Here is a 135274-nt window from a genome sequence, read left to right as displayed (position 1 = left end):
AATGAAAAACATGGTAAGTTTTGCTGAATCTATGTTAAGTTTAAATAAAAACCATTGGATTTGTTGATGAAATATGTCTCTTCATTAGTGATGTTGTTACATTTTATTTATTTTAATGGCCTTGAAAACAAATGCATTCAACTTTGGGAAAATGTCACCTAAGTAATTTGTTAAACTTTATTTATATATTTATATAAATAAAGTTTATTAATTATAATACTGTATTGTGTGAGATTATGTAATTCAAAGTACAGTAGTCAACATTTGAAGTGGATCAAAAAAGTTCAGCAAAGTTGTCCTAAGAAGAAGGTTTTAGGACAACTTTGATTAAAGGTTTTGATCCACTTCAAATGTTGACTATATTATACAAAGTATAAGTAATAACAAAGTATATTGTCATTGACTGCAAAGTGTGTAAGTTTTAGTATTTGGAATAAACCAAAGGTACTAAGCATACAGTATATACTATTACCTGTAAAATAATATATTCATTGTATATTGCTTGTGTGTTCGGAAGACACTCGTAATTATTTTGTAATGTACTTAAATCACTAATAAAGTGTACTTGTAACACAAATAAAGTACACACCCGATTCCAAAAAAGTTGGGACACTGTACAAATTGTGAATAAAAAAGGAATGCAATGATGTGGAAGTTTCAAATTTCAATATTTTATTCAGAATACAACATAGATGACATATCAAATGTTTAAACTGAGAAAATGTATAATTTTAAGGGAAAAATAAGTTGATTTTAAATTTCATGGCATCAACATATCAACATGCGCCAAATGTTTTCTATGGGTGAAAGATCTGGACTGCAGGCTGGCCATTTCAGTACCCGGATCCTTCTTCTACGCAGCCATGATGTTGTAATTGATGCAGTATGTAGTCTGGCATTGTCATGTTGGAAAATACAAGGTCTTCCCTGAAAGAGACGACGTCTGGATGGGAGCATATGTTGTTCTAGAACTTGGATATACCTTTCAGCATTGATGGTGCCTTTCCAGATGTGTCAGCTGCCCATGCCACACGCACTCATGCAACCCCATACCATCAGAGATGCAGGCTTCTGAACTGAGCGCTGATAACAACTTGGGTTGTCCTTGTCCTCTTTAGTCCGGATGACATGGCGTCCCAGTTTTCCAAAAAGAACTTCAAATTTTGATTCGTCTGACCACAGAACAGTTTTTCACTCTGCCACGGTCCATTTTAAATGAGCCTTGGCCCAGAGAAAACGCCTGCGCTTCTGGATCATGTTTAGATATGGCTTCTTTTTTGACCTATAGAGTTTTAGCTGGCAACAGCGAATGGCACGGTGGATTGTGTTCACCGACAATGTTTTCTGGAAGTATTCCTGAGCCCATGTTGTGATTTCCATTACAGTAGCATTCCTGTATGTGATGCAGTGCCGTCTAAGGGCCCGAAGATCACGGGCATCCAGTATGGTTTTCCGGCCTTGACCCTTACGCACAGAGATTGTTCCAGATTCTCTGAATCTTTGGATGATATTATGCACTGTAGATGATGATAACTTCAAACTCTTTGCAATTTTTCTCTGAGAAACTCCTTTCTGATATTGCTCCACTATTTTTCTCCGCAGCATTGGGGGAATTGGTGATCCTCTGCCCATCTTGACTTCTGAGAGACACTGCCACTCTGAGAGGCTCTTTTTATACCCAATCATGTTGCCAATTGACCTAATAAGTGGCAAATTGGTCCTCCAGCTGTTCCTTATATGTACATTTAACTTTTCCGGCCTCTTATTGCTACCTGTCCCAACTTTTTTGGAATGTGTAGCTCTCATGAAATCCAAAATGAGCCAATATTTGGCATGACATTTCAAAATGTCTCACTTTCAACATTTGATATGTTATCTATATTCTATTGTGAATAAAATATAAGTTTATGAAATTTGTAAATTATTGCATTCCTTTTTTATTCACAATTTCTACAGTGTCCCAACTTTTTTGGAATCGGGTTTGTATACTTATAACACAAATAAAAGTACACTTATAACACAAATAAAGTATACTTATAACACAAAGTATATAACACAAATAAAATATACTTATAACACAAAGTATACTTATAACACAAATTAAGTACACTTCAATATCACTAATCAAGCATGTAATTAGTCCCTACACAGGCATATACTTAAAGTGTACTAAGTATACTTGAAGTTGTTCCAATTTAGCACACAAAAGTACACTAAATATACTTAAAGTTGTGTTTTTATACAACTTAATTACAACTAAAATATACTTAGTACAAAATTAGTTGTTTCAAAATAGCACACTTTAAGTTTACCAATCATTAACACACTTGAAATATACTAATAATTAGTCTTGCTGCAAGTATACTTAGCATACTTTTTTTTCACTAGGGCTCCTGGCACAGCTGGGACTCCAATACTGCACAGTACGTCATTATACTATACACGTCATTATGTGGCTCCAGTATTGACCGTTGCTTGTTAGCAATTGGAAAAAAAAAAAAAAAAAAACGAACTAATTTAATAAATATGGAGCTTTTGTTCACTCTCAAAGCACATTACACATTACACATCAACGTGCTTTACACATCCTGGATTAAATTGGGATCAAATTTGGATGGGACTAGCAGAATTAAAATCAATGTTGTGAAGACATCAGTGTAGCAAGTGGGGCCACAGTTTCGTTGGCAGTCTCTGCCGGTAGATGCTGAGTATTGTGTGTGTGTGTGTGTGTGTGTGTGTGTGTGTTCCTGTATACATGGTTTATGAGGACACATATGTGTATAATGACATGGGTATTACAACATAAATATGGTTTATGAGGACACTTTCTGTGTCCTTGTAAACTAAATGACTTAAAAAACATACTAAACTGTTTTTTTTTTTTTTTTTTTTTTTTTTTTTAAATTGACAGTATATTTGGTCAAGTATTTGTTAATATGTTGTGATAGATTTGTGATGTTTCGGTTTAAAGCAGGCCTTATAGAATAAAATGCATAATAATAATAATAATCATTAGTAAAAATCTAAAATGTTGTTAAAATATTGTTAATTCTTTTTTTTTAAATAATTGTTGTACTTGGTGGAAGTGGAGGGTTCCAAAATACAAAAATGATGTCCTCATTTCCAGAGAGGGAAGTGGCACCGCCTACTATAAAAAAAAAAAAAAAAAAAAGCACCACACAAAATCTTTATATAAATCAGCGAACTGATTGAAGAGTGACATAGACCGTTAAGAAGAGAGGGATGTGGGTAATTCTGTATATTTTCTTGTTACTGTCTTGTAACTATATCTGTGTAGCTCTGATGGTCAGTTCAGGTTCCTGTCAGCTCCAGGGACACTTTACATTGAACGGGATGTTCCAGGATGGAGACCTTCTCATTGGTGGTCTGTTTGAGGTTCAGAGATACCTCAAAGTATTCCCTGAGCTGAGCTTCAGAACAGAGCCAAAACTACCACACTGTGAGCTGTGAGTCTGGACTACAACACCTGAAGAAAACTTAAGACAATAATTTTTTTGTGACTGCACATATATTTATACATTGTAACTTGTCAATGATAATTTAGTCTTTTTATATATATATATATATATATATTACAAAGTATAATTACATTTGAAACTATTGTGTTATGAAATTCAGTTAATCTCTTATTATTATTATTATTATTATTATTATTATTTTTACAGTTAGTATTACTAAGTTCATCACAATTTAATTTATATTGTCTTCTCTAGCTTCTATATGACAAGCTTCCAGCAAGCACTAACAATGGTTTTTGCAATCAATGAGATTAATAACAATCCCAACCTGCTGCCTAACATCACACTTGGTTACCGGATCTACGACAACTGTTTAAGGCTTGGAGTGGCATTCCGTGGTGCCACAGCTCTGGTTAGTGGGACAGAGGAGACCTTCTCTGACCTCAACTGCAAAGGCCCACCACCAGTGATTGGAATCATAGGTGATCCAGGTTCTACTCATTCTATTGCAATTTCCAGTGTCCTGGGGCTGTTTCGACTGCCTATGGTATGATAGTTAAAATATCTTTTTAGACTTTAATATTTGATTATCTACTATGTCATGTTTTCATTCATAATAGAACTTTGTGCAAATATCACAAACCTGCTTCACAAAAATCTATTTTTAAATACAATACAATACAATACAATGGCTTTAGAACTGCTAACATTTGTTCATCTTTCTCTGTCTCTTGTCTCTGCTCCTCATTTCTAATTAGATTAGCTACTATGCCACCTGCTCCTGTTTGAGTGACAGGAAAAAGTACCCCTCTTTCTTCAGAACAATCCCCAGTGATGCCTTCCAGGTGCGGGCTATGGTTCAGATTTTGAGACATTTTGAATGGACCTGGGTTGGTCTTCTGTACAGTGATAATGACTACGGTATCTACGCTGCTCAGTCCTTCCATCAGGAAATGCAGCGGTTTGGACATTGTGTTGCTTTTTCTGAAATACTGCCCCATGATAATAACCCCAGAGATATTCAACGTGTAACGGGAGTGATTCACGCCTCTACAGCTAGAGTGGTGGTTGTTTTTTCTGCTTCATCTTTACTGATACCTTTGATGGACGAAGCTATGTTGCAGAACATGACAGGCAGGCAATGGTTTGCAAGTGAAGCTTGGGCCACTTCACCTGTGTTTCGCACACCACGTTTCCTGCCCTTTCTGGGGGGCACACTGGGCATTGCCATCAGACGTGGGGAGATTGAGGGGCTTCATGACTTTCTGTTACATCTTCGTCCCAACAATGATCAAAGAAATAATATAGTGAGGATCTTCTGGGAGAACATGTTTGGGTGCAGTTTTGAAACTGGGGATAAAGAGACAGAAGGAGAGCAAGTGAAAAAGGTCTGTACAGGACAGGAGGATCTGAGTACCACAAACTCACCATACACTGATGTTTCAGGGTTGAGAGCATCTTATAATGTGTATAAAGCAGTTTATGCCCTGGCACATGCACTTCATGACCTGATGCAGTGTGAAGATGGCAGAGGACCATTCAGTGGGAACAGTTGTGCTGACACAAATCTGAAACCCTGGCAGGTAAGACCCACAGATATAGTGCATATTTTCTCCAGACATATAGATGAGCTGAATGTGGAAAAGCAAAATATGTGCTCTATATTAATTCAAATTTCAGATAAAAATATAACACCTGTCCTATATACAAACTGTACAGCTGGTTCACTACCTACAAAAAGTGAACTTCACCACAGGCTTTGGGGATCATGTGTCATTTGATAAAAATGGAGATGCTCTGGCCATCTATGATGTGTTGAACTGGCAGCCGAGCTCTGATGGGTCAATAAGGCTCCACAAGGTCGGTGTAGTAAATGAAGGGGCAACATCAGGGATGATGCTTACACTGGATGAGGATGCATTTTACTGGAACTCTGAGACAAAAAAAGTAATTAACTTTGAATGTTAAATGTCATAATTTTTGCAGATATAAAGTCTAAATACTATTCAAAGCTAAGATGAGACAAATGAGAATAAAATAATGTAAAAGCCAAGCTTGTTATTATGTAAAAGTGATGACAAACACGATGGATAACAGATGATGACTCTTTTAGCCCCCACAGTCTGTGTGCAGTGAGAGCTGCCCCCCAGGAACCAGACGAGCCACGAGGAAGGCCCATCCTGTCTGCTGTTTTGACTGTCTGCCATGTGGAGATGGAGAGATTTCTAATACAACAGGCGAGGAGATTGCTGGCAAAATTTCAATATAATTTGGTAGTCATTTTCGGTAACATTTTACAAAAGGTTCATTAGTAAACATTAGTTAACTACATTAGTTGACATGAACTAATATTGAACTGCACTTCTATAGCATTTATTAATCTTTGTTGATGTTTCAACATTTACTAATACATTAAAGGGTAGGTAACACACACAGTTTCTACCAATCTCATGTTAATCTTGAGTACCTGTAGAGTACTATTGCACCCTTCATATCTCCAAAAAGTCTTTAGTTTTATCATATTATAAAAGATAGATACGCTGTACCGAGTCTTTCCAAAAAAAGCCGAGCTCTTGGAGGCGTGCCTACCGTGGGCAGAGCTAAAGAGTCACGAGCGTGTGCAGCTTTTGCGTAGAGATCATCTGCAAGCTGTGACATCATTATACATAAAAAGGGAACAAAAAAGTTCGTGTTGTTTACATTTTATGCACTTGTGTGCCGATTGCCAACAAAACACAGACACTTGATGCAGTTACTCACCGCCCGTGATCAGCAAATCCAGCGACAAACTGGGACTTGTTTACAAAGCATTCATCACCGAAATTCCAGGAACAAACATACACGCACAACTCTGTTGCTGCCCCGGAAAAACAAACTTCATCCACTGTTCCCTTAACGCTGGGTTCTTTGGGAAGCTGAAAAAGGTCATCTCTCCCTCACAACCAAAAACACTCAGGTGTTTTGTCTCATTGACAGGAGCTGTGTCTCATTTCGGAGGCTGCATCCTCCGGAGGTCGCATTTTGAAGGCTGCATACGTCATAAAGGATGTCTTATTTAAGAAAAGTAACCGTAATAAAATTGACTGATATTCATTGTGAGGTGTAAAATACTGTGATTTCTTTCTTACTTTGCATTCTAATGGTTATTTTTCTTAAATGAGACTGCCTCGATGATGTATGCAGCCTTCCAAATGCAGCCTTCTTAGGGTGCAGCCACTGAATTGGGACACAGCCATTGTTGAAAAATCTCTTGGCTTTTGTAACCCGAACGAAACATGTTGATGGGCATGCTCTTGCTCTTGGTGATGTGTGTGTGCGCACGCTTATCAGGGAGAAATGCCCATACAAAGAATTACACCATTTATTACGTGATAAAAGGCCATTCTCTAAAAAAAAAACACTCTGAAACCTGGTCCGAAACCAGAACTAGTGTATTTGGCACAGAAATACTCCGTCATACGTCCAACTCGTGTTTTGAAACTTTGGCCATGTTTAGCATGAGAATGTAACTCTTTAACAGTGTAAATAAGTCAGAATGCATGAAATAGCGTTAACCCCCCCCCCCCCCCCTTTAAAATCAAGAGTTGCATTTGTTAACATTAGTTAATGCACTGTGAACTAACATGGACAACCAATGAAATGCTGTATTTTTTTTAACTAACATTGAAAGAGATTAACAAATACAGTAACAAATTAATTGCTCATGGTAAGTTCATGTTGGTTAATACATTGACTAATGTTAACAAATAAACCTTATTGTAAAGTGTTACCTAATTTTCTCTTAAAAATCTTACCTTCTGTTTTTTTTTTGTTTGGTTGGTTTTTTTGTTTTTGGTTGTTTTTTTCCTTACCTACAGATGCTGTTGAGTGCATGTTGTGTCCAGATGAGTTCTGGTCCAATCCAGATAGGAATCAATGTGTCCCCAAAGAAGTAGAGTTTCTGTCTTATGAGGATCCTCTGGGTATCTCTCTGACCACTGCATCTCTGCTTGGCACCTGCTTCTGTGCTCTTGTGATGATTGTCTTTGCTTATCACCATAACACTCCCATAGTACGAGCCAACAATTCAGAGCTCAGCTTTCTGCTTCTGGTGTCACTCAAACTGTGTTTCCTGTGTGTGCTACTGTTCATTGGTCAGCCACAGTTGTGGACGTGTCAGTTAAGACATGCTGTGTTTGGCATAAGCTTTGTCCTGTGTATCTCCTGCATCCTGGTTAAGACTATAGTGGTAATAGCTGTGTTTAAGTCATCTCGACCAGAGGGCAAAGGAGCAATGAAATGGTTTGGAGCAGTTCAACAAAGATGCACAGTTCTGGTCTTAACTGCCCTTCAAGTTGTGATATGTGCAGTCTGGCTCTCTACTGCCTCTCCAACACCCCATAAAAACAACCAGTATATCCGCTCTAAAATAGTATATGAATGTGCTATTGGCTCAGTGGCTGGTTTTTCTATGCTGCTAGGATACATTGGACTGTTGGCAGTAGTAAGCTTCCTTTTAGCCTTCCTGGCGAGAAATCTTCCAGATAATTTTAATGAAGCAAAGTTCATCACTTTCAGCATGCTAATCTTCTGTGCTGTGTGGATTGCGTTTGTTCCAACATATGTGAGCTCACCAGGAAAATATGCAGTGGCTGTGGAGAGTTTTGCCATTCTGTCTTCAAGTTTTGGATTACTGGTGGCCATATTTGCCCCAAAGTGCTACATCATTCTTCTACATCCAGAGAGAAACACTAAAAAAGCAATAATGGGAAGAGAAACACAAAAGAAATAGTTTTATATTATTTAGCTCCACCATTTACAGACACATTTGTGACAGAATGAACGAAAAATCAATATTATTTGTTGTACTATATATTTAGTATTTATTTTACTATACATTTAGTTTACTTCACAAACTGTATATTCTAACTCCTAACCCTAAACCTTCTCTTAAACCTACCCATCACAGAAAACTTTCTGCATTTTTATATTTAAAAAAAAAAAAAAGAAATCACTCTGTATGATTTGTAAGCTGTTTTCCTCATGGGGAACAAAAATACACCCACAAGGATTTTGGATATTGCCATCTTTGTCGCACACGCTTTCAGATCAGCCGCCATTGTTGAGTGCAACACCCTGTAACAGTTTCATGTCAGTTACGTGCAATTTATCCTCTGTAATTCTATTACCCACCCTGAGAGGGCACCAGTGAGCAACACTCTCAGGTATAAACAGGTGTGGGCAGTAGAAGTCAGCCTTGTTACTGTAGTTAGCAGAAGTGATGGGAGAAACTAAGCTTTTCAAAGCTTAAAATCAATTGAACCAATTGCTTCGCAAAATAATTCACTGTTTCGAAGCGTTCGGAATACCACATATTGATGACCCCTGCTGGTCAGAACAGTATAAATGCAGCAAAAATGTTATGCCAAACATGCATAAAAACACCTTTTACAAACCCATTGCAAATGTTTTATTGAAAGTAAAATCTATCAAATGCCATTAACTAATCATCTAATAAGATTAAATATCATGTTTCTGTGTAATGTGTTCTTTTATCAATTGTCAGGGCTTGTTTGATTTGTTTCATAGATGGCTCACCTAAACAGGCCAATAAGAGACAATTAACCCTTTCGTACGTAAATTTAAAATATTCTGGCTGACCCCCCAACGTGAATTTTTTAAGGCGACCGTTATTTAGAACGTATCACTTTATTGTTTCCATGGTGACACGTCATTGCTTGTCACATAACACACCACAGCGCTGTATGACTGCTGATCTGCTTTTATTTAATTTTTCCTTTTTTATTCAAAATATTCACAAATTTGTTAGCTATAGCATGAAATATTTGATATTCCGATTGTCAAATATGTGCACGTGGATGTGATTTGCTGTTTAAACACCTTTATAACGATCGCGTTGGGTGCCGCCATGTTAGTTTGCGCCGCACAGAGAATCGGATCTGTTGGATTTACAACTCGTGAATTCATCCACTTCTCCTGAAATACATGAAAGTAAGTGAGTCGGTGAACTCGGGAAGAAAACTTTAAAGTTGCTTTCACAATGTGTATCTGATATGAAAACGTGTTGTCTAATTATAATGGAAAGGGTTGTTACTTCCGCTTCTATAGACATCATTGTGTATTATACAAACTCTAAATATACTGTTTTGTTAGTACTCATGCGTATTTAAATGTCTGAAACCTAAAATAAACATTATTTGGTTGAAAACTGCATATATGTGATATATGAAAGCGCTGCGCGCTTCCGTCTTTGGTTTAGCGCCAGCCAAAGCGCAAGCACATTTGAATTTGGCAGTTGATCACGTGAGGCGCTGAACGTTCTAATCACACCGGTGTGATCGTACGCTCCTGGAGCCAGCCAAGACTGATCACACCGGTGTGATCGTACACGTCAAAGGGTAACTACTATTATTCCTTTAAATTATAGTAATGGTTAATTAAAACGTCTACAAACATGAATAAAACTGATCAGAGATCAGGTAAAACCCATAGACAATTGTTCAATATTTCACCACTGGGGGGCGATCTCAGTGAATCTGCATGATTCATGGGTTCACAGAGATCTCCCCCAGTGGTGAACCATTTAAATTTTGAAAAAATTTGAAACATTATGACATAACAAAGCCTCATTTACTAAAATCATGTGACTTTGGCAGTTTGATACATGCTTCGAAATCGCCTATCACTAATTTGGAGGCATGACTTACTACTCCAAACCATGATCACAAACCTGGTTGAGAAACCTGATATGGTTTATGGCTCCTTTGTGGATCCTTGGATAACGCCACAAACTGGATTATCAATTATAAATTTTTCTGTATCTGGACAATTGCATCAAGGACTCTAAAGCGGAAAAAGACACTTATCTTCACGTCAGTTTGTGTGTTCAGTTGTGTTTGTTCTATGTATACTGAATTAAACAAGGATCATTGTCTTTATCAGTACAGATAAGATTTTTCATTTATCTTACTGATGCACATTGTATGCGTATTCACAAAATGTGTGTTGTTTGATTCATAGTGGTGTTTTTATAAAGAAATTGACTCAGAAAAGGCAATTTTGAATGGTTAAACTTGTATGGTTACACTACAAGGTGTACAAACAGACTGATAAAATCATTAGGGTTTTTACCCCCTTAAAAAGTAAGAGTTCCCTTTCATGGGAACTTGTGCTACATCATAGTTTTGACGCTGTGGGAACGCCTCTGCGTGAATGTGTCGTGAAGCATGTGTAAAAACAGTCCAATGGAGTGACAGAACGTCAAAGGCGGGTGACGTCATTGACCAGGAAACTATAAAGTATACCCAGACTAAACAGTGTCAGCTTCTGTGTCTGTAGTAAGCGATCTGTGTGACTGTCAGTCTTATTTATTGTTGTCTGCCTATTGTTGCATCAAGCACTATTATGGAGAGCAAATAGTTTAAATCTTGTGTTCCTCCCTGCCCTTGTTACATTCCGGGTGGGGATGCACACCATAACCCTCTAGATCCAGTGCTTTTTCTCGGGATTTGGAAGCCTGCACTGCGGTTTCTTCCAGCCCTGGGAAAGCACCCGTGCTTCACCTGTCTGGTTCTGAGGAACTGGATGTGGTGAGCATGGATCCTGGGGTTGTGGAGGATTCGCCACCCCACACCCCAGCTTATGAGGAGCTTATGGAGGTTACAACTCATGCTGTTGCCAAGTTCAACATTGAATGGCCAGCCGAGACACACGAAGTTCGTCAGAGAAGCCTGCTAGATGAAAGATTTCTCCCTTCTAGTGCACAACCTCCGTGCTGGGGCTTACCATTTTTTCATGACGTCCACACTGAGGTGTCGAAGTCATGGAATAAGCTGGTCTCAGAGTGTATTTCCCTGCCACTTCGAATTACTCTAATATATTAGGAGGCAAAACGTATGGTTATGGGGCGATGCCCAAGGTCGATGAGATGCGTGCCAGTTATCTCTTGCCTGAAACAGCATCGTCCCTTAAAGCCCCGACGCTGCCCACCAAGCCAGTTCGAACCACATCAGCGCTGGTGGGCAAAGCTTATTCGGCAGCAGGTCAGGCTGCGTCATGCTTGCATACGATGTCAGTGTTGCAAGCATACCAAGGAAACGGCCAAATCCATCGGCCGGCCTATGGCAGCCATGGTGGCCACAGAGAGGCATCTGTGGCTTAATCTGTCTGGCATCAAGGAGCGTGATAAGAGTTTTCTCCTTGATGCCCCCGTCTCCCCCGCAGGCCTCTTCGACGACGCTGTAACAACAGTCGTTGAGAGGTTCCAAGAGTCAAGGAAGCAAGCTGCAGTATATTCAAATTTTCTTCCATTACAGACCTCATGTCTCTGCTGCTGCTGGGCGGTAGCAGCAAAAGCCGTCAACTAGCTTCTCTTATTGAACACAACAAAAGCAGAGTGTCGCCACCCGGGCTCCCCCTCAGAAAGTTTAGGAAACGGGTCAGCACTCTCAGCCAAAGCCGACTTCAGGTAGAGCTGATCTGAGGACCATTCTTATCTCGAAGAAGGCTTCGGAGAAGAAGTCCTGACGCCACGGGTGTCAGGCTTCTGGGGGCAGTCCCCTCCGGGGGGTAATGGATTACACCTCATTATACGGTGCCCGTCTCCCTTCGGTGCCCTCAGGAGGCCTTTCTGCCAACCCCGCCACCTCGTGTGTTTCGGGGTGCGGAGTTTTCCAGTGAGAACATGATCCTGTCGCACGATGCTGCGTTACTGATGCTATGGGATCATTCCCTCGACGCTGCGACATCAGGGACCTCGCATCCTCTCATGAGGATTTCTCAGCAGTTACCTCGGTTGTTTCTTGCCGGTTTGCCGCTTCAGGGCACCAAGATAAAATAACAAGATAAAATTGCACAAATAAATCCAGAGGCCAGCCTCGAGCAGCTGGTTCCCTTAGTAGATTTTCTGGCAGTGTGGAAACTTCTGCCAAATGTCTCTCAATGGGTCCTGCAGACTATAGAAAAGGGTTACAAAATTTACTGTTCTCGGTACCAATTTCAGTACCACAGGAAAATCTGTTGGGACTATTTCACTATGTTATTTAACTAGCCTATTTTTAAAAACATATTAAATATGATGGTAATCATATAAATATTTGGAGCATGTGTGTGTATGTTTGTGTGTGTATGTGTACCTCAATGAAATATATTTTGAAATATAAAAAAAAAAAAATAGGCCTAAACAAACGCTCAAACATCCATTTTGAAACAGACGTGTGTGTTTATTTTAGCTATTCCTTCAGTGAAACGACACACTACAGCCTGTAAAACTATGAAATAATTATCAGTAAATAATGGTAATCTAAATAATAAGAAAGTGAAGTATTATTCTAAAAAACATTCGTTTTTTATTTCCACACAAAGATGCGTCATGTAGCCTACCGCTCTGCGCTTTGAGAGGGATGAGGGACACGAGCAGGGAAGAGACCATTTCTCTTTAATAATATCTTCATGTTATCTCTTGATGTTACAAGCAACTGACACTTGTTGTAAAACGTCTGAAGAGCGAGTTTTATCTTCAGACATTCAGGCTATGTTTGATTTAGCGCTGCCAGAGAAAGCGAAACTAAAAATCACCGGTGTGTGAAACGCGCTATACAAAAAAACTTGACGCGCCTTCTAAAGTCTAATAACAAGCACAAACTGTGTTAAATAGAAATTGACGTGCAAGCAAAAAGGTTTCTGTCCTACGGTGTTTTTTCTACTTTACCACAGTAAAGAATGCAAATATTATAGGCCTAATTAAAAGCGAACCAAAGGAAAAAACGTTTATTCCCTTGTGTGAGTGAAGATTTGGGAAAAAAGAAACAGAGATTCCATGTTCAGTGGAATTACTAATGGAATATTGTTAAATTCTCTGCTAATCGGGTGACCAGATCATGATTCGCAAAACAGAATACAAACCCGACAAAGCTTAAATGTATGAAGTATCTCTCTCATTCGGCATGAACCAAAATGTTTCCATGGCTGCGATGTCACATTTACTTGCTAACCTATTAGCCTATTTCTTCTATAAACAAAGCTTTGTGCTTCACTCGTGTCATATTCACGTAAAATACTGGCACAGCCCTATCAGTGGGTACCGAATATACTCGGTACTCCCGGTACAACAGAAATGCTGGTATCGTCACATTTTCAGAATTTCAGTACCGACTTGGTATCGAAGTACCGGTACTTTTGACAACACTACAAAGAAGGATGGGGGGTTAAGTCCGATTTTAGATCTACATCTACTAAAACGTTCAGTGAGCAAACTAAAGTTCAAGATGCTGACACTCAAGCAAATCGTGTCTCAAATCAGGCCCGAGGACTGGTTTGTCACGAAAGATTTAAAGGACTATTACTTCCACATTTCCATCCTTCCTCATCACAGGAAGTTCCTAAGGGTCGCTTTCGGGGGCGAAGCATGCTAATACCGGGTTCTTCCATTCGGCCTAGCATTGTCACCCCACACGTTCACAAAATATGTGGATGCAGCTCTGGCTCCATTGCGACTCCAGGGCATTCGTGTATTGAACTATATAGATGACTGGCTCATTCTGGCTTAGTCCAAACAGATGGTGGTTCAACATCAAGATGCCGTTCTGAACCACATGAAAAAACTGGGGTTAAGGCTCAATTCGAAGAAAACCAAGAAGACCTTTGAAGTGGTGGCTCAGGACCAGAGGGTTTTCCCCGAGGGGAAACCCATTTCGCATGATCAAGGTCACGCGGTGATGCCTTCGTGCCTTGGACATGTGGAAGGATCATTGGTTCCTGTCCCAAGGCCCAGTGTGGGGGGCTTCTTGTCGTCGCCTAGTCCTAACAACGGATGCCTCTCTCACGGGTTGGGAAGCGATCCTGGACGGCCGCTCAGTACAAGGTCTGTGGAGGGACCATCATCTCACTTGGCATATAAATTGTTTAGAGATGATGGCAGTGTTTCTCGCACTGAAACACTTCCTTCCAGACCTCAGGGGTCACCATGTTCTGGTTCGTTCAGACAATACGTTGGTGGTGGCCTATATAAATCATCAAGGGGGTCTGCGATCACGCCTACTTTGCAAACTGGCACATCAGATCCTCTTGTGGTCCCAGGGGAAGCTTCTATCATTGAGAGCTATGTACATCCCAGGGTCAATTAATCAGGGGGCAGACGTCCTGTCGAAGCAGGGGCTGAGGCCTGGGGAATAGAGGCTTCATCCCGAGGTGGTGAAGTCTCTATGGGAGGAGTTTGGTCAGACGGAAGTGGATCTCTTTGCGTCTCGAGAGATGACTCACTGTCCGCTCTGGTTTTCCCTGACACAGCCAGCCCCTCTGGGGGAATCTTCCAACCACGTCCAGAACTATGGAAATTGTGGGCTTGGCCTCTGAGGGGGCCTAGCTCATAGATGCAGGTCCTTCAAATGAGGTTGTAGAGACCATCCTTCAATCCAGAGCCCCTTCCACAAGGAAACTCTACGCTTTGAAATGATAACTTTTCAATTCTTGGTGGGGAAACAGTCAACAAGACCCAGTTAACTGTCCAGTTGGTACAGTGCTGGAGTTTTTGCAGGGGTGGTTCTCTGCAGGGTTATCTCTGTCCACCTTAACACTCAGAGGTCGGCTGGTTGCGCCAGCGATACCACCTTGCTTTTTTCTTATCAGTATGAAAGAGACTCAAAATACTCTGTCAATTTTGCACATACAATTAAGAGTTATACACCATTTTAATATGTGAAATATCTTCTTTTATTTGTGTACGGAGTAAAAACAAAACGTTGTGCTTTTTGCTAAATAAAGAAAACAAACATGATGCGTGATCTTTCGTCTCCCTCTGAACGAAGTCCAATCTGATAGTTCTCAGAAAATGAACTGTAACTTAGTGAATACTAATGACACAAAAATGAGACTTATGTCTAAAGACACATTGAAATGTCAGGTTTTAAATCGTGTAAGTCAAATCGAAAACAAAATTTTTATGTTTATGTAATCTGAATGAAAAGAGACACATGTCAGACGTCCGTGAGTCAGCTCATTATCCGCCAATGCGGCCACGCCCACGGAGCGAGCGTTCTATTCAGACTTAAATTCTAAGGCAATACATGTATACATCGTTGCAATCGTGTATTTATTATCTTCAAAAGTGTTTATCTGCATGTTATAGCCATGGTTAGCGATCTCTGGAAGCCTCCGTTAGTTCCTGGAATGTCGTATGCCTGTTCTTCACTGAGTCATTTGTGGACTAAATGTGCACAGAGCGCCCTCCGGCTGCAAGTATGAATTGAAAACACAGTATCCAGCGCTCATAGTGCTGATGACAATAAATATTGAACAAATATTACTCCTCTGTATAGAAAATTGACATAAACATATGAGAATCCATCAATATTTCTCCAAATGTGCATGCTTTTAAGCTAAAAGCCCTGATGGATGTTGTTTTGTCAAAGGTAACGACGTTTTTCATATTCATAACTCCTGACGCATAGGCTACTAACAAATTACGCTCACTATAAGAGTAAAACAGAGGTCAGAATGTGAAGCTTGAGTTTTAGATCTTTTTGATGATGTATAGTTTGTCAGCTGCACATTAACAAAGTATATTAAAATAGAAACCCATTATTTGGTTAGAGACTTGAGACTTCTTTTAAAAACATTATAATAGTAATGCATCCAGTCTTTTGACTGGTACTGTAATTTAAACTATAATAGGCCTATACAACATTTTCTTTACATGTGCAATAATATGTGCATGCATGAGATCACAAAAATTATGTTTTTTTTTTGTCAAGAGTGGACATTATATTTACGTTAATACAGCTGATATGATCCTGTTATCAGAGGGTTTCTTCACATAGCCTACCTGACTGAAAGGGCTCATTATGCGGGTCATTATGCGGGTCTTTTTCTTCTCAGGTGTGAATCACAGCATTATTCATGAAGATTCACGCCTCCACGCATACTGGGTTTCTTGACAAAAAGTGTCTTACAAAATTTAAATCATTATATTGTTTTATATGAACGAGTAGGCAGGATAATTTTTACATCATTTTGAAGCAAAAACTCTAGTCTACAACCTCCAATACCCAGAAGTCTTGTGAACACATATATAATATTAGTTTTGTGGCCTTATTTCAGTGATTTAAGTTTTTTGTTTTTTCAATAACCTCACATAAACATTATTCCTTCAAAAATACAAACATGTACATACATGTTGCTCACATATTATGGTAGCCAAGTTCGTGCTGAATACAGTGTAATGACACCTTTTCCATTAATATGTTTATGAACAACTGAAAAAAGCACAAATGTCAGGGCATGTCAAAACTTCTCCAGGGCCCCAAAAAAGGTGTATGTGGCAGCTATATCTGCCTACCACACTCCTTTTGGTGGTATGTCAGTTGGTAGAAACCCCTTAGTAGTTTATTTCCTTCATGGCACTTTGTATCTACCTGAAACTCAGCACTCAAATTCATGCAAGTACCGTTCCTATTGATCTTAGATGCGCTAAGTTTATATGCCCCAATAAGGTGATGTGATTCTTTGCTGGCTCTCAAGGCACTGTTTGTAAGTTTGCCATTCTTTTGTCTTCTCTCTTTCTTTCTTTACTTTCATTATTCTGTATATATGTATAATTCGCTTATAGTTAGTTGTATGTATTCCTGTATTCATGTATTAAATCCACTGTATTCACGCTTGATTGTCTCTGTTGATGCTCATGAATTAACCAAGTCACTTTAACGTTTTGATTTCACTAGCTATATGCTTTTGTAAGTACTAGGATAGGAGAATTCCTCTTGAAATCCTCTTCCTCTTGAATTCCTCCTTTTTAAGAGTTGATGAAAGATCGGACTGATAAGTTTTAGTGGACAAAACAGACCAGTCTTTCTAAAATTAATTCTAAATCTAGAACTAATTCTAGACCATATATATTCATAATTAATTATAATCCGTTGTAATTAATTATCCATATATACATAATTCCCTTTATGGTTGATTTATATTTATAATTGATCATAATGCGTTATGATTTCATTGTATATATATATTTCACCCATTTGAGCTGATTCGCTAAACCGATTACTCCAAATATTTATAATTAATCATAACAAGTTATGAAAAATGATTAATATTTCCCCTTTGAGCTAATTTGCTACATTTATGGCGGAGAACAATGGCATCATTTTAAACATTATTTGCAGGCAGACCCAGTAATCATGTGTTTGTCCCAGAAGTTTTTATTAACGACCTTTACATGCACGTACAAGTTTCTGATAAAATCAGCAAAACTATAACTTGAGTGTGCCTTCCTACGAATGGCAAAAAGTTTCTCTATGCTATAATGCATGTTTAAATTGTACGATAAGAAACCAACCTGATATTAGTGAAGAAATCCTAATTTCAGTTGTTAAACGAGCGTAAGCCTTTCTCTGATGAAGAAATTTCAGATTAGTGGCATGATTTTAATTGCGTGGCAAAGAATTCCCATTTGCAGCACTGCTAAAACTGAATGACGAAGAAATCTCACTACAGTATCTTTGATAGTAAGCCCTTATTATTCATTATGTTATTGTATTTATATTGATGTGCTGGACTGCTCATATGAAACAATCACATCAAATTAGTGGTGTAAATTCTAGCCCAGAGCCAGCCCTCCCTATAAGCGAACCAAGCAGCTGCTTAGGGCCCCGCCGCCACCAGGGGCCCCCCAAGAGCAAATTAAATGACAGCTTGATTTTGACATTGCGCAGTTGCAGGTCTGGCGCATCTGTCCCATTACTGTACAACTCGTACACTCGTACAACAAGTACATTCGCATCATATGTTACGCTCACTCACGGAACATTGCACTTATTCGCAATCACAAAAGTTCATTATTTGCATGTGATTTAAAGCATTGCCGTTTGCGTGCTGTTCTAAACCCGAAGCACGCACACACTAAAAGCCTGTTAAAAAGCTTGTTAAACAGACTTCGATTTGTGGACTTTATCTTTTGCATCTGCACTAATACTGTCAAATACACACAAAGTTTAAATAAACACTTTTGGTTATGTCTAAAGTAATCAGTTGAAAGAAAATCGGATGCGTGTTTGTATTTTAGATGCATGCCGGTCTTAAAGAAACAAGCCTAATAGTAAACATGCTGCTCTTGTCTTTAAAGGGATAGTTCACCCAAAAATGAAAATACTGTCATCATTTACTCACTCTCATATTGTTCCAAACCTGTATTAATTTCTTTCTTCTGCTGAACACAAAATAAAATAAGGTTACCACATTCTTCAAAATATCTTAGTTTATTTTGTGTACAGCAGAAGAAAGAAATTAATACAGGTTTGGAACCACATGAGAGTGAGTAAATGATGACAGAATTTTCATTTTTGGGTGAACTATCCCTTTAATGTTAATAATATATTTATTATTGTTATCTTCAGTTCTTACAGGTCCATCTGAACTGTTTGTTTTATGTAATTATTTAAGTATTTATTTTAATATTTTCCGTTTTATACATTTACATTTATTTTTTATATAAAAAGATACTGTCTATCGTAAGTTATTTTAACCGAGGGGCCCCCAAATTAAATTCTGCTTAGGGCCCCATCAAAGCTAGGGCCTGCCCTGTTCTAGCCTAGCTAACTAGTAATTCACCATTGTCTGAGAAGTGAATGTGCTGTTTTGATTTGTGAATGTTATGCACGATATGTCATGACTGACTACGCTAGAGTTCTCAATGCGTGCTTTCAGCACAGCTGGAGCACTGCTCTGCTCGGGTTGTGTTGTTGGTTGGCACTGGTCTCTTAGCAATGCATGACACAAGAATGTGTGAGCAGAGACTTCTGATAATCTGATAGCAGAACCCACTTAACAGACCGTTGTGCAAACAACCACTGCGTGTAGCCAAAGCTAGCTCTTTAGCAACCCTACACATATACAAGTTAACCGGAGCTCTTGAATTGTATCTGCATGTTGTTGTTGTTGTTGTTGTTTTGTTTACATTATGCTAATTAGATAACTGCATGAATATACAGGTGGTCTTAATAAGGTGGACGGTGAGTGTATCCACATACTTCATCTTTTGTTATTTTCTTGTACTGCTTGTAAGTTGGACATTATTACAAATAATTATGCTGTTGTGTTTAATTGTATTTTAGACGAATGCAGTGATCTGGCTGGTGACATAATGTACCTGACAACAAAATTCATCTCCCAGAAAAGAGTGGGTCAAGCCTTGTTGGAAGTGGGGAATGTCCATGCAGCCATGGCCAAAACAGAAGACTGCAGGAAATTTAATAACAATTTACAACTACACTTGACGTTAAAGTGTTAGTTCACCAAAAAATGTAAATTATGTCATTAATTACTGACCCTCATGTCGTTCCAAACCCGTAAGGTCTTCGTTCATCCTCAGAACACAAATTAAGATATTTTGATGAAATCCGATGGCTCTGTGAGACCTCCATTGACAGCAATAGGACTCCCTTTTTCAATGCCCAGAAAGCCACTAAAACATCTTTAAAACAGTTCATGTGACTACAGTCGTTCAACCTTAATGTTATAAAGATAAAGCGACGAGAATATTTTTTGAGCACCAAAAAGAACAAAATAGCGACTTTATTCCACAATATCTAATGATGGCCGATCTCAAAACACTGCTTCATGAAGCTTTGCGAATCAGTGGTTCAGAGCGCCAAAATCAGATGATTCCATTAAACAAGGCTTTGTTAAGTCCTAAGTGTTTTGAAACTTCAATAGTTCACGTGACTTTGGCAGATTGATACACACTCCCAATCACTGATTCGAAACAAAAGATTCGTAAAGTTTCGAAGCTTTATGAAGCAGTGTTTTGAAATCACCCATCACTAGATATTGTGAAATAATGTCATTATTTTGTTATTTTGGCGCAAAAAAAGTATTCTCGTCTCTTCTTTACATTAAGGTTGAACCACTGTAGTCACATGAACTGTTTTAAATATGTTTTTAGCTTTTTTTTTGTAGCTTTCTGGGCATCTGAAAGTGTTAATTATCTTGCTGGCAATGGAGACCTCACTGAGCCATCGGATTTGATCAACAATATCTTAATTTGTGTTCTGAAGATGAATGAAGGTCTGATGGGTGTGGAATGACATAAGGGTGAGTAATAAATGACAATTTTCATTTTTGGGTGAACTAACCTTTCAACTTAATGATTCAATGATCATTTGAACTGGAAAACTAAATAGCTTTTTGTATTTTCTATTGCAGGAAGACCTTGAAAGCTGTAAAGGATGCTTTAGAGAGTAACTGGGAAACATTTGACCTGGCAACACATGGTCTTGGTCCTGCTGTTATAAAGGGCACTTTTTCATTAATTGCATGTCTTTCATTAATGCATGTCTTAAGGAAAAGATGAGAGCACTGAAATCAAAAGACTCCACAGATGAGTAAGGTTTCCCCCACTTTATTTTGTTTACTTGCACATTGTTTCAAACGCTTGTTTCTTGTTGATGTACACTGTTCAGCTGTACAAAAAAAAAAAAAAAAAACATTACAAAGAATTGTGTTTTTTTTTTGTTTTTTTTTATCTTAATTACTTGCAATTAGTATTTGTTCCTTCATTTTGTTCTTATACAAAGCATCTGTTCAACACTCATTGACAAAAGACAGTAGAAGCAAGAGGAAAAAAACAAACCATTTTGGCTAAGCAAAGCAAATAGTGATTGTTTCATCAATGAAACATTTCTTATCTCTCTACAAGATCAACCACATTTTTTCTTCTTTTTGACCGTGTAAGTTACAGTGACTACATCTTTTGCTTTTTTGACCCTTTTACAATAATTATGAAGTGCAGTAACTTTTCACACTTTCTGGCTGACATGCTGTTGAACTCTTCTTCCTGTAAAGAAAAAGACGCAACATTGTAAAGTTATGCCACCTTATGTTTACACACATTTAAAGGGGTAGTTCACCCAAAATTGAAAATTGTCTTTTTGTGATAAAATTGTCATTTTGTGTCTTATGTTATAATTACTCACCCTCATGTCACTCCAAACCTATATGTCTGTATTTCGTCAGTAGAACGTCTCGGTTACAAAGGTAACCCTCGTTCCCTGAAGGAGGGAACGGAGACGTACGTCGGACAGACCGACGAATAGGAATCTCGCTAGAGAGGCCAATCTACTTCGAGTGTAAGTACAACGAGCCAATGCACATTGGCATGCAATCATATGCATCAGCTGCTCGCCTCGCAGCGCGGGTATATAATGAGCAGCAAGTGCGTTGCATCTTCAGGTTTTCGCTGAGGAGCCGAACCAGATAGGCGGCAGCATCAGCGGGGTACAGCGACTGTGGCGACGGGACGTACGTCTCCGTTCCCTCCTTCAGGGAACGAGGGTTACCTTTGTAACCGAGACGTTCCCATTCAGTCGGTCACGTTCGACGTACGTCGGACAGACCGACGAATAGGAATCCCTACCAAAGCGCCACAGGAGCTGCCCCCTTCCAGCGCTCTATTGTAAGCCACCTGAACCCCCTTGCCTACGGACGGTGGGACAGGGCTAACACAGAGAGTGTCGATCACTGCTGTTCCCCAAAACCCATTCAGTGAGACTATTGGATAACGCTGGGAAAGCGTACCCTTCCGCTGGGAAAGGAACGCTGCGGAAGCCACATCCTTCCCCGAAGGAGTTATGTGGAGAAGTACATATGGACTAACCCGTAGGCTGTACTACATATGGAAGAACTGGGGTGACTCCAACTCGATGAGAGGTGGGTTCTCCCAGAGGGAAAGACACGGGCTTCATTTAGGAGCAACCGTGGAACTAGACATATGGGATCCCTGTAGGGTCACACATATGGTACCCAGCCTAAACCCGGTTCTCAAGGATACAACGGAGTATAGACCTAGCGCCAGACGCTCCGCCACGTCGGCTGCCGAAGGGAGATCGGAGAACTCAACAGGGTCTGCCTTGTAGGGACTCTCTGGAGAAAAAGCGCATGTAAGCGCAGCAAGCCGACACTAAGCCGGGGCCTCTCCGTGCCTCTGACCTGAGGTGAGAACACGGGAGGAGACCGGCTCGACACGAAGGCTATAGAATCTAGGGAACGTGTTAGGTGTCGCCCAGCCCGCAGCTCTACAGATGTCTGTTAGCGAGGCGCCACAAGCCAGCGCCCAGGAAGATGCGACGCCTCTCGTGGAGTGCGCATGCAACCTGAGCAGGCAGGGCACGCCCTGAGCTTGGTAAGCCAGGGCGATGGCGTCCACTATCCAGTGGGCCATCCTCTGCTTGGAGACAGCCTTTCCCTTCTGCTGGCCTCCATAACAGACAACGAGCTGGTCTGAGGTCCTGAAGCTTTGAGTTCTGTCTATGTACAGTCGCAAAGCGCGAACTGGACAGAGCAAAGCCAGGGCTGGGTCTGCCTCCTCTGGGGTCAGCGCTTGCAGGCTCACTACCTGGTCCCTGAAGGGAGTGGTAGGAACCTTGGGCACATAGCCAGGCCGGGGTCTCAGTACCACGTGGCCGTCACCCGGCCCGAACTCAAGGCACGATTCGTCGACCGAAAAAGACTGCAGGTCCCCTACCCTCTTGATGGAGGCCAATGCAACCAGCAGCAAAGTCTTCATAGACAGAATCTTTAAGTCTGCTGATTGCAAGGGCTCAAAGGGAGCAATCTGAAGTGCTCTCAGCACCAGAGCAAGGTCCCAAGAGGGTATGGAGGGAGGACGAGGAGGATTTAACCGCCTCGCCCCCCCTAAGGAACCTGACGACCAGGTCGTGCTGACCAACAGACTTGCCATCTATGTGGTCATGATAAGCGGAGATAGCAGCAGTATGGACTTTGAGGGTGGAGGGGGACAGCCTACGCTCCAACGCCTGCTGCAAGAAGCACGACACCGATCGAGCATCTTCGGGGGTCCTCTCGACGAGAAGAACACCACTCGACGAACAGGTTCCACTTCAAGGCGTAAGCCCGTCTCGTAGACGGAGCACGTGCCGAAGCGATGGTGTTAAGTACCTCGGGGGGTAAGTCACCTAGAACCTCCGCGTCCCGTCCAGGGACCAGACATGGAGTTTCCAGAGGTCTGGACGCGGGTGCCAGAGAGTGCCCCGTCTCTGAGAAAGAAGGTCCTTCCTCAGAGGAATGGGCCAGGGAGGGGCTGTCGCGAGGAGTGAGAGTTCTGGGAACCAGGTCCGGTTGGGCCAATAGGGCCAGCTCGTGATAGCTCGTCGGCCACACGGTTGAGCACACCGGGAATATGAATAGCACGAAGCGACCTCAGATGCTTCTGACTCCAGAGGAGGAGATGGCGGGTGAGTTGCGACATGCGACGGGAGCGTAGACCACCTTGACGGTTGATGTACGCAACGGTCGCAGTGTTGTCCGTACGGACCAGTACATGCTTGCCCCGTAGCGGCCCTTTGAGGCGGCTCAGGGCAAGGCGTACCGCTAGCAACTCGAGGCAGTTGATGTGCCAATGCAGATGGGGGCCCGTCCACACCCCTGACACTGCATGCCCGTTGTACGTGGCACCCCAGCCCGTGGCAGAGGCATCCGTGAATACCACAGCATGCCGGGACACCTGCTCTAGAGGTACTCCAGCCCGAAGAAACAAGGGGTCCGACCACTGGCTGAAGGCTTGGCGACATTCCTGAGTGATTGGCACCCGGAACGTGCCGCGTTGCCACGCCCATCTCGGGACCCTGCCGTGGAGCCAGTGTTGAAGCGGTCTCATATGAAGCAGACCGAGCGGGGTTACTGCCGCTGCGGCTGCCATATGCCCCAGGAGCCTCTGAAAAAATTTCAGTGGAACCGCTGTCCTGCCGTTGAACGTATTCAGGCAGTTCAACACCGACTGAGCACGTTCCTCTGTGAGGCGTGCTATCTGTTCGACCGAATCCAACTCCATACCGAGAAAAGAGATCCTCTGCACCGGGGCGAGTTTGCTCTTTTCCCAGTTGACCTGAAGACCCAACTGGCTGAGGTGTCTGAGCACCAAATCCCTGTGTTCGCACAACTGATCCCGGGACTGCGCCAGAATAAGCCAGTCGTCGAGATAGTTGAGGATGCGAACACCCTGTTCTCTCATGGGAACAAGGGCTCCCTCCACGACCTTCGTGAAGACGCGAGGAGACAGGGCCTGTGTCGCGGAAGAATCGAAACATGAAAGTACGCGTCCTTCAGGTCGATCGCTGCAAACCAATCCTGGGGACGGATGCACTCGAAAATGCGTTTCTGCGTGAGCATTTTGAACGGTAGCTTGTGAAGGCTCCGATTCAAAACTCGCAGATCCAGGATCGGTCATAACCCACCGCTTTTCTTGGGTACAATGAAGTAGGGACTGTAGAACCCTGACCTCATATCGGCTGGAGGGACCGGCTCTATCGCGTCCTTCGCCAGTAGGACAGCGATCTCCGCACGCAAGACATGGGCATCTACATCTTTCACTGTAGTGAAGAGGACGCCCCTGAACTTGGGGGGACGCCGGGCGAACTGAATCGCATAGCCGAGCCTGACGGTCCGAATGAGCCAGCGAGACGGACTGGGGAGCGCTAACCAGGCACTCAGAGACCGAACAAGCGGGACCAAAGGGACCGCAGGCGTACCCGCAGTGAGGCAGCGAAGTGGAACCCAGGGACGCGGCCCGGGGGGCTCTCTTTGCGAGGCGGCCCTAAGCGGCGTCACAGTGTGATGTGCAACACTTACCTGGTTCCACGGATGGACAGAGGGAGCAGTCAAGGCTTTGGTTGCCCGCCGCTCGCTGCTGTCCGGGAGGGGGATGAGAGTGGTGAGGTTCTTGTCCTCCCACTGCTCTCCGAGCCCTCTTCGGACCCGGAGATGAACGAAACTGCTCTTTTACTGAGAATTTGGGTACCGCTGGCTGTTGGGCCAGCGGCGGAACACAAACAAAAGGAAACAAAGGATTCTCCACCCGGCCCTCCTCCGGGGGAAGGAGTGGTGCGGTCACCATCTCCCGAAGAGCAGTCCCCTCCATCTTCGGGTCGCCCGTCCTAGGGCCTCTTGGACTTGGCCTTGCCGCCCTTCTTCTTGGGGGCGGGCTGGACGGGCTGGGCACCCTGACCACGACCGGCTCCACGGCGCCGCTCGGATGATGGCTGTTGCGGGGGCGGCCGCGGGAGGGCGCCCTCGGCGACGAGCAGCCTGAGGAGCCGCGGGCGGTGGAGGTGCAGCAGCTGACCGCCTCGGCAGGATATGACTGATCGCCTCAGACTGCTTCTGTACAGCCGAGAACTGCTGGGCAAAGTTCTCGACCGCGTCGCCGAAGAAGCCGGTCTGGGACACGGGGGAATTAAGAAACCTGACTTTGTCGGTATCCCTCATGTCCGCAAGACACAGCCAGAGATGGCGCTCCTGGACCACTAACGTGGACATCGCACGACCCACAGACCGCGCCGTGACCTTCGTCGCACGAAGCGCGAGGTCCGTCGCGGCCCGAAGCTCCTGAAGAACTTGTGGGTCATGACCACCCTCGTGCAGGTCCTTCAGTGCCTTGGCCTGATGGACCTGCAGCAACGCCATAGCGTGCAAGGCAGAGGCGGCTTCCCCACAGGCCTGATAAGCCTTGCCGGTAAGATCCGACGAGTACTTACAGGCCCGGGAAGGGAGAGACGGCTCCCCCCGCCAGGTGGAGTTAGGGCACAGTTGCATAGCAACGGCCCGTTCCACAGGGGGTATGCGCGTATAACCCTTAGCCGCCCCGCCATCAAGGGTGGTGAGGGAGGAGGACCCACCGACACGGTTTCGGGCAGTAAAAGGTGCCGTCCATGTGCCAGTGAGCTCTTCATGCACCTCCGGGAAGAAAGGAACTGGGGTGGGGGGCTGAGAACCAGCCCTGGCCACCCCGAGAAACCAATCGTCCAGCCTCGAGGGTTCGGGACACGGTGGAGGATTCCACACGAGCCCAACCCTGTTGGCGGCCCGGGCAAGCATAGCCATCATTTCTGGGTCCGAATTGGGCACAGTTGTCACTCCCGAAGGAGGCAGCTGCGCCGAATCATCATCCCCCGAAGTATCAGGCTCACCCTCCGATGCAGCGATCGATATCCTATCATCTTGGGGAGCTCCGAAGGATACGGATGGTACACACCTCTGGGGTGGTCCACCGCGTTTCCCCGGCAGCTTTACTGGCTGCGGAGTGCAGGAGGGATGAGGGTTCCTAGGGGGTTGGTTCCCCAAAGGAAGCGCGCTCACCGTGATCCTCAGATCACCAGCACCGCTGCCCGAAGCAACCCTCTGAGGAGGATTAGAACGAGGCAACGGCACCGGGACTCCGCCCCTTTGCAGGAACTGGAGTCTAGATCGCAACTCCGAGATGGTCATCTTCCCTCGATGGGTGCATGACTCATCCACAAACGCCGCCTCAGCGTGGCTTAAGCCCAGGCACACGCGATACAGCGTTGGTGACCATCCCGCGGTGATAGATAACGACCGCATCCAGAAACACACAAGTAGAACGACATCTTTAAAAAGACGCGAATCTACTTGTGTAAGCTCTTTTAGGGACTAACTCTTCAAGTGCCGAAGCACGCAGGGGAATAGCCGCTGCAACACAGACAGGGAGGAGTGCAGCCTGTTGTGTGCACTCCCTCCTTACAGCCGTCTCAACCAGCTGTAAAAACAGCTCTTTAGCGCTCCAAGCGCACCGTTTTACCAGCCGTGAGAACGGCTCTGATATTGCTCCTCGGCAAAGAGAAAAAGAAGAAACACAAAGGAAGGAGACCGGCCCCGCTGTAGTGCTGTCCGCCTGCACCACAAAGAGAAGTCCAGCAAAGGCTCGTTCCTGTCACACACTCCGTAAACAACCATACGGTTCGGCTCCGAAGCGAAAAGCTGAATATGCAACGCACCTGCTGCTCATTATATACCCGCGCTGCGAGGCGAGCAGCTGATGCATATGATTGCATGCCAATGTGCATTGGCTCGTTGTAGTTACACTCGAAGTAGATTGGCCTCTCTAGCGAGATTCCTATTCGTCGGTCTGTCCGACGTACGTCGAACGTGACTGACTGAATGGGAACACAATATATATTTTGAAGATAATAAGATATTTTGAATAAGTTTTTTTTTTTTTTCTTTTTTTCATGTAATGAAACTTAATGGGGTACAAAACATTATACCCCATTGAATTCCATATTCTACTGGGGGGAAATGAAATACTCTATTGCGAAAAAAAAAAAAAAAAAAAAAAATGAATTTGGATTGACATGAGGGTGAGTAAAGAGTGATTCAAATTTTTTTGTGGGAACATTTTTAAAAGACAATTCATTAAAAATCATAATACACAATTTACACACAAAGTTAAAGAAAATATAAACTTGACCAATCCCATTGAAATCCATAGTATGTAACTCAAGATTTATTTCCATGTACTGAAATGATTTCTAAAGAATAAAGTAATTTATGATATAAAAAATATTACTGTCAAACAGGATTTCATTGCCACCATTGCTTGAATCACAAGATCCTGCTGATTCACAGGCAAGTTCCCTCCATCTCTTTTAATCATCCACCTATTTACGGCCTACAAAAACATTCAAAAGCTAGTCATATAATGACCTTTGAAATAAAATTTTATTTTTAAAATGAATAGGTTTGTGACTTTACTTTTTAACTCAATACTGCCAATTAAAGGCCCAAGATTTTTTCCAGTACAAAAGATGTAATAAACCTAACTTGAGTACATGAAACCAGCAAAGAAGAACCTGGCTGTTGGAAAAACTCTTCTTATGGCATTGAGTTCCTTAAGGTCATGGTCAATCATTATCGACCTACATGATAAGGAATTGAGAATGAATGAAGATCGATCAACATCTGTAGAGTTTGTAAAGATGAACAGCTTTTGTAAAAAGGTAGTTTACAATTTGCGGTCTTTAAGCAAGTGTTCCATCCAATAGTAATGTTTGTACATAGACATACCTCAATACATCAGCACACTTTGCTGCCAAAACTTTACTACTAACTCTACTATGTTATTGTTGGTTCTCCTTTGCTTTTCCCACTTGCTTTGGTCGATCTTTCACATGCCAAGTAAAAGTAATCTTTATGAGTAGACACAGGGGACTTGAAGGTACTTTTTGTTTCCTCCCCCAGTTTCTTAATGTAACCCTGCATGAAATCAGTCTCCTCCCCAGAAAAAGGTATGACCTCTTGAAAGACTCTGGCATCCCTTACTTTCTTTAACTTTCGCCTTATCCCTTCAAGCCAAATATTCTCCATTAACCTGGAAAAGTAAAAATAAAATAATAATAATAAAAAAAAGGTACTGCAGCCCTAAGAGCAGCATATAGTACACTAAAAATAACACAGTAAAATGAACCTATTGAGTACCACAGCCCTGAGAGCAGCATATAGTTCACTAAAAATAACACAGTAAAATGAACCTAATGAGTACTGCAGCCCTGAGAGCAGCATATAGTTCACTAAAAATAACACAGTAAAATGAACCTAATGAGTACTGCAGCCCTAAGAGCAGCATATAGTACACTAAAAATAACAGTAAAATGAACCTACTGAGCACTGCAGCCCTGAGAGCAGCATATAGTACACTAAAATAACAGCAATATGAATCTATTGAGTACTGCAGCCCTGAGAGCAGCATATAGTACACTAAATATAACACAGTAAAATGAACCTATTGAGTAGGGTAGAGTTGGTACATGGGTACAGTTGAAACACCTTAAATAACTTGCGTACGCAACAAGTCTGATCTGTGAAATTTGCTTAGCACATGCATATTAACCACCGTCTTCGATCGTGGGAAATACATGCGCTTCTCCAGTCTGAAGATATCGGTGAAAGTTTTTTTTCTAAGGTAATTTTTTCACTTCACCACGTCCCTTCCACATTGAATAGCTTCTCATCCTTACATGACTGTAAAAGTTAACTTGCATTTTTGTAAACCTTAATCTGTGCTCAAAAAACTGACATATTGACTTTGTGTCATGCAAGGTCATCGTAAAATCTAGAGAAATGTTCGTGGTGGTCAGCAGGGTACAGTTGAGACACAATGTACCAAATGTACCCGCACTATAGAATCCTATTGCGGCACATACAGTTTAGTTGCACAATGTAATCACAAATTAATAGATTTCATCTGTTTTATTATTGCTGTTTGCAATTGTTCAATGTTTTTTACTGTTACTCAACTTTTCAACTGTTAATATTAAAATGATGAACTGAAATTAAATATTGTATCACTGTTTGCCATTACTGTAAAATGTTTTACAAATGAACTACTTTTAACTAAACAAATAATCCAATAAAATACTGAATGGAAACAAAGACTGTTGAATTCTCATTTTTAAAGGTATTTTACATTTGCAGTGAATTGGTTAGGCAGCTTTACAGCATTCCGGAGGGGTGTCTCGGGTACTGTACTCGGGTACTGATCCAACTGTACCCGACATGGGTACAGTTGGAACAAAAAAGCTTCTTGTGTTTAAGAGCTAATTTTGGCAAATACAGGTGCTGGTCATATAATTAGAATATCATCAAAAAGTTTATTTATTTCACTAATTCTATTCAAAAAGTGAAACTTGTATATTATATTCATTCATTACACACAGACTGATATATTTCAAATGTTTATCTCTTTTAATTTTGATGATTATAACTGACAACTAAGGAAAATCCCAAATTCAGTATCTCAGAGAATTAGAATATTACTTAAGACCAATACAAAGAAAGGATTTTTAGAAATCTTGGCCAACTGAAAAGTATGAACATGAAAAGTATGAGCATGTACAGCACTCAATACTTAGTTGGGGCTCCTTTTGCCTGAATTACTGCAGCAATGCGGCGTGGCATGGAGTCGATCAGTCGGTGGCACTGCTCAGGTGTTATAAGAGCCCAGGTTGCTCTGATAGTGGCCTTCAGCTCTTCTGCATTGTTGGGTCTGGCATATCGCATCTTCCTCTTCACAATAACCCATAGATTTTCTATGGGGTTAAGGTCAGGCGAGTTTGCTGGCCAATTAAGAACAGGGATACCATGGTCCTTAAACCAGGTACTGGTAGCTTTGGCACTGTGTGCAGGTGCCAAGTCCTGTTGGAAAATGAAATCTGCATCTCCATAAAGTTGGTCAGCAGCAGGAAGCATGAAGTGCTCTAAAACTTCCTGGTATAAGGCTGCATTGACCTTGGACCTCAGAAAACACAGTGGACCAACACCAGCAGATGACATGGCACCCCAAACCATCACTGACTGTGGAAACTTTACACTGGACCTCAAGCAACGTGGATTGTGTGCCTCTCCTCTCTTCCTCCAGACTCTGGGACCCTGATTTCCAAAATAAATGCAAAATTTACTTTCATCAGAGAACATAACTTTGGACCACTCAGCAGCAGTCCAGTCCTTTTTGTCTTTAGCCCAGACGAGACGCTTCTGACACTGTCTGTTGTTCAAGAGTGGCTTGACACAAGGAATGCGACAGCTGAAACCCATGTCTTGCATATGTCTGTGCGTAGTGGTTCTTGAAGCACTGACTCCAGCTGCAGTCCACTCTTTGTGAATCTCCCCCACATTTTTGAATGGGTTTTGTTTCACAATCCTCTCCAGGGTGCGGTTATCCCTATTGCTTGTACACTTTTTTCTACCACATCTTTTCCTTCCCTTCGCCTCTCTATTAATGTGCTTGGACACAGAGCTCTGTGAACAGCCAGCCTCTTTTGCAATGACCTTTTGTGTCTTGCCCTCCTTGTGCAAGGTGTCAATGGTCGTCTTTTGGACAATTGTCAAGTCAGCAGTCTTCCCCATGATTGTGTAGCCTACAGAACTAGACTGAGAGACCATTTAAAGGCCTTTGCAGGTGTTTTGAGTTAATTAGCTTATTAGAGTGTGGCACCAGGTGTCTTCAATATTGAACCTTTTCACAATATTCTAATTTTCTGAGATACTGAATTTGGGATTTTCCTTAGTTGTCATTTATAATCATCAAAATTAAAAGAAATAAACATTTGAAATATATCAGTATGTGTGTAATGAATGAATATAATATACAAGTTTCACTTTTTGAATGAAATGAGTGAAATAAATCAACTTTTTGATGATATTCTAATTATATGACCAGCACCTGTATGACCTACTTATTGATGTTAATAATTACTAATATTTTAGTAGACAAGTAAAGGAAATATCATATGAAAAATCACTTCTTTTCAGTCCCTAGTTTTGGTGTGGTAACGGAAAAAGCAAAAAGTGTACCAACTGTTGACTAAAACTAGACTAAAACTAAAACAATTTCCAGTAACTAAAATATGACTAAAACTAAATGGCATTTTAGTCAAAAGACTATGACTAAAACTAAATCAAAATTTGCTGTCAAAATTAACACTGCACCAGAGAGCAGCAGAGAGAAGTGTTGATGGTATATGGCAGTAAAATGTGTTAAGTAAATAAAATAATATAACCAAAACAATAAAATGGTTTTAAATATGAGTTTTTAATTTTACATCACAATAAAGCAAAACTATTTATTTTGTGTTTCTCTTCCCATGATGGCTTTTTTAATATTTCTCTCTGGATGTAAAAGTATGATACAGCACTTTGGTGCAAATATGGCTGCCAGTAATCCAAAACTAGAAGCTAAAATGGCAAAAACTTCCATAGCCACTGCATATTTCCCTGGTGAGCTCACATTTGCTTGAACAAATGCAATCCACACAGCACAGAAGATCAACATGCTAAAAGTGATGAACTTTCCTTCATTAAAATTATCTGGAAGATTTCTCGCCAGGAAGGCTAACATGAAGCTTACTGCTGCCAACAGTCCAATGTATCCCAGCAGCATAGAAAAACCAGCCACTGAGCCAATAGTACATTCATAGACTAATATGGAGTGTATATTATGGTTATTTTTATGGGGTGTTGGAGAGGCAGTTGATAGCCAGACTGCACATATCACAAACTGGATAGCTGTTAGGATCAGGACTGTGCATCTTTGTTGAACTGTTCCAAACCATTTTGTTGTGCCTTTTCCTTCTGGTCGAGATGACTTAAACACAGCTATTACCACCATAGTGTAACATTTGAGTTTTATTCTGTTTAGTTGTTCATGTCTAGAGTTTGTTTTTCATTAATCACATGTTCTTTGTTCTTAGTTTCCTGCCACTTGTTTGTTGTCATGGTTCCTATTTGATTAGTGTTTGAGTTCAGCTGTGTTTAGTTAGTTAGTCCTGTATTCCTCCGTTCTCCCCCTGTTGGTTGCTATGGTTACTTATTGAGTTAGTTAGGTTCAGGTGTGTCTAGTTTATTCCTTTGTTTGTTCTGTGTATTTAAGCTGTGTTTCAGTCTGTCTTTGTCAGTTCATGTTGCATTTACCTGGTTGTTCTTTTCTGTGTTTTTGTGTTCGGAGTTCTCTGTTAAAATAAACATCATACTGCTTGCGCTTAGATCCTGCATCTCATCTTTTGCTGCAACCTATTGTGACACATAGTCTTGACCAGGATGCTGGAAATGCACAGGACAAAGCTTATGCCAAACACAGCATGCCTTAATTGATACGTCCACAACTGTGGCTGGCCAATGAACAGCAGTACACACAGTACAGTTTGAGTGACAACAGCAGCAAGAAGCTGAGCTCTGAATTGTTGGCACGTACAATGGGAGTTTTATGGTGATGAGTAAAGATGACCATCACAAGAGTGCAGAAGGAGGTGCCAAGCAGGGAAGCAGTGATCAGAGAGATGCCCAGAGGATCCTCATAAGACAGAAACTCAACTTCTTTGGGGACCCACTGATCCTTATCTGTATTGGACCAGAACTCATCTGGGCACACTGTGCACTCAATAACACCTGTAGGTGAGAATATGAGAGAAGGTGAGAATGTAAAAGTTTACATTCAAATTTTGCCAACAATAATCTGCTCACCTGTTGGATTAGAAATCTCTCCATCTCCGCATGGCAGGCAGTCAAAACAGCAGGCAGGAAGGCCCTTACGTGTGTCACGTATGGTTCCTGGTGGGCAGCTCTCACTGCACACGGACTGTGGGGGCTAAAAGGGACATCATCAGTTATATGTCTTTTATATAATGACAAGCTTGGCCATTTCATTAAAATATTCTCATTTGTTTTATAGCTTTGATTAAAATTTAGACTGTATCTGCAAAAAGGATATCATTAACATGCAAAGTTAATTACTTTTTTTGTCTCAAAGTTCCAATATATTGCATCCTCCTCCAGTCTGAGCACCATGCCTGTTTCCGGCCCTTCATTTACTACACCGACTGAGTAAATACTTATTGATCCATCAGAGCTCAGGCTGCCAGTTTATCACATCATAGACGGCCAAAGCATCTCCATTCTCATCAAATGACACATGATCCCCAAAGCTTGTAGTGAAGTTCACTTTCTGTAGGTAGTGAACCAGTTGTACAGCTTTTAGACAGAACAAGGGTTATATGTTGTAACGAATTACAATGAATTAATTAATTAATTAGCTCAAATTATGACACGTTATGATCAATTATAATATAAATCGACCAAAAAGGGAATTACGCACATATATTGTGAATTAATTACAATGAATTATAATTAATTACATATATGGTTCAGGATTAGTTCTAGTTTAATAGTTAATTTAGAAAGACTGGTCTAGTTTGTCCAGCAAACTATCAGTTTTCCTTATCGACTATTATAAAAGGAGATTATTCCTCTGGCCACAAGAAATAATTTCCTATTCTAGCATTAAAGCGTAAAGCAGTTTGTAAAATCGAAACGTAGAAGTGACTTGATTTTCTGAATGAGCAACAGAAACAATCGAGCATGAATATAATGTATTTAATTGATACGAACTACGAATATATGACTAAAATACAACAAAAGAACATACATAGAATAAAACGAAAGTAAAGTCAAGAAAACAGAGGTGATCAAAGAAATGGCAAAATTACAAATAGTTAAAATCTTTGAGAGCCAGCAAGGAAACTCAACTTACAGATGGAGCTTAAAACGCTTCAAAAGGAATGGTTCTATACTTGCATAGGTTTAGGTGCTGTGGTTACTTCGTCTTTCTGCAGGAGTTTCAGTGCATGCAATCTGGAGCGATTGGTCCTTTTCCCGAGGAAGGGTTCTTCGGCGGGATTTTCAAACAAGGTTTTAACTTGATTAAGATAACCGGAAAATAAAGAAGAAAGAGTCCGTCTCCTAGGTGATGAAGAGTGAAGGCTTCGGGCGACGGATGAAGAAGGCTTAACAAAAGAAAAACTTGTGTCATTGCGTGTCATTGTCAAACAAACCAAAACGCCTCCTTGGATGCGCCAGCCAATGGCGAGGGTGCAATTTTGGTGGGCAAACTTTTTCTTTGTCTCCATTTACGACCTAATTTGCATAGTATATGAGGGTGTCAGATCTGAGTACATTTTCTTCAAAGTACTATTAAAAATAGTAAAATGCATTTTACAGTAATGTAACATACATTGTTAATTAGAACATTCCGAGAGGTTTAAAACTAAACTAAACATGTTAGGTGGCAAAGACATTAAGGGAGAGATACAGTTTTATACTTGAATATACCGTTTAGAGTACAACTAACACAACTACAGTCATAGCTAAGCTTATATAATATGGATACATTTATGCACACTTGAATACAATAACGTGTACACTTTGGCATAGTCATATTTTGAGGATACATGTAAATACAGTCTCCATGCTTGTTTGTGGGTGTCTGTATGTGTGTGTGATGTGTATTGGAGTTTTGGCCGGTGTCTGTGACCACCTGGCCATTAACCCACATGGGGTGAACAAGGGTGACTCTTTTGAAGTCCCCGGAGTTCCATTGTTAAATTAGTTCAGTTTGACTATATAGCAGCTCTGCAGAAAACAGTTTTTCATCAAAGCATCAGTCCACAAAAAATAAATACATAAATAATAAAAAATAATTAATTGAAAAAATAGCTTTTAGTGTAAATATTAGTCAAATCATTTAGATAGCCTAATGCCCAAATTAGCCTAAATGTGTTGTGTCAGCATGACCCAAGTGAAAACTGACAAGAGTGAACACAAAACAACGTCAGAAAACATTTTCAAATCTTTATTAAAACTTGCAGTTAGCTACATCTGAATTTTATTCCAGTCATTCTTGTGAAAGTCACGATGCTGCAAAATAAACAATTATAGGGACACAGTTTTCAAAACTTCAAAATATGCGCCAAACAACAAGGAAAACAGAAATATGTGCTCGATTAATTTTTTGTATCCCTAACGTTAGGCTACACAGCAAAAACGATGACATAAAACCCTGATGAAAGCTTTCTAATAAAACCACGTTTTCCTGTTTTTATTAAGTATGTTTAATACATTTTAATTTCATTGATGGTACAGTGATGCTATCAGATGGTAATACTAGTTCAACTATGAAGTTTGTTCTATATTAAATTCTTTGATTACCATATGCATATTTCATGGTGTTTACTAGTTATTACACCTGGGCAGTATAGCTAAAAGTAATATATAGATATTTTCCAAATTTTGATGATATTCAAAATAATTAAAAAGACTATTGAAAATCCACTGATTTTGAATACAACAAAGGAGTTATTTGAAGGCTATGATCACATAATATGAATATACTCGCATCAAATTTATAATTTAAAAGCAGGGTAGGTAATTTTTGGAGAGGCTAGCAATAGTGAGCTTGCCTTGAAAGCATAAGATCTCACCCTTCCTTCAGAGCAATCTACAATGCCTCCAAAACACACGTGTACAGCAAGGAGCGATAACACTTTAATGAACAACTACACAGGAAACAAATGAGTAGTGCAATATTAATGTAGTGATTTTGGATTAGCCTCACACGAGGGCACCACAAATGTTTATTATGGTCTTAAATATTAATATTAATATTTTGTATTAATATTAATATTGAGTCAGATGATTCCTTCCAATATTTCGGGGCACCAGTCAAGGAATTTTACCTTGACAATAAAGAACAATCACAGAAGATGACTGAATTAGAATTTTATAAATTGGAGGAAGCTTGTCATCTAACTAATCTGAACGATTTAGTGAGATTCGGGCGAGCTTGTAGAGCCTCTGATTATCAACACAAGAATGACACAGTTTGCAATAAAAATGAATTTATTAACAAAAAGATATACAAGAGTAAAATATCACACTCACAAAATACTAGGAAAATGACTAAACTACTAAGGAAAATGACTAAAGTACTAAGGAAAATTGAATCAATAATCAAACAGAAACTACAAACTACAACACAAATGGACGTTAACAAAATGAATGCCATGTAGATGAGCAACGGATTGGATGAAGCAATGAATGGGTAATTAGCAGTCTATGGGGAGTCATTTGTGGTCTTTCTGGATGCTGGTATGAAACAGTAAATAAGCATTTACTATGAATACAGATAACGTGTCTGATGCATCTATCTGTATACGCTGACTCTAGATAAACAGTCTCTACACAAATAGCAATCTCATATAGCAACAACCTAATGCCAAGGCCTTTGGGAAAAGGTTTGGTTAGCTTATATTTACGTTTTACTTGGTCGGGTGATCAGTCCGGCGATAGGAAACGTCTTCCACTGATATCCTCCCGTTTGCAGTAGGAGAGACTGGATTGCTTTCCAACAGTTGCAGAGCTGCACTGAGTGCTGGGGTCTTTGTGTAATCTAGAGAACTGTAGGTCACTCGTAGAGTCCAGACTTGATGTTGTAGTGATTTTGGATTAGCCTCACATGAGGGCACCACAAATGTAGTTATTTATGGTCTTGAATATTAATATTAATATTTTGTATTAATATTAATATTGAGTCAGATGATTCCTTCCAATATTTTGGGGCACCAGTCAGGATTCTCACCTTGACAATAACGAACAATGATGAAAGATTGTTGACTGAATTAGAATTTTATAAATTGGAGGAAGTTTATCATCTGACCAATCTGAAGGATTTAGTGAGATTCGGGCGAGCTTGTAGAGCCTCTGATTATCAACACAAGAATGACACTGTTTGCAATAAAATGAATTTATTAACAAAAATATGTACAAGAGTAAAATATCACACTCACTAAATACTACGAAGGAAAATGACTAAACTACTAAGAAAATTGAATCAGTAATCAAACATAAACTACAAACTACAACACAAATGGATGTTAACAAAACTGAATGCCAAGTAGATGAGCAACGGATTGGACGAAGCAATGAATGGGTAATTAGCAGTCTATGAGGGAGTCAATTGTGGTCTTTCTGGATGCTGGTATTAAAAATAGTAAATAAGCATTTACTATGAATACAGATAACGTGTCTAATGTATCTATCTGTGTACGCTGACCCTAGATAAACAGTCTCTACACAAATAGCAATCTCATTTAGCAACAACCTAATGCCAAGGCCTTTGGGAAAAGGTTTGGTTAGCTTATATTTACGTTTCACTTGGCTGGGTGATCAGTCCGGGAATGAGAAACGTCCACTGGAATCCTTCCGTGTGCAGTGGGAGACTGGATTGCCTTCCAACAGCTGCAGAGCTGCACTGAGTGCTGGAGGTCTTTGTGTAATCCAGAGAACTGTAGGTCAGATGGTGGTCAGTCCGTAGGATCTTCTGTAGGGTGGAGGTACTTGAGTTATGCAGGTCGGGAGTCAAAGTCCTCTGCAGAAGCACTTGGGCTGCTTGAAGATCCGTGCGGTGAAAGGTTTACTCGCAAGAGTCTCACCTTGGTCGTGCTGTTGTTCTTTCCTCATCAGGTTAGAAACTCAGAACGAGGGTTTGTTCAATTGGGGAAGCTTTTATTCCTTCCTGTTGGGGAGGGGATTACAAATCCCCACCTTTCTTGATGTGGTGATGTGATTGGGTCACAGCATTCCAGGTGTCCGTCTCTTAACATGCCCACCTTTCATCCTGTGAAACTTGTTGTATTGTCCCAAAATACACAGTTAAATAAAACAATGTCTTTAGAACCTTGGAAATGCTTTATTTCTTTTTCAGACCTTTCTCAAAGTCCTTGTAGCAGTGTTCTGAACTCGTAGAGTCCAAACTTGATGTGAATTGGTTGAGGTATCACACTTCTGTCTCAGTGGGAGCAGTTGCATTGGCTTTTATTCCAGGTGGGGTTTCCACTGTGTGTGCACAGTTTCCTCGATGAGTAAAATGATGTATAGGACATGTTCCTTACAGTATTCCTGTCCATTTTTGTGGTTTCAAGCCAATATGTATAGAAATTGTCTTTTTTTTGGAGCATTTCTTCTTGCTGTGCTCTAGCCAGAACCGGTTTGGCAGCCCTAGGAGTCCATGGCCATTCATACCTTGGACTCAGGCATGGAGGGCTGAGGTGAACAAAGGCAACTCATGATGAGATTAGCCTGTGATCAATAGGCCGTTGATGTCATCTTTCCTGCCCTCCACCTTTGGCAGTCCTAATTACAATAGTCCTTTAGCTGTCGTTGATGGTCCTATCACACTCTTTTGTATTAATCAAAGTGGGACAAAAGGATGTCTGTTGTGAAGCTCTGGTGCCATCACATCTGCTGTTCACTACATTAACAATGTAGTAACTACTAACTAACGAAATGGTTATACTTTATTTTAAGGTGACCTTGTTACAGTGTAATTATACATTTAAGTACTGAGTAATATTAATTAACTACCTTAGTATAGTGTTATGGTTAGGATTAAGTTTTTGTAGATTTACGTATAGTTATTACTATAGTAACTGCATGTAACGTGTAACAAGGACACTGTATATGAACTGAACAAGGTGCAACACTCACTCTTACAAACTCTAATCTTTATTAATTAAACATCTTTTTTAATTTGTTTTTTAATGAATAAAGATTAGAGCGTTGTAAGAGTCAGTGTTGTACCTTTGTTCAATTCATATGCATTTTGATTTTTTGGTTGCACCTCCTCTTCTGTTGGTAGAGCACCTCTTTTTAAAATTTGTAACAAGGGCACTGTAAAATAAAGTGTTACTCAAGAAACTCTGATTAACAAATTAGTAAGTAACACCACTCAGTTGAATATGGTAGTTCACTGTTGGCCAATCAGTAACTACTATTTATATACAGATTCAAAATTAATGTGAATAATGCATAATAAATTACTAATTCTGAAGTGAAGATCATGGTAAACCATAGTACTTGAACTACTATACAAAACCTTAACCTCAAAAGCTTACAATGACTTCATTGTATTACTAGGGAGTTATCATGTTTTTCACTTTAGAATACTGATCCAAATAATAAGTAGTTCCTTATGAAGGATGTAGTAACACTTGAGTCATTAACACAGTTCAGTGGTTGCTCTGGAGGAGGGCGAGGAGAAGAGGGGCAGGCAAAACAAAACACAGTCCAAAGAAATAGTCCATGGGGGAGTGGAGGGTGGGAGGAGCCAAGAGGAAACCCGGAGCAGGAGGAGCCAGATGTTGGTCCAGAGACCAACCATGACGAGGCCCCAGGGTGGAGTCGCAGGTGGGAGGAGCCGTGGTGGTGTCGACGCGTTGGCAGACAATACCCTGGGGACGACCAACGGAGACGTAGCTAGCGATGGAGACCCTGATGTAGCCGATGAGCCGAAGAGCCCACACGCAGCCGATGGTACAGGAGACCGAGGTGGAGCCATGGCGACGAGCATCTGAGGTGAAGACGGACGTCCAGAGGACAGAGGTTGAGCCAGTGGGACCGAGGATGTAGGCGGATCTGGAGGGAAGGGGGAGCCAGACGGAGCCATAGGTGCAGGCAGGCGGACGACTGACCAAGGCGGAGCCGGAAAGACAAGGGAGGCTGGAGAAGCCGAGGGAGGGAGGAGCCACGGTGGAACCGGAGTGTCGACTGTCCGAGGTGGAGCAGGGGGCACAGAGGCTTGAGGTGGAGACACGGCACCCTCTGTGTGAGATGGAGCTGGTGGACAGAAGACCGTAGGGATCTGGCATAATGAAGATGAAGGGCTGAAGGACAGCAGCGATGGTGGGGCTGAGGAACTGGTTGGACGAGGAGGCGGGAGAGAGAGGCTGGGCAGGGACTCAGGAAACAAAAGGGACACTGGAGAAACAGGCGCTGGAGAAACAGGAGACTCTGGAGATATAGGGGGCGCTGGAGATACTGGGGAGTTGGGAAACACCTCTCCAAAAAAGTCTATTAGATCAGCCTCAGACAAATCCTTCAGTTCTTCTAAATAATGGCCAGAGCTCAACAAACTCACATCTACTGCGGTGGTGGTGTGGGCGGGGCTTTCCTCCCAGCCCTTGATCTCCACAATCACTCCCTTAGCGACGACTGGTGTTGCCGGCTCACGCACCTGGTCAGACACTGTCAGTGGTCCGGGCTCCAAGGCGATGAAAGGCTCCGTCCTTATCCTCGGTACGGGTTCGTCTCTCACAGGTGGCTGGTCTCCACAGTCTGCGGTGGGCTCTAACAACATCTCTGTTGCGTCGCTCGCTGGTGGTGGTAAGTTGGTCTCTGGCAGTGGAGTGGGGCTGGTGGCGAAGTCCTCCTCCGCAGGGCCGATGGTGAATGGCGAGCTGTTATTCACCAGCACTCACTCCACGAATGCGGCGAAATCCTTCCGAGGACTGCTCCCTGGGAGGCGTGCCCGAGACCACTCGCTTAGGCTGGAATGGTAAAACACACAGAGCGAGCGGTCGGGAAAGTGTGTTTGTGTGTGCTTCCAGGGAGCGGTCCCTCTGCTCCAGGCATAGGAGGGTTACTGCTGGGTCCATAGTGACAGGAAGGGAAAAAAAACAAAAAGAAAAGAAAACGCTGCAAAACTGTATCGGTCCGTTCTTCTCTTATGTTACGTCTGTGTAGCAAGGAACAAGGATGAAAGAGAATAGTATTTAATGACAAAACAGGCAGGATCACACGAAACACAGCAACATTTACGAGAACGGACAAGGAGTGGAGGAAAACACAGGGTATATATACACGTGACAAACAAAGGGAACTAAGATAATTAACTAGACACAGGTGAAAGAAATGACTAATTAAACAGAATGGGGAAAACTGGGTCAAACTAAAGGAAGATAACAGTGAACATGTAACAATGAGTGCTGCTATCTTATATACCCATATTTACGGGGAGTAGCTGCATGCAAATTCTGCTTGCCAATTCCATTGGCCATTTTTCTAAAACTCAGAGGTGATTGGGGCTCCCAAGTTAGATGACATTCGTCAGTCAACATAATGTCTCCGTTCCCTCCATCATGGAACGAGGGTTACATCAGTAACCAATACCTTTTGTGTAATTTGGCTCAAGTATTTTCGACATACATCCAGCGAACCTGAAGTTACACGGCAGTTTAATATTGCCAGATATTACCAGATTTAGCCTTTTTCATGCAGTGATATGTGGGCAGTGTTGGGCAAGTTACTCTAAAAAAGTAATTAATTACTAGCTACTAATTCTTCAACAGTGTAATTAGATTACTGTACTAACTCTCTCTAAAAAGTTATGCATCACTTATTACAAATTACTTTCTAAATCCCATATCAATTTCAACCAGCTTTTTTAATTATTTAAAATAAATAATAATAAATTGCACTCATGGACTGACCAAAGTATTTAAAGGGAGAATGTTAAATTAAAAACATAAATTTTAACATCAGACGTTCAATTTTGATGTTAAATCCACTATTGTTTTTATATAAAATTGTTCAATAGTCTATTACAAAAAAAAAAAAATAAATAATGATAATAATCGCTTACTGTACTTTTTCCAAAGGAAAAGTGATTAATTACAGTAAATAAGGACTTAATTATGATGACTTTAATGTCCTCATCCCAAAAGAATCTGAAAGGAAAAAGAGAAAGAGGTTAGAGATCAAACTGAGTTTCCTGCGGTCTCAAGAAGTCAACCAAGTCAGCTACTTTAGTAATATTTGTCAAGAATTTATATGGAGACAGATTCATCATGAATTCATGAATATAAATTGAAAATATTCACAAAATGTGATTCACAAATTCAATTCAATTCAAATTTGCAAAACAAGATTCACAATTGCAAAGGTATTCTTCACAAATACACTTTTCAACAAACACATATATAGTTAATTTTAAAACATTAAATTCATTTGTGAATTTACTTGTGTATTTATATATATATATTTTTTTTTTTTTTTTGTGAATGCCATTTTGTGAATAAAAATCTGTATTTGTTATTGTTAATCATGTTTTTGATTATTAATCTTGAGACCATTTGATGTTTTGGTTTAAAGGAGCCAAATGTTGTCTTTGATACATACAAGATACATACAAATAATAATTAGAAAACAATATTGTTAATAAATTTTTTTTCTTTGCTTTGTTTTGATTGTCATACATGGTGGAGGGCCCCACAATGACAAAAATGACGTCCTCATTTCCAGAGAGGCCAATGGCACCGCCTGCTATACATATATAAGTGCCACACACAATCTTTATGATAAATCAGTGAGCTGAGGGAAGAGTACATAGCGAGATAAAGGGTGAGGGATGTGGTCAATTCTGCATATTTATTTGTTCCTGTCTTGTAACTCTATCTCTGTAGCCATAATGGCCAGCTCAGGTATCTGTCAGCTCCAGGGACACTTCAGGCTGAATGGGATGTACCAGGATGGAGACCTTCTCATTGGTGGTTTGTTTGAGGTTCAGTACCTTAAAGCATTCCCAGAGCTGAGCTTTAGAACGGAGCCAAAACAACCACACTGTGAGCTGTGAGTCTTGACCACACCAACTGAAGCACACTTAAAGGCAATAATTGGAAAATGGAATGCTATTTTTTATAACTACATATACATTGTCAATGGTGACTTAGTTTAAGAAACTGATATCATGTTACATGACAAGGTTACAAGGCTGAAATTATTCACTGCATATATAACTTTGTATGAAAAAATTGTAAATTTAGAATTCCAAAATCCGATCTCACAGACATTTTGTTATGGAATTCAGTTAATCTTGTATTTTATTTTATTTTTTCTAATGTTACTGTCAGTATTACTTCAGTTAATAATCTAATTTTATTTGTATTGTCTTCTCTAGCTTCTATATGACAAGCTTCCAGCAAGCACTAACAATGGTTTTTGCCATCAACGAGATTAATAACAATCCCAACCTGCTGCCTAACATCACACTTGGTTACCAGATCTACGACAACTGTTTAAGGCTTGGAGTGGCATTCCGTGGTGCCACAGCTCTGGTTAGTGGGACAGAGGAGACCTTCTCTGACCTCAACTGCAATGGCCCACCACCGGTGATTGGAATCATAGGTGATCCAGGTTCTACTCATTCTATTGCAATTTCCAGTGTTCTGGGGCTGTTTCGACTGCCTATGGTATGATATTTAAAACTTTTTTTCTGTTAAAAAAAAAGTCTTTTTATACTTTTATATTTGATTATCTACTATGTCATGTTTTCATTCATAATAGCAGAACATTGTGTGCAAATATCACAAACCTGCTTCACAAAAAAATCTATTTGTAAATACAATGGCTTTAGAACTGATAACATTTGTTCATCTTTCTCTGTCTTTTGTCTCTGCTCCTCATTTCTAATTAGATTAGCTACTATGCCACCTGCTCCTGTTTGAGTGACAGGAAAAAGTACCCCTCTTTTTTCCGAACAATCCCCAGTGATGCCTTCCAGGTGCGGGCTATGGTTCAGATTTTGAGACATTTTGGATGGACCTGGGTTGGTCTTCTCTACAGTGATAATGACTACGGTATCTACGCTGCTCAGTCCTTCCAGCAGGAAATGCAGCGGTTTGGACATTGTGTTGCTTTTTCTGAAATACTGCCCCATGTTAATAACCCCAGAGATATCCAACGTATAATGGGAGTGATTCACGCCTCTACAGCTAGAGTGGTGGTTGTTTTTTCTGCTTCATCCTTACTGATACCTTTGATGGACGAAGCTTTATTGCAGAACATGACAAGCAGGCAATGGTTTGCAAGTGAAGCTTGGGCCACTTCACCTGTGTTTCGCACACCACGTTTCCTGCCCTTCCTGGGGGGCACACTGGGCATTGCCATCAGACGTGGGGAGATTAAGGGGCTTCATGACTTTCTGTTACATCTTCGTCCCAACAATGATCAAAGAAATAATATAGTGAGGGTCTTCTGGGAGAACATGTTTGGGTGCAGTTTTGAAACTGGGGATAAAGAGACAGAAGGAGAGCAAGTGAAAAAGGTCTGTACAGGACAGGAGGATCTGAGTACCACAAACTCACCATACACTGATGTTTCAGGGTTGAGAGCATCTTATAATGTGTATAAAGCAGTTTATGCCCTGGCACATGCACTTCATGACCTGATGCAGTGTGAAGATGGCAGAGGACCATTCAGTGGGAACAGTTGTGCTGACACAAATCTGAAACCCTGGCAGGTAAGACCCATAGATATAGTGCATATTTTCTCCAGACATATAGATGAGCTGAATGTGGAAAAGCAAAATATGTGCTCTATATTAATTCAAATTTCAGATAAAAATATAACACCTGTCCTATATACAAACTGTACAGCTGGTTCACTACCTACAAAAAGTGAACTTCACCACAGGCTTTGGGGATCATGTGTCATTTGATAAAAATGGAGATGCTCTGGCCATCTATGATGTGTTGAACTGGCAGCCGAGCTCTGATGGGTCAATAAGGCTCCACAAGGTCGGTGTAGTAAATGAAGGGGCAACATCAGGGATGATGCTTACACTGGATGAGGATGCATTTTACTGGAACTCTGAGACAAAAAAAGTAATTAACTTTGAATGTTAAATGTCATAATTTTTGCAGATATAAAGTCTAAATACTATTCAAAGCTAAGATGAGACAAATGAGAATAAAATAATGTAAAAGCCAAGCTTGTTATTATGTAAAAGTGATGACAAACACGATGGATAACAGATGATGACTCTTTTAGCCCCCACAGTCTGTGTGCAGTGAGAGCTGCCCCCCAGGAACCAGACGAGCCACGAGGAAGGGCCATCCTGTCTGCTGTTTTGACTGTCTGCCATGTGGAGATGGAGAGATTTCTAATACAACAGGCGAGGAGATTGCTGGCAAAATTTCAATATAATTTGGTAGTCATTTTCGGTAACATTTTACAAAAGGTTCATTAGTAAACATTAGTTAACTACATTAGTTGACATGAACTAATATTGAACTGCACTTCTACAGCATTTATTAATCTTTGTTGATGTTTCAACATTTACTAATACATTAAAGGGTAGGTAACACACACAGTTTCTACCAATCTCATGTTAATCTTGAGTACCTGTAGAGTACTATTGCACCCTTCATATCTCCAAAAAGTCTTTAGTTTTATCATATTTATAAAAGATAGATACGCTGTACCGAGTCTTTCCAAAAAAAGCCGAGCTCCTGGAGGCGTGCCTACCGTGGGCAGAGCTAAAGAGTCACGAGCGTGTGCAGCTTTTGCGTAGAGATCATCTGCAAGCTGTGACATCATTATACATAAAAAGGGAACAAAAACGTTCGTGTTGTTTACATTTTATGTACTTGTGTGCCGATTGCCAACTAAACACAGACATTTGATGCAGTTACTCACCACCCGTGATCAGCAAATCCAGCGACAAACTGGGACTTGTTTACAAAGCATTCATCACCGAAATTCCAGGAACAAACATACACGCACAACTCTGTTGCTGCCCCGGAAAAACAAACTTCATCCACTGTTCCCTTAACGCTGGGTTCTTTGGGAAGCTGAAAAAGGTCATCTCTCCCTCACAACCAAAAACACTCAGGTGTTTTGTCTCATTGACAGGAGCTGTGTCTCATTTCGGAGGCTGCATCCTCCGGAGGTCGCATTTTGAAGGCTGCATACGTCATAAAGGATGTCTTATTTAAGAAAAGTAACCGTAATAAAATTGACTGATATTCACTGTGAGGTGTAAAATACTGTGATTTCTTTCTTACTTTGCATTCTAATGGTTATTTTTCTTAAATGAGACTGCCTCGATGATGTATGCAGCCTTCAAATGCAGCCTTCTTAGGGTGCAGCCACTGAATTGGGACACAGCCATTGTTGAAAAATCTCTTGGCTTTTGTAACCCGAACGAAACATGTTGATGGGCATGCTCTTGCTCTTGGTGATGTGTGTGTGCACGCTTATCAGGGAGAAGTGCCCATACAAGGAATTACACCCTTTATTACGTGATAAAAGGCCATTCTCTAAAAAAAAAACACTCTGAAACCTGGTCCGAAACCAGAACTAGTGTATTTGCCACAGAAATACTCCGTCATACGTCCAACTCGTGTTTTGAAACTTTGGCCATGTTTAGCATGAGAATGTAACTCTTTAACAGTGTAAATAAGTCAGAATGCATGAAATAGCGTTAGACCCCCCCTTTAAAATCAAGAGTTGTATTTGTTAACATTAGTTAATGCACTGTGAACTAACATGGACAACCAATGAAATGCTGTATTTTTATTACCTAACATTGAAAAAGATTAACAAATACAGTAACAAATTAATTGCTCATTGTAAGTTCATGTTGGTTAATACATTGACTAATGTTAACAAATAAACCTTATTGTAAAGTGTTACCTAATTTTCTCTTAAAAATCTTACCTTCTGTTTTTTGTTTTTGGTTGTTTTTTTCCTTACCTACAGATGCTGTTGAGTGCATGTTGTGTCCAGATGAGTTCTGGTCCAATCCAGATAGGAATCAATGTGTCCCCAAAGAAGTAGAGTTTCTGTCTTATGAGGATCCTCTGGGTATCTCTCTGACCACTGCATCTCTGCTTGGCACCTGCTTCTGTGCTCTTGTGATGATTGTCTTTGCTTATCACCATAACACTCCCATAGTACGAGCCAACAATTCAGAGCTCAGCTTTCTGCTTCTGGTGTCACTCAAACTGTGTTTCCTGTGTGTGCTACTGTTCATTGGTCAGCCACAGTTGTGGACGTGTCAGTTAAGACATGCTGTGTTTGGCATAAGCTTTGTCCTGTGTATCTCCTGCATCCTGGTTAAGACTATAGTGGTAATAGCTGTGTTTAAGTCATCTCGACCAGAGGGCAAAGGAGCAATGAAATGGTTTGGAGCAGTTCAACAAAGATGCACAGTTCTGGTCTTAACTGCCCTTCAAGTTGTGATATGTGCAGTCTGGCTCTCTACTGCCTCTCCAACACCCCATAAAAACAACCAGTATATCCGCTCTAAAATAGTATATGAATGTGCTATTGGCTCAGTGGCTGGTTTTTCTATGCTGCTAGGATACATTGGACTGTTGGCAGTAGTAAGCTTCCTTTTAGCCTTCCTGGCGAGAAATCTTCCAGATAATTTTAATGAAGCAAAGTTCATCACTTTCAGCATGCTAATCTTCTGTGCTGTATGGATTGCATTTGTTCCAACATATGTGAGCTCACCAGGAAAATATGCAGTGGCTGTGGAGAGTTTTGCCATTCTGTCTTCAAGTTTTGGATTACTGGTGGCCATATTTGCCCCAAAGTGCTACATCATTCTTCTACATCCAGAGAGAAACACTAAAAAAGCAATAATGGGAAGAGAAACACAAAAGAAATAGTTTTATATTATTTAGCTCCACCATTTACAGACACATTTGTGACAGAATGAACGAAAAATCAATATTATTTGTTGTACTATATATTTAGTATTTATTTTACTATACATTTAGTTTACTTCACAAACTGTATATTCTAACTCCTAACCCTAAACCTTCTCTTAAACCTACCCATCACAGAAAACTTTCTGCATTTTTATATTTAAAAAAAAAAAAAGAAATCACTCTGTATGATTTGTAAGCTGTTTTCCTCATGGGGAACAAAAAATACACCCACAAGGATTTCGGATATTGCCATCTTTGTCGCATACGCTTTCAGATCAGCCGCCATTGTTGAGTGCAACACCCTGTAACAGTTTAATGTCAGTTACGTGCAATTTATCCTCTGTAATTCTATTACCCACCCTGAGAGGGCACCAGTGAGCAACACTCTCAGGTATAAACAGGTGTGGGCAGTAGAAGTCAGCCTTGTTACTGTAGTTAGCAGAAGTGATGGGAGAAACTAAGCTTTTCAAAGCTTAAAATCAATTGAACCAATTGCTTCGCAAAATAATTCACTGTTTCGAAGCGTTCGGAATACCACATATTGATGACCCCTGCTGGTCAGAACAGTATAAATGCAGCAAAAATGTTATGCCAAACATGCATAAAAACACCTTTTACAAACCCATTGAAAATGTTTTATTGAAAGTAAAATCTATCAAATGCCATTAACTAATCATCTAATAAGATTAAATATCATGTTTCTGTGTAATGTGTTCTTTTATCAATTGTCAGGGCTTGTTTGATTTGTTTCATAGATGGCTCACCTAAACAGGCCAATAAGAGACAATTAACCCTTTCGTACGTAAGTTTAAAATATTCTGGCTGACCCCCCAACGTGAATTTTTTAAGGCGACCGTTATTTAGAACGTATCACTTTATTGTTTCCATGGTGACACGTCATTGCTTGTCACATAACACACCACAGCGCTGTGACTGCTGATCTGCTTTTACTTAATTTTTCCTTTTTTATTCAAAATATTCACAAATTTGTTAGCTATAGCATGAAATATCTGATATTCCAATTGTCAAATATGTGCAAGTGGATGTGTTTTGCTGTTTAAACACCTTTATAACGATCGCGTTGGGTGCCGCCATGTTAGTTTGCGCCGCACAGAGAATCGGATCTGTTGGATTTACAACTCGTGAATTCATCCACTTCTCCCGAAATACATGAAAGTAAGTGAGTCGGTGAACTCGGGAAGAATAGAGTAAACTTTAAAGTTGCTTTCACAATGTGTATCTGATATGAAAACGTGTTGTCTAATTATAATGGAAAGGGTTGTTACTTCCGCTTCTATAGACATCATTGTGTATTATACAAACTCTAAATATACTGTTTTGTTAGTACTCATGCATATTTAAATGTCTGAAACCTAAAATAAATATTATTTGGTTGAAAACTGCATATATGTGATATATGAAAGCGCTCCGCGCTTCCGTCTTTGGTTTAGCGCCAGCCAAAGCGCAAGCACATTTGAATTTGGCAGTTGATCACGTGAGGCGCTGAACGTTCTAATCACACCGGTGTGATCGTACGCTCCTGGAGCCAGCCAAGACTGATCACACCGGTGTGATCGTACACGTCAAAGGGTAACTACTATTATTCCTTTAAATTATAGTAATGGTTAATTAAAACGTCTACAAAAATGAATAAAACTGATCAGAGATCAGGTAAAACCCATAGACACTTCAATATTTCACCACTGGGTGGCGATCTCAGTGAATCTGCATGATTCATGGTTTCACAGAGATCTCCCCCAGTGGTGAACCATTTAAATTTTGAAAAAATTTGCAACATCATGACATAACAAAGCCTCATTTACTAAAATCATGTGACTTTGGCAGTTTGATACATGCTTCGAAATCGCCTATCACTAATTTGGAGGCATGACTTACTACTCCAAACCATGATCACAATCCTGGTTGAGAAACCTGATATGGTTTATGGCTCCTTTGTGGATCCTTGGATAACGCCACAAACTGGATTATCAATTATCAATTTTTCTGTATCTGGACAATTGCATCAAGGACTCTAAAGCGGAAAAAGACACTTATCTTCACGTCAGTTTGTGTGTTCAGTTGTGTTTGTTCTATGTATACTGAATTAAACAAGGATCATTGTCTTTATCAGTACAGATAAGATTTTTCATTTATCTTACTGATGCACATTGTATGCGTATTCACAAAATGTGTGTTGTTTGATTCATAGTGGTGTTTTTATAAAGAAATTGACTCAGAAAAGGCAATTTTGAATGGTTAAACTTGTATGGTTACACTACATGGTGTACAAACAGACTGATAAAATCATTAGGGTTTTTACCCCCTTAAAAAGTAAGAGTTCCCTTTCATGGGAACTTGTGCTACATCATAGTTTTGACGCTGTGGGAACGCCTCTGCGTGAATGTGTCGTGAAGCATGTGTAAAAACAGTCCAATGGAGTGACAGAACGTCAAAGGCGGGTGACGTCATTGACCAGGAAACTATAAAGTATACCCAGACTAAACAGTGTCAGCTTCTGTGTCTGTAGTAAGCGATCTGTGTGACTGTCTTATTTATTGTTGTCTGCCTATTGTTGCATCAAGCACTATTATGGAGAGCAAATAGTTTAAATCTTGTGTTCCTCCCTGCCCTCGTTACATTCCGGGTGGGGATGCACACCATAACCCTCTAGATCCAGTGCTTTTTCTCGGGATTTGGAAGCCTGCACTGCGGTTTCTTCCATCCCTGGGAAAGCACCTGTGCTTCACCTGTCTGGTTCTGAGGAACTGGATGTGGTGAGCATGGATCCTGGGGTTGTGGAGGATTCGCCACCCCACACCCCAGCTTATGAGGAGCTTATGGAGGTTACAACTCATGCTGTTGCCAAGTTCAACATTGAATGGCCAGCCGAGACACATGAAGTTCGTCAGAGAAGCCTGCTAGATGAAAGATTTCTCCCTTCTAGTGCACAACCTCCGTGCTGGGGCTTACCATTTTTTCATGACGTCCACACTGAGGTGTCGAAGTCATGGAATAAGCTGGTCTCAGAGTGTATTTCCCTGCCACTTCGAATTACTCTAATATATTAGGAGGCAAAACGTATGGTTATGGGGCGATGCCCAAGGTCGATGGGATGCGTGCCAGTTATCTCTCGCCTGAAACAGCATCGTCCCTTAAAGCCCCGACGCTGCCCACCAAGCCAGTTCGAACCACATCAGCGCTGGTGGGCAAAGCTTATTCGGCAGCAGGTCAGGCTGCGTCATGCTTGCATACGATGTCAGTGTTGCAAGCATACCAAGGAAACGGCCAAATCCATCGGCCGGCCTATGGCAGCCATGGTGGCCACAGAGAGGCATCTGTGGCTTAATCTGTCTGGCATCAAGGAGCATGATAAGAGTTTTCTCCTTGATGCCAACATCTCCCCCGCAGGCCTCTTCGGCGACGCTGCAACAACAGTCGTTGAGAGGTTCCAAGAGTCAAGGAAGCAAGCTGCAGTATATTCAAATTTTCTTCCATTACAGACCTCACGTCTCTGTTGCTGCTGGGCGGTAGCAGCAAAAGCCGTCAACTAGCTCCTCTTATTGAACACAACAAAAGCAGAGTGTCGCCACCCGGGCTCCCCCTCAGAAAGTTTAGGGAACGGGTCAGCACTCTCAGCCAAAGCCGACTTCAGGTAGAGCTGATCTGAGGACCATTCTTATCTTGAAGAAGGCTTCGAAGAAGAAGTCCTGACGCCACGGGTGTCAGGCTTCTGGGGGCAGTCCTCTCCGGGGGGTAATGGATTACACCTCATTATACGATGCCTGTCTCCCTTCGGTGCCCTCAGGAGGCCTTTCTGCCAACCCCGCCACCTCGTGTGTTTCGGGGTGCGGAGTTTTCCAGTGAGCACATGATCCTGCGTCACTGACGCTATGGGATCATTCCCTCGACGCTGCGACATCAGGGACCTCGCATCCTCTCATGAGGATTTCTCAGCAGTTACCTCGGTTGTTTCTTGCCGGTTTGCCGCTTCAGGGCACTAAGATAAAATAACAAGATAAAATTGCACAAATAAATCCAGAGGCCAGCCTCGAGCAGCTGGTTCCCTTAGTAGATTTTCTGGCAGCGTGGAAACTTCTGCCAAATGTCTCTCAATGGGTCCTGCAGACTATAGAAAAGGGTTACAAAATGTACGGTTCTCGGTACCAATTTCAGTACCACAGGAAAATCTGTTGGAACTATTTCACTGTTATTTAACTAGCCTATTTTTAAAAACATATTAAATATGATGGTAATCATATAAATATTGGGAGCATGTGTGTGTATGTTTGTGTGTATATATACCTCAATGAAATATATTTTGAAATATAAAAAAAAAAAAAATAGGCCTAAACAAACGCTCAAACATCCATTTTGAAACAGACGTGTGTGTTTATTTTAGCTATTCCTTCAGTGAAACGACACACTACAGCCTGTAAAACTATGAAATAAATATCAGTAAATAATGGTAATCTAAATAATAAGAAAGTGAAGTATTATTCTAAAAAACATTCGTTTTTTATTTCCACACAAAGATGCGTCATGTAGCCTACCGCTCTGCTCTTTGAGAGGGATGAGGGACACGAGCAGGGAAGAGACCATTTCTCTTTAATAATATCTTCATGTTATCTCTTGATGTTACAAGCAACTGACACTTGTTGTAAAACGTCTGAAGAGCAAGTTTTATCTTCAGACATTCAGGCTATGTTTGATTTTGCGCTGCCAGAGAAAGCAAAACTAAAAATCACCGGTGTGTGAAACGCGCTATACAAAAAAACTTGACACGCCTTATAAAGTCTAATAACAAGCACAAACTGTGTTAAATAGAAATTGACGTGCAAGCAAAAAGGTTTTTTCTACTTTACCACAGTAAAGAATGCAAATATTATAGGCCTAATTAAAAGCGAACCAAAGGAAGAAATGTTTATTCCCTTGCGTGAGTGAAGATTTGGGAAAAAAGAAACAGAGATTCCATGTTCAGTGGAATTACTAATGGAATATTGTTAAATTCTCTGCTAATCGGGTGACCAGATCATGATTCGCAAAACAGAATACAAACCCGACAAAGCTTAAATGTATGAAGTATCTCTCTCATTCAGCATGAGCCAAAATGTTTCCATGGCTGCGATGTCCACAGCCCTATCAGTGGGTACCGAATATACTCGGTACTCCCGGTACAACAGAAATGCTGGTATCGTCACATTTTCAGAATTTCAGTACCGACTTGGTATCGAAGTACCGGTACTTTTGACAACACTACAAAGAAGGATGGGGGGGTTAAGTCCGATTTTAGATCTACGTCTACTAAAACGTTCAGTGAGCAAACTAAAGTTCAAGATGCTGACACTCAAGCAAATCATGTCTCAAATCAGTCTCTAATATCGGGTTCTTCCATTCGGCCTAGCATTGTCACCCCACACGTTCACAAAATACGTGGATGCAGCTCTGGCTCCATTGCGACTCCAGGGCATTCGCATATTGAACTATATAGACGACTGGCTCATTCTGGCTCAGTCCAAACAGATGGTGGTTTGACATCGAGATGCCGTTCTCAACCACATGAAAAAACTGGGGTTAAGGCTCAATTCGAAGAAAACCAAGAAGACCTTTGAAGTGGTGGCTCAGGACCAGAGGGTTTTCCCCGAGGGGAAACCCATTTCGCATGATCAAGGTCACGCGGTGATGCCTTCGTGCCTTGGACATGTGGAATGATCGTTGGTTCCTGTCCCAAGGCCCAGTGTGGGGGGCTTCTTGTCGTCGCCTAGTGCTAACAACGGATGCCTCTCTCACGGGTTGGGGAGCGATCCTGGACGGCCGCTCAGTATAAGGTCTGTGGAGGGACCATCATCTCACTTGGCATATAAATTGTTTAGAGATGATGGCAGTGTTTCTCGCACTGAAACACTTCCTTCCAGACCTCAGGGGTCACCATGTTCTGGTTTGTTCAGACAATACGTTGGTGGTGGCCTATATAAATTCATCAAGGGAGTCTGCGATCACGCCTACTTTGCAAACCGGCACATCAGATCCTCTTGTGGTCCCAGGGGAAGCTTCTATCATTGAGAGCTATGTACATCCCAGGGTCAATTAATCAGGGGGCAGACATCCTGTCGAAGCAGGGGCTGAGGCCTGGGGAATAGAGGCTTCATCCCGAGGTGGTGAAGTCTCTATGGGAGGAGTTTGGTCAGGCGGAAGTGGATCTCTTTGCGTCTCGAGAGATGACTCACTGTCCGCTCTGGTTTTACCTGACACAGCCAGCCCCTCTGGGGTTGGATGCTATGGTTCAGACGTGGCCAAGGCTACATCTGTATGCTTTTCCCCCGATCACTCTGCTCCCAGGAGTTCTGGAAAGAGTTCGCAGGGACGGGGTCAGTCTGTTGCTGATAGCCCCATTCTGGCTGGGCCGAGTGTGGTTCTCGGACCTGGAATCTTCCATCCACGTCCAGAACTATGGAAATTGTGAGCTTGGCCTCTGAGGGGGCCCAGCTCATAGATGCAGGTCCTTCAAATGAGGTTGTAGAGACCATCCTTCAATCCAGAGCCCCTTCCACAAGGAAACTCTACGCTTTGAAATTATAACTTTTCAATTCTTGGTGCGGAAACAGTCAACAAGACCCAGTTAACTGTCCAGTTGGTACAGTGCTGGAGTTTTTGCAGGGGTGGTTCTCTGCAGGGTTATCTCTGTCTACCTTAACACTCAGAGGTCGGCTGGTCACGCCAGCGATACCACCTTGCTTTTTTTATCAGTATGAAAGAGACTCAAAATACTCTGTCAATTTTGCACATACAATTAAGAGTTATACACCATTTTAATATGTGAAATATCTTCTTTTATTTGTGTACAGAGTAAAAACAAAATGTTGTGCTTTTTGCAAAATAAAGAAAACAAACATGATGCGTGATCTTTCGTCTCCCTCTGAACGAAGTCCAATCTGATAGTTCTCAGAAAATGAACTGTAACTTAGTGAATACTAATCACAAAAAATGAGACTTATGTCTAAAGAAACGTTGAAATGTCAGGTTTTAAATTGTGTAAGTCAAATCGAAAACAAAATTTTTCTGTTTATGTAATCTGAATGAAAAGAGACACATGTCAGACGTCCGTGAGTCAGCTCATTATCCGCTAATGCGGCCACACCCACGGAGCGAGCGCTCTATTCAGACGCAAATTCTAAGGCAATACATGTATACATCGTTGCAATCGTGTATTTATTATCTTCAAAAGTGTTTATCTGCATGTTATAGCCATGGTTAGCAATCTCTGGAAGCCTCCATTAGTTCCTGGAATGTCGTATGCCTGTTCTTCACTGAGTCATTTGTGGACTAAATGTGCACAGAGCGCCCTCCGGCTGCAAGTATGAATTGAAAACACAGTATCCAGCGCTCATAGTGCTGATGACAATAAATATTGAACAAATATTACTCCTCTGTATAGAAAATTGACATAAACATATATGAAACCATCAATATTTATCCAAATGTGCATGCTTTTAAGCTAAAAGCCCTGATGGATGTTGTTTTGTCAAAGGTAACGACGTTTTTCATATTCATAACTCCTGACGCATAGGCTACTAACAAATTACGGTCACTATAAGAGTAAAACAGAGGTCAGAATGTGAAGCTTGAGTTTTAGATCTTTTTAATGATGTATAGTTTGTCAGCTGCACATTAACAAAGTATATTAAAATAGAAACCCATTATTTGGTTAGAGACTTGAGACTTCTTTTAAAAACATTATAATAGTAATGCATCCAGTCTTTTGACTGGTACTGTAATTTAAACTATAATAGGCCTATACAACATTTTCATTACATGTGCAATAATATGTGCATGCATGAGATCACAAAAATCATGTTTTTTTTGTCAAGAGTGGACATTATATTTACGTTAATACAGCTGATATGATCCTGTTATCAGAGGGTTTCTTCACATAGCCTACCTGACTGAAAGGGCTCATTATGCGGGTCATTATGCGGGTCTTTTTCTTCTCAGGTGTGAATCACAGCATTATTCATGAAGATTCACGCCTCCACGCATACTGGGTTTCTTGACAAAAAGTGTCTTACAAAATTTAAATCATTATATTGTTTTATATGAACGAATAGGCAGGATAATTTTTACATCATTTTGAAGCAAAAACTCTAGTCTACAACTTCCAATACCCAGAAGTCTTGTGAACACATATATAATATTAGTTTTGTGGCCTTATTTCAGTGATTTAAGTTTTTTGTTTTTTCAATAACCTCACATAAACATTATTCCTTCAAAAATACAAACATGTACATACATGTTGCTCACATATTATGGTAGCCAAGTTCGTGCTGAATACAGTGTAATGACACCTTTTCCATTAATATGTTTATGAACAACTGAAAAAAGCACAAATTTCAGGGCATGTCAAAACTTCTCCAGGGCCCCAAAAAAGGTGTATGTGGCAGCTATATCTGCCTACCACACTCCTTTTGGTGGTATGTCAGTTGGTAGAAACCCCTTAGTAGTTTATTTCCTTCATGGCACTTTGTATCTACCTGAAACTCAGCACTCAAATTCATGCAAGTACCGTTCCTATTGATCTTAGATGCGCTAAGTTTATATGCCCCAATAAGGTGATGTGATTCTTTGCTGGCTCTCAAGGCACTGTTTGTAAGTTTGCCATTCTTTTGTCTTCTCTCTCTTTCTTTCTTTCTTTCTTTACTTTCATTATTCTGTATATATGTATAATTCGCTTAGAGTTAGTTGTATGTATTCCTATATTCATGTGTTAAATCCACTGTATTCACACTTGATTGATGAAAATGATTAATATTTCCCCTTTGAGCTAATTTGCTACATTTATGGCGGAGAACAATGGCATCATTTTAAACATTATTTGCAGGCAGACCCAGTAATCATGTGTTTGTCCCAGAAGTTTTTATTAACGACCTTTACATGCACGTACAAGTTTCTGATAAAATCAGAAAAACTATAACTTGAGTGTGCCTTCCTACGAATGGCAAAAAGTTTCTCTATGCTATAATGCATGTTTAAATTGTACGATAAGAAACCAACCTGATATTAGTGAAGAAATCCTAATTTCAGTTGTTAAACGAGCGTAAGCCTTTCTCTGATGAAGAAATTTCAGATTAGTGGCATGATTTTAATTGCGTGGCAAAGAAATCCCATTTGCAGCACTGCTAAAACTGAATGACGAAGAAATCTCACTACAGTATCTTTGATAGTAAGGCCTTATTATTCATTATGTTACTGTATTTATATTGATGTGCTGGACTGCTCATATGAAACAATCACATCAAATTAGTGGTGTAAATTCTAGCCCAGAGCCAGCCCTCCCTATAAGCGAACCAAGCAGCTGCTTAGGGCCCCGCCGCCACCAGGGGGCCCCCAAGAGCAAATTAAATGACAGCTTGATTTTGACATTGCGCAGTTGCAGTTCTGGCGCATCCGTCTTATTACTGTACAACTCGAAGTACATTCACATCACATGTTATGCTCACTCACGGAACATTGCACTTATTCGCAATCACAAAAGTTCATTATTTGCATGTGATTTAAAGCATTGCCGTTTGCGTGCTGTTCTAAACCCGAAGCACGCACACACTAAAAGCCTGTTAAAAAGCCTGTTAAACAGACTTCGATTTGTGGACTTTATCTTTTGCATCTGCACTAATACTGTCAAATACACACAAAGTTTAAATAAACACTTTTGGTTATGTCTAAAGTAATCAGTTGAGAGAAAATCGGATGCGTGTTTGTATTTTAGATGCATGCCGGTCTTAAAGAAACAAGCCTAATAGTAAACATGCTGCTCTTGTCTTTAAAGGGATAGTTCACCCAAAAATGAAAATACTGTCATCATTTACTCACTCTCATATTGTTCCAAACCTGTATTAATTTCTTTCTTCTGCTGAACACAAAATAAAATAAGGTTACCACATTCTTCAAAATATCTTAGTTTATTTTGTGTACAGCAGAAGAAAGAAATTAATACAGGTTTGGAACCACATGAGAGTGAGTAAATGATGACAGAATTTTCATTTTTGGGTGAACTATCCCTTTAATGTTAATAATATATTTATTATTGTTATCTTCAGTTCTTACAGGTCCATCTGAACTGTTTGTTTTATGTAATTATTTAAGTATTTATTTTAATATTTTCCGTTTTATACATTTACATTTATTTTTTATATAAAAAGATACTGTCTATCATAAGTTATTTTAATCGAGGGGCCCCCAAATTAAATTCTGCTTAGGGCCCCATCAAAGCTAGGGCCTGCCCTGTTCTAGCCTAGCTAACTAGTAATTCACCATTGTCTGAGAAGTGAATGTGCTGTTTTGATTTGTGAATGTTATGCACGATATGTCATGACTGACTACGCTAGAGTTCTCAATGCGTGCTTTCAGCACAGCTGGAGCACTGCTCTGCTCGGGTTGTGTTGTTGGTTGGCACTGGTCTCTTAGCAATGCATGACACAAGAATGTGTGAGCAGAGACTTCTGATAATCTGATAGCAGAACCCACTTAACAGACCGTTGTGCAAACAACCACTGCGTGTAGCCAAAGCTAGCTCTTTAGCAACCCTACACATATACAAGTTAACCGGAGCTCTTGAATTGTATCTGCATGTTGTTGTTGTTGTTGTTTTGTTTACATTATGCTAATTAGATAACTGCATGAATATACAGGTGGTCTTAATAAGGTGGACGGTGAGTGTATCCACATACTTCATCTTTTGTTATTTTCTTGTACTGCTTGTAAGTTGGACATTATTACAAATAATTATGCTGTTGTGTTTAATTGTATTTTAGACGAATGCAGTGATCTGGCTGGTGACATAATGTACCTGACAACAAAATTCATCTCCCAGAAAAGAGTGGGTCAAGCCTTGTTGGAAGTGGGGAATGTCCATGCAGCCATGGCCAAAACAGAAGACTGCAGGAAATTTAATAACAATTTACAACTACACTTGACGTTAAAGTGTTAGTTCACCAAAAAATTTAATTACTGACCCTCATGTCGTTCCAAACCCGTAAGGTCTTCGTTCATCCTCAGAACACAAATTAAGATATTTTGATGAAATCCGATGGCTCTGTGAGACCTCCATTGACAGCAATAGGACTCCCCTTTTCAATGCCCAGAAAGCTACTAAAACATCTTTAAAACAGTTCATGTGACTACAGTCGTTCAACCTTAATGTTATAAAGATAAAGCGACGAGAATATTTTTTGAGCACCAAAAATAACAAAATAGCGACTTTATTCCACAATATCTAATGATGGCCGATCTCAAAACACTGCTTCATGAAGCTTTGCGAATCAGTGGTTCAGAGCGCCAAAATCAGATGATTCCATTAAACAAGGCTTTGTTAAGTCCTAAGTGTTTTGAAACTTCAATAGTTCACGTGACTTTGGCAGATTGATACACACTCCCAATCACTGATTCGAAACAAAAGATTCGTAAAGTTTCGAAGCTTTATGAAGCAGTGTTTTGAAATCACCCATCACTAGATATTGTGAAATAAAGTCATTATTTTGTTATTTTGGCGCAAAAAAAGTATTCTCGTCTCTTCTTAACATTAAGGTTGAACCACTGTAGTCATATGAACTGTTTTAAATATGTTTTTAGTAGCTTTCTGGGCATCTGAAAGTGTTAATTATCTTGCTGGCAATGGAGACCTCACTGAGCCATCGGATTTGATCAACAATATCTTAATTTGTGTTCTGAAGATGAATGAAGGTCTGATGGGTGTGGAATGACATAAGGGTGAGTAATAAATGACAATTTTCATTTTTGGGTGAACTAACCTTTCAACTTAATGATTCAATGATCATTTGAACTGGAAAACTAAATAGCTTTCTGTATTTTCTATTGCAGGAAGACCTTGAAAGCTGTAAAGGATGCTTTAGAGAGTAACTGGGAAACATTTGACCTGGCAACACATGGTCTTGGTCCTGCTGTTATAAAGGGCACTTTTTCATTAATTGATGCATGTCTTAAGGAAAAGATGAGAGCACTGAAATCAAAAGACTCCACAGATGAGTAAGGTTTCCCCCACTTTATTTTGTTTACTTGCACATTGTTTGAAACGCTTGTTTCTTGTTGATGTACACTGTTCAGCTGTACAAAAAAAAAAAAAAAAAAAAATTACAAAGAATTTTTTTTTTTTTTTTTTTTTTTTAAATCTTAATTACTTGCAATTAATATTTGTTCCTTCATTTTGTTCTTATACAAAGCATCTGTTCAACACTCATTGACAAAAGACAGTAGCAGCAAGAGGAAAAAACAAACCATTTTGGCTAAGCAAAGCAAATGGTGATTGTTTCATCAATGAAACATTTCTTATCTCTCTACAAGATCAACCACATTTTTTCTTCTTTTTGACCGTGTAAGTTACAGTGACTACATCTTTTGCTTTTTTGACCCTTTTACAATAATTATGAAGTGCAGTAACTTTTCTTTTTCTTGACAGTTTACTAAACTGTGAAAAAAACGAACTTGTGTGCTCTTTCAACTAAACTGTACACTTCATTGTCCTCACAAAATTTTTCTGATTTGCTCCACTCATGGAGATCTGTAAGCATGGCTTGCAGTGTAACTTGTTTTCTCTCACTGGACCTAAAGCAGTGTGAATCATCAGATATGTTCTCACAAGATGATGGGTACAGAAAGTTGTGAACCAATATACATACACATACCTCTCCATGGCTATTTGCAACACGTGCAAAATTTGGTCCCTTTACAACTTACAATTTCTACACTCCCATCAAAATGATAGACGGTAAGGTTTTCATTGTCCCTGAGGTAGGATTCACTGTCAATAATTTTTTTTGCTACTTCTGCCCTAAGATCTTGAATTATAAGTCCTTGTTTCTCTGCAACGTTCTGTGAGAAAATTAAGTGTTTGCACACACATCCACATTGGAATCTTTTGCAATCACATTTGTGCATGACTAAGTCCACAATGTGACATTGTGTGCTTGTGTCGGGTGGAACCAAACACACTCCATTTTTTATCTTCACTTTGGCACCCAGGCCTTTTGCGATCGTAGAATGCTACTTTTGAGGGCATGGTGTAATTTGAGGGCATGGTGTTATAATTTTAGTAGCTGACCTCTCTGTCTTGTTGTTGGTTTCGCTGTCATGGTGATAAAATGACCTGCCAAAATTGGACCATTAATCACCAAAACAAATCCACTGATTCTTGAGGTAGGTTGATTCATGAGAACTACCTAGACATGTATCGAGCTCTTCACACTTTCTGCCTGACATGCTGTTGAACTCTTCTTCCTGTAAAGAAAAAGACACAACATTGTAAAGTTATGCCACCTTATGTTTACACACATTTAAAGGGGTAGTTCACCCAAAATTGAAAATTGTCATTTTGTGATAAAATTGTCATTTTGTGTCTTATGTTATAATTACTCACCCTCATGTCACTCCAAACCTATATGTCTGTATTTCGTCAGTAGAACACAATATATATTTTGAAGATAATAAGATAAGATAGAAGTTTTTTCTTTTTTTCTTTTTTTCATGTAATGAAACTTAATGGGGTACAAAACATTATACCCCATTGAATTCCATATTCTACTGGGGGGAAATGAAATACTCTACTGCGAAAAAAAAAAAAAAAAAAAAAAAAAAATCATATGAATTTGGATTGACATGAGGGTGAGTAAAGAGTGATTCGAATTTTTTTGTGGGTACATTTTTAAAAGACAATTCATTAAAAATCATAATACACAATTTACACACAAAGTTAAAGAAAATATAAACTTGACCAATCCCATTGAAATCCATAGTATGTAACTCAAGATTTATTTCCATGTACTGAAATGATTTCTAAAGAATAAAGTAATTTATGATATAAAAATATTACCGTCAAACAGGATTTTATTGCCACCATTGCTTGAATCACAAGATCCTGCTGATTCACAGGCAAGTTCCCTCTATCTCTTTTAATCATCTACCTACGCTAATATTAGTCTTTCTGGTTATCCCGAGGTTCACTGTAGTCAACCGGATCCGGGCCGTATCCAGGTGAGACCAAGGACCTGCACCTTGACACGACCACAACGCAGCCCTGAAGTATCAGCAGAGATTGAGTCAACTAGATCATCCACTGTGAAGGCCTCATCGACACGACAGCCACGACACAGTTCCTCAACAACCGTCCATACCGCCGTGATGAATACGATCCTCAATTGGATGGAACTGGAATAAATACTTTGAATGTTGCGATCCTGTCAGACTTATGATATCTACCTGAATCGTGACAAAGCACTGTTGGCCAGAGGAGAACTGCCCCCCCCGACTAAGCCTGGTTTCTCCCAAGGTTTTTTTCTCCATTTAAACACCTATTTGCCACTTGTCTGCCACCTGATGTCACCTGATGGAGTTTGGGTTCCTTGCCGCTGTCGCCTTTGGCTTGCTTAGTTGGGGACACTTGACATTTGACTTGACATTTGATATTCAACAGTGCTTTGATCTGCCTGCATTGACACTATTCTTTTAAGAGCTGCTGTGCAGCCAAATAATGTACCAGTTATCAATGTAAAGCTGCTTTGACACAATCTACATTGTAAAAAGCGCTATATAAATAAAGGTGACTTGACTTGACTTGACTATGTACGGCCTACAAAAACATTCAAAAGCTAGTCATATAATGACCTTTGAAATAAATTTTTTTTTAAAAAATGAATAGGTCTTTGACTTTATTTTTAACTCAATACTGCCAATTAAAGGCCCGAGATTTTTTCCAGTACAAAAGATGTAATAAACCTACCTGGAGTACATGAAACCAGCAAAGAAGAACCTGGCTGTTGGAAAAAGTTCCTACCAACCTACATGATAAGGAATTGAGAATGAATGAATTGATCAACATCTGTAGAGTTTGTAAAAATGAACAGCTTTTGTAAAAAGGTAGTTTACAATTTGCGGTCTTTAAGCAAGTGTTCCATCCAATAGTAATGTTTGTACGTAGACATACCTCAATACATCAGCACACTTTGCTGCCAAAACTTTACTACTAACTCTACTATGTTTTTAACTTCTTACATGGGAAGAAATCCAGGGTTGTGTTTTGCAAGCTTTTCCAAGCAGAGAGCAAGTATGTCCACTGATTCCTCACTAATAATAAAGTAAGCAAATGGGACTGCTCTTCCAATACTGTTGGTCAAAAGAAGTGCATAAAATGCATAACCATATGATGTCATGGCTTTGTAACTAGCGTCCATGAATACCATGGTATGGGGATGTTCTCTAAGTATATCCTTTTGCCAGGGTGTCTGCACTACAATTATTAGTGGTTGATTTTCACTCAAAGGCTGGTAGTAACAAATGTGTTCCTGCAGCTCCGATGTGATCAGCTTGTCCACACTAATGCAGTCTTTCGCATCAGGAAAACTAAGAGCATTATTGGTCTTCTTGATTAATCGTGTATCTTCAGGTGTAACATAATATCGCCAATTATATTTGTCCATATGTCCATGACACTCTGCCTAGTCCACGCATTTTAAAAGTGTTTCTGAAATTGACAGTCCTTGATCAAGCCACATTTCAATGAAGGTTAATAACTCTGGGTCAATGCGATTTTTTGCGCCCTCTTCTTTCATGCACACATCATGCCCGTTGTGTTGAAGCATTTTGTTGACCACAGCACCTGTAAAACTACCATCTTTGATGATTTTAAATGACACATAAGTTTTGCAAGAATTAGCTCTTGTCTTTGTTGGTTCTCCTTTGCTTTTCCCACTTGCTTTGATCGATCTTTCACATGCAAAGTAAAAGTAATCTTTATGTGTAGACACAGGGGACTTGAAGGTGCTTTTTGTTTCCTCCCCCAGTTTCTTAATGTAACCCTGCATGAAATCAGTCTCCTCCCCAGAAAAAGGTATGACCTCTTGAATGACTCTGGCATCCCTTACTTTCTTTAACTTTCGCCTTATCCCTTCAAGCCAAATATTCTCCATTAACCTGGAAAAGTAAAAATAAAATAATAATAATAAAAAAAAATTAAATTAAAAAAAATCAAGGTACTGCAGCCCTAAGAGAAGCATATAGTACACTAAAAATAACACAGTAAAATGAACCTATTGAGTACCGCAGCCCTGAGAGCAGCATATAGTTCACTAAAAATAACACAGTAAAATGAACCTATTGAGTAATGCAGCCCTAAGAGCAGCATATAGTGCACTAAAAATAACAGTAAAATGAACCTATTGTGTACTGCAGCCCTGAAAGCAGCATATAAAATAACAGCAATATGAATCTATTGAGTACTACAGCCCTGAGAGCAGCATATAGTACACTAAATATAACACAGTAAAATGAACCTATTGAGTAGGGTAGAGTTGGTACATGGGTACAGTTGAAACACCTTAAATAACTTGCGTACGCAACAAGTCTGATCTGTGAAATTTGCTTCGCACATGCGTATTAAGCACCGTCTTCGTTCGTGGGAAATTTGAAATACATGCGCTTCTCCAGTCTGAAGATATCAGCGAAAGTTTTTTTTCTAAGGTAATGTTTTCACTTCACCACGTCCCTTCCACATTGAATAGCTTCTCATCCTTACATGACTGTAAAAGTTAACTTGCATTTTTGTAAACCTTAATCTGTGTGTTCAAAAAACTGACATATTGACTTTGTGTCATGCAAGGTCATCGTAAAATCTAGAGAAATGTTCATGGTGGTCAGCGGGGTACAGTTGAGACACGATGTACCAAATGTACCCGCGCTATAGAATCCTATTGTGGCACATTGCGGCGCAGTTTAGTTGCACAATGTAAGATCACAAATTAATAGATTTCATCTGTTTTATTATTGCTGTTTGCAATTGTTCAATGTTTTTTACTGTTACTCAACTTTTCAACTGTTAATATTAAAATGATGAACTGAAATTAAATATTGTATCACTGTTTGCCATTACTGTAAAATGTTTTACAAATGAACTACTTTTAACTAAACAAATAATCAAATAAAATACTGAATGGAAACAAAAACAGTTGAATTCTCATTTTTAAAGGTATTTTACATTTGCAGTGAATTGGTTAGGCAGCTTTACAACATTCCGGATGGGTGTCTCAACTGTACTCGGGTACTGTACCCGACATGGGTACAGTTGGAACAAAAAAGCTTCTTGTGTTTAAGAGCTAATTTTGGCAAATACAGGTGCTGGTCATATAATTAGAATATCATCAAAAAGTTGATTTATTTCACTAATTCCATTCAAAAAGTGAAACTTGTATATTATATTCATTCATTACACACAGACTGATATATTTCAAATGTTTATTTCTTTTAATTTTGATGATTATAACTGACAACTAAGGAAAATCCCAAATTCAGTACCTTAGAAAATTTGAATATTACTTAAGACCAATACAAAGAAAGGATTTTTAGAAATCTTGGCCAACTGAAAAGTATGAACATGAAAAGTATGAGCATGTACAGCACTCAATACTTAGTTGGGGCTCCTTTTGCCTGAATTACTGCAGCAATGCGGCGTGGCATGGAGTCGATCAGTCTGTGGCACTGCTCAAGTGTTATAAGAGCTCTGACAGTGGCCTTCAGCTCTTCTGCATTGTTGGGTCTGGCATATTGCATCTTCCTCTTCACAATACCCCATAGATTTTCTATGGGGTTAAGGTCAGGCGAGTTTGCTGGCCAATTAAGAACAGGGATACCATGGTCCTTAAACCAGGTACTGGTAGCTTTGGCACTGTGTGCAGGTGCCAAGTCCTGTTGGAAAATGAAATCTGCATCTCCATAAGTTGGTCAGCAGCAGGAAGCATGAGGTGCTCTAAAACTTCCTGGTATAAGGCTGCGTTGACCTTGGACCTCAGAAAACACAGTGGACCAACACCAGCAGATGACATGGCACCCCAAACCATCACTGACTGTGGAAACTTTACACTGGACCTCAAGCAAAGTGGATTGTGTGCCTCTCCTCTCTTCCTCCAGACTCTGGGACCCTGATTTCCAAAGGAAATGCAAAATTTACTTTTTCAAAATTTACAAAATTTACTTAGTTATGTTCTCATCAGAGAACATAACTTTGGACCACTCAGCAGCAGTCCAGTCCTTTTTGTCTTTAGCCCAGGTGAGACGCTTCTGACGCTGTCTGTTGTTCAAGAGTGGCTTGACACAAGGAATGCGACAGCTGAAACCCATGTCTTGCATATGTCTGTGCGTAGTGGTTCTTGAAGCACTGACTCCAGCTGCAGTCCACTCTTTGTGAATCTCCCCCACATTTTTGAATGGGTTTTGTTTCACAATCCTCTCCAGGGTGCGGTTATCCCTATTGCTTGTACACTTTTTTCTACCACATCTTTTCCTTCCCTTCGCCTCTCTATTAATGTGCTTGGACACAGAGCTCTGTGAACAGCCAGCCTCTTTTGCAATGACCTTTTGTGTCTTGCCCTCCTTGTGCAAGGTGTCAATGGTCATCTTTTGGACAACTGTCAAGTCAGCAGTCTTCCCCATGATTGTGTAGCCTACAGAACTAGACTGAGAGACCATTTAAAGGCCTTTGCAGGTGTTTTGAGTTAATTAGCTGATTAGAGTGTGGCACCAGGTGTTTTCAATATTGAACCTTTTCACAATATTCAAATTTTCTGAGATACTGAATTTGGGATTTTCCTTAGTTGTCAGTTATAATCATCAAAATTAAAAATTAAAAATTAAAATTAAAACATTTGAAATATATCAGTCTGTGTGTAATGAATGAATATAATATACAAGTTTCACTTTTTGAATGAAATTAGTGAAATAAATCAACTTTTTGATGATATTCTAATTATATGACCAGCACCTGTATGACCTACTTATTGATGTTAATAATTACTAATATTTTAGTAGACAAGTAAAGGAAATGTCATATAAAAAATCACTTCTTTTCAGTCCCTAGTTTTGGTGTGGTAACGGAAAAAGCAAAAAAGTGTACCAACTGTTGACTAAAACTAGACTAAAACTAAAACAATTTCCGGTAACTAAAATATGACTAAAACTAAATGGCATTTTAGTCAAAAGACTATGACTAAAACTAAATCAAAATTTGTTGTCGAAATTAACACTGCAGCAGAGAGAAGCGTTGATGGTATATGGCAGTAAAATGTGTTAAGTAAATAAAATAATATAACCAAAACAATAAAATGGTTTTAAATATGAGTTCATAATTTTACATCACAATAAAGCAAAACTATTTATTTTGTGTTTCTCTTCCCATGATGGCTTTTTTAGTATTTCTCTCTGGATGTAAAAGTATGATATAGCACTTTGGTGCAAATATGGCCGCCAGTAATCCAAAACTAGAAGCTAAAATGGCAAAAATCTCCACAGCTACTGCATATTTCCCTGGTGAGCTCACATTTGCTGGAACAAATGCAATCCACACAGCACAGAAGATCAACATGCTAAAAGTGATGAACTTTGCTTCATTAAAATTATCTGGAAGATTTCTCGCCAGGAAGGCTAACATGAAGCCTTCTGCTGCCAACAGTCCAATGTATCCCAGCAGCATAGAAAAACCAGCCACTGAGCCAATAGTACATTCATAGACTAATATGAAGTGTATATTATGGTTATTTTTATGGGGTGTTGGAGAGGCAGTTGATAGCCAGACTGCACATATCACAAACTGGATGGCTGTTAGGATCAGGACTGTGCATCATTGTTGAGCTGCTCCAAACCATTTTGTTGTGCCTTTTCCTTCTGGTCGAGATGACTTAAACACAGCTATTACCACCATAGTGTACATTTGAGTTTTATTCTGTTTAGTTGTTCATGTCTAGAGTTTGTTTTTCATTAATCACATGTTCTTTGTTCTTAGTTTCCCGCCACTTGTTTGTTGTCATGGTTCCTATTTAATTAGTGTTGGAGTTCAGCTGTGTTTAGTTAGTTAGTCCTGTATTCCTCCGTTCTCCCCCTGTTGGTTGCTATGGTTACTTATTGAGTTAGTTAGGTTCAGGTGTGTCTAGTTTATTAGTTCCTTTGTTTGTTCTGTGTATTTAACCCCTGTGTTTCAGTCTGTCTTTGTCAGTTCATGTTGCGTTTACCTGGTTGTTCTTTTCTGTGTTTTTGTATTCTGAGTTCTCTGTTAAAATAAAAATCATACTGCTTGCGCTTAGATCCTGCATCTCATCTTTTGCTGCAACCTAGTGTGACACATAGTCTTGACCAGGATGCTGGAAATGCACAGGACAAAGCTTATGCCAAACACAGCATGCCTTAATTGACACATCCACAACTGTGGCTGGCCAATGAACAGCAGTACACACAGTACAGTTTGAGTGACAACAGCAGCAAGAAGCTGAGCTCTGAATTGTTGGCACGTACAATGGGAGTTTTATGGTGACGAGTAAAGATGACCATCACAAGAGTGCAGAAGGAGGTGCCAAGCAGGGAAGCAGTGATCAGAGAGATGCCCAGAGGTTCCTCATAAGACAGAAACTCAACTTCTTTGGGGACACACTGATCCTTATCTGTATTGGACCAGAACTCATCTGGGCACACTGTGCACTCAATAACATCTGTAGGGGAGAATAAGAGAGAAGATGAGAATGTAAAAGTTTACATTCAAATTTTGCCAACAATAATCTGCTCACCTGTTGGATTAGAAATCTCTCCATCTCCGCATGGCAGGCAGTCAAAACAGCAGGCAGGAAGGCCCTTACGTGTGGCACGTCTGGTTCCTGGTGGGCAGCTCTCACTGCACACGGACTGTGGGGGCTAAAAGGGACATCATCAGTTATATGTCTTTTATATAACGACAAGCTTGGCCATTTCATTCAAATATTCTCTTTTTTTTTTATAGCTTTGATTAAAATTTAGACTGTATCTGCAAAAAGGATATCATTAACATGCAAAGTTAATTACTTTTTTTGTCTCAAAGTTCCAATATATTGCATCCTCCTCCAGTCTGAGCACCATACCTGTTTCCGGCCCTTCATTTACTACACCGACTGTGTAAATACTTATTGATCCATCAGAGCTCGGCTGCCAGTTTATCACATCATAGACGGCCAAAGCATCTCCATTCTCATCAAATGACACATGATCCCCAAAGCTTGTAGTGAAGTTTACTTTCTGTAGGTAGTGAACCAGTTGTACAGCTTTTAGACAGAACAAGGGTTATATGTTGTAACGAATTACAATGAATGAATTAATTAATTAGCTCAAATTATGACACGTTATGATAAATTATAATATAAATCGACCAAAAAGGGAATTACGCACATATATTGTGAATTATAATTAATTACATATATGGTTCAGGATTAGTTCTAGTTTAATAGTTAATTTAGAAAGACTGGTATAGTTTGTCCAACAAACTATCAGTTTTCCTTATCGACTATTATAAAAGGAGATGGCCACGAGAAATAATTTCCTATTCTAGCATTAAAGCATAAAGCAGTTTGCAAAATCGAAACGTAGAAGTGACTTGATTTTCTGAATGAACAACAGAAACAATCGAGCATGAATATAATGTATTTAATTGATACGAACTACGAATATATGACTAAAATACAACAAAAGAACATACATAGAATAAAACGAAAGTAAAGTCAAGAAAACAGAGGTGATCAAAGAAATGGCAAAATTACAAACAGTTAAAACCTTTGAGAGCCAGCAAGGAAACTCAACTTACAGATGGAGCTTAAAACGCTTCAAAAGGAATGGTTCTATACTTGCATAGGTTTAGGTGCTGTGGTTACTTCGTCTTTCTGCAGGAGTTTCAGTGCATGCAATCTGGAGTGATTGGTCCTTTTCCCGATGAAGGGTTCTTCGGCGGGATTTTCAAACAAGGTTTTAACTTAAGAGTAAGATAACCGGAAAATAAAGAAGAAAGAGTCCGTCTCCTAGGTGATGAACAGTGAAGGCTTCGGGCGACGGATGAAGAAGGCTTAACAAAAGAAAAACTTGTTGTGTCGAAGAGACGCGTGTCGTTGTCAAACAAACCAAAACGCCTCCTTGGATGCGCCAGGCAATGGCGAGGGTGCAATTTTGGTGGGCAAACTTTTTCTTTGTCTCCATTTATGACCTAATTTGCATAGTATATGGGTGTCAGGGGTGTCAGATCTGAGTACATTTTCTTCGAAGTACTATTAAAAATAGTAAAATGCACTTTACAGTAATGTAACATACATTGTTAATTAGAACATTCGGAGAGGTTTAAAACTAAACTAAACATGTTAGGTGGCAAAGACATTAAGGGAGAGATACAGTTTTATACTTGAATATACCGTTTAGAGTGAAACTAACACAACTACAGTCATAGCTAAGCTTATATAATATGGATACATTTATGCACACTTGAATACAATAACGTGTACACTTTGACATAGTCATATTTTGAGGATACATGTAAATACAGTCTCCATGCTTGTTTGTGGGTGTCTGTATGTGTGTGTGATGTGTATTGGAGTTTTGGCCGGTGTCTGTGACCACCTGGCCATTAACCCACATGGGGTGAACAAGGGTGACTCTTTTGAAGTCCCCGGAGTTCCATTTTTAAATTAGTTCAGTTTGACTATATAGCAGCTCTGCAGAAAACAGTTTTTCATCAAAGCATCAGTCCACAAAAAATAAATACATAAATAATAAAAAATAATTAATTGAAAAAATAGCTTTTAGTGTAAATATTAGTCAAATCATTTAGATAGCCTAATGCCCAAAGTAGCCTAAATGTGTTGGGTCAGCATGACCCAAGTGGTTGAAAACTGACAAGAGTGAACACAAAACAACGTCAGAGAACATTTTCAAATCTTTATTAAAACTTGCAGTTAGCTACATCTGAATTTTATTCCAGTCATTCTTGTGAAAGTCACAATGCTGCAAAATAAACAATTATAGGGACACAGTTTTCAAAACTTCAAAATATGCACCAAACAACGAGGAAAACAGAAATATGTGCTCGATTAATTTTTTGTATCCCTAACGTTAGGCTACACAGCAAAAACGATGACATAAAACCCTGATGAAAGCTTTCTAATAAAACCACGTTTTCCTGTTTTTATTAAGTATGCTTAATACATTTTAATTTCATTGATGGTACAGTGATGCTATCAGATGGTAATACTAGTTCAACTATGAAGTTTGTTCTATATTAAATTCTTTGATTACCATATGCATATTTCATGGTGTTTACTAGTTATTACACCTGGGCAGTATAGCTAAAAGTAATATATAGATATTTTCCAAATTTTGATGATATTCAAAATAATTAAAAAGACTATTGAAAATCCACTGATTTTGAATACAACAAAGGAGTTATTTGAAGGCTATGATCACATAATATGAATATACTTGCATCAAATTTATAATTTAAAAGCAGGGTAGGTAATTTTTGGAGAGGCTAGCAATAGTGAGCTTGCCTTGAAAGCATAAGATCTCACCCTTCCTTCAGAGCAATCTACAATGCCTCCAAAACACACGTGTACAGCAAGGAGCGATAACACTTTAATGAACAACTACACAGGAAACAAATGAGTAGTGCAATATTAATGTAGTGATTTTGGATTAGCCTCACACGAGGGCACCACAAATGTTTATTATGGTCTTAAATAATAATATTAATATTTTGTATTAATATTGAGTCAGATGATTCCGTCCAATATTTGGGGGACCAGTCAAGGAATCTTACCTTGACAATAAAGAACAATCACAAAAGATTGTTGACTGAATTAGAATTTTATAAATTGGAGGAAGCTTGTCATCTAACCAATCTGAACGATTTAGTGAGATTCGGGCGAGCTTGTAGAGCCTCTGATTATCAACACAAGAATGACACAGTTTGCAATAAAAATAAATTTATTAACAAAAAGAAATACAAGAGTAAAATATCACACTCACTAAATACTAGGAAAATGACTAAACTACTAAGGAAAATGACTAAAGTACTAAGAAGAATTGAATCAATAATCAAACAGAAACTACAAACTACTACACAAATGGACGTTAACAAAATGAATGCCATGTAGATGAGCAATGGATTGAATGAAGCAATGAATGGGTAATTAGCAGTCTATGGGGAGTCATTTGTGGTCTTTCTGGATGCTGGTACGAAACAGTAAATAAGCATTTACTATGAATACAGATAACGTGTCTGATGCATCTATCTGTATACGCTGACCCTAGATAAACAGTCTCTATACAAATAGCAATCTCATATAGCAACAACCTAATGCCAAGGCTTTTGGGAAAAGGTTTGGTTAGCTTATATTTACGTTTCACTTGGTCGGGTGATCAGTCCGGCAATAGGAAACGTCTTCCACTGATATCCTCCCGTTTGCAGTAGGAAAGACTGGACTGCTTTCCAACAGTTGCAGAGCTGCACTGAGTGCTGGGGTCTTTGTGTAATCTAGAGAACTGTAGGTCACTCGTAGAGTCCAGACTTGATGTTGCAGTGATTTTGGATTAGCCTCACATGAGGGCACCACAAATGTAGTTATTTATGGTCTTAAATATTAATATTAATATTTTGTATTAATATTAATATTGAGTCAGATGATTCCTTCCAATATTTTGGGGCACCAGTCAGGATTCTCACCTTGACAATAACGAACAATGATGAAAGATTGTTGACTGAAAAAGAAAAATGACTAAACTACTAAGAAAATTGAATCAGTAATCAAACATAAACTACAAACTAAACACAAATGGATGTTAACAAAACTGAATGCCAAGTAGATGAGCAACGGATTGGACGAAGCAATGAATGGGTGATTAGCAGTCTATGAGGGAGTCAATTGTGGTCTTTCTGGATGCTGGTATTAAAAATAGTAAATAAGCATTTACTATGAATACAGATAACGTGTCTAATGTATCTATCTGTGTACGCTGACCCTAGATAAACAGTCTCTACACAAATAGCAATCTTATTTAGCAACAACCTAATGCCAAGGCCTTTGGGAAAAGGTTTGGTTAGCTTATATTTACGTTTCACTTGGTCAGGTGATCAGTCCGGGAATGAGAAACGTTGTCCAATGGTATCCTTCTGTGTGCAGTGGGAGACTGGATTGCTTTCCAACAGCTGCAGAGCTGCACTGAGTGCTGGAGGTCTCTGTGTAATCCAGAGAACTGTAGGTCAGATGGTGGTCAGTCCGTAGGATCTCCTGTAGGTTGGAGGTACTTGAGTTATGCAGGTCGGGAGTCAAAGTCCTCTACAGAAGCATTTGGGCTGCTTGAAGATCTGTGCGGTGAAAGGTTTACTCGCAAGAGTCTCACCTTGGTCGTGCTGTTGTTCTTTCCTCGTCAGGTTAGAAACTCAGAACGAGGGTTTGTTCAATTGGGGAAGCTTTTATTCCTTCCTGTTGGGGAGGGGATTACAAATCCCCACCTTTCTTGATGTGGTGATGTGATTGGGTCACAGCATTCCAGGTGTCCGTCCCTTAACATGCACACCTTTCATCCTGTGAAACTTGTTGTATTGTCCCAAAATACACAGTTAAATAAAACAATGTCTTTAGAACCTTGGAAATGCTTTATTTCTTTTTCAAACCTTTCTCAAAGTCCTTGTAGCACTGTTCTGAACTCGTAGAGTCCAAACTTGATGTGAATTGGTTGAGGTATCACACTTCTGTCTCAGTGGGTGCAGTTGCATTGGCTTTTATTCCAGGTGGGGTTTCCACTGTGTGTGCACAGTTTCCTCGATGAGTAAAAGGATGTATAGGACATGTTCCTTACAGTATTCCTGTCCATTTTTGGTGATTTCAAGCCAATATGTTTAGAAAATGTCTTTCTTTCTGAGCATTTCTTTGTTCTTGCTGTGCTCTAGCCAGAACCAGTCTGGCAGCCCTAGGAGTCCATGGTCATTCACACCTTGAACTCAGGCATGGAGGGCTGAGGCGAACAAAGGCAACTCATGATGATATTAGTCTATCATCAAACTGATGTCATCTTTCCTGTCCTCCACCTTTGGCAGTCCTGATTACAATAGTCATTTAGTTGTCATTGAGAGTCCTATCAAACTCTTTTGTATTAATCAAAGTGGGACAAAAGAATGTCTGTTGTGAAGCTCTGGTGCCATCACGTCTGTTGTTCACTACAATGTGAATTGGTTGAAGTATCACATTTCTGTCTCAGTGGGTGCGATTGCATTGGCTTTTATTCCAGGTGCGGTTTGTGTGTGCAGTTTCCTGGATGAGTAAAAAGACGTATAGGACATGTTCCTTACAGTATTCCTGTCCATTTTTGTGGTTTCAAGCCAATATGTATAGAAATTGTCTTTCTTTTGGAGCATTTCTTTGTTCTTGCTGTGCTCTAGCCAGAACCGGTTTGGCAGCCCTAGGAGTCCATGGCCATTCATACCTTGGACTCAGGCATGGAGGGCTGAGGTGAACAAAGGCAACTCATGATGAGATTAGCCTGTGATCAATAGGCCGTTGATGTCATCTTTCCTGCCCTCCACCTTTGGCAGGACAAAAGGATGTCTGTTGTGAAGCTCTGGTGCCATCACATCTGCTGTTCACTACATTAACAATGTAGTAACTACTAACTAACGAAATGGTTATACTTTATTTTAAGGTGACCTTGTTACAGTGTAATTATACATTTAAGTACTGAGTAATATTAATTAACTACCTTACTATAGTGTTATGGTTAGGATTAAGTTTTTGTAGATTTACGTATAGTTATTACTATAGTAACTGCATGTAACGTGTAACAAGGACACTGTATATGAACTGAACAAGGTGCAACACTCTTACAAACTCTAATCTTTATTAATTAAACATCTTTTTTAATTTGTTTTTTAATTAATAAAGATTAGAGCGTTGTAAGAGTGAGTGTTGCACCTTTGTTCAATTCATATGCATTTTGATTTTTTGGTTGCACCTCCTCTTCTGTTGGTAGAGCACCTCTTTTTAACATTTGTAACAAGGGTACTGTAAAATAAAGTGTTACTCAAGAAACTCTGATTAACAAATTAGTAAGTAACATCATTCAGTTGAATATGGTAGTTGACTTCATTGTATTACTAGGGAGTTATCATGTTTTTCACTTTAGAATACTGATCCAAATAATAAGTAGTTCCTTATGAAGGATGTAGTAACACTTGAGTCATTAACACAGTTCAGTGGTTGTGGCACTTTCCCTAGGTTTTCAGCAGTCAGTCAACATAATGTTGTAGTGACTGACAGATGGGGAACTTCTTGGTTACTGATGTAAACTTCATTCCCTGATGGAGGGAATGAAGATGTTATGTCCCCCTGACTAGGGCCCTCTTCTCGGCTCCTCAGCATAAACCTGAATGAGTGAATGAGTGTTACATTACGTCGGTGTAGCAAGGAACAAGGACGAAGGAGAATACGCTGAATAGTATTTAATGACGAAACAGGCAGGATCACACGAAACACAGCAACATTAACGAGAACAGACAAGGAGTGGAGGAAAACAGAGGGTATATATACATGTGACAAACAAAGGGAACTAAACAAGATAATTAACTAGACACAGGTGAAAGAAATGACTAATTAAACAGAACGGGGAAAACTAGGTCAAACTAAAGGAAGATAACAGTGAACATGTAACATATCACCCCCTCCCGGGAAGGAGCGTCCTCGCGCCGTAGAAGTCCAACTGAAGGGGGGGGGGGCTCTGGAGGAGGGCGAGGAGAAGAGGGGCGGCAAAACGAAATACAGTCCAAAGAAATAGTCCATGGGGGAGTGGAGGGTGGGAGGAGCCAAGGGGAAACCCGGAGCAGGAGGAGCCAGATGTTGGTCCAGAGACCAACCATGACGAGGCCCCAGGGTGGAGTTGCAGGTGGGAGGAGCCGTGGTGGTGTCGACGCGTTGGCAGACAATACCCTGGGGATGACCAACGGAGACATAGCTAGCAATGGAGAGCCTGATGTAGCCGATGAGCCGAAGAGCCCACACGCAGCCGATGGTACAGGAGACCGAGGTGGAGCCATGGCGACGAGCATCCGAGGTGGAGACGGACGTCCAGAGGACAGAGGTTGAGCCGGTGGGACCAAGGATGTAGGCGGATCTGGAGGGAAGGAGGAGCCAGACGGAGCCATAGGTGCAGGCAGGTGGACGACTGACCAAGGCAGAGCCAGAAAGACAAGGGAGGCCGGAGAAGCCGAGGGAGGGAGGAGCCACGGTGGAACCGGAGTGTCGACTGTCTGAGGTGGAGCAGGGGGCACAGAGGCTTGAGGTGGAGACACGGCACCCTCTGTGTGAGATGGAGCTGGTGGACAGAAAACCGTAGGCATCTGGTATAATGAAGATGAAGGGCTGAAGGACAGCAGCGATGGTGGGGCTGAGGAACTGGTTGGACGAGGAGGCGGGAGAGGGAGGCTGGGCAGGGACTCAGGAACTGGAGAAACAGGAGACTCTGGAGATACAGGGGGCGCTGGAGATACTGGGGAGTTGGGAAACACCTCTCCAAAAAAGTCTATTAGATCAGCCTCAGACAAATCCTTCAATTCTTCTAAATAATGGCCAGAGCTCGACAAACTCACATCTACTGCGGTGGTGGTGTGGGCGGGGCTTTCCTCCCAGCCCTCGATCTCCACAATCACTCCCTCAGCGATGACTGGTGTTGCCGGCTCACGCACCTGGTCAGACACTGTCAGTGGTCCGGGCTCCAAGGCGATGAAAGGCTCCGTCCTTATCCTCGGTACGGGTTCGTCTCTCGCAGGTGGCTGGTCTCCACAGTCTGCGGTGGGCTCTAACAACATCTCTGTTGCGTCGCTCGCTGGTGGTGGTAGGTTGATCTCTGGCAGTGGAGTGGGGCTGGTGGTAAAACACGCAGAGCGAGCGGTCGGGAAAGTGTGTTTGGCACGCCAACTCCAAAAAATCCCTTGTGTGTGCTTCCAGGGAGCGGTCCCTCTGCTCCAGGCATAGGAGGGTTACTGCTGGGTCCATAGTGACAGGAAGGGAAAAAAACAAAAAGAAAAGAAAACGCCGCAAAACTGTATCGGTCCGTTCTTCTCTTACGTTACGTCAGTGTAGCAAGAAACAAGGATGAAGGAGAATATGTTGAATAGTATTTAATGATAAAACAGGCAGGATCACACGAAACAGCAACATTTACGAGAACGGACAAGGAGTGGAGGAAAACACAGGGTATATATACACGTGACAAACAAAGGGAACTAAACAAGATAATTAACTAGACACAGGTGAAAGAAATGACTAATTAAACAGAATGGGGAAAACTGGGTCAAACTAAAGGAAGATAACAGTGTACATGTAACAATGAGTGCTTCTATCTTATATACCCATATTTACGGGGAGTAGCTGCATGCAAATTCTGCTTGCCAATTCCATTGGCCATTTTTCTAAAACTCAGAGGTGATTGGGGCTCCCAAGTTAGATGACATTCGTCAGTCAACATAATGTCTCCGTTTCCTCCATCATGGAATGAGGGTTACATCAGTAACCAATACGTTTTGTGTAACTTGGCTCAAGTATTTTCCACATACATCCAGCGAACCTGAAATTACACAGCAGTTTAATATTGCCAGATATTACCAGATTTAACCTTTTTCGTGCAGTGATGTGTGGGCAGTGTTGGGCAAGTTAGTCCAAAAAAGTAATTAATTACTAGGTACTAATTCTTCAACAGTGTAATTAGATTACTGTACTAACTCTCTCTAAAAAGTTATGCATCACTTATTACAAATTACTTTCTAAATCCCATATCAACTTCAACCAGCTTTTTTAATTATTTAAAATAAATAATATTAAATTGCACTCATGGACTGACCAAAGTACAGGTGCTGGTCATATAATTAGAATATCATCAAAAAGTTGATTTATTTCACTAATTCCATTCAAAAAGTGAAACTTTCTATATTATATTCATTCATTACACACAGACTGATATATTTCAAATATTTATTTCTTTTAATTTTGATGATTATAACTGACAACTAAGGAAAATCCCAAATTCAGTATCTCAGAAAATTAGAATATTGCTTAAGCCCAATACAAAGAAAGGATTTTTAGAAATCTTGGCCAACTGAAAAGTATGAACATGAAAAGTATGAGCATGTACAGCACTCAATACTTAGTTGGGGCTCCTTTTGCCTGAATTACTGCAGCAATGCGGTGTGGCATGGAGTCGATCAGTCTGTGGCACTGCTCAGGTGTTATAAGAGCCCAGGTTGCTCTGATAGTGGCCTTCAGCTCTTCTGCATTGTTGGGTCTGGCATATTGCATCTTCCTCTTCACAATACCCCATAGATTTTCTATGGGGTTAAGGTCAGGCGAGTTTGCTGGCCAATTAAGAACAGGGATACCATGGTCCTTAAACCAGGTACTGGTAGCTTTGGCACTGTGTGCAGGTGCCAAGTCCTGTTGGAAAATGAAATCTGCATCTCCATAAGTTGGTCAGCAGCAGGAAGCATGAAGTGCTCTAAAACTTCCTGGTATATGGCTGCGTTGACCTTGGACCTCAGAAAACACAGTGGACCAACACCAGCAGATCACATGGCACCCCAAACCATCACTGACTGTGGAAACTTTACACTGGACCTCAAGCAACGTGGATTGTGTGCCTCTCCTCTCTTCCTCCAGACTCTAGGACCCTGATTTCCAAAGGAAATGCAAAATTTACTTTCATCAGAGAACATAACTTTGGACCACTCAGCAGCAGTCCAGTCCTTTTTGTCTTTAGCCCAGGCGAGACGCTTCTGACGCTGTCTGTTGTTCAAGAGTGGGTAGACACAAGGAATGCGACAGCTGAAACCCATGTCTTCCATACGTCTGTGCGTAGTGGTTCTTGAAGCACTGACTCCAGCTGCAGTCCACTCTTTGTGAATCTCCCCCACATTTTTAAAATGGTTTTGTTTCACAATCCTCTCCAGGGTGTGGAGAGGATTGTGTTTTCCTTTCCTTTCGCCTTTCTATTAATGTGCTTGGACACAGAGCTCTGTGAACAGCCAGCCTCTTTTGCAATGACATTTTGTGTCTTGCCCTCCTTGTGCAAGGTGTCAATGGTCGTCTTTTGGACAACTGTCAAGTCAGCAGTCTTCCCCATGATTGTGTAGCCTACAGAACTAGACTGAGAGACCATTTAAAGGCCTTTGCAGGTGTTTTGAGTTAATTAGCTGATTAGAGTGTGGCACCAGGTGTCTTCAATATTGAACCTTTTCACAATATTCTAATTTTCTGAGATACTGAATTTGGGATTTTCCTTAGTTGTCAGTTATAATCATGAAAATTAAAAGAAATAAACATTTGAAATATATCAGTCTGTGTGTAATGAATGAATATAATATACAAGTTTCACTTTTTGAATGGAATTAGTGAAATAAATCAACTTTTTGATGATATTCTAATTATATGACCAGCACCTGTATTTAAAGGGAGAATGTTAAATTAAAAACATACATTTTAACATCAGACATTCAATTTTGATGTTAAATCCACTATTTTTTTATATAAAATTGTTCAATAGTCTATTACAAAAAAAAAAAAAAAGTAATCGCTTAATGTACTTTTTCAAAGGAAAAGTGATTAATTACAGTAAATAAGGACTTAATTATGATGTCCTTAATGTCCTCATCCCAAAAGAATCTGAAAGGAAAAAGAGAAAGAGGTCAGAGATCATACTGAGTTTCCTGGGGTCTCGAGAAGTCAACCAAGTCAGCTACTTTAGTAATATTTGTCAAGAATTTATATGGAGTCAGATTCATCATGAATTCATGAATATAAATTGAAAATATTCACAAAATGTGATCCACAAATTCAATTCAATTCAAATTTGCAAAACAAGATTCACAATTGCAAAGGTATTCTTCACAAATATACTTTTCAACAAACACATATATATAGTTAATTTTAAAACATTAAATTCATTTGTGAATTTACTTGTGTATTTATATATATATATTTTTTTTTTTTTTTTTTTTTTTTTTTGTGAATGCCATTTTCTGAATAAAAATCTGGATTTGTACATGTTTTTGATTATTAATCTTGAGACCATTTGATGTTTTGGTTTAAAGGAGCCAAATGTTGTCTTTGATACATACAAGATACATACAAATAATAATAATTAGAAAAAAAATATTGTTAATACATTTTTTTTCTTTGCTTTGTTTTGATTGTCATACATGGTGGAGGGCCCCACAATAACAAAAATGACGTCCTCATTTCCAGAGAGGCCAATGGCACCGCCTGCTATACATATATAAGTGCCACACAAAATCTTAATGATAAATCAGTGAGCTGAGGGAATAGTACATAGCAAGATAAAGGGTGAGGCATGTGGTCAATTCTGCATATTTATTTGTTCCTGTCTTGTAACTATATCTCTGTAGCCATAATGGCCAGCTCAGGTATCTGTCAGCTCCAGGGACACTTCAGGCTGAATGGGATGTACCAGGATGGAGACCTTCTCATTGGTGGTTTGTTTGAGGTTCAGTACCTTAAAGCATTCCCAGAGCTGAGCTTTAGAACGGAGCCAAAACAACCACACTGTGAGCTGTGAGTTTTGACCACACCAACTGAAGCACACTTAAAGGCAATAATTGTAAAATGGAATGCTATTTTTTATAACTACATATACATTGTCAATGATGACTTAGTTTAAGAAACTGATATCATGTTAAATGACAGGTTACAAGGCTGAAATTATTCACTGCATATATAACTTTGTATGAAAAAATTGTAAATTTAGAATTCCAAAATCCGATCTCACAGACATTTTGTTATGGAATTCAGTTAATCTTGTATTTTATTTTATTTTTTCTAATGTTACTGTCAGTATTACTTCAGTTAATAATCTAATTTTATTTGTATTGTCTTCTCTAGCTTCTATATGACAAGCTTCCAGCAAGCACTAACAATGGTTTTTGCCATCAACGAGATTAATAACAATCCCAACCTGCTGCCTAACATCACGCTTGGTTACCAGATCTACGACAACTGTTTAAGGCTTGGAGTGGCATTCCGTGGTGCCACAGCTCTGGTTAGTGGGACAGAGGAGACCTTCTCTGATCTCAACTGCAAAGGCCCACCACCAGTGATTGGAATCATAGGTGATCCAGGTTCTACTCATTCTATTGCAATTTCCAGTGTCCTGGGGCTGTTTCGACTGCCTATGGTATGATATTTAAAACTTTTTTTCTGTTAAAAAAAGTATTTTTAGACTTTTATATTTGATTATCTACTATGTCATGTTTTCATTCATAATAGCAGAACATTGTGTGCAAATATCACAAACCTGCTTCACAAAAATCTATTTGTAAATACAATGGCTTTAGAACTGATAACATTTTTTCATCTTTCTCTGTCTTTTGTCTCTGCTCCTCATTTCTAATTAGATTAGCTACTATGCCACCTGCTCCTGTTTGAGTGACAGGAAAAAGTACCCCTCTTTCTTCAGAACAATCCCCAGTGATGCCTTCCAGGTGCGGGCTATGGTTCAGATTTTGAGACATTTTGGATGGACCTGGGTTGGTCTTCTCTACAGTGATAATGACTATGGTATCTACGCTGCTCAGTCCTTCCATCAGGAAATGCAGCTGTTTGGACATTGTGTTGCTTTTTCTGAAATACTGCCCCATGTTAATAACCCCAGAGATATCCAACGTATAATGGGAGTGATTCACGCCTCTACAGCTAGAGTGGTGGTTGTTTTTTCTGCTTCATCCTTACTGATACCTTTGATGGACGAAGCTTTGTTGCAGAACATGACAGGCAGGCAATGGTTTGCAAGTGAAGCTTGGGCCACTTCACCTGTGTTTCGCACACCACGTTTCCTGCCCTTCCTGGGGGGCACACTGGGCATTGCCATCAGACGTGGGGAGATTGAGGGTCTTCATGACTTTCTGTTACATCTTCGTCCCAACAATGATCAAAGAAATAATTTGTTGAGGATCTTCTGGGAGAACATGTTTGGGTGCAGTTTTGAAACTGGGGGTAAAGAGACAGAAGGAGGGCAAGTGAAAAAGCTCTGTACAGGACAGGAGGATCTGAGCACCACAAACTCACCATACACTGATGTTTCAGGGTTGAGAGCATCTTATAATGTGTATAAAGCAGTTTATGCCCTGGCACATGCACTTCATGAACTGATGCAGTGTGAAGAGGGCAGAGGACCATTCAGTGGGAACAGTTGTGCTGACACAACAAATCTGAAACCCTGGCAGGTAAGACCCACAGGTATAGTGCAGATTTTCTCCAGGCATATAGATGAGCTGAATGTGGAAAAGCAAAATATGTGCTCTATATTAATTCAAATTTCAGATAAAAATATAACACCTGTCCTGTATACAAATTGTACAGCTGGTTCACTACCTACAAAAAGTGAACTTCACCACAGGCTTTGGGGATCATGTGTCATTTGATAAAAATGGAGATGCTCTGGCCATCTATGATGTGTTGAACTGGCAGCCGAGCTCTGATGGGTCAATAAGGCTCCACAAGGTCGGTGTAGTAAATGGAGCATCAGGGATGATGCTCACACTGGATGAGGATGCATTTTACTGGAACTTTGAGACAAAAAAAGTAATTAACTTTGAATGTTAAATGTCATAATTTTCACAGATATAAAGTCTAAATTCTAATCAAAGCTATAAGATAAGACAAATGAGCATAAATTAATGAAAAAGCCAAACTTGTTATTATGTAAAAGTGATGACAAACATGACTGATAACAGATGATGACACTTTTAGCCCCCACAGTCTGTGTGCAGTGAGAGCTGCCCCCCAGGAACCAGACGAGCCACGAGGAAGGGCCTTCCTGTCTGCTGTTTTGACTGTCTGCCATGCGGAGATGGAGAGATTTCTAATACAACAGGCGAGGAGATTGCTGGAAAAATCTGAATATAATTTGATAGTAATTTTCAGTAACACTTTACAATAAAGTTCATTAGTTGACATGAGCTAATAATGAACTGCACTTCTACAGCATTTATTAATCTTTGTTGATGTTAATTTCATAATTTACTAATACATTATTAACTCTTAAATGCATGAATGTTTCGCCATTCATTCTTACATATTTTGGGTCTTTAGTGACCCGGATCTATATCTAACATGGATGGATCTCCATCTGTCGCGATAATATAAAACTCCCCTAATATTAGAATTACCATTACAGAAGAATAAAGTAAAACATATTTTCTTACTTTTTGGAGCTTGGAAGGGTTCATTTTGAGCAGATGTTTTACGCCATCATCACTGTCCTCGTCAGAGCTCACTTCCCAGTACATTCAGCAAATTAAAGTTTTGAGGAGAATATGTTTTAGATCGCGAATATGAGCCCATTTGTGATCTCAAACATATTCTCAAAACTATCATTTTCAACATCTTCAAAATCAATATTTGATCGCTGACGGGCTTCACCAGATCGATCATCCATCACAAGTGACAGTGATACTCATATTTGATTGCATTCAGTACTTGCCCTATAGTAAATCAGCCATTTCATGTTTTGCCTGTTCTTTCGTTTTCTGTCTGAATGAAACGTCACTTTATTATTGTGCATCAGACATTGCCACCTTGTGGAATAAAGGTGAATTACGCTTATTCAATCATCAAAGATTCAATTATTGTTGTGCAGAAAAAAAAAAAATATATATATATGCATATATATATACATATATATATATATATATATACACATACACTGATACACACCTCAGGTCGTTAGCGACCCTATACTTTTTTATACATTTTTTACAAAAAATGAATAGGAAAATAGGCATTCTTTTATAATTTTATGATTTTTTCTTGTTATATTCTTTATAGTGAATTGATTGAAGAATACTAAGAAGGTTGATGTCTAACTTTGAAAAATGAATGAGGAGGAGGGGTAGTGAACGATGTCCCGGGTCGATAAAGACCCGAGGTATGCATTTAAAGGTTAAAATCAAGAGTTGTATTTGTTTACATTAGTTAATGCACTGTGAACTAACACGGACAACCAGTGTTAATTTTCTCTTAAAAATCTTACCTTCTGTCTTTTTTCTTACCCACAGATGCTGTTGAGTGCATGTTGTGTCCAGATGAGTTCTGGTCCAATCCAGATAGGAATCAATGTGTCCCCAAAGAAGTGGAGTTTCTGTCCTATGAGGATCCTCTGGGCATCTCTCTGACCACTGCATCTCTGCTTGGCACCTGCTTCTGTGCTTTTGTGATCATTGTCTTTGCTTATCACCATAACACTCCCATAGTACGAGCCAACAATTCAGAGCTCAGCTTTCTGCTTCTGGTGTCACTCAAACTGTGTTTCCTGTGTGTGCTACTGTTCATTGGTCAGCCACAGTTGTGGACGTGTCAGTTAAGGCATGCTGTGTTTGGCATAAGCTTTGTCCTGTGCATCTCCTGCATCCTGGTCAAGACTATGGTGGTAATAGCTGTGTTTAAGTCATCTCGACCAGAGGGCAAAGGAGCGATGAAATGGTTTGGAGCAACTCAACAAAGATGCACAGTTCTGGTCCTAACTGCCCTTCAAGTTGTGATATGTGCAGTCTGGCTCTCAACTGCCTCTCCGACACCTCATAAAAACAACCAGTATATCCGCTCTAAAATAGTATATGAATGTGCTATTGGCTCAGTGGCTGGTTTTTCTATGCTGCTGGGATACATTGGACTGTTGGCAGTAGTAAGTTTCCTCTTAGCCTTCCTGGCAAGAAATCTACCAGATAATTTTAATGAAGCAAAGTTCATCACTTTCAGCATGTTGATCTTCTGTGCTGTGTGGATTACGTTTGTTCCAACAAATGTGAGCTCACCAGGTAAATATGCAGTCGCTGTGGAGATTTTTGCCATTCTGTCTTCAAGTTTTGGATTACTGGTGGCCATATTTGCCCCAAAGTGCTATATCATTCTTTTACATCCAGAGAGAAACACTAAAAATGCAATAATGGGAAGAGAAACACAAAATAAATAGCTTTATATTATTTAGGTCCACCATCTACACACACGTTTGTGACAGAATGAACGAAAAATCAATATTATTTATTTTACTATATATTTAGTATTTATTTTACTATACATTTAGTTTACTGCACAAACTATATATTCTAACCCCTAACCCTTTTCTTAAACCTACCCTTCACAGAAAACGTTCTGCATTTTTATATAAAAAAAATACTCTGTATGATTCATAAGCTATTTTCTTCATGGGGATCAAAAAATGTACCCACAAGGATTTCAGATATCGCCATCTTTGTGGAACACACACACAAACATGTTTGTTTTGCTATCTTAGTGAGGACATTGCATAGACTTCCATTGATTTTATATCAGGTCAATGATATTTTATATCACCTAACCCAACCCCTCCTAAACCTACCCATCACAGAATGTGTAAAACACTAGATTTAAATAAAAACTTATTTTAGTTGATTTATAAGCCTTTTAAACTAGTGAGGACCAGTCAAATGTCCTCACTAGTAGGTTGTAAAAGTATTTCACAATGTAAGTGAGGACATTTGGTCCTCACAAGTATAGCCAAAACAAGTAAACACACGCACAAGGGCACACATTCAGATCAGCCGCCATTGTTGAGTGCAACATCCTGTAACAGTCTCATGTCAGTTACGTGCTATTTATCCTCTGTAATTCTATTACCCACCCTGAGAGGGCACCAGTGAGCAACACTCTCAGGTATAAACAGGTGTGGGCAGTAGAAGTTAGCTTTGATATTGGAGTTAGCAAAAGTGATGGGAGAAACTAAGCTTTTCAAAGCTTTGTGGGATTACAAATTTAAGAATCTGTTTAAGATCTGCTGATCCTACATCCTGACATAACATCACATGAAATACTATGGTGAAGTACATTGTATTTAGCATTTTAAGGTAAAAAGGATGACTTTCTAGCGCTGCCTTTGTCTCTATGATAATGTGAAGGTATGGGCTATACTGTCAGACTGATTGGATTAGCACCTATGCATTTGAATGACACTGTTATGTTGATTAGATCAGGGCTGGGGAAATGCCGGTAACGGGCTGATTCCTGCACTGCATTTGCATGCTTTGTTTAGATTGTCTCCACCTTTACTGTATGTATCCCTCCCCCTTGAATGTATATAAACTACAATGTAGTACAATGCGACGCACAGCGCATTTCTCAATAAAGAGTAACTTCTGCTTGAAAGATATCCTAACGTCTCCTGGTCTTTGCTTCGACGAGGAAAAAGTTTCCTACAGCTTTAAATCAATTAAACCAATTGCTGTGCAATATAATTTACTGTTTTGAAGCGTTTGGAATACCACATATTGGTGACCCCTGCTGGTCAGAACAGTATAACAAAAACTTTATGAAAACATGCATAAAAACACCTTTTACAAACCCATTGTAAATGTTTTATTGAAAGTAAAATCTATCAAATGCCATTAACTAATCATCTAATAAGATTAAATATCATGTTTCTGTATAATGTGTTCTTTTATCAATTTTCAGCGCTTGTTTGGTTTGTTTCATAGATGGCTCACCTAAACAGGCCAATAAAAGACTATTAACTACTATTGTTCCTTTAAAGGGGTCATATAATGCCACTTTTACAAGATGTAAAATAAGTCTCTGATGTCCCCAGAGTGTGTATGTGATGTTTTAGCTCAAAATACCCTAAGGATAGCTTGTTAAGGTTATAGCATGTTAAATTTGTCACTTTTTGAGGGTGAGCAAAAAAACTGTTTTTTGTGTGTGTACCTTTAAATGCAAATGAGCTGTTGCTCTCAAGAAGAGGGCGGAGTTTCAGGAGCTAATGTTAGCAGCGCTGATTAAGGTTAAGCCGGGTGCACACTGTGCGATTTATGATAGTCCTTTACGATGGTTGCTTGTCAGACGTGATCCTCATGTCACACTGTGGGATGTCAGCTGTCATTTATGTCAGACTGTACAACAGTCAAGACACGTTAAAAACGGACACGCGCATGAAAACTTGTCTGGAGTTTTACATCATCAACCCACACACGTTCGGTGACAGTGAGCTGCATTACATGCGGGACTGAAATGGTGGCGAACAAACACATCTCTATCGTTAATTTTGATCACGGCTTGTCTTGAAAAACGAAGACAATTTGACGTTCGTCGTAGGAGAAGTCACACTGGAGGATTGTGCGCCAAATCTTCTGACACTGCCAGAATTTCGTCGGAGGTAAAATTTGATCGCAACGGTCATTAACCGGCAGATTAACGACAGATTTTAGGATAGGATTTTTTCTTTTAGGATTTGCAAAATTTGTCTCAGACGACCAAATCGTGGCCAAAATCGCACAGTGTGAACCAGCCTTTAACCTCACGCAGACTCACTGAAAATGTCAGAAACTGCCTTTTATGTTCAAACCTGAGTCGATGGAGACCCTCAAGAAGAAGTGACATGTAGAATGCAACAGGACGTTTCTGAACAGTTAGTTGAAGAATTTTTGTAGCTGATGTGGAGTTAACTATGTTAAAGTCATTGATTAGCATATTCTGTTATGATAACCTATAAATTGCTTGTGTGGGAACTTGCTGCATAAAGATAGAGTATAGTTTAGTTTAATTACGGATATATACTTGTCATGTTGTCATCTTGCTTTTATGACATGCTATTGAATTTGTGTTACGTACTGTAATGCAGAAGTTCTCAACCTTTTGCAACTCCTGGCCCACCAATGACTGTTTAAAAACATTCCGAGGACCACCTTTCCAAATATAATAGTAGGACACACAGAATAACAGAAAATTCAAAAAGTGCAATGATATACTCTGCTGTTAATCTGTTATGCCACTGTAGCAGACTAGGTCAAGTCAGCTATATAAATGAAAACTGTCCTTGTATATAAAAAAAAAGACTCAGCAGGTTTACTCAGTAACCATTTATTCCTGTAACAATAACAGGGCAGGTCAGACCAATTACTGGATCAGACACACAAAAGGAACACTGTTAAAGGGAACACTAACAAATTAATTAATAATACCTCCCCACGTCCAGGCTAACATACCTGTAACAACAGGTCAGACACACAAGAGGTGAACATTCTCTCTATTCATTAGCAGAAATGTTCAACATTCACCCCAATTTACATACTGTAAGTGTAATTTATCAAATACAATTAGCGATATATGACTGTTTAAACAATCTTACATATTAAACAAACTTGAAGCATTACATAAATTTTACATGTATTATATTATTTTTTTACAGTTCAACTGGAGAAAAACTGGACTTATACCCCTTCCCACACATCCAAAAATTAAGAAGTCTAACAGGTGTGTCACATGCCAATAACACAGTTTTCATCAACAACCACTCTAAGACTATTAATAAATCCCAACACATTAACATACAGTATTTACATGAACGGGTTTTGGAGTAGTTCAGATGAGAAAAAACATATATACTGAGACAAACCTTGCTACAAAATGCATATTCTGCATACCCTCAGTGAGACACTTGGGCTTGCTTCTTGGACATAATAAGATAAAGTCTTGGTGAAATAAGTGAGAGACTGACATGGAGAGTAGCCTCCAAAGTAGCTTTCAGTTTGCTCCTTGCTTTTGATTTTGTGATAGTCACAGTGGAGAACCCTGACTCACATAAGTATGTGGTGGTGAAAGGCAATAGAAATTTGATTTCCCGCTTTGACAGAGATGGATATTCTCTTGCAGCCAGTAACCAAAATGAAGCAAGGTCAACTTGTGTGAGTTGAAGTTTTAGGCTACTGTCAGGTGATAGTTCCATTAGTTCATTTTCCAACACAGTGGACAGAGCCATGTCTTCTGAAGCACGATCCACAGAGAATGGGTCCAACATCCAAAGGTTTCCATGTCGAGGGTCCTCTGGGAAGTAGTCAGCAAAATTTTGAGACAGCTGAGACAAGTGCTGGGTTATAACACTTGACATGTTCACATGAGAAGAGGCTTCCAAAGATTCACTCAGATGTGGAAACATGTCAAATCGTCCCTCCTTGACTCTTCTATTCCAAACAATGAGTTTTTTTTTTAATCCCTCAATTTTGTCTGAAACCAAAAACACTGTGCTTTTTCTGCCTTGCATTGATACATTCAGCTAATTTAACTGATCAAATATATCAGATAAGTTGGCCAGTTTTGCACAAAATTGATCATCAGTGTAATGCTCAGCAAGAGGGGAGCGTTGGTTTTCCAGAAATGTGTGCACTTCTTTTCTCAGTTCAAAAAGACGATTAAGCACACATCCTCTTGAAAGCCACCTTATTTCACTACGGTACAGGAGCTGCAAATGATTAGCATCAAGTCGTTCACACAGAGCTGCAAAACACCTTGAGTTGAGTGCAGTTTTCTTAATACAGTTAACAGTTTTTACAGCAATGTTCATGACCTCATGCAGTTCTGGTGACATATGCTTTGTTGCAAGACTTTCCCTGTGCAAGAAACAGTGCGTCCACTTTGCTTCTGGCGCTCGCTCTTGGATTTGTTTAACAACACTTAAACAAATATGTTTAAGCAATGTTTTCCCGTCATAGCAGCCGCGCCGTCTGTGCAAATACCTGAGCAGTATTTCCAATCAAGACCTTTTTCAGTGAAGTACTCATCAAGGCAGTGCATGGCATTATCTGCCGCTGTTCTCGTTGGAAGTTCTTTGCAAAATAGCAGATCTTTACAAAGATTACTTTCCATGCAGTATCGGACAAAAACTAACAGTAACGCGGCATTGCTTACGTCTGTCGACTCGTCCAGCTGTATGGCAAAATAAGGGCTTGCCTTTATTCGTTCCACAAGTTGGCATTCAATGTCATCACTCATGTCAACAATTCGTCTAGCCACGGTTTCATAGAAAAGTGGTATTGACTGAATTTTGGTTGTAGCCACGTCACCCAGTAACTCTCGACACATATCCAAAGCACTTGGCAAAATAAGTTCCTCAGCGATAGTAAAGGCTTTCTTACTACGAGCAACATGAGCGGCAACAATATAGCTAGCTTTCAAGGTGACTTTTGATTGAGTTGATAACGATGTTATGACTTTTGGTTGAGCCTGAAGCCCAACTTTTTTCCTTAGAAAATATTCTTTTGGCATCCCAACACAGCCCGTGTGTTTTGAGTTTAAATGTCTCTGCAGCTTTGATGGTTTTAGCGCCTCATTTGACAAAAATTCTCCATGTTCAACACACTGCGCCTTCGGCTTATCTCAGTACCTGCCCTTATAAATGATGTTTTATTAACAAAGTTCGGGAGGAGCAAGTTCAGATGATTAACCTAATTAGCACAGGTGCAGAGCATTCAGTTAATCAACTCAACCAATGTCAAAGAGGTATAAATTCAGCAGACTTACCTCTGTTTATCTGAGAGTTTATCAGCATTATGCCCCGCCCTTCGTTCCCAGCATGTCTGAAATCGAGCTCTCACCGTCCGATGAAAAATCCTTTGTCCTCAAGGAATCTTTACCGCAATCCTCTGGCCTAAAGAGCACAGCACCACCGCCGATCCCTCAGCGTTATCTTGCGGGCGTCAGTTAACAGCTCGGACATTATGTGCAGTCAGATCGCATGCACAGTTACACTCAGAATTATTAATAAGAACTTATCGTCAGCGCTGTCCTGCGATTTATAAACATAACGCTATATAACTTTAAGTTCCTAATCAAAACCTAGCTTCACTATCGTTATAAAGACCCTGCACAGACTGGTAAGACAAATTCATACACGCATTCGTTCTCGCTAATGGATTCAAATAAATTCCACAACATCTGTATCCGATAAGTAATGTAAAGACTCAGATAACTGATGAAAATAAAACTGTTAAAATGAGGGTTCCTCCTAGTAATGGGAGAAATGAAGCTTTTGAATCAATCGAACCAATTGAACCAATCGCTTCGAAAAAATGATTCACTGTTTCGCTCGGAACGTCGCACGCTGGTAATGTCTACTGGTCAGAAGGGTGTAAATACACCGTATAGTCATTTCAAGCATGCATGGAAAAACATTTTACTAACCAAATGTAACTGTTTTATTGAAAGTGTTAAATGCTAACAAATTATCTACCATTAGATCATACTACGCTATATCAGCTGAAGTTAATTATCTGCACAATTAATTACTACCATGCAGTATACAAAAAGAACCAAACTTTCATAAATATATGAAAACAGATCAGATTTTTCTCTGAATACTTCATTAATGAGAATGAGAACAGACTTTTGTTACCAATCAAGTGAATCATTGTAAACAAAATTCAGCAATGCACAGTAGCACAGAAGCTGCATGAAGTGACATAGCATTTATGCATTTGCACTTCAATTACAATTGCATAAATAATGTTATGAGATTAATGTTTTAAATATAAAAATCTGAATATAGAAATATAAATAGGGAAAAAAAAAAAAAAAGATAGAATAGGCCTACTTCTAGATGGGAGACTAAAGTCGCCAGTAGGTGGCAGCAAGTATTAATGATTAAGTCACTGAATCCTTCAACCGATTCGTTCAAAACAGCTGATTCATTCAGGAACGAAGCAAATGACTGTTTTTAATAAATGGCTTAGTGAGTCAGTGACTCGCCCGTTATTATTTTTTTAAAAACAGATTAATTTAGAAACAAAACAAAAACAACGCGCTTGCTCGTGTCACGAACTATCAGGAGCATTTTTGCCGTCATGAAATTTCCAACCCTGACTGGAGAACAGTACTAAAACATATAATACAATTATAATGTTAAAACAAACAAACAAACAAACAAAAAAAAAAAACGATTGATAACGATTGAGTGCAAAGCCGCTATATTGATGAATGGAACTGCATTTGTCTGAATCGTCTTAGCAAAGATGTTTCTAGAAACGAACTATTACACCTGTTCCAGAAATGGTCAAATGAGCAACAGGGAACTGCGAGAATTCGTTCTTGTATAAAGATGTTGATTAAGTGATGCTTGAGCTGCTGTTTAAAAAAAAAAAAAAAAAAAAAAAAAAAATCAGACCCTTTCTCCTGATAAAATGCAGCACGAAAAACAAAGTGCAAGTGCAACTTTATCTCATTGCAAAATTAACTGAAACATTGGAGAACAATAAGGCGCTAATTCTGCACAGCATTTACTACACAGGGCACAGCAGACAGGCAACGGCAGTCTCTTGTAATGTTTTTGCAGGCATGCGTGTTCAAACGAAGTGTACCTGCCACACATACAACATTCCTTGCGGTACTACCATACCGACAATACTAAAAAAAAAAAAAAATACAATGGCATTGCCAGTATTTTGAAGCTTTAGTATCGCAATACTACCGTTGTAACGGTACACTGTGCAACCCTAATAAGAAGTGTCGGTATTATGTGTTATTTTATTAAATTGCTGTTAAAATTATCTTGGTTTTTTTGCTTTATGGAGGTCGCCAGCAAGATCAGAGCTCATTTTATCTGAAAATCAGGCCGCTGGCTCCAAAGGCGGACCCAACCTATTTACTTTTCCAATTATTTGTTACACATAGGAGCAGCAACCAAATCAAGTCAAGTCGCCTTTATAGCGCTTTTTACATGCAGGCTGTGTCGGGGCAGCTTTACAGTGATAGCAGAAAAATAATTTTGGCTGCACAGCAGCTCTAGAAGAAAATGGTGTCATTGTCCAGCTTAAGTAAGTTCAGTATTGATTTATTCCATCATAAAACCATTAGTTATTCATATAGTTCACTTATCTATACAACAGCTGTGGAGGAAACAGTGATGTCATCATCCAGGTCAGTTCAGTTCAGTTCACATACAATGGTGTGCAGTGAAGACAATGAAGGCAGATCAAAACATTGTTGAATATCAAGTGTCCCCAACTAAGCAAGCCACAGGCGACAGCGGCAAGGAACCGCAGCTGCCCCAGAAGGTCTCTCCCAGCATCGGATTCGAACACTCTGGTCGCCGGCCATCGGAGGCTTTAAAGATCTATATCCTATCCAATCCAATCGCTTCCATGTTAAAGAAGCTCAACGAACCCTTACCAGCCAAATTCTTCATCTTCAGCTTGTTCTCTCGCTCAATCCTACATGCTCACCATATCCGCCTCAATTAACACCATCAATCCACTAAAATAGCGAAAATGCTGCATCAGCGTCTTCTCACCCGATCCTGCAGAAGCCCACTCCGTTCTTACACTGCAGTAGCAGTGTTGCCTTCACGGCCATAGCAGTGTTATCTCCATGTTCCCGCAAGGGCTCAGTTTGTCTGGCTGACCCTTCGACTGCAGCAGCAACGATGTCCCCTCCGCTCCCATTGGAGCCCAGTTCTATAGCTAAATTTGTCCACTGCTGCAGCAGTAATGTTCCCTCTGCTTCCGCTAAAGCTCAGTTTTCTGGGGAGGAAAAAAAAAAAAAAACTTGATTTCAATTGACTTGATTTCCCATCGGATGCTGCGAGAGCCCTCCCAGTCAGTTTCCATCTTTTCTCCTTCCTCGTCCGGCGAGGCTTACCCGTCCGATGCCATGAGTATTGATCTCCCGTCGTATGCAGCGAGAGCCCTCCCGGTCAGTTTCCATCTTTTTAACTTTTTCCGTCTGGCGAGGCTTACCCGTCCGACACAGTGAGTCTTGATCTCCCGTCGGATGCAGCGAGAGCCCTCCCGGTCAGCTTCCATCTGATCCTTCTCCGTCCGGCGAGGCTTACCCGTCTGATGCCACGAGCATTGGTCTCCTGGAGCCTTGGTCTCCCATCTGATGCCGCGAGAGCCTCCCGGTCAGTGCTTCCTTCCTCGTCCGGCGAGGCTTACCCGTCCGAGGCCTTGAGCATTGGTCTCCTGGAGCCCTGGTCTCCCGTCGGACGCCGCGAGAGCCTCCCGGTCGTTCTTCTGTGCTTTACTTTCTGCCTGTCTGCCAGCGAGGCTTACCCATCTGATGTCGTGAGCATTGGTCTCCTGGAGCCTTGGTCTCCCATCGGACGCCACGAGAGCCTCCTGGTCCATGCTTCTTTCCTCGTCTGGCGAGGCTTACCCGTCCGAGGCCTTGAGCATTGGTCTCCTGGAGCTTTGGTCTCCCGTCGGACGCTGCGAGAGCCTCCCGGTCGAGCCTCTGCACTTTACTTTCTGCCTGTGTGCTAGCGAAGCTTATCCATCCGATGCCATGAGCATTGGTCTCCTGGAGCCTTGGTCTCCCATCGGATGCTGCGAGAGCTCTCCTGGCCAGGCATTCCAATTTCCTTCATCCTGTCATCGGCCAATGGGACCCACGCACCCGTCGCCGGGAGTGAAGCTGAGTGGGCCCCTTTTGGTTGGTCATTCCTAAACCACTCCCCCTCCTTGTCTTTCGGTCGGTAGGGCTCACCCGTTTGACACCGTGAGCACTGGTCTCCTGTCACGTGATCCCCGTCAATCGGCCGGTAGGGCCCGTCCACCTGGCGATACACGATCCCGTCAGAGGCAACACGGACCCCCCCCCGGTTGGACGGTTTAACTCATACTGCTCCTCATTTATCGGCCGGTAGGGCTTTACGCATCTGATACAATGAGCATTGGTCTCCCATCGGATGTCGCAAGAGCCCTCCCGATCGGTCGTTCCAAATTTCAGCTACCCATCGTTTGTCGGCTAGTAGGGCCCGTCCGCCTGGTACAGTGATACGCTCCTGTCAGTGGCAACATGGGCTCTCCTGGTCAAGCGACCAGGCTTCTTGAAATGCCAGTCCGCCAAATTCTCAGCGTCTTTTGGGGGTCTTTAGTCTGGCGACTGTCCTTTGCTCTTTTGCTTTTTGGGGGGAGTACTCTGGGTTCGGGCCAAAATTCCGAGCTCGGAGCCCTCTCCCTGGACAGCACGCCAAATACGCATAACTTTTACTCTATTTAATTATATGGATATGTGAACTCGTGAAATGATGTTGTATTAACAAAGTTCCGGAGGAGCAAGTTCAGATGATTAACCTAATTAGCATAGGTGCAGAGCATTCAGTTAATCAACTCAACCAATGTCAAGAGGTATAAATTCAGCAGACTTACCTCTGTTCATCTGAGAGTTTATCAGCATCCCTCCTCCACCCCATCTCCTCACTTCTAGTTCTATCTACTTTTACCACACCGGGGGGAGTACTCTGGGTTCGGGCCAAAATTCCGAGCTCGGAGCCCTCTCCCCGGACAGCACGCCAAATACGCATAACTTTTACTCTATTTAATTATATGGATATGTGAATTCGTGAAAACCAAATTTAATGTATTAAGCATCGTATTTTCTCACCACACACTTCGTTCACTTGCACAGGTCTGTCTCCCACATCTGCTTTTCTTTTCAGAAAACAATCCATATACGTAACGTATATGTACATAATGTAATGTTACTGCATCTGATTGAACAAACGTTCAATTTGACGTTGTGACGTTTTTGGTGTTGCGATATTTAAACATACATTAGCTTTTAGATAATGCATCTTGACTTGACTTGAGTGTTTTTGATCATATAAATTCATAAGATCAATTAGATAATTAGAAAATAACAAGATTTGTCAATTAAAAAATAAATAAAAATTAATTTGGGGTAGTCTACCACTGCCTACACGGCCCACCAGATGGCGCTCCTAAGCCCACTAGACGGCCACGGCCCAACGGTTGAGAATCACTGCTGTAATGCAATAACATGGCCCCACCCCTTTGTTGCATGTTCTCGGGGGCAGGGTTTATGTAAATTTTAGGGTTAGTGATGTCACCAACCCGGGAAGAAGCTCGATGTAGTCCCTACCAGCCATTTGTTGTAGTCCTTAAACAGAGAATTCTTTAAAAGAAAATATCTCTCTTTGCTTTGAACTATGACATAACAAAGCCTTGTTTACTGAAATCATGTTACTTTGGCAGTTTGATACACGCTCCGAACCAATGATTCTAAAGAAAAGTTTTGAAAAAGTTTCAAAGCTTTATTAAGCTGTGTTTTAAAATTGCCTCTCACTAGTTCGAAGGCATGACCTACTGCTCCAAACCATGAACACAGTCCTGGTTGAGAAACCTGGTTTATGGCTTAATCTTAGGATAGCTTTGTTCTCTTTTTCTGTATTTGTGGTGACATTAGTCCATTTCTGCATATTTTCTAATGTGGTGTATTTTTTTTATTTTTTATTTTTTCTTTGTAGAAGGACTTTTCATTTATTGTTTTTTTTTTTTTGTTGTTGTTGTTTACCTTCGTTTATGGATCCTTGGATAACGCCACAAACTGGCATATACATTTTTCTGTATCTGGACATTTGCACAAAGGACTCTAAAGGGGAAAAAGACCGGCACTTATTTTCACATCAGTTTGTGTATTCAGTTGTGTTTGTTCTATGTATACTGAATAAAACAAGGATCATTGTCTTCATCACTACAGATAAGATCTTTTTTTTTATCCTACTGATGCATGTCATATGCGTATTTCCAAAATGTGTGTTGTTTGATACGTGATGGTGTTTTTATAAAGAAAGTGATTCAGAAAAGGCAATTTCGTATGGTTAAACTTGTATGGTTACACTTGTATGGTTACATGGTATACAAACATGGTATACAAACAGACTGATAAAATCATTAGGGGTTTTCCCCCTTTAAAAGTAAGAGTTTTATAATGTGTCCTCCTGTGAGAAGCAGGGAGGAACGGTTATAACCCACACCCCAAAATCCAATCAATGGCAAACATTCAGTTAGAGTGTTCTAGTGTGTAGGTGTAGAACACTCTGAATAGCTTGTGTTCTGTTCAACTGAAAAAGACAGATTAACATATTACAAATAACAATGAGTTAAAAAATGGGCACTTTAAGATGAAAACTGTTTTTACATTTTATATTAATGAGTTTAATTGATTTTTATTTGGTGTAAAATTTAAAATGTTTATATTAAGTTATTATCAGTGTTCACTTTTTTATAAATTACAGAGCTTGGTGGTTTATGAGGTAAGTAAAGTATTAAACATGTTAGAAGAATGTTGTCTGTTATTTATTTTTACTGCAAAACAACACAGGAAATGCCGCAAATAATGCCGCAAAATTTGAGTAAAGCCGCAGCAAAATCAGTAATTTTAGGCCGCAAAAATCAGAAAAAAGGGACTGATATATATAATATTTACAAATTTCTGAGCTCTGAGCCTTCCCCCCCAGACAACAGGCTAAATACACATAAAGCCAAGTTTACATTACAGGACATTAAATGTCAGTAGATCGCTGTGCTGTTCAGACTTGCTGTGGAGTCTTGAAGTCGTTGTGGTGTGTTACACCACGCCTGTCCTGGACTCCAGTTCCCATGATCCTCCTTGTTTTCACACCTGTACTCACTTCCCTCATCAGCCTTCCCGCTTCTCCTGGATTCCCTGCACCTGTTTATTGTCATTAGCACTCCCTTTAAGTTGGACTCACTCCTAACACTCCCTGTCCGTTCTATTGTTAGTTTAATGTGTATGGTTGTTTGTCTTCTCCTTCGTTGTTCAATAAATACCCTAACGTCTCCGCTCCCGCTGCCAACGAGTGCGCTCCAGCTGCCAACGAGTCTGCCCCAGTTGTTCCCGAGTCCGCTCTAGCAGCCCACAAGCCTGCTCCAGCAACCCCCGAGCCCACTCCAGCCCACGAATCCACACCATGCCACAAGCGCGAGTACGCCTCAGAAGTCCGTTCTATTGTTAGTTTAATGTGTATGGTTGTTTGTCTTCTCCTTCGTTGTTCAATAAATACCCTAAAATTGTGGATTTCCGTATACGCCTCGTCTCTACAACAACCACACGTAACATGGTGTTCACACTACGTGACACTGCAAAAATGATCTGCAACAGGAAGGTTACACACTACACGAGCTGACGATAACTGTCACCCAATGACTTTATTTGAAAATAGATGTTGGGAGAAATTAGATTAAATTTTGAATTCAATTTAATTAAAATTAAAATAACCCTTTCACACATAAATTTAAAACATTCTGGCTGACCTCCCAGAGTTAAAGCGACTGTTATTTTAGAACGTTTCCCTTTATTGTTTCCATGACGACGCGTCTTGCTTGTCCAGCCGGCCACACTGTATGACAGATGTATTGCTTTTCTCACCATGTCATCAACTATCTGATATTCCGATTCTCAAACGTGCAAGTGAGTGTTTTGTCATTTAAAAACCTATGTAATGACCTTGATCTTAATGTAGAACGTGAATTCATTTGTCCTGAAATACATGTGGCCAGTGAACTGGGAGAACAATAGAGTGAGTGAGCTTTATACTTGTGTATTGTGTACATTGTGTACACAATGTGTATCTGATATGAATAAACGTCGGCAAATTATATTTGAATGGATTGTTATTGCTGCTTCCATAGACATCAGTGTATATTTCATTGGCTGTTGCGTCGCGACACGTGACACCACAGGAGATATTTATATATGCTCCAGATATTTAGCATGCTAGATATTTGTCTGGTGTCTGCGAGGTGTCGGTGACACATCAGCGAGCCTCTTTGATGCGTCGTTGAGTAGTTCACACATAAAGATTGCCAAGCGCCGATCACTCGCTGATTTTCCCCCGATCACAGCCCGACCTGTCGGCGAGCTCGTTAACTTGCAAATCAGGCTTAAATCGGGTTTAAAATCCTGTGGTGTAAACTTGGCATTAACTTTACTCTATCTAATTATATGTAAGTGTGAACTCGTGAATTTGTTCTTAAAGGCACAGTATGTTTGGTTTTATTTTGTAGAAACCATGGAAACACCAAAGATGCTTTAATATATTATATGTTTTATTAGACAAGGGAACAAGTGTTTGGATACATTTATAGACTGAAAACTAATCATTGGTAAATAGCTCAAAAGGTTTAGTCTTATTGTTTGAATCTCATTTTCTTGATTTTCTGTTTTTACCATGCCTTAGAGAAAAACACTATTTTGTAAAGTGGCTAACATAGCATAATCAGATATGCATCTCTATTTTTAGTTATAGTAATACAGCATTTTCTCCATCATACAATATGTTTTAACATTAATTGCTTGCCATTTACCAACACAAGCCATCCAGCATTTATTAATATGATATTCTAATATCGATCTAGCTTACTGTAATGTGCAACAAGGGTCTCATAGCAGCCGCCAAGCAAACACACAGAGTAACGTATTAACATCATTTTCAACTGTCTTCAACACTCTCAAATGTATCTAATATGATAAAGAGTGCTGCATTATCCTACATATGCTTGACTGGAAGAAGCAGAAGCGGCGACTGAGGCATAATAAAAATTCCGCTGCAATATGTATTCACAATATATATTATTTCAAATCAACTTTACAGAAAGTTGTATTTAATGCTTTAAAATTGAGTAGTTTTATGGCCATTTGAGTTCCACCATTTGAAATTTCTTTCATTTGAAAAAATCTTTTAATTGTGAAGCATATAAATCAGTGTCACATTAAGTGAGCAGACTGTGAAATTACTCACACCAGAGAGCAGCAGAGAGAAGCGTTGATGGTAAATGGCAGTAAAATGTGTTGAGTAAATAAAATAATATAACCAAAACAATAAAATAGTTTTAAATGGGAGTTCATAATTTTACATCACAATAAAGCAAAACTATTTATTTTGTGTTTCTCTTCTCATGATGGCTTTTTTAGTATTTCTCTCTGGGTGTAAAAGTATGATATAGCACTTTGGTGCAAATATGGCCATCAGTAATCCAAAACTAGAAGCTAAAATGGCAAAAATCTCCACAGCCACTGCATATTTCCCTGGAGAGCTCACATATGCTGGAACAAATGCAATCCACACAGCACAGAAGATCAACATGCTAAAAGTGATGAACTTTGCTTCATTAAAATTATCTGGAAGATTTCTTGCCAGGAAGGCTAAAAGGAAACTTACTGCTGCCAACAATCCAATGTATCCCAGCAGCATAGAAAAACCAGCCACTGAGCCAATAGCACATTCATAGACTATTATGGAACGGATATAGTGGTTGTTTTTATGGGGTGTTGGAGAGGCAGTTGAAAGCCAGACTGCACATATCACAACCTGGATGGCTGTTAGGATCAGGACTGTGCATCGTTGTTGAGCTGCTCCAAACCATTTCATTGTGCCTTTTCCTTCTGGTCGAGATGACTTAAACACAGCTATTACCACCATAGTTTTGACCAGGATGCTGGAAATGCACAGGACAAAGCTTATGCCAAACACAGCATGCCTTAACTGACACGTCCACAACTGTGGCTGGCCAATGAACAGTAGCACACACAGAAAACACAGTTTGAGTGACAACAGCAGCAAGAAGCTGAGCTCTGAATTGTTGGCACGTACAATGGGAGTGTTACGGTGACGAGTAAAGATGAACATCACTAGAGAACAGAAGCAGGTGCCAAGCAGGGAAGCAGTGATCAGAGAGATGCCCAGAGGTTCCTCATAAGACAGAAACTCAACTTCTTTGGGGACACACTGATCCTTATCTGTATTGGACCAGAACTCATCTGGGCACACTGTGCACTCAATAACATCTGCAGGGGAGAATAAGAGAGAAGGTGAGGATTTAAGAAAAGTTTACATTAAAATTTTGCCAACAATAATCTGCTCACCTGTTGCATTAGAAATCTCTCCATCTCCGCATGGCAGGCAGTCAAAACAGCAGGCAGGAAGGCCCTTACGTGTGGCACGTATGGTTCCTGGTGGGCAGCTCTCACTGCACACGGACTGTGGGGGCTAAAAGAGACATCATCAGTTATATGTCAAGCTTGGCCATTCTAATAATGTATTCTCATTTGTTGTATAGCTTTGATTACAATTTAGACTATATCTGCAAAAAGGATATCATTAACATGCAATGTTAATTACTTTTTTTGTCTCAAAGTTCCAATATATTGCATCCTCCTCCAGTCTGAGCACCATGCCTGTTTCCGGCCCTTCATTTACTACACCGACTGTGTAAATACTTATTGATCCATCTGAGCTCGGCTGCCAGTTCATCACATCATAGATGGCCAAAGCATCTCCATTCTCATCAAATGACACATGATCCCCAAAGCTTGTAGTGAAGTTCACTTTCTGTAGGTAGTGAACCAGCTGTACAGTTTTTAGACAGGACAAGGGTTATATGTTGCACTTATCTGTGTCTAGTTGCAAAGTTGTAAATCACTGTAATGCTGCTTTATGCAATCTGTATTGTATAAAGTGCTATATAATTAATATTTCATAATATTTCATATATTATTATATAATTAAAGGTGACTTGACTTGATTTGACTAGTTCTTCTTCTATGCAAATTTGCACTATATATTTGAGTCTTACCTGCCAGGGTTTCAAGTTTGTTATGTCAGCACATCTGTTCCCACTGAATGGTCCTCTCCCTTCCTCACACTGCATCAGATCATGAAGTGCATGTGCTAGAGCATAAACTGCCTTATACACATTATAAGCTGCTCTCAACTCTGAAACATCAGTGTATGGTGTGTCTGTAATGCTCAGATCCTCCTGTCCTGTACACACTCTTTTCACTTGATCTCTATCTATCTCTTTACCCCCCGTTTCAAAACTGCAACCAAACATGTTCTCCCAGAAGATCCTCAACATATTATTTCTTGGATCACTGTTGGGACGAAGATGTAACAGAAAGTCATAAAGCCCCTCGATCTCTCCACGTCTGATGGCAATGCCCAGTGTGCCCCCAAGGAAGGGCAGGAAACGTGGTGTGTGAAACACAGGTGAAGTGGCCCAAGATTCACTCGCAATCCACTGCCTGCCTGTCATGTTCTGCAAAACCACCTCATCCATCAAAGGTATCACTAATGATGAAGGTGAAATAATAACCACCACTCTAGTTGTAGAGGCCTGAATCACTCCCAGTACATGCTGAATATCTCTGGGGTTGTTATCATAGGGCAGAATTTCAGAAAAAGCAACACAATGTCCAATCAGCTGCATTTCCAGCTGGAAGGACTGAGCAGCATAGATGCCATAGTCATCATCACTGTAGAGGAGACCCACCCAGGTCCATCCAAAATGCCTCAAGATCTGAACCATTGCCCGCACCTGAAAGGCATCACTAGGGATTGTTCTGAAGAAGGATGGGTACTTTTTTCTGTCACTCAAACAGGAGCAAGTGGCGTAGTGACTAACCTAATTAGGAGAGATGGAGAAAGAGTATAAAGCGTTAGAAAAATACTGTGTGTGTGTGTGTCCACCGATTTTGAATACAACAAAGGAATTGTTATTTGAAGGCTATGATCATATATATATATATATATATATATATATATATTTATATATGTGTGTGTGTGTGTGTGTGTATGTGTGTGACCCATGCTGGCAAAATGAGTCAGAATGAGCACAGGCTAATTTCGAGCTACAGGCAAAACAAGTGAAAAATGTCAGTTTTGGTCAAAATTGAGGTTTTTGCAAAAATTAGTTCATTAAGCCCTCGTCTAGTGATACCAATGCTCCAAATAGCAATTAAACATCTAAAAGTATCTTTATTTGTACGTTTTCTGAGAGGAGTACCTTTTCTTTGTCCATGAAAAATGCCGTTTTTCTCTGCTCGCTTCTGAACGACTGCCGCTTCCCTCAGCACAAGTTTGGTATTGTTGTAAAATGCAGCATTCCAACTTTGTGAATATTCATAGTGAATTCTTGATGGCATGAGTCTGAACAAATATGTGATTTTTAAACTCATGCTGATGTAAACAAAACTATCTTACTTGCACTGACTGACAGATCCGAAGCATGCACACAAAGACACCGAGATCCCGATTTACACATATACACAGAATTACAGTATTTAAAAAAAAAAAAAAAACTTTCTTGGCGAGTATTCACGCAAACATTATCTGTTATGTCTCACATGATTGTTTGGTTAACTGTTGGAGAAAAATATGTGATGTGTAACATTATATTAGATCCGTGTGATACAGTAGGTCGTAATATATAGGCTGTCTGGAAGGTATGGTTGCTAGGTGATTTTGTTTTGGAAGCTTCAGAAAACTTTAACTCGATTTTTCTCAAAATTGACTTTGCTGACTCTAGCGACTTCAAACAGGTGTAGCTTAGCCATTTTTTGTCAGATTTCAACAAATCATACATCATACATATATATAATATTGTGTGTGTGTGTGTGCAAAAATATGAATATAGTGTATTTTTACTTTTTTCATCCCATCTTACTATAGGTACTCGAAACAGCCCCAGAACACTGGAAATTGCAATGGATGGAGTTGAACTAGGATCCCCCACCACTCCAATCACCGGTGGAGGGCCAGTGCAGTCGACATTGGAGAAGTCCTCTTCTGTCCCACTAGCCAGGGATATGGCAGCCCGAAATGCCATGCCTAGCATCACACAGTTGTCATAAAGATGGTAACCAAGAGTGATGTTAGGCAATAGATTGGGATTCTTATTGATCTCATTTATTGCAAAAGCCATGGTCTGTGCATGCTGGAAGCTTTCCATATTAAATCTAAGGAAAAAGAAAGAAAGAAAGAAAGAAAGAAAGAAAGAAAGAAAGAAAGAAATATTAATAAATGACAAATTAATAGAAGCATTAATACACAGTAAATACATCACACTTCACTCATTGATCTCTTCTATGGTGCACATTTTGTTAAATATACAGTTTTAATACAGATTTTTGTCAAGATAGCATTACTGTTCTCACATCAATTGAGCAAATAAACTGAGGTAAAAGAGTGCAAGGAGAACATAACATTAATATTTATTATTATTATTATTATTATTATAGTATTATTGTTATTGTTTTAAAATATTTATTTTATAGTTATGCAGTCAGTCTGACTTACATTTCACAGTATGGTGGTTCTGGCTCTGTTCTAAAGCTTAACTCTGGGAACACTGTAAAAAAGTGAACCTCAAACAGTCCTCCAAGTATAACATCTCCATCCTGGCGCACGCCGTTTAACTTGAAGTGTCCCTGGAGCCGACAGGTATCTGATCTTAGGACTGAAGCTGCAGCAATGCAGTTAAAGAGCAAGTGTAGAGAAATATACAGAGTGATCCACATCTCTCTCTTTCTTTCTGAGCCAGTCACCCTCTCAGCTTGTATGGGGTGTTACTTTAAAAGAGCAGGCGGTGCCAAGTAGCCATCACTGGAAATAAGGACGTCACCTTCCCATCCCTTAATGATGGGAAAAGTAGGGATGAAATTATATATATATATATATATATATATATAGTATCTCACAGAAGTGAGTACACCCCTCACATTTTTGTAAATATTTTATTATATCTTTTCATGTGACAACACTGAAGAAATGACACTTTGCTACAATGTAAGGTAGTGAGTGTACAGCTTGTATAACAGTGTAAATTTGCTGTCCCCTCAAAATAACTCAACACACAGCCATTAATGTCTAAACCGCCGGCCACAAAAGTGAGTACACCCCTAAGTGAAAATGTCCAAATTGGGCCCAAAGTATCAATATTTTGTGTGGCCACCATTATTTTCCAGCACTGCCTTAAACCTCTTGGGCATGGAGTTCACCAGAGCTTCACAGGTTGCCACTGGAGTCCTCTTCCAGACAACATCACAGAGCTGGTGGATGTTAGAGACCTTGTGCTCCTCCACCTTCCATTTGAGGATGCCCCACAGATGCTCAATAGGGTTTAGGTACCCTCAGCTTCTTTAGCAAGGCGGTGGTCATCTTGGAGGTGTGTTTGGGGTCGTTATCATGTTGGAATACTGCCCTGCGGCCCAGTCTCCGAAAGGAGGGGATCATGCTCTGCTTCAGTATGTCACAGTACATGTTGGCATTCATGGTTCCCTCAATGAACTGTAGCTCCCCAGTGCTGGCAGCACTCATGCAGCCCCAGACCATGACACTCCCCCCACCATGCTTGACTGTAGGCAAGACACACTTGTCTTTGTACTCCTCACCTGGTTGCCGCCACACACGCTTGACACCATCTGAACCAAATAAGTTTAACTTGGTCATCAGACCACAGGACATGGTTCCAGTAATCCATGTCCTTAGTCTGCTTGTCTTCAGCAAACTGTTTGCAGGCTTTCTTGTGCATTATCTTTAGAAGAGGCTTCTATCTGGGATGACAGCCATGCAGACCAATTTGATGCAGTGTGGGTGGCTGAGCACTGACAGCGCCCCCCCCCCCCCCCCCCCCCCCCTCATACATCTATTTCCCAAACACTCATGAGACCAAGTCAATCATTTTGGATCTAACAGCATCCAAAATGTTATGGTGTTGCTAGAGGTGGAGTACAGTGAGAAGTGCCTGGTTCCCACAGTGAAGTTCAGTGGTATTAAATCTCTTAAATAAGGATGTATGAGTGCTGAAGGTGTGAGGGAGTTGTGCTTTATCAATGCTGTCATGAATTCACACAACACTGTGTGATGTAATACAAAAACTTGAAACAGAAGATGCTACCCTCTCCTCATCCCCTGCATTGTTGGGCATTTTTTCAACATGGCAATGAAGATATGCATTCTCCCAAGGTGAAAAACCTTCTGTGGACACTATTATTATACCAGATTTAACACTCTTAAGCACCTGTGGGGGATTCTGTAGAGACGAGTTGAGCAAAACTCCCCATTAAAGATCGGTACATTAAAGTCATCATCCAGGAGTTAAACAGGACAGATGTGACAAATTGTCATGAACTTGTATACACTCCATGCCAAGAAGGGTCAGACAGTATAGTTAAAATTATGGAGGGCATACTAAGTATTAGAATATTACACATTTGTTGAATTAAATCTAGGGTGTACTCATTTCCGCAATAATTCATTTAAACAAAATTGGCTAATTGACTTATTTTACGGATATTAATGACATATATTTCTCTGTTTTTATTAAGTATATGTTTAATACATTTTAATTTCATTGATGGTATGGTACAGTGATGCTATCAGATGGTAATACTAGTACAACTATGAAGTTTGTTCTATATTAAATTCTTTGATTACCATATGCATATTTCATGCCGTTTACTAGTTATTACACTAGTTATTACTAGTTACTACACCAAATTTTGATGATATTCAAAATATATATTTCGATATTTTGCATTTGTTCTGGAATAATTGAAAAAGACTATGATATGAGTGTATTACTAGAGAGTATCATGTTTTTCACTTTAGAATACTGATCCAAATGATAAGTAGTTCTATGGAGTTAATATTGTACCATAATTAAACAAACAAATCCAGCATTTTGCAAACAAACATGATCTGCTTTGCAAGGAAAACTCGACTCGCAAACAAACAGAAAGTGATGTGCAAATACAAAGGTCAGTTTGAGCAAAAACGCAGAAGAGTAACAAATGTATTGTGTTTTACAAATATAAATAAACGAGCCTACATCATATTTCACAAATAAATCAAACCATCCTACAAATGACATGTAACCTTTGAACAAATACTCAATCTAGTGCATACATACGCACACCTGTCTGTTGTCAATTGTAAGACACTTGCCTTTTTATGAGAGCTCTCGGCTTGATTTTCTCACAAATGTGGGCAGGCAGATTTTCTCACAAATGCAGTTGAGCAACTTCCTCTTCCAAAACAGCAGATGGCGCTTTGCTATGGGTCTATTTACGCTAGTCTCCCAAGAGAACCCCGAAACATGCGTTTATAATAATAATAATAAATAATAATAATAATAATAATAATAATAATAATCTTTGTTTTATAGTGCATCTCAAAATGCTTATAAGAACATACAAATAAAATACAATGGACATGTATAGGCTATATATATATATATATATATATATATATATATATATATATAGGCTAGCCTGAAAAAAAAAAAAAAAGTTTTCTGCTGATGAAAATTAGTGGTGAACAGGTATGATGATTTCTGAATTATCATGTGACACTAAAGACTGGAGTAATGATGCTGAAAATTCAGCTTTGATCACAGAAATAAATTACATTTTGAAATATACAACAGAAACCAGTTACTTTAAATTGCAATAATATTTCACAGTATTACTGTTTTTACTTTATTTTTGATCCAATAAACAAAGCCTTGCTGAGATTAAGAGACTACTTTCAAAACATTAAAAAAACCTTAATGTTTACAAACTTTTGACCGGTACTGTACATGCAGTGAAGCATTGTCTGTACCAAATTTGTGTGGCTATTATTAATATGTGTTTAAATGAAAATGAAAAGAGGCAGATTGGTGTTTTATAACATGTTTTGTATAACATGTTGCTGGCAGTGATACATACAGAGATAACCAGAGCGAGCCGAGTGATGTTATCAAGATTGCTGCTGTTGCATTTTGCAGATAATGTAGAATTACCAAACTTTGTGTACTTGGTATTAAGAAACGCCCAACTCACCTGTTCACCCCTCATTTTCATCAGCTGTAAACTCCTTGTAAACTTATTTTCTATACATGATTATTTTGTTTTATATATAACTATATATGACTTGAAATGTGTTTTGATGCATGTTTCTATCTTTTATTTCCCCTATTCCATTGTATTTTATTATATTATAAAGCGCTTTGAGATGAAACTTTTAAAGGCACTATAAAACAAAGTTTATTATTATTATTATTATTATTATAAACGCATGTTTCAGGGCTTCTCTCAGGAGACTAGTGTAAATTGACCCATAGCAAAGCGCCATCTGCTGTTTTGGAAGAGGAAGTTGCTCAACTGCATTTGTGAAAAAATCTGCCTGCACACATTTGTGATAAAATCAAGCCGAGAGATCTCATAAAAAGGCAAGTGTCTTAGAATCGTAACAGACATGGGTGCTTTTGTATGCACTAGATTTGATATTTGTTCAAAGATTACATGCCATTTGTAGGATGGTTTGTATTTATTTGTGAAATATGATGTAGGCTCATTTATTTATATTTGTAAAACACAATACATATATTTGTTACTCCTCTGCGTTTTCGCTCAAACTGACCTTTGTATTTTCACATTACTTTCTGTTTGTTTGCGAGTCGAGTTTTCCTTTGCAAAGCAGATCATGTTTGTTTGCAAAATGCTGGATTTGTTTGTTTAATTATTATATTAACTCCATATAGTTCCTTATGAAGGATGTCGTAACACTTGAGTCATTAACACAGTTCATTGGTTGTGGCACTTTCCCTAGGGTTTCCATTTGTCAGTCAACATAATGTTGTAGTGACTGACAGATGGGGAACTTCTTGGTTACTGATGTAACCCTTGTTATGTCCCCCTGCCACAACCCTGTCTTCGTTCCCTCCGCCATGGAATGAGGGTTACATCAGTAACCAATACGTTTTGTGTAACTTGGTTCAAGTATTTTAGACATACATCCAGCGAACCTGAAATAACACGGCAGTTTACTATGGCCAGATATTACCAGGTTTTACCTTTTTCGTGCAGTGATGTGTGGGCAGTGTTGGGCAAGTTACTCTAAAAAAAAGTAATTAATTACTAGCTACTAATTACATCAACAGTGTAATTAGATTACTGTACTAACTCTCTCTAAAAAGTTATGCATCACTTATTACAAATTACTTTCTAAATCCCATATCAATTTCAACCAGTTTTTTTTTTATTTTTAAAAATAAATAATATAAAATTGCACTCATGAACTGACCAAAGTATTTAAAGGTAGAATGTTAAATTAAAAACATACATTTTAACATCAGACATTAAATGTTGATGTTAAATCCACTATTGTTTTATATAGAATTGTTACATAGTCTATTACACACACACACAAAAAAAGTAATCGCTTACTTTACTTTTTCAAAAGTAACTTTTTACTTTTTTTTTTACTGATTATATTACAGTAAATAATGACTTAATCAATTAATTACACCCAACACAGCGTGTGGGCTCTGGGATCCATATCCAGTGAGTTTAAATTGACTTTTTGTTTCTTGCCATTTCTGGCTTAAATAATATTTATTATAATAAAGAATTGAGTAAGTTTGATAATTTCTTAAGTGGCTGATGTCCTTAATGTCCTCTTCCCAAAAGAATCTAAAAGGAAAAAGAGAAAGAGGTCAGAGATCACACTGAGTTTCCTGCGGTCTCAAGAAGTCAACCATGTCAGCTACTTTAGTATTATTATTTGGCTAATGGGCCGTGCCGCATCACATAACTATCTTAGTATCTTAGTATCTATGTTCAGAGCTTCTGTAATAACCACAGGAGGATTAAGCAGGTCTTTATAATGGACCACAGGTGTCTTACAAAAACAAAACAAAAGTAAAGTACACAACTGCCATCTAGATGTCAGACTGAAGACTGTCAAGAATTTATATGGAGTCAGATTCATCTTGAATTCATGAATATAAATTGAAAATATTCACAAAATGTGATTCACAAATTCACAAACTTAATCAAATTTGCAAAACAAGATTCACAATTGCAAAGGTATTCTTCACAAATATTATTTTCAACAAACGCACATATATAATTGAGTTAATTTTAAAACATTACATTTATTTGTGAATACACTTGTGTATTTATAAATCTTTTTATTATTATTATTATTATTATTATTATTATTAGTGAATGCCATTTTGTGAATAAAAATCTGGTTTTGTTATTGTTAATCATGTTTTTGATTATTAATCTTAAGACCATTTGATGTTTTGGTTAAAAGGAGCCAAATGTTGTCTTTAATACATACAAGATACATACAAATAATATTAGAAAAAAAATATTGTAAATACTTTTTTTTTTTTCATACTTGGTGGAGGGCCCAGAAATGACGTCCTCATTTCCAGAGAGGCCAGTAGCTCCACCTGCTATATATATATATATATATATATATATATATATATATATATGCCACACACAATCTTTATGATAAATCAGTGAACTGAGGGAAGAGTACATAGCGAGATAAAGGGTGAGGGATGTGGTTAATTCTGCATATTTATTTGTTCCTGTCTTGTAACTATATCTATGTAGCAATGATGGCCAGCTCAGGTATCTGTCAGCTCCAGGGACACTTCAAGCTGAATGGGATGTACCAGAATGGAGACCTTCTCATTGGTGGTTTGTTTGAGGTTCAGTACCTCAAAGCATTCCCAGAACTGAGCTTCAGAACGGAGCCAAAACTACCACACTGTGAGCTGTGAGTTTTGACCACACCAATTGAAGCAAACTTAAAGGCAATAATTGGAAAATGGAATGCATTTTTTTTTAAACTACATATACATTGTCAATGATGACAGTCTAAGAAACTGATATCATATTACATGACAGGTTACAAGGCTGAAATTATTAACTGCATATATAAATTTGTATGAAAAAAATGTACATTTTCTGATCTCACAGAAGTTTTGTTATGGAATTTAGTTAATCTTGTATTATTAATTTTTCTATTGTCACTGTCAGTATTACTTCCGTTAATAATCTAATTTTATTTGTATTGTCTTCTACAGCTTCTATATGACAAGCTTCCAGCAAGCACTAACAATGGTTTTTGCCATCAATGAGATTAATAACAATCCCAACCTGCTGCCTAACATCACACTTGGTTACCAGATCTACGACAACTGTTTAAGGCTTGGAGTGGCATTCCGTGGTGCCACAGCTCTGGTTAGTGGGACAGAGGAGACCTTCTCTGACCTCAACTGCAAAGGCCCACCACCGGTGATTGGAATCATAGGTGATCCAGGTTCTACTCATTCTATTGCAATTTCCAGTGTCCTGGGGCTGTTTCGACTGCCTATGGTAAGAGATAGGTTTTTAACCTTTTTTTTTTTTTTTTTTTTTTTCCCTCTGTAAAAGATTCTTCAGGAAACTATCATTTCTAAACAGACTAAAACGGAAATACTTGCACATCACTGTATGTTTACCAGTCTCTTCTGCAACCCTTTTCTAATTTGTTTTGATGACATTATATTTGGTTATCTACTATGCCATAATCACATTGTCAATATCAATAGCAAAACATTGTGTGCAAATATAACATATATTTTTCTTCCACAATAAATAAATAATAATAATAATAATAATAATAATAAATCACATTGTCTTTGGCACTGATAACATTTTTTTTTCATCTTTCTTTCTGTCTCTGCTCTCCATCTCTCCTAATTAGATTAGCTACTATGCCACCTGCTCCTGTTTGAGTGACAGGAAAAAGTACCCCTCTTTCTTCAGAACAATCCCCAGTGATGCCTTCCAGGTGCAGGCTATGGTTCAGATCTTGAACCATTTTGGCTGGACCTGGGTGGGTCTCCTCTATAGTGATGACGATTATGGCATCAATGCCGCTCAATCCTTCAACAAGGATGTGCAGGAGTATGGAGGGTGTGTGGCCTTCTCTGAGATGCTGCCCAATGTTAACAACCAGAAGGAAATACAACGCATAGTTAGAATCATTCAAGGCTCCACAGCAAAAGTGGTGGTTGTATTTTCTACTTCAAGCTATTTGTTGCCTGTGGTTGATGAGATGGTTTTAAAAAATGTTACCGGCAGACAATGGATTGCTAGTGAGGCTTGGGCCACCTCACCTGTGCTTCTTGCTTCACGACTTAAATCTGTATTGGGGGGTACACTGGGTGTTGCCATCCGACGAGGAGAGATACAGGGGCTTGGTAACTTTCTGCTACACCTTCGTCCTGACAACAACTCACAAAACAATATGGTGAGAATCTTCTGGGAAAACATGTTTGGGTGCAATTTTGACACTAGAGACAGAGAGGGAGAAAAAAAATGTTCAGGACAAGAGGATCTAAGCAGCACAGACACACCATACACTGATGTATCAGAACTTAGGGCCTCTTACAATGTCTATAAGGCAGTTTATGCTTTGGCACATGCTGTTCATGATCTGACGCAGTGTGAGGAAGGGAGAGGACCATTCAGTGGGAAGAGCTGTGCCGACATATCCAACCTGAAACCCTGGCAGGTAAGATTCAAATATATAGTGCAGATTCTCTCCAGGCATATTAAAGAGCTGAATGTGGAAAAGCAAAATATGCTGTGTGCTATATTAATTAAAATATCAGATAAACGTTTATCATGAAACGAATATCATGATAAACACATGTCTTCAAACTGTAAAATATCAGATAAATGTGTAACACATGTCTTCAAACTGTACAGCTGGTACACTACCTGCAGAAAGTGAACTTCACCACAGGCTTTGGGGATCATGTGTCATTTGATAAAAATGGAGATGCTCTGGCCATCTATGATGTGTTGAACTGGCAGCCGAGCTCTGATGGAGAAATAATTGTCCATAGAGTTGGTGTGGTAAATGAAGGGGCAACAACAGGGAAGGTGTTGACACTGGATAAGGATGCAATATACTGGACCTATGAGACAAACAAAGTAATTTATTTTATTTATTTTTTTTATAATATCATCATTTGTGCAAATTACTATTTAAATATTCACACACATATATATATATAATATAATATAATATATATATATATATATATATATATAATATATAATTATATATAATATCAAAATGCAGTATGACTGAAGAAAAATGTGCAATGTATTCCCAAGACCATCAGATCATACACACACAATAGTCAATAGTGTACGTTCAGTGCGTGCCTGATTAATAACGATGATGTCTCTTCAGCCCCCACGGTCTGTGTGCAGTGAGAGTTGCCCTCCAGGAACCAGACGAGCCACAAGAAAGGGCCTTCCTGTTTGCTGTTTTGACTGCCTGCCATGTGCTGATGGAGAGATTTCTAACACAACAGGTGAGAAATAGTAAGAGGTATAGTTAAAAAATGTACACAAAAAAAAAAAAACATATTTTCTTTTGCTCTTTCTTTTTTCACATGTACAGATGCCACTGAGTGCATAGCATGCCCAAATGATTTCTGGTCCAACCCAGAAAAAGATCATTGCATCCCCAAAGAAGTGCAGTTTCTATCCTATGAGGATCCTCTGGGCATCTCTCTTACCACTGCAGCCCTGCTTGGCACTTGTATCTGTGCTCTTGTAATTTTCATCTTTGCTCATTACCGCAAAACTCCTGTAGTACGTTCAAACAATTCAGAGCTCAGCTTTCTGCTACTGCTGTCACTTAAAATGTGTTTCCTGTGTGTGCTGCTGTTCATTGGCCGTCCACAGTTGTGGACATGTCAGTTAAGACATGCTGTGTTTGGCATAAGCTTTGTCTTGTGCATCTCTAGCATCCTGGTCAAGACTATGGTGGTAATAGCCGTGTTCAAGTCATCTCGACCAGAGGGCAAAGGTGTGATAAAATGGTTTGGAGCAGCTCAACAAAGAGGAACAGTTCTGGTTCTAACAGCCCTCCAAGTAGTGATATGTGCAGTCTGGCTATCAACTGCCTCTCCAACACCCCATAAAAATAGCCAATATATTAGGTCTATAATAGTATATGAATGTGCTATTGGCTCAGTGGCTGGTTTTTCTCTACTGCTGGGATACATTGGACTGTTGGCAGCAGTAAGCTTCCTTTTAGCCTTCCTGGCAAGAAACCTCCCAGATAATTTTAATGAAGCAAAGTTCATTACTTTTAGCATGTTGATCTTCTGTGCTGTATGGATTGCATTTGTTCCCGCATATGTGAGCTCACCAGGAAAATATGCAGTGGCTGTGGAGATATTTGCCATCCTGGCTTCCAGTTTTGGTTTACTGGTGGCCATATTTGCCCCAAAGTGCTACATCATTATATTACACCCAGAAAGAAACAATAAAAAAACAATCTTGGGAAGAGGTACACAAAATAAATAGACGCTGTTTGTGAAAATCTCAGACTGATGTGTGACTCTTTGATAGTGTCTTTGTTCTACACTGTAAAAATTAAAGGAACCACCCAGGTTTCCTGAAGAACTCTTTTATAAAGCATTGTGTAGAACTGCTTTGGGTGCCTCCAGGAACCAAATTATTATTATTATTATTTTATATTTATTGTTGGTACTATGGTTACCATTAACTTCAATTATAAATATAGCTGCAAGTAGCAATACGGGACCAAGCCCCTGAAAGGGCTGTACCGCAATGCGGAGCAGGAAGAGCAAAAACAGTGGAAATTGAACAAACATGAAAAACAAATGGTTCAGAATTACGGGTGAGAATGAACTTTTTTTGTTTAAATAAAAATGAACACAGCATGAATAAAAATACATTTATTTCTAATCCAAGAGGGATAAAGATCAATACAATGCTGATCCTGCATAAATAAAGGAATCAAAACACAATTTCATAAAACTGCTCCACCCTTGATTTGAACCCAAAATTGGACAAAATTTGTTGGAGGAGTAGCATAAAAACTGTTTTTATTTCTATATGGTGGAAAGGTACATTTAAGGAAAATGACACATGACACATTGTTGGAATTGGCATAAGCCAGGGAACAAAACGACATAGAGAAACCAAAATTTGGGCAATGTTTTCAAAAGTTATGTTTTTGCAAAAATCACTATATCTCTGGAACACTAGGTGGCGCTGTGTTCAAACTTTTCAGGTACCTTCAGGACATTCTGAAGATAATACTTTCCAAATGTGAAGATATGTCAAATTTTTTAAAAGATATTGCAATTTATCACAAAATTCAAAATGGCGGACCAATGGTTTATCCGATCCTAGCAATTTCAGTATTGTCCGATTTGACACGACACAACGAATCCACAGAAACCAAGATCATGATTTTCTGACAAAAGTTATAGGCCAAAATAGCCATTTTTCAGATCTCATGATCTGTAGGTGGTGCTGTTTCTTAATTTTGCATGGACCTTCAGATCATGGTTCTGATGAAGCGTACCATTTGTTGTTTTGATTGCTTAAAGTTTGGCCAAGATACTGCCTCTGAAACAATTTTAGGTTGACCTTGTTAAGTTCGAGACATCATAAATTTTGAAAAAAAGATGAATAAAAGAAATCTGTTCAGTCATTTCTGTGCAGCTCAGTCCATAGATCATCTGATTAAATTTTGGAAAAATTGGACAAACTTTGAAGGAGGAGTAGCGAAAAAACGAATATGGTACTTTTCAAAATGGCCACTACTGTAATGGGTGGAGACCTAATGTAAGATATTGAATGTGATCAGCATGAAAAGAGGAATCAGGTGTACTAAATTCCATTTTTCTAGAACAAAGGGTTCAAAAGTTATAACCTTTAGAAAATTAAATTTTTGAACTGGTGATGGCACTACAGGTGCTGGTCATATAATTAGAATATCATCTATAAATTGATTTATTTCACTAATTCCATTCAAAAAGTGAAACATATATTATATTCATTCATTACACACAGACTGATATATTTCAAATGTTTATTTCTTTTAATTTTGTTGATTATATCTGACAACTAAGGAAAATCCCAAATTCAGTATCTCAGAAAATTTGAATATTGTGAAAAGGTTCAAAATTGAAGAAACCTGGTGCCACACTCTAATCAGCTAATTAACTCAAAACACCTGCAAAGGCCTTTAAATGGTCTCTCAGTCTAGTTCTGTAGGCTACACAATCATGGGGAAGACTGCTGACTTGACAGTTGTCCAAAAGACGACCATTGACACCTTGCACAAGGAGGGCAAGACACAAAAGGTCATTGCAAAAGAGGCTGGCTGTTCACAGAGCTCTGTGTCCAAGCACATTAATAGAGAGGCGAAGGGAAGGAAAAAATGTGGTAGAAAAAAGTGTACAAGCAATAGGGATAACCGCACCCTGGAGAGGATTGTGAAACAAAACCCATTCAAAAATGTGGGGGAGATTCACAAAGAGTGGACTGCAGCTGGAGTCAGTGCTTCAAGAACCACTACGCACAGACGTATGCAAGACATGGGTTTCAGCTGTCGCATTCCTTGTGTCAAGCCACTTTTGAACAACAGACAGCGTCAGAAGCGTCTCGCCTGGGCTAAAGACAAAAAGGACTGGACTGCTGCTGAGTGGGCCAAAGTTATGTTCTCTGATGAAAGTAAATTTTGCATTTCCTTTGGAAATCAGGGTCCCAGAGTCTGGAGGAAGAGAGGAGAGTCACACAATCCACGTTGCTTGAGGTCCAGTGTAAAGTTTCCACAGTCAGTGATGGTTAGGGGTGCCATGTCATCTGCTGGTGTTGGTCCACTGTGTTTTCTGACGTCCAAGGTCAACGCAGCTGTATACCAGGAAGTTTTAGAGCACTTCATGCTTCCTGCTGCTGACCAACTTTATGGAGATGCAGATTTCATTTTTCAACAGGACTTGGCACCTGCACACAGTGCCAAAGCTACCAGTACCTGGTTTCAAGGACCATGGTATCCCTGTTCTTAATTGGCCAGCAAACTCGCCTGACCTTAACCCCATAGAAAATCCATGGGGTATGGTGAAGAGGAAGATGTGATATGCCAGACCCAACAATGCAGAAGAGCTGAAGGCCACTATCAGAGCAACCTGGGCTCTTATAACACCTGAGCAGTGCCACAGACTGATCGACTCCATGCTACGCTGCATTGCTGCAGTAATTCAGGCAAAAGGAGCCCCAACTAAGTATTAAGTGCTGTACATGCTCATACTTTTCATGTTCATACTTTTCAGTTGGCCAAGATTTCTAAAAATCCTTTCTTTGTATTAGTCTTAAGTAATATTCTAATTTTCTGAGATACTGAATTTGGGATTTTCCTTAGTTGTCAGTTATAATCATCAAAATTAAAAGAAATAAACATTTGAAATATATCAGTCTGTGTGTAATGAATGAATATAATATACAAGTTTCACTTTTTGAATGGAATTAGTGAAATAAATCAACTTTTTGATGATATTCTAATTATATGACCAGCACCTGTATAGAGTTGGTCCTGGAGACTCCAAAATTGGACCAATCACTACTCATGACCATCCCTACAATTGTACCAAATTTCATCGTTTTCTCATGTTCGGTTGATAGGTCTGCCATAGACTCCCATTGGGGAGGAATAATAATAATAAAGTAAACCAACAATTACAATAGTAATTGTAAATGTACTAAATATAGCTGCAAGCAACGATACAGGGCTCAGCAACAGCAGTGCAGAGTCAGAAGAACACAAAGAGAAGAAAGAAATAGAATGTACAGAAAGAACAGTTAGGTTCAGAAGTGCAGGTGAGAATGAATTCAATATGAACAGAAGTTCAAATGAGAATCAACTCAGAATGAACAAAAACACATTTATTTCTAATCCAAGAGGAAGAAAGATTAATACAATACTTACCCGGATAATAAAGGAATCGAAATGATACAAAGTTAAGCAAAGTTTTATAAAGCTGTAACACACAGGAATTGAACCCACAATCTTTAGGACAGCTGCTTGTCACTTATTTCCACTTGCAAGACACAACCAACCAGCTGCTGACATTTAGAAGTTCAAGTGAGAATGAGCAAAACACATTTCTAATTCAAGGGAAAGAAAGAGCAATATAACGAACCAAATACCATGCTAAGCTAACTTAACTGCTAACATAGCTTCCGGTTAAGTCCAAAGTGGCTCAGTCCAAAGATCATCTGATCAGATTTTGGACAAAATTTGTAGGAATAATAAAAAACTGTTTTTCATTTACTTCAATATGGCAGACAGGCAAATTGACGGAAAATCACAAATTAGATATTGTTGGAATTGGAATAAACCAAGGAACGTAATGACAGTGAAAACTAATTTTTGAAAATGATTTCAAAAGAAATAAGAATTTTTGCAAAAAAAAAAAAAAAAAAAAAAAAAAAAATCTTTGGAACACTAGGCGGCACTGTGCTCTCAGGTACTTCTCAGGTACCTTCAGGACATGCTGTCAATTAACCCTCTGGGGTCTGAAGGTTTTGGGGGCCCTGGAGAAGTTTTGACATGCCTTGACATTTGTGCTTTTTTCAGTTGCTTATAAAAATATTAATGGCAAAAGTGTCATTACACTGTATTCAGCACAATCTAGGCTACTATAATATGTGAGCAACATGTATGTACATGTTTGTACTTTTGAGAGAATAATGTTTATGCGTGGTTATTGAAAAAACTAAAAAAAAAAAATAAGTCACTGAAATAAGGCCACAAAACACATACTGGATATATGTCCACAAGACTTCTGGGTACTGAATGTTGAAGTCTAGAATTTTTGTTTCAAAATGATGTGAAAATTAACCTGCCTACTCATTTACATTTAATATTTTAGCAGATGCTTTTATCCAAAGCAACTTACAAATGAGAAGAACAACAGAAGCAATCAGACCACGAGGGCAACAGTATACAAGTGCTGTAACAAGTCTCAGTTAGTCTAGCACAGTACACATACCGTTGGTCCTTCATCCAGCCAGAGATGTCTGTCAAACAGGCTGCAATGCGAACAGCTACCGTTGGATCATCTGGTTGGAGAGTTGAGTGTCATCAGCATAGCAGTGATAGGTAAAGCCATGTTTCTGGATGACAGGTCCTAATGATGACATGTAGAAGAGAAGTGGTCCAAGCACTGAGCCCTGAGGAACCCCAGTAGCAAGAAGTTGTGACTTAGAAACCTCCCCTCTCCAAGACACCCTGAAGGACCTACCCAAGAGATAAGATTTGAACCATTGGAGTGCAGTTCCTGAGATGCCCATCTTCACGAGGGTTGACAGGAGGATCTGGTTGTTGAATATGTCAAAAGCAGCAGACAGAACCAGCAAGATGAGTACTGTGGATTTGGAAGCTGCTCTTGCCAATCTCAGTGCTTCAGTGACCGAGAGCAGGGCAGTCTCAGTTCAGTGGCTGCTTTTGAAGCCAGATTGGTTGTTGTCCAGCAGTTTGTTCTGTGCGAGAAACATAGAGTTGGTTGAAAACAGCTTGCTCAAGTGTCTTTGCCATGAATGGAAGAAGGGATACCGATCTGTAGTTTTCTAAAAGTGTTGGGTTTAGAGTTGGGTTCTTAAGCAGTGGGGTTACTCGAGCATGTTTAAATACTGTGGGAAAGGTACCAGTGTGAAGAGAGGTGTTGATGATGTGAGCGAGTGCAGGTATAACTGAGGAAGAAATGGCCTGAAGGAGGTGAGTGGGGATAGGATCAAGCGGACAGGTAGTAGGATGATTGAAAAGGATACGTTTGGAAATGTCTGCCTCCGAGAGTGGAGAGAAGGAGGAGAGAGAGTGTATGTGTTATGATGTGATTGTCAATTTGTGGAGAATTGGCTGCTGATGGTTGTTGTTTTGTTTATGAAGAACGTTACAAAGTCATCAGCTGTAAGAGTTGAAGAAGGAGGGGAGAGCGGAGGACAAAGAAGAGAAGAGAAGGTTTTGAAAAGTGTGTGAGAGTCAGAACAATTCTTAATTTTATTGTTTTAGTATGTCGTTTTAACAGTGGAGACATTTGCAGAGAAGGAAGAGAGGAGAGACTGATAGAAAGTAAGGTTAGTTGAGTTTTTTGATTTGTGCCACTTCCTCTCTGCAGCCCTGAGTCTTGCACAATGTTCATGGAGAACATCGGACAGCCAGGGTGTAGAGGGGGTGGAGCGGCGTGCTGGTCTGGATGAAAGGGGGCAAAAGTTGTCTAAGCAAGATGTTAGAGTGGAGCAAAGAGTGTCAGTAGCACTGTTAGTGTCTAGTACTGAAAACTGAGTGGGTGAGGAAAGTGAGGATGAAACCATAGAGGATAGGCGAGATGGGGAGAGTGAGCCTAGGTTACACCGAAATGTGATCTGCGGAGGAGTGTGTGTTGTGTCAGGAGTCAGTTTGAGGGTAAAAGTGATGAGGAAGTGAGATGTGCAATGGAGTAAATAAAGTGTTGTCCGTGGAGCAGTAGCATGTGTAGACAACGTCTAATTGGTTACCTGATTTGTGAGTAGCCATAGTAGACACTCGCTTGAGGTCAAATGATGCAAGTAGGGTGTTGAAGTCAGCAGCCTGGGGTTTTTCTAGGTGGATGTTGAGTAGTATCAGATGAATACTGTCCTCAGGTAAATGGAAGATTAACACATCCAACTCCTCCAAGAAGTTACCCAGTTGACCTGGGGGACGATAAACAACTACAAAGTGGATTTTAACAGGTTGAGTAATAGTAATAGCGTGTGATTCAAATGAACTGTTGCCAGTTAAAGATGGTAAAGGATCAAATTTACAATCATTTTAATGATAAGCAGACCAGTGCCCCCACCCCACCCAATCGGGCGAGGGGTGTGGGAAAAAGTTAAAATAGTGGAGAGGGCTGCAGGAGTGGCAGTGTCCTTGGGTTTGATCCAAGTCCAAGAGGCTAAAACTTGAATGAGCCGCAATAGATGTAATAAAGTCTGCTTTTGTTTACAGCAGACTGGCAGTTCCAGAGACCAATTGGAATAGAGTGTAAAGGACATAGGGATAGTATGCATATTGGGATTGCGCTGCCTCTGATGTACAGAGTGTGATTTACGAGTATTAGTAGTAATAGTAGAGATCTGAAAGCACATAGTGAAGACAGGTCACTAAAACACACAGAAGCTCTGTACAAAAGGGAAAAAAGGGGAAAAAAGCAATACTCAAGTGCCTTGTCAGTGTCCTTGCTCGGTGGAGTCGCGCAGGTTGAGTCGCTTGTCTTTACACTCTTTGGTCTTCGCACTATGGGGGCTTCACACAAGGGCTGCCGTGGCCGCCCTTGAGCAACGACAAACTGCGCTTAAATTTAATGAGAAAAGAAATACAAACACTTATAGGCTGCTGTCCTCCTATGTTGCTCTGTTGCTCAACTGCTTCTTCACATAAACTCGACTGCTTACTCATTCACATAAAACAATATATTGATTTAAATTTTGTAAGACACTTTTTGTTTAGAAAGACAGTATGCGTGGAGGTGTGAATAATCCTGAATAATGCTGTGATTCACACCTGAGGAGACAAAGAGCCGCATAATGAGCCTTTCAGTCAGGTATGTCAGAAGAATGTGAGGACAAAGTAGTTTATTTTGTAGTTTATTTAGAATATAGTTAACAATATAAATGAGAGTCAAAGGCACATTTCGAGTACACAGTTACACCTGGATATGAATCCTGTTCAAAGATATAAGTAAACATCACTTGCCTGGCATTTCCAAGGTGTTTGCACTGGAGAGGGGGAGAGAGATAAAAAAAAAAAAAACATCCCTGCTTCCAGTCAGTGATCTCAGTATCATATTCATTCAGAATGTCCCATGCGGGCCAATATCTGGTCACTATGATTCTCAAATCTGTGAGATAAAAGAAAAAAACACTCTGTGAGCATGCTGATAACAGGATCATATCAACTGCATGAACAAAATTTTGTATAGACCTATTATATTTTAAATTACAGTACCGGTCAAAAGATTGGACACATTACTATTTTTTAATGTTGTTGAAAGGTGTTTCATGTTCATCAAGCCTGCAAAATGCAAAAACAGCAATATTGTGAAATAATATTACAATTTAAAATAATAGTTTTCCATTTCAATATACTGTAAAATATAATTTATTTATGTGATGCAAAGCTGAATTTTCATCATTCATTGCGAACAAAAGCTTCATTGATGTGGCACTAGGCTATTTCACATCTGTTTTTCATCTGTCCAAAACAGGCCAAAGAAATCTTGTCTAAGCATTCATATAACCTCTATGACATTTTATGCATCATATTTGTTAAATTATAGAGCCTATAAATGTTAATGTGCAGTTTAATATGTTGCTAACACATTTAATTTCAGTATTTATTACGTATTTCAGTCGATTTCACTCATCTCAGTATAGCAATATAGTTTGGGAACAGCCAATATGTCATGTTTTGTTTGACATGTAAGTTATGTGCATCTGTGCATCTGTCCCATTAATTCACACAGAACATGCAGGATTCATATTTAAACAGTCTTTTTGCAGTTTAATATTCACAGACACTCGTCTATATCGTGATTAGAATAAAGAACTTAAGAATAAAAAAAACTGATGAATTTTTTCGAGCTGATGCAGGCGTTGACTCAGTTGCATGTATCGCCTCAGAATTTACCTTTGAATAGTACGCGCTCTCCATGGGCGTGGTGGATAATTAGCGGATAATGAGGTGACTCACGAATTACTGACATCTCTCTCTCTCAAACAGATTACAGAAACAGAAAATATTTGTTTTCGATTTGACTTAAATTATTTAAAACCAGACATTTCAACATTTCTTTAGACATATGTCTCACGTTTGTGTGATAAGTATTCACTAAGTAACAGTTCATTTTCTAACGACTATCAGAATGGACTTCATTGAGAAAGAGACTGCAGATCGTGCATCATGTTAGTTTTCTTTATTTTGCAAAAAGCACAACATTTTGTTTTTACTGTGAAAGCACACAAATAAAAGAAGACATTCCACAGTTTTTAATGATGTATAACTCTTAATTGTATGTCCAAAATTGACTTTTTGAGTCTCTTTCGCATTGGTAAGAAAAAAACTGAGGTGGTATCGCCGGTGCGACCACCAACTCCTGAGAGTTAACCTTATACATTTTTTGTCGATATGTCAAAGCGTTTAAATAATATCAGTTTATGACAAATTTCAAAATTAATCGTGGCAAAATTCCCTGGTAGGTATACTGCACCTATTTGAGCATGTACTTGAAATGAGGGAAATTCATTTATTCTGTCATGTATATATTGAGTGAATTGTCCCTAGTCACATGCTGGGAGCTTTTCTTGAGACCACTGGAGAACTGTATATTCTTAATTCACTCAGGTTTGCATAACTTTTTTTGGTCCCACTTTATATTAGATGGCCTTACCTACTATGTACTTATTCAAAAAAAAATAAGTACAATGTACTTATTGTATTCATATTGTATTGCAAAACACTTTTGCTGCTATTGAGGTGGGATAATCTTACTCGTATGATACGAGTAAGATTAGGGACAGGTTTGGTAGTATGGTAGGTTTAACGGTGAGTTAAGGTGTAAGGGATGGGTCAACAGCATAATTATGAATGTAATTACAGAAATTAATTACAGATGTAATTACATGCAGGGATTTTTTTTTTTTTTTTTTTTTTTTTTTTTTATAAATATAAGTACAATGTAAAATATGTATGTACACAATAAGTGCATTGTATCAAATGATTATTTTAAATGTACATAGTAGTTAAGGCCACCTAATATAAAGTGGGACCCTTTTTTAAAATAAAATATGTAATTGTTTATTGGGACAAAATAACCTATTCTCATTACAGTAAGTGGTGTTGTTAAATACTGATTTTGTGTGTTTTATTTATTTTGCTCCATATCAGTTGGAGGTTATCGTGTTGTGAGTTGGAGTATAAAGGGAGCTCCCATAATTAGTCAAGATCCCTGTTGATCACTGTAAAGCTGTTTTGAAACAATCTGTATTGTAAAAAGTGCTATAAAAATAGATACATAATAACATATCCTGTGTGTTCACTCTAAAGACATGAAGGTTGTGTACCTGTCTATTCTGTGTTTTGTATATTTATATTAATTGTGATTGTGGAAAAACTGTTCAGTTTAGAGAAAAAGTAAGATTGAAGATGCTTCTATGCGAAACAGCAAAAACAAACTCAAGCACCTAGAGGAAAATCTAGGAATATACTGACCTCTAGAGGAAAATTTAGGAATGTAGGCATACATTTGGACTAACCTACTCTATTTGTCTCATCTGTGGACAGTATAATATATGCAATATACAAGGCACCAGTGCTATTTTTTATTTATTTATATTATTATTTTTCTTTTACCATTAATGAACTGTTTTTTTATGAGCTCACCAGTAACGCAGTAAAAAGCAAACACTAAAACAAGTGGCAGCTTTAAGTTGCCATTCATCAAACTATAATTAAAAGAGAAAAGTATTTCCTGATTTCCTGGGAGGTCTACTTGGCACCACCTGCTTTTTAAAAGCAACACCTCGCACACCCCGTCTTTATTATAAATAACAGCCATGTGGGTGAGCTAGAAAGAGATAGAGATGTGGATCACTCTAAAAATCTGCCTGTATCTGTTCTTTAACTGTATCTCTGCAGCTTCAGTCCTCAGGTCAGGCATCTGTCAGCTCCAGGGACACTTCAAGTTGAACGGGATGTTCCAGGATGGAGATCTTATACTTGGAGGCCTGTTTGAGGTTCACTTCCTCACAGTGTTCCCAGAGCTGAGCTTCAGAATGGAACCGGAACCACCCTACTGTGAGCAGTGAGTCTGGGACAGACTGGACAAGGATACCTACTTGTAAAAGAGACAAAATGAAGAAAACTAAATACAAGCTACTTAACTGTCTTGTAATTATAAATTGATTTGTCAGTATTAATTTGATCAATTGCTTTATTTATTTGTTGATTTATTTATTTATTCATTTATTTATGACAGATGTTCACATCAAAATCAGAGTCTGTAAATCAAATGAAGAGTGTATAATTTACCATAGGAGCATGTTGGTAACATCTATTATACCATCAATTCAGAAACATTGAAATATTATAATTTCTCTTGCTTTTTATAGGTTTGATATGGCAAGTTTCCAGCAGGCACAGACTATGGCCTTTGCTATAGATGAGATCAATAAGAATCCAAATCTGCTTCCTAACATCACTCTTGGTTACCATCTTTATGACAATTGTGTAAAGTTGGGAGTGGCATTCAGAGCTGCTACAGCTCTGATTAGTGGGACAGAGGAGTCCTTCTCCAACCTAAACTGTGCTGGTCCACCACCAGTGATTGCTATTGTGGGGGATCCAGGGTCTACTCACTCAATTGCAATCTCCAGTGTACTGGGGCTGTTTAGAGTGCCTATGGTAAGTGTAAATGTGAAATACAAAATGTTTATTGTTCAATTTTAATTTAAAATTTAAAAATATAGTATGCATGCTTCTAATTATTTATTTATCTTTTGCTTGTGTGTGAAATATCTCGTAATACACAGAAGAGTTATTTGCAGCTCGTTTGTGTCTCTTCTATAAGGTTAGCTACTTTGCCACCTGCTCCTGTTTGAGTAACAGGGAAAAGTACCCATCTTTCTTCAGAACAATACCCAGTGATGCCTTCCAAGTACGGGCTATGGTACAGATCTTGAGGCATTTTGGATGGACCTGGGTTGGTCTTCTCTATAGTGATGACGACTACGGCATCCATGCCTCTCAGTCCTTCCACAAAGATGTGCAGCTATTTGGAGGTTGTGTTGGCTTTTCTGAAATGCTGCCTCGTGATAATAACCGTAGAGATATTCAGAGTATAGTGACAGTGATTCAGGCCTCTACAGCTAGAGTGGTGGTGGTGTTCTCCACAGAAGCCTATTTGTTACCACTAATGGATGAGGTGGCATTGCAAAACATGACAGGCAGACAGTGGATTGCAAGTGAAGCTTGGGCTACTTCACCCGTGTTTCACACACAGCGTCTTTTACCTTTTCTGGGGGGAACACTGGGCATCGCAATCAGGCGTGGGGAGATCCAAGGACTTCGTAAATTTCTGTATTACCTCCGCCCTGATAACAATCCAAGAAACAATATGGTAAGAATCTTCTGGGAAAATATGTTCGGGTGCAGTTTTGATGCTGGAGGCAGAGAGGTAGAGGGAGAAAAAAAAGTGTGTACAGGGCAAGAAGATCTGAACAGCATAGAAACAGCATACACTGATGTATCAGAGCTGAGGGCATCTTATAATGCGTATAAAGCAGTTTATGCCCTTGCACATGCGCTTCATGACCTGATGCAGTGTGAGGAGGGCAGAGGACCATTCAGTGGGAACAGCTGTGCTGATATAACCAACCTGCAGCCCTGGCAGGTACACAGATGTGAAATAATTCTACATGTTTATATACAAAATAAAAATACATATAATACATGTCCTGTCTGTAACCTGTACAGGTAGTACATTACCTACAGAAAGTGAACTTCACCACTGGCTTTGGGGACCATGTGTCATTTGATAAGAATGGAGATGCTCTGGCCATCTATGATGTGATGAACTGGCAGCCGAGTTCAGATGGTGCGATAAGGGTCAGCACAGTTGGTGTGGTGAATGAAGGGGCTACAGTAGGGAAGGTGCTCATACTGAACGAGGATGAAATATTCTGGAACTTCGTGAACAAAAAAGTAATTAAAATATGTTCATTTCAAAACTACTATCATTATACTTCCGTTTGTTAAAAAAAAAAAAAAAAAAAACACACAAACAGACACCATTAATAAGAGTGATAACAGATGTTGTGCTCCTTAGCCCCCAAGGTCTGTGTGCAGTGAGAGTTGCCCCCCTGGCACCAGACGAGCCAGGAAGAAGGGCCTTCCTGTCTGCTGTTTTGACTGCCTACCATGCAGAGATGGAGAGATTTCTAATATAAAAGGTAAATTAATCCTATTACAAAATGTTAATATATATTGAAAGAACATTTTCTTTTACATTTTTGTTTTACACACAGATTCTATTGAATGCACAACATGTCCAGATGAGTTCTGGTCCAATCCAAATAAAGATCAATGTGTCCCCAAAGAAGTAGAGTTTCTGTCCTATGAGGAACCTCTGGGCATCTCTCTGACTACTGCTTCTCTGCTTGGCACCTGCTTAAGTGCTCTTGTGATGGTCATCTTCTCTCATCACCGTAGTACTCCTGTAGTACGTGCTAACAATTCAGAGCTCAGCTTCCTGCTGCTGTTGTCACTCAAACTGTGTTTTCTTTGTGTGCTACTATTCATCGGCCGGCCACAGGTGTGGACATGTCAGTTAAGACATGCTGTGTTTGGCATAAGCTTTGTCCTGTGTGTCTCCAGCATCCTGGTCAAGACTATGGTGGTAATAGCTGTGTTCAAGTCATCTCGACCTGAGGGTAAAAGTGCTATGAAATGGTTTGGTGTAGCTCAACAAAGAGGCACTGTCATGGCCCTAACTGCCCTTCAGATTCTGATATGCACAGTCTGGTTAACCACTGCATCCCCAACACCACATAAAAACAGCCAGTATATCACCTCTAAAATAGTCTATGAATGTGCTATTGGCTCAGTGGCTGGTTTTTCTATGCTGCTGGGATATATTGGCCTCCTGGCAGCAGTAAGTTTCCTCTTAGCCTTCCTGGCAAGAAACCTTCCAGATAATTTTAATGAAGCCAAATTCATTACATTCAGTATGTTGATCTTCTGTGCTGTGTGGATTGCATTTATTCCAGCGTATGTGAGCTCACCAGGGAAATATGCAGTGGCTGTGGAAATATTTGCTATTTTAGCTTCCAGTTTTGGATTATTGGTGGCCATATTTGCCCCAAAGTGCTACATCATCCTTTTGCATCCAGAAAGAAACACTAAAAAAGCCATCATGGGAAGAGCCATACAAAATAAAAAGTTTACATAAACTACACATTTTTACATTGAGAAATTAAAAAAAATTGTGAGCTCTGATTAATATAAATATACAAGCAGCAACAAAACTTGTGTATGTTACATTTCACGTTTCTTGGTGTGTTCATAATTAAATAAAGACTAAGACAATTTTCCAATTAATTTTAATAAATTAATCAAATTATTTGATAAAGAAACGTATGTTGATTAAGTGTTTACTGCTACACAGCAAAATCTTCAGTGTTAAACAAACACTGCTCAGTTTTCATATGGTCTCAATCTATAGAGAGTAAAATTAACACTGAAGCAGTGTTGCAGTTGGTGAAATAAAGTAGTTCACTCTATAAGTGATGATTGACTATTAGTGATGACACAAGGGGCCTATATCATGAAATTTGTTTAGATGGATAGCCAGGTATATTTCAGTTTTGTTTTGTGCCAACCCTGGGTTGTAGGCACCATGAAAGTGGCTCAGCTTTTAGCGGTGTTCATCGCCACAGTTACTTAAGCTCCACTGCTATCCTGCTCCAGTGAAGGTTATGTTCTGGGTAAGAGATCTCAAGCCGAAACTGGACCAATCAGCAGTGAGCAAAGTGACACATGTCTGACACAATAAAGTCACTCCCCTAGTTTCTCTTGCTCCAAATGAAAGGTCACTACATAGTAAAAGATTTTAAAATACAAAATTGTCTGGCTAAAGCTATAACGATTATGTTCAGTTTTGATTTAGTTTCTCTGTGTTCTGTTCCTGTTTGCCTGTGTTCCCTTTGCTAGTTTGTCTCCATGGTTTTTGATTGAGTTCGCATGTGTTCCTGGTTACGTTAATTATCCCTGTATGAATTTAAACCCTGGTTTTCCCCAGTTCATTTGTCCAGTATCGTCAGTGTTAATGTGGTTGTGTTTGATTAATTCTCCTGTAATCTCCTGAGGGTTCTTGTTTATTTTATTAAAGACTGTATTTGTTCTCTATCTTTTTTGTCATGCATTTCACTACAGCCACATGTGACAGATTAGGACCTAGAAAAGGTCTGTTTGTGGTGTTTTTTGCTCCCCTCTCACTAATAGACCTACCGGCCATCCAACTGCTCTGCCTTGAGCAGATGGACCATTCCCTCGAGGACCATATCAGAGATTTTTTTGTTCTCTATCTCTTTCGTTGTGTGCTTCACAACAGCCACATATGACAATAGCAATGATTATATATTATATTTTATATGATTTATATATTATTTATGTAATTATTATACCTTTAATCCATTACACATGAGAAATTTTTGTTTAACAATTTAGTTTAACAATTATTATTGAGCATTTTGTTTAAATGAATATAAAAATAAAAAAAAAGGGCGGAGCCCTGCTCGGCTGCACTGGCTCCCGATAGCACCGATCATTTAACAGTAAATAACCCACTTAGACAAGTGAGTTCAGCAGTTTATGTGCAGCGTAGTAGCGATAAACTAATATATGATCATCATTTCATGCTAAAATCAAGTAAAGTTTAGGGACTGTAGACTCGATCACTCTGGACGCTCTGCATAGCCTTGGACTGCTATGTCAGCTAGACCCAGTGGCCCATGAAGTTTCCCACAAGCACCGGCCGTTCCCGGAGGAGATGGAGGTGGTGCGATAGGAAACGAAAGCATGGCAGTCGGGGAGGGTTAACAGTTAAGCTATAGGCTAACCCATGCAGAACGCTGCTTCCATCCATTCTGCTTGCTAATGTCCACTCCGTGGAGAACAAACTGGACTACCTGAAGCTGGACTTAACAAAACGGGAGATGAGAGATTGCTGTGCCATAATTCTGAAGTAAACATGGCTAAACCCATCCATTCCAGACAACGCTGTGAGTATGGAGGGACTAACAATATTCAGGTCAGATAGGAGCTGTGCTCTCAGTGGTAAATCTTGGGGTGACAGTGTGCAACAATGCCGCAGTGGTCTCAAGTCATTGCTCTTCGGACATAGAGTTTTTGTCTATTAAATGCAGACCATTCTATCTGCCCAGAGAATTTACAACTGTCATCATCACAGCAGTGTACATCCCACCCAGTGCAAACACTAAGGAGGCCCTGAATGTGCTCTACCGCTCAATCAATGATCTGCAAATCTCACATTCGGAGGGAGTTTTCAGAGAAGGTTCTCGGTGCAAAGCAAATGGGAGGAGCTTACGTGTAGCTCCCCCTCGCTAGACGTCCAGCGAGGAGGAGCGAATGTACAACCACAACCTAACCCTACCCACAACTCTATCCCTCCACCCCACTGGATGTCCAGAGAGGCAGAACTAGCTGTCATAGACACTGCAGTGAGTACCACTTGTATTTTCATTGTAGCAGGGGACTTTAACCAGGCTAACATGAAGACAGTTCTATCTCATTTCTATCAGTATGTGGATTTTACTACCAGGGGCATGAACAGACTGGATCTAGCCTACACTAACATCAAGAAGGCTTTTAAGACAGTCCCCCGCCCCCAAATCGGCTCCTCCGATCACCTCTCTGTGATGCTAATTCCTGCATACAAGCCCCTGCTTATCAGGAAAAAAAACAACTGTGAAGCAGGTGAGGGTCTGGCCTGAGGGTGCTATGTCAGCATTACAGGATTGTTTTGATTTCACTGATTGGGACATGTTCAAGGAGGCTGCGACCAACAATAAACACATCAAAGTGGAGGAGTATGCTGTATCTGTCTCCACGTATATTCAGAAGTGCACGGAGGATGTATGCGTCACCAAGAACATCACCACAAGAGCTAATCAATGTGCAGTGTTAAAGACATGAAATGCTGCGCTCAAAGCTGGTGACATGGTGGCACTCAGAACAGCAAGAGCCAACCTGAACCGTGCTATTAGGGTCGCAAAACATGAAGATGTGGCAGGGTATACAGAATGTCACAGACTACAAGGCTGCTCCACTGCCCTGCGAAGACAACATACACTTTCTCAATGAACTCAACACATATTTTGGACAGTTTGAGGCACTAAACAACACTCCTGTGAGAAAAAGTGTTCCTCATTCAGATGAGCAGGTACTCAGTCAGAACACAACTGATGTCCAGAAGACCCTGAAAAAAGTCAACACTCGGAAGGCGGCGGGCCCTGATAACATCCCAGGATGGGTGCTTAAGGAATGTGCTGATCAGCTGGCTCCTATCCTCAGAGACATCTTCAACACCTCGCTGAATCAGGCTGTTGTTCCATCATGTTTCAAGACTGCTACCATAATACCAGTGCCCCAAAAATCCACAATTACATGCCTCTATGATTATCGTCCTGTTGCACTCACTCCTATAATGATGAAGTGCTTCAAAAGACTGGTAAAGGTCCACATCATCTCAAAACTCCCCCAACATTTGACCCTTTGCAGTTTGCTGACTGGTAAGCAAACTGGGACCCCTGGGCCTTAGTACCCTGTGTAACTGGCTACTGGACTTTCTAACAGACAGACTTCAGTTTGTAAGGGTTGGAAATAACATCTCCAGTGTCATCTCCCTGAGCACCGGCTCCCTTCAGGGCTGTGTCCTGAGTCCATTACTGTTCACCTTGATAACCCACAACTGCCGTGCCAGGTTCAGTACAAACCACATTGTGAAGTATGCGGACAACATGACAGTAGTGGGCCTCATCCAGGATGATAATGAATAGGCCTACAAGGAGGTGAGACAGCTTGTGTACTGGTGCAACACAAACAACCTGCTGCTGAATGTCAACAAAACAGAGATCATTGTTGACTTCAGGAGAAAGCAGCACAGTCATACACCACTCCTCATCAACGACACTATATTTATATTTTTATACTGTTTCTGTACAGTAGTACATGTTTAGCTAGAGTAGTATTAATAAGTCAGTGGAACGGAATTTCGTTCATATGTGTCACGATCACTGTCTGTTCCTGTCAGTTCCTGGACTCCATTTCCCATAATCCTCCTTGCCAATCACATGCACACTCCACACCAATCACCAGTTGCCACATACAGCTTAGCACACTACCTGGACTATAAAGGACTCACACACACACCACCTCATTGCGAAGTCTTGATTTGCTGTTGTGATCATTACTGAGCGTTTTCTTGTGGACTGTTTCCTGGTTTCCGGTTGGATTGTTTATTCTTTGTGATTCTCTGCTGCCTGCCCTGATCTTTGCCTGTTTCCTGGACTGTGATTGTTTGCTGCCTGCCCTGATCCTTGCCTGTACCCTGATTCTGTTTGTCTGCCGCCTGCCTCGACCATTGCCTGTCCTTGTTTATGTTCCTGCCTTTGCCCCTGTCTACCTGTGTAAATACTGTTCTTAATAAAGCTTGCAAATGGATCCCCGCTCTGCCGACTCATCACTACAGAAGACTTCGCCAACACATGGATCCAGCGGCTTTCCTGAAGAACAATGGCCCGGTAGGAACATCGCACAATTGTTATTAGGACTCACGCAGGGCACACGATCGATAGAGGATTATATCACTGAATATTTGAACATTGCTTATTGGTCAGATCTGCCGGACTGCGTGCTCATAGACTTTTTCTGTGAGGGCATCAATCAGCCACTTAAAAAACAACTCATTCGTGAGGGACCCCGTTCATCTCTAAATCAGTTTCTGGCCGTCACCGAGCAGCCCGCTGCCGTCACCGAGCAGCCCGCTCTCCCTGACATGGTCATGGAGCCCCCTTGTTCTGCCCTGCCGGCGCCACCCAAGCTTTCTGCCCTACCGGCGTCGCTCGAGCTCCTTGCCCACGAACCCACCATGGCCACCGTAGAAATCCCCAAGAACTTTTTTGGGGGGGGCTATATACCTGAGGGTGGGGAGCTTGTGGGTGGGGACCCTGCACGGCCGCGATCATCAGCGGCCTCCGAACTGCTTGAGCTTGCGGGTGGGGACCTTACACGCCCACGGCCTTCAACCGCCTGTGAACTGCTGTGGCCGGCTACGGACCCTGACCTGCCGTGGTCGCCCAAGCCACCTGACCTGCCGTGGTCGCCCAAGCCACCTGACCCGCCGTGGTTGCCCAAGCCACCTGACCCGCCGTGGTTGCCCAAGCCACCTGACCCGCCCGTGGCACCTGACCCGCCGTGGCCGCCCGTGGCACCTGACCCGCCGTGGCCGCCCGTGGCACCTGACCCGCCGTGGCACCTGACCCGCCGTGGCACCTGACCCGCCGTGGCCGCCCGTGGCACCTGACCCGCCGTGGCCGCCCGTGGCACCTGACCCGCCGTGGCCGCCCGTGGCACCTGACCCGCCGTGGCTGCCCGAGTTCCTGGACCTGCATTGGAGACCCCGTTCCCGTCTGCCAACAGGTCTCCAATGTACCCACCCCCCCTCCCTATCTGTGCCATTTACGCCGCGAGGACGCGCCTTCCGGAAGGGGGGCGTTATGTCACGATCACTGTCTGTTCCTGTCAGTTCCTGGACTCCATTTCCCATAATCCTCCTTGCCAATCACATGCACACTCCACACCAATCACCAGTTGCCACATACAGCTTAGCACACTACCTGGACTATAAAGGACTCACACACACACCACCTCATTGCGAAGTCTTGATTTGCTGTTGTGATCATTACTGAGCGTTTTCTTGTGGACTGTTTCCTGGTTTCCGGTTGGATTGTTTATTCTTTGTGATTCTCTGCTGCCTGCCCTGATCTTTGCCTGTTTCCTGGACTGTGATTGTTTGCTGCCTGCCCTGATCCTTGCCTGTACCCTGATTCTGTTTGTCTGCCGCCTGCCTCGACCATTGCCTGTCCTTGTTTATGTTCCTGCCTTTGCCCCTGTCTACCTGTGTAAATACTGTTCTTAATAAAGCTTGCAAATGGATCCCCGCTCTGCCGACTCATCACTACAATATGTGCACTCTGTATGTACAGTTGAATGACAGATAAATAGATAGCTTTTTATTATCTAAATACAGATCATTGTCAGGGACACAGACGGAGGCAGGCAGGTAAGTGTTAAACAGGTAGTTTATTAAAAACAGAGGCACGGAAACTGGCAGATGGATGATGCAGGTGAGAATAGACACAAGCCCGTTAAACAGTCACTTAGCTGACGTATTAATGGGTTAATGTTTCTTTGCAGGAATAGATCAACGCAGGAAGGAGAACAGACAATGGAAGACGGATGAAAAAAGATTTGGATGGCTCAGGTAAGTAGCAGGTAAGTAGTCCAAGGTTTGTATGACGTTGTGCTATCCATAGACGAGACCAGACAACGTGGTGAGGAAGGTGACTGCTGAAATAGGGAGTGCTGAAGAGTGTTGATGACTTGCAGGTGTAGGTGAGTTGGTGAGTAAGTGCAGGTGAGGAACCGGAGGGATGCTGGGAAATGGAGTGCAAGTGCTAGTGGCTGTGACAATCATATGAAACATAAATAAGATTTGGAATTAGTAGTAAAAGCTTTGAAATGATTACATATGAGCTTACATGTTCAAGTCTCTTTGTACCTATATATAGTCATGTGAAAAAGAAAGGACACTCTATTGAATTCTATGGTTTTACATATCAGGACATAATAAAAAAAATCATTTGGTCCTTGGCAGGTCTTAATATTAGGTAAATACAACATCAGGTGGGTATTCCAGAAAGCAGGATATGTGACATACCTGGGTATGTTTAAGAGTAAAAGTAAAGTAAGTGGATAACCTCAACTTTCGGTTCCAGAAACAAATGTAACTTTCAGGGTATGTAATTGGCCATAGCAACTTGCTCTCTGAACATAACCTGCTCCAGAAAGTGCACATGAAGTGTGCCATTTGAGACAGGGCTCTACCCGTTGGACTCACCTGAGATACTAACCTGTTGTTCCCGATCTGTCTTCTGTCTTCTGTCCGCCATCATCTGTTCCCCTTCATCGTCTGCCTGGACCTCCTGTTCACCAGTCTCCAGCACCAGTCCTTCACCTGCACAGAAAACACAGTATCACCAGCCAGCTAAGTCATCATCTAACCATCTACTACTATTTGACTTACCTGTGTTGTATTCCCACTCTGCTCACCTTTGCACCTGCAATAAAGACACAGTGTGACAGAGGTCAACCCCACCCTTTCTCTTAGCATAAGACCTCTCAATTCCTTAGTAAAAGTTTGTCTCAGCAGCTTTATTAATAGGTTTTAGGAGAAAACTCGTAGCTAAGAACTTTTACTGCTATTTAGGAGAACTCTTAAGGACCTTCTGACTCAGAGACGGGGAACCCTCTGGCACCCGCATCCGGACCTCTGGAAACTCCATGTCTGGTCCCTAGACGATACGCAGAGGTTCTAAGTGATCTACCCCAGTCGGTTGTAGACACTATCACTTCTGCTAGACCTTCTTCTACGAGGAACCTCTATGCTCTGAAGTGGAACCTGTTCATTGAATGGTGTTCCTCTCACCGAGAGGACCCCCGATCATGTTCGATCAGGTCAGTGCTTTCCTTCCTGCAAGAGAGCTTGGAGTGAAGGCTGTCTCCCTCCACCCTCAAGGTGTATGTTGCCGCACATCACAATGCAGTCGATGGTAAGTCTTTGGGGAAACATGACCTGATCGTCAGGTTCCTGAGGGGGCGAGGAGACTGAATCCGCCTCGCCTTCCCTCTATACCCTCTTGGGATCTCTCCCTGGTACTTACATCTCTCCGGGGTCATCCCTTCGAGCCTTTTCAGTCAGTGGAATTAAAAGTACTGTCCCTTAAGACCATCCTCCTGGTTGCATTGGCCTCGTTTAAGAGGGTAGGGGACCTGCACGCATTTCCGGTCGACGAATCGTGCCTGGAATTCGGGCCCGGTGACGCTCATATTATCTTGAGACCCCGGCCTGGATATGTGCCCATGGTTCCTACCACTCCCTTCCGAGATCAGGTAGTGAACCTGCAAGCGCTGGCTTCGGAGGAGGCAGACCCAGCCCTAGCTTTGCTCTGTCCCGTCCGGGCTCTGCGCCTGTACGTGGATAGAACATGAAGCTTCAGTATCTCAGATCAGCTCTTCGTCTGTTACGGAGGCCAGCAGAAGGGAAAGGCTGTCTCCGAACAGAGGATGGCCCACTGGGTAGTGGATGCCATCGCCTTGGCTTATCAGTCCCAAGGCGTGCCTTGCCCGCTCGGGTTAAGAGCTCACTCCACTAGAGGAGTTGCCACTTCCTGGGCGCTGGCGCACGGCGCCTCGCTGACAGATATCTGTAGAGCTGCGGGCTGGGCGACACCCAACACGTTCGCTAGATTCTATAGCCTTCGTGTAGAACCGGTATCTTCCCGTGTACTCGCTTCCAGTAGCCGGTAACGTGAAGGACCCGTTCTAGTGTCGGCTTGCTATGCCATTCCCGCCCCCTGGGCCGGATACATGCATCCATTGCACCAGTGAGTTCCCTGCCTGGCGAACCCTGTCGAATTCCTCCACCTCCCCTTGCGGCTCTGACATTGCGGAGTGTCTGATGCTAGGCCAAACATCCGTCACCGACGTTGAGGTTTGGCTGGGTTCCATATGTCG

General features: G+C 40.2%; 9 protein-coding genes and 2 pseudogenes across 9 annotated transcripts; 7 read left to right on the top strand and 4 right to left on the bottom strand.

Moving 5' to 3' along the window:
* Positions 1 to 3768: 3768 nt before the first annotated feature.
* Positions 3769 to 5471, top strand: LOC127499590 (extracellular calcium-sensing receptor-like). Its single transcript, XM_051869982.1, has 3 exons — positions 3769 to 3945; positions 4238 to 5116; positions 5466 to 5471. The coding sequence occupies exons 1-3, from the start codon at positions 3769 to 3771 to the stop codon at positions 5469 to 5471; spliced, it is 1062 nt and encodes a 353-aa protein (XP_051725942.1).
* Positions 5472 to 7141: 1670 nt separating this feature from the next.
* On the top strand, positions 7142 to 9173 carry LOC127500331 (extracellular calcium-sensing receptor-like). The gene has a single exon (XM_051871437.1). It carries the CDS (start codon positions 7216 to 7218, stop codon positions 8248 to 8250), a length of 1035 nt encoding a protein of 344 aa, XP_051727397.1. The 5' UTR covers positions 7142 to 7215; the 3' UTR covers positions 8251 to 9173.
* A 22723-nt stretch (positions 9174 to 31896) lies between these two features.
* Positions 31897 to 38126, bottom strand: LOC127499589 (extracellular calcium-sensing receptor-like; annotated as a pseudogene).
* LOC127500329 (proline-rich protein 36-like) lies at positions 35585 to 42853 on the bottom strand. Its single transcript, XM_051871435.1, has 2 exons — positions 42085 to 42853; positions 35585 to 41178 (listed from the first exon to the last, which is right to left on the bottom strand). The coding sequence occupies exon 2, from the start codon at positions 40798 to 40800 to the stop codon at positions 39664 to 39666; it is 1137 nt and encodes a 378-aa protein (XP_051727395.1). The 5' UTR covers positions 40801 to 41178; positions 42085 to 42853; the 3' UTR covers positions 35585 to 39663.
* A 579-nt stretch (positions 42854 to 43432) lies between these two features.
* LOC127499588 (extracellular calcium-sensing receptor-like) lies at positions 43433 to 45378 on the top strand. The gene is made up of 2 exons (XM_051869981.1): positions 43433 to 43609; positions 43915 to 45378. Exons 1-2 carry the CDS (start codon positions 43433 to 43435, stop codon positions 44935 to 44937), a joined length of 1200 nt encoding a protein of 399 aa, XP_051725941.1. The 3' UTR covers positions 44938 to 45378.
* Positions 45379 to 46609: 1231 nt separating this feature from the next.
* LOC127500332 (extracellular calcium-sensing receptor-like) lies at positions 46610 to 48183 on the top strand. The gene has a single exon (XM_051871438.1). The coding sequence runs from the start codon at positions 46883 to 46885 to the stop codon at positions 47894 to 47896; it is 1014 nt and encodes a 337-aa protein (XP_051727398.1). The 5' UTR covers positions 46610 to 46882; the 3' UTR covers positions 47897 to 48183.
* An 18950-nt stretch (positions 48184 to 67133) lies between these two features.
* Positions 67134 to 76616, bottom strand: LOC127499587 (extracellular calcium-sensing receptor-like; annotated as a pseudogene).
* Positions 76617 to 80209: 3593 nt separating this feature from the next.
* LOC127499586 (extracellular calcium-sensing receptor-like) lies at positions 80210 to 84784 on the top strand. The gene is made up of 6 exons (XM_051869980.1): positions 80210 to 80370; positions 80698 to 80989; positions 81210 to 82037; positions 82174 to 82345; positions 82565 to 82687; positions 83871 to 84784. Exons 1-6 carry the CDS (start codon positions 80210 to 80212, stop codon positions 84782 to 84784), a joined length of 2490 nt encoding a protein of 829 aa, XP_051725940.1.
* Positions 84785 to 99304: 14520 nt separating this feature from the next.
* LOC127499584 (extracellular calcium-sensing receptor-like) lies at positions 99305 to 103264 on the bottom strand. Its single transcript, XM_051869979.1, has 5 exons — positions 102876 to 103264; positions 101007 to 101834; positions 100553 to 100762; positions 100297 to 100420; positions 99305 to 100218 (listed from the first exon to the last, which is right to left on the bottom strand). Exons 1-5 carry the CDS (start codon positions 103158 to 103160, stop codon positions 99305 to 99307), a joined length of 2361 nt encoding a protein of 786 aa, XP_051725939.1. The 5' UTR covers positions 103161 to 103264.
* A 6346-nt stretch (positions 103265 to 109610) lies between these two features.
* On the top strand, positions 109611 to 113373 carry LOC127499583 (extracellular calcium-sensing receptor-like). Its single transcript, XM_051869978.1, has 6 exons — positions 109611 to 109771; positions 110082 to 110373; positions 110744 to 111556; positions 111754 to 111930; positions 112247 to 112370; positions 112460 to 113373. The coding sequence occupies exons 1-6, from the start codon at positions 109611 to 109613 to the stop codon at positions 113371 to 113373; spliced, it is 2481 nt and encodes an 826-aa protein (XP_051725938.1).
* A 7056-nt stretch (positions 113374 to 120429) lies between these two features.
* On the top strand, positions 120430 to 125820 carry LOC127499582 (extracellular calcium-sensing receptor-like). Its single transcript, XM_051869977.1, has 4 exons — positions 120430 to 120446; positions 124012 to 124303; positions 124470 to 125291; positions 125375 to 125820. Exons 1-4 carry the CDS (start codon positions 120430 to 120432, stop codon positions 125654 to 125656), a joined length of 1413 nt encoding a protein of 470 aa, XP_051725937.1. The 3' UTR covers positions 125657 to 125820.
* The last annotated feature ends 9454 nt before the right edge of the window (positions 125821 to 135274 follow it).

This window comes from Ctenopharyngodon idella, chromosome 18 (assembly GCF_019924925.1).
Source record: "Ctenopharyngodon idella isolate HZGC_01 chromosome 18, HZGC01, whole genome shotgun sequence".
NCBI classification, from domain to species: Eukaryota; Metazoa; Chordata; class Actinopteri; order Cypriniformes; family Xenocyprididae; genus Ctenopharyngodon; species Ctenopharyngodon idella.
This window is presented reverse-complemented; position numbering and strand designations above follow the sequence as displayed.

Bases quoted from the DNA above. Each gene is read 5' to 3' on its own strand.
- LOC127499590 (XM_051869982.1), top strand. From the start codon at position 3,769: ATGGTTTTTGCAATCAATGAGATTAATAACAATCCCAACCTGCTGCCT. The intron at 3,946-4,237 runs GTGATTGGAATC...ATTTCTAATTAG, and splicing joins ACTGCAAAGGCCCACCACCA to ATTAGCTACTATGCCACCTG.
- LOC127500331 (XM_051871437.1), top strand. From the start codon at position 7,216: ATGTTAACAAATAAACCTTATTGTAAAGTGTTACCTAATTTTCTCTTA.
- LOC127500329 (XM_051871435.1), bottom strand. From the start codon at position 40,800: ATGTTGTTAGAGCCCACCGCAGACTGTGGAGACCAGCCACCTGTGAGA.
- LOC127499588 (XM_051869981.1), top strand. From the start codon at position 43,433: ATGGTTTTTGCCATCAACGAGATTAATAACAATCCCAACCTGCTGCCT. The intron at 43,610-43,914 runs GTGATTGGAATC...ATTTCTAATTAG, and splicing joins ACTGCAATGGCCCACCACCG to ATTAGCTACTATGCCACCTG.
- LOC127500332 (XM_051871438.1), top strand. From the start codon at position 46,883: ATGTTAACAAATAAACCTTATTGTAAAGTGTTACCTAATTTTCTCTTA.
- LOC127499586 (XM_051869980.1), top strand. From the start codon at position 80,210: ATGGCCAGCTCAGGTATCTGTCAGCTCCAGGGACACTTCAGGCTGAAT. The intron at 82,038-82,173 runs GTAAGACCCACA...CAAATTGTACAG, and splicing joins CAAATCTGAAACCCTGGCAG to CTGGTTCACTACCTACAAAA. The intron at 82,346-82,564 runs TGCTCACACTGG...GACACTTTTAGC, and splicing joins AAATGGAGCATCAGGGATGA to CCCCACAGTCTGTGTGCAGT.
- LOC127499584 (XM_051869979.1), bottom strand. From the start codon at position 103,160: ATGGAAAGCTTCCAGCATGCACAGACCATGGCTTTTGCAATAAATGAG. The intron at 100,421-100,552 runs GTAATTAACATT...TGTCTCTTTTAG, and splicing joins GGAACTTTGAGACAAAAAAA to CCCCCACAGTCCGTGTGCAG. The intron at 100,219-100,296 runs GTGAGCAGATTA...TCTCCCCTGCAG, and splicing joins AGAGATTTCTAATGCAACAG to ATGTTATTGAGTGCACAGTG.
- LOC127499583 (XM_051869978.1), top strand. From the start codon at position 109,611: ATGGCCAGCTCAGGTATCTGTCAGCTCCAGGGACACTTCAAGCTGAAT. The intron at 110,374-110,743 runs GTAAGAGATAGG...TCTCCTAATTAG, and splicing joins GGCTGTTTCGACTGCCTATG to ATTAGCTACTATGCCACCTG. The intron at 111,931-112,246 runs GTGTTGACACTG...ATGTCTCTTCAG, and splicing joins AAGGGGCAACAACAGGGAAG to CCCCCACGGTCTGTGTGCAG.
- LOC127499582 (XM_051869977.1), top strand. The intron at 124,304-124,469 runs GTAAGTGTAAAT...CTCTTCTATAAG, and splicing joins GGCTGTTTAGAGTGCCTATG to GTTAGCTACTTTGCCACCTG. The intron at 125,292-125,374 runs GTACACAGATGT...TAACCTGTACAG, and splicing joins CCAACCTGCAGCCCTGGCAG to GTAGTACATTACCTACAGAA.